Here is a 144,179-nt window from a genome sequence, read left to right as displayed (position 1 = left end):
ATTGATTTTCAAGCACTAGTTCGCTAACAACGATTTAGTTGGACAATCGAATTTGAGATGAAAAGAATTGAAATTAAAAACAAGCAATAACATTCAATTTCAGAATTAAAAGCAAGAAAGTAAAAAGATGAAAGTTTTGAAAATCAAGAAAGAGCGTAGTTAAGGTTTCGACTTTCTCCAATTTCCTCTTTATGTTATGAATTAAACTGTCAAGAATATGCTCTTAATATAATGCCAATCATTTCTTTCTAAGTTAATTAAGACTCAATTATTTGTTATCCTAAATCTATGTAATCTTGAACGAACTCTAGTTTCCCGATTATCCCCCAAGAAAACATGCATTAAGATCAAGAATTTAAAGAGTGCACAATTGTCCTATGTCTATCCCTAGATCGTAAGGATTGTGATAAATTTATCAAATCAGGGTTCATGCACCAACATCCCTATTGTCATATAATTCCCCTAAATCAATCTATAAGGAGAAAATTCATAGAAAGCAATAAAGACAGATAAATTTATTCAAATATAAAAAGAAAAGAATTTAGAGACAATTTAATTCATAAACATAAGGATTCAATTGGGTTCCATCTACCCCTAACTACAGAAAAACTTAGCCTAGCATACTGAATTCAAAAGCAATAAGAAAGAATAGAGAACCCCAAGCCTCCATTGGTGTGATGTTGACTTGGTTTCTCAGTGTTCCAACGTTCCGCAACATGATTCTTTCTTCAAGTCTCTGCGTAATTCTCTGGATTTTTTTGAATTGATGAATTTCATTGACCTCAAGCTCCCTATTTATAACCTTTGAAGCGATATCTTTTAATTCTTCATCAAATCTCCCTATGAATCTCTATCAATTCTCAATCAAATCTTGATTTGTTTATGTTTTTATTTAAGATCCTACAGATTGGGCTTCAAATCTTTGTTATGATTCCTTTATCACTTCTTAGCACCAAATCTTGTGGATTTACCATCAAAATAAGCAAGATATCAAAACTTTAGCTCAATTTTCAAATCTTTATGATTTTATCATATAACACCTTGAATTTCATGCAATCTACCATATAATATTTATGTAATTTGGCCTAAAAATATGGTAAATCAAGGGTTTATCATCAAGCATGTGTGTTTGTGTGGTTTCTACTTTGCAGGTGCAGGAGCACTTCCACCACTACTAGGCCTGAAAGAGCAAACAAAAAAATGATATTTAACATGAAAGAGATTCATATAACCAAATCTTGGGACATGTAAGGTGACATAGTGTTGGGAAAACTCGGTTCCCTCAAGCTCGGCTCAGGGGCCTTTGCGGAAGTCAGACAATGAGATCCTCGATCTCAGATCTCGGCTATACCTCGGCCTGAATTTCACCAGGTCGGGCAGCGCAGCGGAAAAATCAAAACGTAAACACGGGAGAGAGAGAGAGAGAAGGAGAGAGAGAGAAGGAGAGAGAGAGAGAGAGAAAACACAAGCAATTTTTAACGTGGGAAAACCTTCTTCAATGAAGAAGTAAAAACCCACGGGACCTAGTCCAGATCAAAAAATCCACTATGAAAATAATGGTTACAAATAATCAAATACACTAATGTGGTGGTTAACTCAACCTCTCCAACAATGGTGATAATCAAACTACCCTAGAGATGTTTCACTCAAACTCTCTCTAGAGATCTCTCAAATGCAAAGCATAAAGCTTTGCTCAAACAATTTTCTCTCAAATATCTGTCAAATATAATTCTCTCATATGACCTAGCCTCCACCCACAACTAATGAGTATATATAGAGGAGGTGGAAATTAGGGTTAGGGTTTTTAGGAAACTCCTCAAATGGGCTTGGGCTTAGCATTGAAGGAGGAAGCCCGACAAATCTCCCCCTCCGACTTCAATGCATCGGCTTCAGCATCAACCCGGCTCCTTCACAGCAGTCTTTAAATTTTCTTGCTGGAACCGGCTTTGTCATCATGTCGAACCAATTTTGGTCAGTGTGCACCTTGACGAGTTCGAGCTCTCCACCTTCCACCACATCCCGGATTCAGTGATACCTCACATCAATATGCTTAGTGCGTGAGTGATAGGTCGAATTCTTCGCAAGATGGATTGCACTTTGATTGTCACAACTCAGCTCGTACTTGTCTTGATCATGGCTCCGAGTTCCATGAGGAACTTCTTCATCCACAACATCTCTTTGCTTGCCTCAGTAGCGGCAATGTACTCAGCCTCAGTTGTCGATAGTGCAACACATTTCTGAAGTCTTGATTGCCAAGAGACAGCTCCTCCGGCAAATCTCATCAAATATCCTGTAGTCGACTTCCTCGAGTCGGCGTCTCCCCCTAAATCAGAATCCGAGTAGCCTTGCAACTCGGCTTTGCCTTCTCCAAATCGGAGACATAAGTCGGTCGTACCTCGGAGGTACTTGAAGATCCACTTCACTGCTTCCCAGTGCTCTTTGCCGGGGTTTGACAAATACCGGCTTACCATTCCAACAGCATACGCCAAGTCGGGTCTAGTGCAAACCATTGCATACATCAAGCTTCCGACGGCGGATTGGTATGGGACCTTCATCATCTCATCTTTGTCTTCATCAGATCTCGGACATTGCTTCTGGTTCAGCTTTATGTGTCCGGCTAGGGGGTGCTTGATAAATCATATTTTGTTACACTTATTTATTACTCTTGGTTGATATTTTTATGATTTATTTGAATTAAATAAATGTCTTTTGGGTCAAATCACAATTCTAGATTTTAATTGGGTTTAATTGATTTTCGTCATAATTTTCCAAATTTACACTACTTCCGTATTTTGATCATATCTCACTCTACAGATGTCCGATTTACTCCGTTCTTGTTGCGTTTTGCAGCTAACAGATAGTTCTACAATCGCTATTTCAGCTATTGAAGCCCAATTCAGACAGCAAGATGGTCGGAATCTTGCGCCAAGTCGGACACATTTTGCTGAAGTTTTAGACTTGTAATTTAAATTAAAACCCAATTACATAAGTGGCCCAAAGCCAAGTTTTATTTTATTTTATTTCGTATTTTAGATAGATGGGCCGATCAGAACTGAACCCTAACCCGATTTGGGTAGGGGTATATGACGGCAAAGTAGGAAACTTTTAGGCATTCTGTAATTTTCGAAATTGAGGATCAAAGTATTTTCTCTGAAGCGTTCTTCGCGTTCTTCATCTTTTTCTTTTTCTTCTTTTTATTTTAATCATGTTTACCTTAGCCATGCGAGGCTAAGAACCTTTTAATCAACCTAAGGGTAACGGATTCCATGGATTAGTCTTGAGGGTCTGTGTTTATTTTGAATCAGTTTCGTTTCCCTTCCAAACTCAGATTGATATCGTGCGATCGTGGATATTCAATCTGAGATTCGCGATTGCGATTATGGAAAAGGATTAATCATCAGATTTGATGATTAGGTTGATTGACCCTATGACCTTAAATCAAGCGGGCTAGTACTCTGCGATTGTATGAGTAGAAACATCATCTTTGATCAAATGCTAAGCGATCGCTTAGAGGGGGTTGTCAATTGGAAATAAGGATTCTGATTCGATTGACAAATCAATAACGATTCTGATATCTTCTTATCCGAGGAAAGACGTCCATGGAACCCAAACCTTAGGTTGGTTATTTTTAATTACGAATTTTAAATCCAATTTCGTATTCTGCTTTTTTAATTATTCAACCAAAATTCAAAAACCCCCCCTTTAATTTCTGTTTTGATAAACGATTTTTACCCAAACAATTTTCTTGAGAGACGACTTAGGGTTTCCACTCTACTGCAAATTTTCTGAACCCTAATTAAAAAAATAATTTTTAATCTGCGCGAGTTCGACAGCTCGTGTCAGTGCTCACTGTTTTGGCTTTGTCCATGCTGAATCTCTTTAGAATCTTCTCAATATACTTCTCTTGACTTAGCCACAATAGCTTCTTTTGTCTATCTCGGATGATCTTGATTCCGAGAATCTGCTTTACAGGGCCGAGGTCCTTCATTGCGAAGGACGAGCTCAACGCCTTTTTCAGGGCGGCCATCCTCGATTTGTCTTTCCCTACAATAAGCATGTCATCAACATATAACAACAAAATCAGGAAATCTCCGGCCTCATACCTCTTCACAAATACGCAATGGTCGGCTTCAGTCTTCTCAAACTTATAATCAGTCATGAATGATTCAAACTTCTTGTACCACTGCCGAGGTGCTTGCTTCAAGCCATAGAGGCTCTTCTTCAACCGACATACCAAGTCTTCTTGGTCTGGAGCTCGGAACCCTTCAGGTTGCTCCATATATATTTCTTCTTCTAAATCACCATGAAGAAATGTCGTCTTCACGTCCATTTGTTCTACCTCGAGGTCCATCGAAGCCGCCATGGCTAACACGGTTCGGACCGAGGTCATTTTCACCACAGGAGAAAAAATCTCCACAAAATCAACTCCTTTCTTCTGATTGCAGCCTTTCACTACAATCCGGGCTTTGTATCTCGGCTTCTGCCCGTTCTCTTCATTCTTAATCTTGTAGACCCATTTGTTTTTCAAAGCTCGTCTTCCTTCTGGCAACTCGGTCAGCTCATAAGTCTGATTCTCGTGCAGAGACTTCATCTCATCTTGCATTGCCTTTTCCCATTCTTCTTTCTCTGAGCTCGTTACAGCCTCATCATAACTCTGAGGCTCACCGTCTTCAACAACAATGATGTATTCATCAGATGGGTATCTTGTAGAGGGTCTTCTTTCTCGAGTTGGATATCTCGGCTGTTCTTCAGCTTGAGGACCCGGTTCATCATTCTCATCCCGGATCTCATCATCAACTCGGACCTCAATGTCTTGGTCATCTTCATCTTGTTGCTGATCATCATTTTCTTCATTTTCTTGATTTTCTCCCCCTGCTTCAACTCGGACAGGAGGGATGGGTTCTTCTCGTCTGACAGTAACTCGGACTTTGGGCTTCGAGATGTCATGAATGTTCTCATGCACATGAAAGATCACATCTCGGCTTCTCACAATCTTCTTATTGATTGGATCCCGAAGTCGGAACCCGAGCTCACATCTCGACGAACCAAGATAAATGCATTCTTTGGTCTTTGCATCAAGTTTAGCCCTTTCATCTTTAGGGATATGCACGAAAGCTCGGCATCCAAACACTTTCAATTGATTATAGGCCGCTTTCCGACCTGTCCAGACTTCTTCTAGAATTTCTCCTTCAAGTGGCCGTGATGGTGAGAGGTTGATCAAGTCAACAGCTGTTTTGATGGCTTCTCCCCAGAATGATTTCGACAATCCGGCATTGGATAACATGCTTCAGACCTTCTCTTCAATAGTTTTGTTCATCCGCTCAGCCAGTCCATTCAGCTGAGGTGTCTTGGGGGCGTCTTCTCTGGTCGAATCCCGGCCGCTCTGCAGTATGCATCAAATGGGCCGCAATACTCACCACCATTATCAGATCGGACCATCTTCAATTTCTTGCCAGTCTCCCTTTCAACCATAGCATAGAATTCTTTAAAGGATTGGAGTACCTGGTCTTTAGACTTCAACAAATATACCCACACTTTGCGGGAGTGGTCATCAATAAATGAAACAAAGTACTGAGCTCCTCCAAGGGTTCTTTCCGACATGGAGCAGACATCAGTATGGACGAGGTCAAGAATATACCTACGTCGTCTTGGTTAATCCGGTCTCACAAAAGAAACTCGGTGCTGCTTTCCAGCTAGGCAATGCATGCAACTTTCCAACGCTTGGCCTTTCAACCCGATCAATAATCCTTTCTTGTTCAGGATCTGGAGCCCTTTCTCGCTCATGTAGCCGAGGCGCTTGTGCCATAGCTCCAAGCTAGGTTCATCTCGGACAGAATTGGCTTCTCCGCCATTGATCTTTCCTTGCATCACGTACAAGGAGCCTTCCTTCTTACCTCGGGCCACGACCAAGTTTCCCTTGGCCAGCTTCCATCTAACACTACCGAAGTAGTTCACTAACCCGGCATCATCAAGTTTGCCTACCGAGATTAGGTTCAAACGCATGTCAGGAACATGCCTTACATCTTTCAACACAAGTCAGCATCCAACATCCGTGGTCAGAGTTACATCACCGACACCAACAATCTTGCTGGTCACTTGATTTCCCATCTTCACGACTCCAAAATCACCACCTCGGTAAGAGGAGAAAAAATCTTTGTGTGGAGTAATGTGGAAGGAGGCACCAGAGTCAACAATCCAGGTGCAGTCATCATATGCAATATTCAAATAATTATCCTCACCAAGGAGGAATATCTCGGCATCCGGGTTGGCAGCCACCGCAGTGGTGCTCTTGTCTTCCCTCTTCTTGGGAATAATCTGATCCGGCTTCACAGAGTCGTTCTTCTCATCATTCTGCAGGGTCCAGCAGTCTGGCTTCTTATGGCCTGTCTTTCCATAGTAAAAGCACTTCAACTTATATTTCGACTTTGACCGACCTCTGGACTTTCCTCTTCTGTCACGATCTCGACCCCAGCTTTTGCTTCTACCCCGGGAGTCAGATTTCCCTTTGTTTTCAGCAACGTTGGCCTCAGACGTGCTCGAAACACCTCGTTCTCTTCTCCTGACTTCTTCGCTCAGGAGGCTGTCTGGCACGACATCCATCTTCAACTTTCCTTCTGGAGCTGAATTACTTAAAGTCACCACCAGAGTATCCCAGCTTTCTGGCAGCGAGCTCAACAGCAGCAAAGCCTGCATCTCATTATCAATTTTCATCCCAGCTTTTGACAGCTGATTCACAATACCTTTATAGGTGTTGAGGTGTTCAATCATGCTCATGCCGTCCTTGTATTCAAGCTTCACAAGTCAGCGAACCAGGTATGCTTTATTCCTGGGAGTCTTCTTCTGAATCATGGACTCCAGCTTCGTCCACAACTCATACGCGTTCGTGAACTCGGACACGTGCTCAAAGAGGCTTTTATCAATATATTTCCTGATAGTGGCTACAACCTTCCGACTCAGGATCTCCCACTTCTTATCTGTCTTGCCTGCGGGTCTCTCATCAAGGGTAATAGGCTCATGTAGATCTTTGCAGTAGAGATGATCTTCCATCATCGGTCTCCAATAGGTGAAATTATCTGTGGTCAACTTGAACATGTCTCCATCATTGGTTATGCCACTGGTCTCCATCTTGTCTCCCTCAGAACCCGTCGAACTCGGGCTCTGATACCACTGTTGGGAAAACTCGGTTCCCTCAAGCTCGGCTCAGGGGCTTTTGTGGAAGTTAGACAATGAGATCCTCGATCTCAGATCTCGGCTATACCTCGGCTTGAATTTCACCAGGTCGGGCAGCGCAGCGGAAAAATCAAAATGTAAACACGGGAGAGAGAGAGAGAGAAAACACAAGCAATTTTTAACGTGGGAAAACCTTGTTCAATGAAGAAGTAAAAACCCACGGGACCTAGTCTAGATCAAAAAATCCACTATGAAAATAATGGTTACAAATAATCAAATACACCAATGTGGTGGTTAACTCAACCTCTCCAACAATGGTGATAATCAAACTACCCTAGAGATGTTTCACTCAAACTCTCTCTAGAGATCTCTCAAATGCAAAGCATAAAGCTTTGCTCAAACAATTTTCTCTCAAATATCTGTCAAATAAAATTCTCTCATATGACTTAGCCTCCACCCAAAACTAATGAGTATATATAGAGGAGGTGGAAATTAGGGTTAGGGTTTTTAGGAAACTCCTCAAATGGGCTTGGGCTTAGCATTAAAGGAGGAAGCTCAACAAATAGTAAAGCATGGAGCAACTATATGATGAAACCATGACATATATAGGAGGAGCTACTCACAGTCCTACAAAGCCCAGAACAAAATGTTCGCAACCGCGTCCTATTCTTCCCACTCTTTTCAAATCTAATAGGGAACGGATCCACTTACCACCAAAAAAGTTTACAACTCTTACAACCAATTTAATCACCGTTGATTTCCGTCAATCTAACGGTTGTAATTTATTGGGAATTAATAGCATTTATTGTGTCACATTTATTAATTCTCAATAAATTATAACAGTTAGATTGATGAAAATCAACGGTGATTAAATTGGTTGTAAAAGTTGTAAACTTTTTTGGTGGTAAGTGGATCATCCCCCAATCTAATAATAGAGCTCTTTCGAAAAACCATGGAACTCACCGTCCTACACATATGACTGTTTCAACGAACAAATACACATTTGAATACAAAAAGTAAAAGTGAGGTTATTTTTGTAAAATAATCCCATATTCTCTATAATATTTCATAATCAACCAAACACAGACCCACTAAACTTAACCAAATAATTCAAGGAAAATTTATACTTATCAAACAACTTTTTGTAACATTTCCAACAACTAACTTTTCTATCATTTTTTCGAAATCATATATCCGGATAAAAAAATTTATCCTCTACTACAGGACCTCGAGTGATTCTGATCAATCAAAATCAGTATTGAAAAGGGAGAAGACATGAAAAATAAATTTTGAATAAATACCTTTTTTGGTCCCTAATAAAAAACACGGTCCCCACTTTAGTCTCTTACAAAAATAAATTATTTTGTTAGTTCCTAACAAATTCAAAGTGGACCCATTTAGTTGAAATCGTGGTCCCTCACAAATTAAAAAAAGACCCATATTAGTCTCTCAAAAGGACTAAAATGGGTCCACTTTGAATTTGTTAGGGACCAACTGACTAATTTATTTTCGTAAGGGAGTAAAGTAAGAACCGTGTTTTTTTGTTAGAGACCAAAATTATATTTACTTATAAATTTTATTCAAGTGTCATCCATTGAATAAAGGACCACGCAGGTATAGACCACCAAAACTTTTTCCTTCACAATGATTTTTCCAACACATTTCCATGATTGAAACAAAAACTACCAACTACCTTTTAAGACTTCAGATTAGATGCTATGCTAACACCCCAATCTATGCTTACTTCTACCCTTTCTCTCCGTGGGTTCTTCTTCCTATGTTCCAAGTCCTATTCTTTCCCACAAAAGTACAAATTCAAACATCAAAAATTATACAGACCCATTTCTAAGGATCATAAGGTAATGCTAAATCTTAAGGTTTCTTGGTTACTTCATGAACCTTGTTCTGAAAAGTTTGTGTTTTTTTTCTTTTCTATTTGCAGTTACTTTGTGGAAATTTGAGTTTTTCTGCTTTCAGTAACACTAACACTGCAGTGAACTATGCCTACGGCTACGATGATCTTCTTGAGGGGAAAAATGAGGGGGATGAAAATGGAATTGATTTCTTGCATCTAATGGAGGAACGTGGTGTTCGTGCCAATTCTCAGACATATTTGTGGTTGTTAGAAGGGTGTCTGAATTCTGGGTCGTTTTCAGATGGGTGGAAGCTTCATGGGAAGATTTTGAAGATGGGTTTTTATGCAGAAGTGGTTTTGTGTGATCGTCTTATGGATTTGTACATTGCATTTGGTGATTTGGATGGTGCAGTCAAGGTTTTTGATGATATGCCTAATAGACCATTGTCTTGTTGGAATAAGATTATACATAGGTTTGTTGCAGACAAGTTGACGGGTCAAGTTCCAGGTTTGTTTCAGCAAATGATGAAGGAAAAGGTTAAACCTGATGAGAAAACTTTTGCAGGGGTCTTGAGGGGTTGTTGTAGTGGTAATGTTGTTCCGGTTCACTATGTGGAGCAAATACATGCCAGGACTATAACTTCTGGTTTTGAAAATAGTCTGTTTATATGTAATCCTTTGATTGATTTCTATTTTAAAAATGGTTTTTTGAATTCTGCTAAGAAGGTTTTTGACAATTTACAGCAGAGAGATAGTGTTTCTTGGGTAGCTATGATATCCGGTTTATCGCAAAGTGGTTATGAAGAAGAAGCCATTCTTTTATTTTACCAGATGCATACATCAGGAATCTACCCTACCCCTTATACTTTTTCTAGTGTTCTAAGTGCGTGTACAAAAGTAGAATTTTTTGAGTTTGGAGAGCAGCTTCATGGCCTTCTCCTGAAGCAGGGATTCTCTTCTGAAACATATGTTTGCAATGCCCTTGTGACGTTATATTCCCGTTTGGGGAATTTGATATCTGCAGATCAGATTTTTAATGCAATGTCACAGAGGGACAGAGTTTCATATAACTCACTCATCTCAGGTCTAGCTCAACAAGGATATAGTGACAGAGCTTTAGAGTTGTTTAAGAAAATGCATCTTGATTGCCTAAAACCTGATTGCATTACAGTTGCAAGTCTTTTGAGTGCATGTGCATCAGTTGGGGCTCTTCTGAAAGGAAAGCAATTACACTCATATGCAATAAAGTCTGGAATATCTTCAGACATAATCCTTGAAGGTGCACTGCTTGATCTTTATGTAAAATGCTCAGATTTAAAAACTGCCCACGATTTTTTCCTTGCTACTGAAAATGAAAATGTGGTGCTGTGGAATGTGATGCTCGTGGCTTATGGCCTGTTAGACAATCTGAACGAATCATTTCAAATATTTACACAGATGCAGATAGAAGGTATTGTACCCAATCAATTCACCTATCCGAGTATCTTGAAAACCTGTACTTCTTTGGGAGCTCTTGATCTAGGAGAACAGATTCATACTCAAGTACTAAAAACTGGTTTTCAGTTCAATGTGTATGTCTCTAGTGTGCTTATTGACATGTATGCCAAACTTGGAAAACTAGATACTGCCCTGAAAATCCTTAGAAGACTAAAAGAGAAAGATGTTGTTTCCTGGACAGCCATGATCGCTGGATATACACAACATGATATGTTTGCTGAAGCTCTTAACCTCTTTGAAGAAATGCAAGATCAAGGGATACAATCTGATAATATAGGATTTGCAAGTGCAATCAGTGCATGTGCAGGTATCCAAGCACTTGATCAAGGAAAGCAGATTCATGCTCAGTCATGTGTCTCTGGTTATTTGGATGATCTTTCAATTGGTAACGCACTTGTTAGTCTTTATGCTAGGTGTGGGAAAGTACAAGAAGCATATGTTGCTTTCGATAAAATATTTGCTAAAGATAATATATCATGGAACTCATTGATATCAGGTTTTGCACAAAGCGGACATTTTGAGGAAGCACTGAATCTATTTGCTCAAATGAATAAAGCTGGACTAGAAATCAATTCATTCACATTTGGCTCTGCAGTTAGTGCTGCAGCAAATGTTGCTAATGTTAGACTAGGGAAGCTGATTCATGCCATGATTAAAAAAGCTGGCTATGATTCAGAATCTGAGGTTTCTAATGCTTTGATCACACTATATGCAAAATGTGGTAGCATTGGTGATGCTGAGAGACAGTTCTTTGAAATGCCCGAGAAAAATGAGGTTTCATGGAATGCCATGATTACTGGTTATTCTCAACATGGTTATGGATTCGAAGCACTAAGACTTTTTGAAGATATGAAACAGCTTGGTGTATTACCAAACCACGTCACCTTTGTGGGAGTTTTATCAGCATGTAGCCATGTGGGTTTGGTGGATGAGGGAATTAGATACTTTCAATCAATAAGTGAAGTGCACAGCTTGGTGCCAAAACCTGAACATTATGCATGTATTGTGGATCTTCTTGGGCGGTCTGGTCTTTTAAGCCGTGCTAGGAGATTTATAGAGGAGATGCCAATTCAACCAGATGCAATGGTCTGGAGGACCCTTTTAAGTGCTTGTATTGTTCATAAGAATCTTGATATTGGGGAGTTTGCTGCAAGTCATCTTCTGGAACTGGAACCCAAAGATTCAGCAACCTATGTTTTGCTTTCAAACATGTATGCAGTGACTGGGAAATGGGGTTGTAGGGATCGGGCAAGGGAAATGATGAAAGATAGAGGTGTTAAGAAAGAGCCTGGTCGTAGCTGGATAGAGGTTAATAATTCAGTTCATGCATTTTTCGCTGGTGATCAGAAACACCCTAATGCAGACATGATATGTGAATATCTCAGAGATCTGAATGAACGAGCTGCTGAAAATGGTTATGTGCCGCAGCGCAATTTCCTTCTGAATGATGTCGAACGACGTCAGAAGGATCCAACACAAATTATACACAGTGAGAAACTGGCAATTGCTTTTGGATTGCTTAGTTTGTCTAGTTCCACTCCTATCCATGTTTTTAAAAATCTTCGGGTTTGTGGGGATTGCCACAACTGGATTAAGTATGTCTCTAAGATATCAGATCGAGTTATCATAGTGAGAGATTCATATCGCTTTCATCATTTTGAAGGTGGTGTTTGTTCATGTAAAGATTACTGGTGAGAGGGAAGAAGGTTGACTATAATGAATGAATCCGTCTAGGCTTGTGGTGTGAACAACAAATTATGACTAATGTTGCAGAATATTTGAATTGGTCATCCAAGTCTGTGGTAAGAACTCCAACCTGAAGTAATTGGATATATTTTAGGACAAGTCAGTGACTTGATGCTTCTAATGTGATGCTGTTATTCATCTTGTGTGTACATTGTCAGTATGTTCTGTCTTGCATCTTCTATAACTTTGCTTCATCTGAATCGGTTCCTGAGTGCTTTAGTAGGCTCTCTTATTTTAAAAATTCCACATTATGCTAGTTATTTTTTAGTAAGTATCATGATACCATGTTTTTCTATTCTCCTTTTCAGGTGAACAATAATAGCTGAGGCATTTCATGAGCTTTCTTTGCATGCATTCTTTTTGACCCATATATCACATGCTGAAGCTATTGGTGACATTTGGTTTAACCCAGAGTGCTGATTTTGATATCTCTTCCATGGATTTCGATACTCAAAATTGAGGACAGTAAATAGGCTTGGAGGTATGGCTCTTGATTCTTGTAGGAGATTTTGCATGAATCATGTGCCCAAGGAGAGGACTCCAAGGGTTGAAAGGTATCGGATTTGATTTCCAAGCTATGCAACTCAGGCAAAAACCGTTCTATGTCATAAAGGGAATTAATCTGACTACAAAGAAAAAAGAAAAAGTGTAAAGCTGGCATATGCTGCTCTAATACTTTAGTCCATGCTAATTTTAGACCAGAAAAATTGATTTTGTGAGATTTAAAGGCTAAATATATAGATTTATTCTAATATATATTGTCTAAAATATTATGTGATAAATAATGTGGGACCATTATTATTAGAAATGTAATATAAAAATCATTTATTTGTTTTTCATGTAATAATTTAAGATTTTGAGATAATTGATTGATAATTTTATGAATATAAATATAAATTTATTCTTATTATTAAACATTTTAATTTTCATATAAATTTTTTAAACTTTTTAATTCGTCAACACTACGTAAACCAAACAAATTATCGTACTATTTATTTTTTGAAAACAGAAAATAACAAACTAAACTAAAAATATTTTTTAGGACGTAAATTTTTTGAAAAAAAGTTAATTTACAAAATGAAAATAAGAAACATTTTCTTAAACCAAAAAAATTCCTTAATTTTATTTTTTAACCGATCATGTGTTTGATCATTATTATTAAAACTAGACCTGATGTGTTGACACACAAGAAAAAATCAGACCACCAACTAATTTGGGTCCTGTCAATTCAATTATTAAGAAACCATTCGGTTTCCCATTAAAACAAATAAAAATAATACCATTCGGTCTTAAAACTAGTGAACCAATACAATATCAATGATAAAAATTTATATATAAGTTACAGTTAATATTTATTATAATATTTTTATTATTATATTTATGGGGTTTATGAGTGTCTTGCATTTGTTTCCCCTGTAGTGCCTTTGATAATATTATGAAATGAAGTTATATGTTATCTTATCATTTACAAACTTAAATCAGTATGTAGTTAAATAAAAATTACTCTCTTTATCTTCAACTCTTTAATAGTACATTTCTTTTTAATTAACTAATATATTCCAAAAGTTTATTAAATAAGATGGGATTATTATATGCATAATATAAAGTCTAAACACCTTACAAATTTATCGTAATCCTAATCTTGCAATAATTATCTTCAGCATCAGTGAGTGCATATGGCTACTTCCACTTCCACTCAATCTCTTCCGCTACAAGACCGAGTCGCAATCGTTACTGGGTCGTCCCGCGGAATCGGCCGAGAGGTCGCTCTTCACCTGAGTCAACTCGGTGCCCGAGTTGTTATAAACTACTCCTCTCACAACTCGTTCCCAGCCGACTCACTCGCCGCCGAGATCAACGCTTCTGCCTCCGCCTCCGCCGCCGCTCTCGTCCTCCCGCGAGCGATTGCAGTCCGCGCCGACATCTCCGATCAGACTCAGGTGCAGAACCTGTTCGAATCGGCCGAGCGGGAATTCAACTCGCCGGTTCACATCCTGGTCAACTCGGCCGGAACCCTAGACAGCAATTACCCTTCCATCGCCGACACCTCGGTTGAGAGCTTCGACCGCGTTTTCGCCGTTAACGCGAGGGGCGCGTTCCTGTGCTGCCGGGAGGCAGCGAGGCGGGTGAAGCGCGGCGGCGGAGGGAGGATCATACTGTTCTCGTCGTCGCAGGTGGGGGCGCTGAGGGTGGGGTTCGGGGCGTACACGGCGGCGAAGGCGGCGGTGGAGACGATGACAAAGATATTGGCAAAGGAGCTGAAGGGGACAGGGATAACGGCTAATTGCGTGGCGCCGGGGCCGATCGCGACGGAGCTGTTCTTCGGAGGGAGAACGGAGGAACAGGTGAAGAAGATAATTGATGAGTCACCGTTGGGGAGGCTCGGGGAGACGAAAGATGTTGCACCTTTGGTTGGGTTTTTGGCTTCTGATGCTGCTGAATGGGTTAATGGTCAAGTTATTCGTGTTAATGGTGGTTATGTTTAGCTGCTTACTAAGTATGTTTTTCTCACTCTTCTCTCTCTCATAAATTTTGTTCTCTTGTTGTGGTTGATCATTTATTGCAAGTGTCAATGATTTCATGAATTTTGTGATGAGTTACTTCTTTGTTAATGATTAATTCTTACTCTAGTTTGATTTATGTTAGCTAATGGTTTGTTAGTTTTCGATGCTAATTTAGAGAGCAATCTTATATTAATTAACGTTAACATAAGATATGAATTTTATTTTATATGAACACTGATATGTGCTTTAAAAAATGGTACATTCTTTTTGATAAACGTGGTTAAAAGTAGTAGTGTTTTTTTTGTGTGCATTAGAACAAGAGCAACTATTATTTTCGGTGCTCAGCAAATTTTACGATGTCTGTTTTAGTCCCTAGCAAATAAAAGTGGTCTTTAAGAAATTTAAAGTGAACTCATTTTAGTCTTTTTGAGGGACTAATATGGATCTTTTTTGAATTTGTGAGGGATCACGATTATAACTAAATGGGTACATTTTGAATTTCTGAAGGACCACGAATAGCTTTTTTATTTGCTAAGGACTAAAGCGAGAATCATGAAATTTGCTAGGACCAAAAATGATATTTATTCTTGAAATAAAAAGTGGTACTTTTTGTTTGGTAGATATGCTGATTTAGTGCACGCTTCAGCAGGTGGTTTAAGTGGTACTAAATGCAGGGATAGCCTGAACCACAAAAGAAAACAATGTTAATCAATCTGTCCTTGAGATAAATTTTTGTGTGCAATCTTTTGGATTTGATCGAACATATTGGATTGCGTATTGAAACTCTTATGATTTATTATACTTGACAAGAATGAAGGTATTACAAAATATTTTGCATTAGTTGAATACCACAAAGGTAATACAAATAATTTTTTTTAAGACCTTATCAGAGATGAAAATACCATATTGGACTTGCATGAAAATTGTTTTGGTCAGCAGTTACAAACCCTTAAGAAACATGTGACTTCCGTGAATATTGGATGTAACATTATTTCATGGTTTCTTATTTGTTCAATTATTTAGTGATTATTACGAGTTATAAAGAAAACTCACAATGTCCTCCTAACTGTTTCACAGGTTGGTCTTGATGCACAAGAATAATCTGTCCTTGTCGGTTTCGTTTCTACAGCTAAAGAGTTATTTTTAGCCTTGTCTGAGATGAGGCAATAAAAGGATCATGGGATGCTAATTATGCTATTTTGTGTAAACTTAAAACACGTTAGACCAGAATTGGAGGAACCTTATGGTGTAGTGTGGTTGATCTCATGGTTCATGCAGTTGAAATAATGTTAAATGGGAACCCAGTGCAGTTTCACTTGCTATTGAGGGTTCTGAGGGAGGGATATGCAGCCTTACCCTTTGTTTTAGCTACCAGAATTTGTGACCTCGTCACAAGGGTTCCTCCTCACCGTGTGTCCAGAGTCCAGACTTATCCTCTGTACTTGAAATAGAGATTTTTTTTTTTTTTTTTTAAAAAAAAAAAATAGAAAAAAAAAAAATAGTTAACAAATTTCTGTACTATACAACTTGAGAATTTTAGCAACAAATTGTTTGAACAATTCTCATTGGACTGGGGGATGAATTTGGGGGCAAGTGAAGCACGTTATAAAGAATCAGCTGTTGAGAAAGATTTGCATTTAAAGTATCCTCTCACTTCTTTAAAATCTTGTATTAAAATAACTTATGTGTGCTAGAATCCTACACAGTTTTTTTTTTTTTTTTAGCAAAAACAAAAGAAAAGTTTCTTTGTGTAAAATAACTTGTACATGTGTATTGTTGTAACTTAATATTTTTTAAATTAATTTAATCTTATTGTCTCGTCCCCAACCCCCTAAACCCCTTCTGTTTCACTCTCTTTTACTCTACAATCTTAGCGTTATTAGTATTGCGTACTAGTACTTCGGTGCTTATGTCATTCCTTTCAAAATTCAAAATCGCACCTCAGAATTCAGAGCTCCTATGTTTTTAAGCATCGAAAAATATTTCTAGTAGTTAGAGTTGGCAATTTGGTGTGGGCTTGTCGTTTTGGGCCAAGTTAAATTTGAACTAAGTTGGGCCAATTTTATTGTGAAATAATAAATTGCTAACCTAATCCAAATCTCTAGGGTCTGAATTTTTTTAAAAAATTTTCTCGAATTTATAACGCTTTCAAATTTTATTTTTTATGTTTGAATTTCATCACTTATTTATTGATTTCATTTGCAAGTTTAAATGTCACCCAAAATCACATGAAACAATTTTTGTAATAACCTTTAGTTGTAATAGTTAGTTTAATAGTGATTTGATAAAAGTATTAAACATCGAACACTGGTTCATTGGATTGATCAAGTTAACATTTATTGAGATTTCAGTTTTTTTCTAGCTCATTTGTCAGGTTATTTAAGTTATCTCACAAGGATCCACACATTTACCAAATGATGGTAGCTAGCAGAGTTGAATAAGTGAAAAATAAAAGACTCTGGATCGATTTTCACATACCACTTTCAAGAGGAATTTAAATATTTTCATTCCTGACTTGTCCTGCTATAATCAGATTAAAGAGTCAATTTGTGCAAATACTGCAGAAAATCAATTCGCTTAAAAGAAATAATTAAAATCGGATTAACTCCAAAAATAAAAAAAAGGTTCCACACATTTTTGTTTTGTCTGAGCGTCTCAGATCAGCATTCCAACATCTAATTATAAAGGGCATATTTGTCAATCCAGCTAAAGACAAATCACCAGCAAGTAGATATTCCAAACTTGTGAGTTATAGGAAAATTCGGAAACATGTGGTTAACAGTTTTCTTCCACGGAGCAAATACTTAGACAATAATGCATTGCATGTCCTGATTTTTGTTGTTTTTTGCCTTCTAAAGCCAATATGTCTTTGCGTTACAAGTTTCTATTCTGTGACGACGGTGACATGTAGCAATACAAATATCTCAGAATGTTATCATAGGTGGGTTTGAGAAGAAAAGAACAAGCTTCAAGCTTGCAACTTGCAAGTAAAAAGTGATTGAAGGGCATATGGCACAGTTCACCACACAGGGTCGGTTAAAGCTTCTCTTCAATGGGAATGGAGTATCATCTCGTTTGTATCAAAAGGACCCATTTTTGCTCTCCAAGTGCAGATCAATTCAGACCCACACTCATCACAGGCAGAGGCTAAGGTACATAGGTTGTTATGCTGGAATTTACTATTCATCATCTCTGCGTAGCAAAACCAACCGTTGCAATGCGGAGGCACGCCCCACTGTTGGGAATGAGGGTGTTCGTGACCAAGATGATGATGATAATGATGATGATGAGTTAGATGATGATGACTTGTCTTGTTTCCGAGGTCTGGTGTTGGATATATCATACAGGTAACTTTTTTTTTTTTCTTGCCATGTATTGCTGTGCACTACAATAATTTAAAGTTTTGAACTTTTTCCCTGAATAAATATTATTATATTGAGCACACTAAGGTCTATAGGGGTTAATTTTTTGTTTTTGTTTTTGTTTTTTTTTTTTAATTTGGGTGTTTCTGGTACTTAGACTGTTTCCTGCTGATTTTTGTAATTCAATGCTGCAGTTTTTTGATTCTGAACCTTTCCAAGCTGTTTTTCAATTAAGTGCTTGTTTGGTGGGGCTTAGTACTTTTGAGAATTATATGTAAGTTGTGGATGGTAAAACTGCTCATTGTGACTGAAAATTCAAGGGTTCAAATTTGAGAAATAGCCTCTGTGCAAATATATAAGGGTAAGGTTGTGTACAAGAATTTTTCTCACCCCTATCCTCGCTAGTGAGATTTAATTGGGGAGTGGTTTTATATGTAAGTTGTGGATGGTAATGAATATTGGACTCATGGCACTAGTCCCTTTGGGGGATAGTCCCATTGAAAGACTGTAACATCTGATTTTGTCTTTTATAGTAACCAATACCAAGACACCTGCTCAGTTGTTTGCTTATGGTTCTGACTGCTGTCATCCTGCTCCAGGCCAGTCAATGTTGTAGGCTGGAAACGTGCTATATGCTTGGAGTTTATGGAGAAGGTCAGATTTTTCAGCTCTACCTTTTCATTTTTTGTTAGTTATCTGATGCAGCTTCACTTTGTTTGATTTGTAGTTGAATGTGTAATCTAAGCCTGTTTCATTTCTGGGGCTTACATGCTGAATGTGCATATGGAAAGGCACATACATCACTACCCACTCACGACCGCAATTTTTCTCATTCTCTTCTTTTTAAAGGAACACTGAAGATCTGTTTATCAAGTTATAATTTCAGAAGTTTCTTTATCCAGGCTGATGTATTAGAGTATTATGCTCAGACTGTGAACTCTCCCAGTGGATCCTTCTATATACCAGCTGTCTTAAGGGTATGCATTGAGTAATACATTTGATTTATCGGATTTTGTTAATCTTCTTCACAATTCCAGCAGTAACGGTGGTTCTCAATCAGCATTCAAAACAAAATAATTTTCAACTGTATTATTACTAAATATTTTCTTATTATTTGTATGCTCTCTCCAATACAGATAAGCTCAACATATCCTTAATTTTGGTACAGGTTCCTCAGTTACTTCAGGTTGTTAAAAGAAGAATGATCAAGAACAAACTTAGTCGGAAAAATATACTATTTAGGGACAATTACACCTGTCAGTAAGTCTCTACATAACCTGGATTTCTCATAGATCTAAATGTGTTCGATATATATATTTATATATATATTAGATGATGTAGTCAGTTTGCAAACTCAATAACCTCAATCAAGATTGTCATTGCTAAAGGAAATTCATGGGTATTCATATTTTTCTGAATCCTGAATTCGGTAAGATAATGTGGAGCTTAACATAAAAGATTCATCCATTTGTTGTGACTTGTGACTGCAATTCTTTTCCTACTTCAACTTTAGAGCATTAGAATTGCAAATAACAGTCATTTTATTACCTGAGTGGATGACCTCAATGGAATTGTCTGTTAACAAGTTATTCAGGGACAAGACTGCAAAATGAATAAGCTATGTAAAGCTAACTTTATGATAGGTTGAGGTGCTTAATCCTGAGAAAAGGCTAACTGGCCATGCTTTCACTTGGTGCACTGCAATTTGTGTCAAAGCTTACATAGTTACATTGGCCTAATTACTTGTTTAACTTGTAGAATAAATGAAACTGTGAATGCCACTGAGATGTATATCTTACTTTGAATTTTTAATTAATTTTTTTTCCCTTTTTTCTCTTTATTATTTATCTACTTCTTTTTCTTTGGAATGGAGGGGACACTTGGTCTAGGAAAGGGTTGCCGACTGCCGAGTGATAAGCATTCTCTTCTTCTGGAATGGGTGGTAGAACTATGCCACCCCATTTCCTTTTTTACCCTGTTAATTGAGAATCACGTAGTACTAAAACTAAAAATGTTGAGTATAAATATGACTTCTTATTAACATGTTCTCTCTTCTGTAGAGTCATAATTATTAACAGAGCCCATGGCAAGTGCTATAGCATTTACCTATCCACAACGAACCCTTACACTATGCCACACACTCTAGCAAGTTTCAAACGAAATTCTAATTTCATGTGCACTCTGTGCGATATCCGAGTTCTATAGTAGAGCCTTTAAGTATTTCATCAGAAATTATCCTGTAAAGAACCAATTCAACCCAAAAGCTTAAGCTGGTGGGTGAAGCTACATTAATGGTTTTATATATCTCTAACACGTCTCCTCACACGAGAGCCCATTGGGGTTCAAAGGTGGATACTGCATATGCCCACCTATCTGTGCTAAGAAATTCCACAAGATAAAGTGAGAGGCGGTGAGGATCGAACCCGTGACACCGAAGCTTTGATACACCAATTCAACCCAAAAACTTAAGCTGGTGGGTGAGGCTAAATTAATGGTTTTATATATCTCTAACATACCCTAAACTCAAACATTCAGCCTCTGATGCTTCTCAAACATGCATGTTGGCTCCCTCTATGAGTTCAAAGGTAGTGTCTGAGTTTGCCAGCAGTCACTGCAATTGCCTGCTGAGTTCTCCCTTTCACTCTTCCTATTCTCCATTTCTGTTTCAAGACCCATTCTTTGATTCAATCAGATTCCGATAGCATCTTTTTATAGATACCCTAACCTTAACATAGTTTGACAAATACATGTTTTAAATTCAGGTTACTTTGAAAGTGAGCTCTAAGTGGTCAATTTGATAATTTTGTAATATGTATGCTTTTAATTTAGTTTTCTGCTTTTCTTGCATATTAGTTGTTTACTTTCATATTTGTCATTTTGAATTTATTAAATTATATCCAGTTTTAATATTCTTGACATTTCAAAATAGCTGTACCATGTGCTATAACCCTAAGAGTTATTTGTTGCCACAAGTGCACAATTAACTATTAATGACTATTTGTTGACCTGCTAAATTTGAAACTTGAATAAAGAACACATCCAACACTATTTTGTGTTTAAATTTGATATAAGAAAGGGGATGACTGTCGGGTTCCATTTGCATGGTATGAGATTTGGAGTCCCACGTTGGTTGTATGAGCAACTAATGTGAGTTTTATAAGACTTTGGACACCCCCACCGTTTGAGCTAGTTTTTGGGGTGGTGCATCCCAAGGTCTCATCAATGACCAGATGAATTTTATCAAAGATGTTTGAATACTATTTCAAAAAAGAATTCAATCTAAACACTTGTTCTTCTTGATACAGGTCAGATAATATTTTAGAACGTCTTTAATACTGTTTAAGTAAAACATTGATTGACAGGACTATAACCTTAGTCCAGCTGAAATTTATTCATGATTCGGGATTTTTCAAGCATAAAATAAAATCCCCAACCTTGTTTTCCATCAAGGTTGCCATAGAAAAATTAAGTGCTTAATAATTTGTGAAAATATGTAAGTTAAGCCATAAATGATCAAACATTAAGATTATAATTTATTATTTAGTCAATGGATATGGGATATAGATGGTGGTATGCAGTTTGGTATTCACGATTATAGTATTGGTTGGGGTCTTCAGTAATTTGGATGAAAGTCAATGTAAGGTGTAATGAAGAACATGAGGGATCCTTTAAATTTGATTTTGTTGACGCGTATGGTTTGTTTTTAGTTCCTTATGCAAGCCCATAACTAGCATGAGTCATTTGCTTCTATAGTTGAGATTTGAGTACGTGGAATGTAACAACTAACAAGTACTATGCCTGTTCTCAACATTTCATCATTATGGGGTAATTATCAGTCAGAAGAGAAAAAACATTGTTTTTTATCTTTCATGAAAGTCTTATGCAATTAACAAATGCAGAATGATCCAATGGTAGTCTGGTCATTTTAAGTGACTATTTAGTTCATATATAAGGCCTTGCACTTACATTATGTTACCTTCTCAACAGGTATTGCTCTTCTCGTGAAAATTTGACCATTGATCATGTGGTGCCTATGGCACTAGGTGGAGAATGGACATGGGAAAATCTGGTGAGAATCATTTTGGTGTAAAGAAAATATCAACTAATTGAATACTTATTATTGTCCTACTTTTCTAAAATTTGACATGCAAGATCAACATGATGATTATTTACTATTGATAAGTAAGATTTATGAAAATCACTTTCTGGGAGTATTGAGGGTGTATGTCAAGTCTTACAGATATATATGTTGTGAGCTTTTTTTCAGAGGCATTGATTGTGCCCTTTATTTGTTTGTAACAGTACTCTGAAGAACAAAATTACAGCCTGGAATAAAGCTAAAGAATTATTATTATTATTGTTTTTGTATAAATAGCATGACTATTGACATGAGTGCCTCTTCTTGAGTAGATGAACCTAAAATATAATTTTTCTCCGTTCATTTGTTACTCTTCTATTTTGCTGCCAAAGAAACACTACTGGTTGTTATGGCAGAAAAGAAACACTGCCTATGGTGGTATACTGGTACTTCGATTTCCCTTCAAGTTGACTGAAAAGCTCAATTAAGATTTTAAGATTTAATCGTGAAAGTAGAAATACAAAATTTTGTTCATCAAAAAAGAAAAAGGAAAAGAAAAAGGAAAAGGTAAGTAGAATATCTTTTAATATGAAAAAATCACTCCCCAAACCCGATTAGCGAGAGTAGGGGTGAGGACAATCTTTGTACGCAGTCTTATTCTTGCATATTTGCAAAGAGGCTATTTCCCGAATTCGAATCTTTTGACCTTTCGATTACAAAGGAGCACATTTACTGTTGCTCTAGGCTCGCCCTCTTAGAGTTTTGTTTTTGTTAATATGATTAAATGAAAAAATTATGTGAATCTGTTCTTTAATAATGCTTAGAATGGGTAAATCATTTTGATTTCAATTCTAGAGTATGATTAGCATCTGCTGCATTTCCCTTTACAAACGTTGGTATCAAAAGGAGGCGGCAAGTGGAAATCTAGTTACAAATGAAGTTTGTTACATTCTTCTTTTCCGTCTGGCTATGTTCTTAATTGAGTGTCAGTTCAAAGCCCATCTCCACTTTATTGCCTGTTTACCATGAGTCCTCAATCAACCTTTCACAACATAGAAAACTCCTGATACAATATTTGCTGATGGTAGGTAACTGCTTGTGTCAAATGCAACTCAAGGAAAGGTCAAAAAACTTTAGAGGAAGCAAGAATGACATTGATTAAGGTCCCCAAGGTACTGCCTTCTTAACTATGTACAACAAATATGATTTCTTTATATGATCATATAAATAAGCAGAACATTATTGAAAATTGCCTGTGAACGAAAATCACCATGCATATTACTTCTATGCTCCTTATTTGATCCTGCTGTTCGTATCCTTGTCTAGGCATGAGTGGAAACATGATAGCTTCCAAGGAAGTGTTGCCAATGTTAAAATACGAACCTTTAATTGTATTTATCAATTGAAATATGGGAAGGGTTATACTTACTACTATTTTAGTCTTATTACTCTTACTACCTAATTGGTTACAGTTGGATTAATTTGAAATCACTGTTAAAAAATGGAAAAAATTACCTATCGTTGATCTCAAATTGATTCAAAGGTAATCAATTAGGTAATAAGAGAGTAAAGCTAAAATAGTAGTAGGTATATCATTTCCCTTGAAACATACTACCTATTTCAAGATATTTAGGGTCTTTAATCTTTTCATATTTTGACAATTAAGAATCTTATTGTTGTTATTCAGGCCCCAAAGGACTATGATATACTTGCCATACCTCTAACTAGTGCAGCGTTAAACATGCTAACAGTAAAAAAGGGAACACCTGAAGAATGGCGTCAGTATCTATCAAAGTCCTATTCAGAACCATGAATTAATCCTTGGTGGCAGTTGCACATTCCTATAGGTCATGTCAGACACACTAATTGTTCTTGGTCGCATAAAAAAGTCCTCATAATTTTTAGGTCATTTTAAGTAACTTCAGTTAAAAATTAAAAAATTCATTGAAAGCACTGCTCTTCAATCTTAGTGATTGTGTAAAATATATGTATAGTAAGTTCGTGCCTAATGTTGTATATTTTTTTTTTTGGTATGCGCCTAATGTTGTATATTAAATTTGACAGACATTATCATGCCTTGGACTTGGTTTTCCACCTGCTTGCTGGCACACGATTTGTATGTGGTGGCCTTACTGAAATGATGTACATAATTGATATAATTAATCTCTCCTTGGATTTTATCCTCATCTATTGGGTTTGCATATCCTAGGAGTTGGTTCGATATTCCGTTATTTTAGGGTGAAAAAATTAGGGGTAAATTATATATATGGGATAAGGTATTAAGTTTATATTTTTTCATACCTAATTTACCTATTTTTTTCAACCAATAGTGGAAGGAGAGAAAAATAAAATAAAGGTATATATATATGAGGAAGGATATTGTAACAACCAAATTGTGTTACTACCATGTTACTACCAATCAATCTCACCGTTAGATTGATTATGTTGATCCAACGGTTATATTTATTTTCGTCTTTGTATGGTTATTATTCCCCGTATTTAAAGTGAAAGCATTAAATATGGGAAATCAAAACTATACAAAGGTGGAAATAAATATAAAGTATTAAATTTGAGAAATCATGACTGTACAAAGATAGAAATAAATATAACTGTTGGATCAACATAATCAATCTAACGGTGAGATTGATTGGTAGTAACACAACTTGGTTGTCACAATATCCTTCCCCTATATATGCTTTCACTTTAAATATGAGAAATCATAACCATACAAAGATGAAAATAAATATAATTGTTCGATTAACATAATCAATCTAACGGTGAGATTGATTGGTAGTAACACAACTTGGTTGTTATCTTTCCCCTATATATATATTAGGGTTGGCAAAACGGGCCAACCCGCATTCAACTCGAAAAAAACGAGCCGGGTTAGGGTTGGTTTGAGAAAAAAAAAAACGAGCCAGAAAATTCAACCCGACTCGAGTCGGGTTAGGGTTGGCTCGCGGGTTACCTCAAAAATATGGCTCGTGGGTTGGCTTGAAAAAATAGCTCACGAATTGGCTCAAAAATTGGCTTGTGGGTTGGCTCAAAAATTGCTCGTGGGTTGGCTCATTTTTAGCCTATTTAAATGACCCTGTAGTATTAATGCATCAGCTATGTGGCTTCCATCAGCTTAAACAAAGGGTTACAAAATGAGAAATAAAAACAAAATATTTTAGTTTCGAATTTTCTTCACAACAAATTTGCATCAACATTAAGAAACAATCAAAACCAATTGCTACCAAGTGGGTAAGATATTTAAATCAAACAGAGCCAGCACAGTCTAACAATATAAAAATAGCATGGATGTGAGAAGATTAGGGACTTATGTTTAGAGAAGAAAGAAAAATAATGACAACATGTGTGGGTTTTGTCTTTTTTTGTATATTATATTTGTATTTTTCCATAAAAAAAAAATCAACCCGTGAGCTGGCTTGTTTGACCCGCAGATTGGTTCATTTTTTCACGAGCTGGCTCGGGTCGGGTTGGCAGCTCATTTTTGCCAACCCCACCCGGCTCATTTTTGGCAGGTTACGAGCCAACTCGACGGGTTGACTCGTTTTTGCCAACCTTAATATATATATATATATATATATATATATATATATATGTATATATATATATATGAGGTAGGATCCTTTGACACCGGTGTCAAATTTGAAGTTTGACACCTCATCTGAGAGCCGTTAGATCAAAAAAGATCAACGACTCAGATTTATCTCCAACTAGTTGTTTGACACCTATTGTTTGGGCTTATAGAAAAAGTAACTTTTATCTCTTTCTTATTTTAGATGTACTTTTTACAAAAGTTAAAGTTATTTACATTTTTATAAAAATATTTGGCTTTTGACTTCTTCCTTTTTTAGAAGTTAAAATTTTTAGCTTCTTAAAAAAGTAGGTTTTTGACTTTTTTTATGACTTATGCTTTTTTTAAAAGCAGACATCCAAATGAACTTAAAGTAAGAAGTATTTTTTTCTTAAAAAAAGCTGCTTTTGGAAGAAAAAAAAGCTCATCCAAACAGGCCCTAAATCATAATCGTACAAAGATGGATCAATGGTGATAAGGAAGAGAGAGAAAATAGGAATCATAACCATTTAAGGGTGAATCAATTAATATAAAAAAATAAAAAAATAAAAAAATGTAATTTTATGCTGACTGGAGATAAATATATCTCAAGTAACTTGAGAAATATTTCTCTCTCTCTCTCTCTCTCTCTCTCTATATATATATATATATATATATATATATATATATAGGATATATATATATATATATATAGGGAGGATATTGTAATAACCAAGTAGTGTTACTAACAATGTTACTACCAATCAATTCCGCCGTTAGATCGATTATGTTGATCCAACGGTTATATTTATTTTCATCTTTGTATGGTTATGATTCCCCATATTTAAAGTGAAAGCATTAAATATGAGAAATCGTAACAGGTGAAAATAAATATATAGTATTAAATATGAGAAATCATAACCATAAAAAGATAGAAATAAATATAACCGTTGGATCAACATAATCGATCTAACGGTGAAATTAATTGGTAGTAATATTAGTAGTAACACTACTTGGTTGTTATAATATCCTTCTCCATATATATATATATATATATATATATATATATATATATATATATATATATATATTCTTGATAAGGTGATTTTTTTTTTGATTTTTTTTTTCAATATGAATGTCTTCATTGAATTTTTTACCTCTACTTTTAAGGTGAGAAAATTGTCTCTATAAAAATATAAGGATAAAATTACTTATAATAAATTTCCATCCCTAATCTTGCAAAGTCATGGAATTTTATGGATCGGAGTTTATCATATTTTTAAGGCATTCAAAATACAGGATATTTTATTTATGAGTTTGATGTTTCTCACATTGTAGGAGATAAAATGATCCGCTGCACAGACATAAAAGTGTGAGGAGGCCATGTAGGACAATGTAGAGAGAAGAGAGAAGAAATTAGGTCCTACATATTTTTATATATGTAGGAGATAAAATTATCTTCTACAACATGATAGACAATAAACCTTTACTTATACATATTAATATTGAAATATAAACATACCAAATGCCCCCTAAATTTTAGTTGATCTTTACCACTTACCATTTACATAACATTGAAGTTACAATTATGTGCAACTGGCACATATCTCTTAAAAGCTTGTATGGAGTCAGACTCAGTTAATATGCATCGTATACATTGGAGGTGCAAGCACCTGGTTAGGGGAGGGGGGAATGAGTGACCAGTTGGAGGATGAAACCTCCAACATCATCATCATGATGACCATGTTTGAAGACTTGGTTCAGTGCAGATTGAGATATAAGCTCAATGGCAATTTTATTGATTCTGTATTGACTGGTATGTATCACCTGTTGTTATGTCATTTACATTTATGGAGAGTAGCGGGTCACTACCGATTTATGGGAAACCCAATTAATTCAATTCGAGCTCTGTCATATTCATGGTAGGGGTGGTTTTCCCAATATTATTTTTTCATGCTAGCAGGTTTTGAAAGGTCTATATACACTTTTACAGGGCCATAATACGTGAATACAAATGCTTAACTGGATAGCTAGTAATTGTATCTAGCAAACTAAGGTAGGGATGGTTGGCATTAAGAAGTCCAATACCTTTAGCCAACGGTTCGATGGAAACACTATAAGGGTGTGTGCATATTCCTGAAGATAGTGAGTGTTCTTTAGAGCTTTAAGTGCTTTGTAATGCAATGTGGCTAAGATGATCTCTGCGGAGCACTGTTCAAATATATATAAGGCTTATTGGGACAGTTATTATGAAGGAAATTAAAGTGGCCACAAAATAGTTATCTCGTAGGTGGTGATCATAGGTGAGGAAGAAGAGTTAAAGGATTGTGGGTCGCAAACCCAAGTCCGGAGTTAGTGGGCTCATGCCTTAGTTGGCTAAACCTTCTTAGATGGAAGGCCCAGCTCGGAAACGGGCTTATTAGGCGACCTCTGGAATAATCCCAGAGCAGATATAAATGGCTTGACTCTAGTGTTATGCAAATAACATTACTCTGAAGTTGTATGTCTGACTACATAAGATAAATAGAAAAGGGGAAATACCGAAATAGTTCCTCAGAGCATTTTGTGCATACTGAAGTGGTGCATAAAATTTGAGGTGGGTTCAATGAAAATCACGTTGTTATGTTGGCTGACATGGAATTGATGTGGGTTAAGTGTGCAAATAGTAAGATGGTAGTGGTAAAGGAACTTACAGCACATTGAGGGATCATGAAAATAGCTCCATCCTAATTCATACAAACACTCAGGGTAGGTGGCTGTTTCCTTTACTGCATCATTATTTATTCATAAGCTTTCGTTGAATTGCTGGTCACACTCACACCTCATCATCCGATGTAATTATTACTACACTAGTCACTTTGTATGGGTCTCCAACACCCTTCTTCAACCATACAGTTACAAGCCCTTATCTAGTCCCAATCCCACCCAACTATTAAAGAGTTTTCCCTTCATAATTCTCAGGGTAGTGATGGACATTAAGTTATAAGATTGAGAGAGAAGAAAACTCAAGTCAAATCATAATTTTTCTAACATTGCATAATAATGAAAGGAGCTTGAGGAAAATAATGTACAGTGTATTTGTGGACCACCTACAGTCATAGAAACCAAGGGAAGCATGTGCAATGATTTTAGCAACAGATGGGGATAATGTTTGAACCTGTGAGGATTTTTTATTAGGCCTATTAGGCTTGTGACCATGACATAGTTGTATGTATCACATGGGGATGAAACAAGTTTGGCTATTATTGTAATGGTTAATAGTGCAAGGGGCATGGGAGCCCCATCCTTTTACAAAGGATACCTTTATTAATGAGACAAATGAAAAATCGTAATAAATGGGTAGATATGACATTTTAACCTAAACTTTTAAGGATATAGATTAATGGGTCTTTTTGCATATATATTATCCTCACTTGATTCTTTTCTAACCGATTGGGATTTCACCTATTACTAACACTTTAATATTTCCATAAAATAGTAGATTGAATCCTTAAATTAGGCAGCATAATATGGTTAGATTATGATGTTGGAATTATTCAAGTATGAGTAGAGGTGAAATCTCGCATTGGTTAGAAATGAAGCAAGTGAGGATCATATAAATGCAAAAAAACTTATTGATCATCTTCAAATGGAGTTTATCCCAAGAAATCTTAATGAGTGTGCAAATAGATTAGCCAAGATAGGTTTTAGTCTCAAGGGTGAAGAGTTGATGACATATTCCTCTCCCCCTGTTAATATTTTGCCTTGTTGGAATGTTTTTAGCTCTAAGTTGTTGATGGAGCATGTGATTTTAGACATGCAGCATCTCTCTGTTTAGGTTTTCTCGGCATGACCCTCCATTTTTATCAACAACAAAAAAATGCAAAAAAACTTATTGATCTATACAGCCTTAAGATTTTGGGTTGAGATGTGGTGAAATCTCACATCTCAATAATATAGTTGGATTATGATGTTGGAATTATTTAAGTATAAGTAGCGGTGAAATCTCGCATCGGTTAGAAATAAAAAGACTCATTGATTTACAGTCTTAATGTTTTGGGTTGAGATGTGGTATCAGTCCACTTATTATGATTTGTTATTTAGCTCATTGGTGGAGGTAACATTTGCAAAGGATTTTAGGTTCTCTTGTATCATTCTTAAAAGTGATATCAAAGTTATTGGTTGAGATGTGGTGTCAACTCATTTATTGTGATTTATCATTTGACCTATTAATAAAGATATTATTTGCAAAGGGTTTGAACACCTTGTATCATTCTTTAACATATGGTTGATACGAGGCCAAAGGCCCTTTGGTATTTGCAATGCAAGGCCATTGGAGTGAGGACTATGTACTGCAAAAGGGTCATATAATTCATAAACTGTTTCTTCTGTTTGTGTCTCCCTATATTAAACTGCTTCTTTAAATGTCATTCGTTTTCAGTCAATTACTCATCCAACTTCATTTTGATTCATCATGCTGATGCACATATTAGCGGTGGATAAGATACCAAAGGCCCTTAGGCTATTTGCAATGCAAGGCCATGTCTATTTTGTGAAAATACATTTCTTTCAGCAACCTCAGTTTCTTTGTGACATGCATGTGACACTCCATTTATGATGTTTAAAGAAGATTGGGACAATTTATACTTTCCTCAGTGACCACTTTTTTTAACTTGAGTTTATTTTACCAATGTGAGGTTTAATTTACCACAAATTTCATAAAATTGGATGAAGACAACAATACAAATAATTTACAATTTTTTTTATAACAAATAGATGAAAACCAATACACTATGATAATGATTGTGATTTGGATCCACCCCACGAACTCATTTATGACCTAAACAAATACTTAAAGAGTAAGAAAATATGTCTATCTCGCGTATACGTCATCCAGCCATACAACTATGAAAACAGCAGCTCAGAGCTTCATAGCCTCCTTAACAATCAATGACCAAGAGACAAACATATGATTCCAACTATGTCTAAAGGACATAGCTCCCAAATAGGCATCTCACACACGGGATAAGCTGTAGAAGCAATCTTAGTCCGCGAATGAAATTAAGTGTCGTTATATTGAGGCACGGTAAGCAGGTCACTCAACCACTATATAATAAAGGTTTGAAGCTTAGGTATGAACATCTTATCTATCTTAACTTAAGTTCATTGATCAAATACTTACTTAAGCATTGGAGTGCCTTGCAAGTACCTCCTCCTAATTTGTATCGGCCAAGTAAAACTCTCTAGAACTAGCACAACCATCCCATTTGAGTATCCCGCACCAAAAATCATCCGAAGCAAATTTATCTGAGATTACCATGAACCAGGCTTTATCGTGTGTAATCTAGCCCAACAAATGAATGACATCTTAATCAAAACGAATGATTATATTGAAAATTTAACTTCAAAACAAATGACATCTTAATCAAAACAAAAAAATTACAAGAAATTCGAGACATAGTAATGGCCATGTGAATAAAATAACTTCCGAGTTTTAGATGGAGTGGGGGACAATTGTGTTAATACAAAGCACATAATTTTCATGGCAACATTCTTAATGGCTGTTTGCAAAGTCTTATTTTTATCTTCTCTTTTCCTTATAAATAAAAGTTTAGCAAAATATATTTTGACAAAAATTCTTGTTATAAAAAAAAGTTTTTGCTATAAGGAATAAAAAAAGAAAAAGTTAAAAGCTCCCGTGAGGAGTTTTTGTTTTTGTTTTTTTTAAAGATATGTACTACTCTTTTATAGAGGTGTTCATCAACCGATCCAAACCGATTCAAACCGCGAAAACCGAACCGAAAAATCGATAACCGAATAAACCAAAAACCGAAAAATCGGAAACCGAAAGAAAACCGCAAATTTTAATTGGATTGGATCGGTTTTCGGATGGGTTGATGAAAACCGATCCAATCTATTAATTATTCTCTACCTACTTGTCTTTTCTCCACTCATAACCCACAAATTTCTAAACTCAAGACTCATTAACTCATCAACTAAACCCAAAAAAAACTTAGTCACGTCTCATCAACTATAGTATTGTTTACTGATATTTTTGTATTTCAAATTTTTTTTTTTACAAAGCCAATATATACAAAAGATGTTATTTGCACAATAATCTTGAAACTAATTTTAGGATATTCAAAAAACCGAAAACCGATCCAATCCAAACCGCTAAAAATTGGATTGGATCGGATCGGATTTGAAAAAAAATCTAAACCGAATGGATGATTACATGATCAAACCGAAGGGATTGGATCGGATGAGTTTTGCTTCCAAAACCGATCCAATCCAGACCGCGAACACCCCTACTCTTTTAGAATCTCATTAATTTTGCAGTTTCACATTTATTCTAAATTTTTATTCACCAATTTACTCTTTACCTTAATAATTTATCCTAATAACAAATTATTTCATTTTTTCCCCTTCAAAACCTTATAATAACTTTATATAATCATCAAACAATTTTTAGCTTTATCTTTTAAGCTATTTTTTTAATTTTATTTTAATAGTAGCTTTTAACTTATCAAAAAGATATGTCAAGCATGTTTGACACATCTTTCTTTTAAGCTAAAAGATACTTTTAAGGTAGGTAGATAGATCGAGAGATAAAACCTGTTTGGTAATTATATAAAGCTATTCCAAGTAAGGGTGTCAATATGGGTTTTGACACGCGGGTCAACCCGCGACACGACACGAAAATTCGTGTTCGGGTTGACCTGTAAAAAAATTCGTGTCGTGTTCGTGTTGAAAAAAATGACACGTAAAAAATTCGTGTCGTGTTCGTGTTTATGAATTCGTGTTCGTGTCGACCCGTATTATTTTTAATTATTATTATTTTATTTTTTTTTTATTATTTTTTAATTTTTTATTTATTTTCGATCTATTTTTTTAAATTTTTTTGTCAATTACCGTTTTGTCCCCTATTTTGCGTGTTATTCGTGTCGTGTCGTGTCAACCCACAAAAAATTCGTGTCGTGTCAGTGTTGAAGATTTTGACACGAATGAAAATTCGTGTCGTGTTCGTGTTGATGTATTCGTGTCGTGTCAAATTCGTGTCGTGTCGAATTCGTGTCGTGTCAACCCATATTGACACCCCTAATTCCAAGGGATTTGAAAGGAGATAGATGAAATGATTTGATATAAGAGTAACAGGACAAATGATAAAAATTATAATAAAAATTTAGAATGAGAGTATAATTGGAAAATAAATATTAGAGCTCCAACAAGCTAACATACAAATTAAAAAAAAATTCCTCCTTAGAGCTTTTAGTTTTTAGCTTTTTTTCATTATAAAAAAATACTTTTTTTATAATAAGAGAATTTATATATTTATGTTTGGCTAAGTTTATGCTTATAAAAAGAAAATACGTTAAAAATAGAGCTCTCACACATGATGCATTCGATATCCTGCTGGTTATTCACGAATTAATTTTATTAATTTACTCAAAATATTTACTTTTATCTAATAACTTTAACGAAAGCATACTATAATATTTTTTATTTTATTTTTTGTAAATAAAGCATACTATAATATTTGAGTATTGAAGGTTAATTTACAAACTTCGAATATTTGAATATTTGCTCGACATGTATTGTCTAAAGTACTAGTAAGTATCTAGTGTATTATATAAGATATCTTTAAATTAGATAAAATTTTAAGAAATAAAATATTTTATTTTATAAAATATTATATATTTATATATATATATATATATATATATATATATATATATATATATATATATAGGATAGGATTTGTTTACAAATTTTTTTTTTATAAATTACACTAAGTACGACCGGTCGTACATTGCATGATTAAAGTATGATCGGTCGTACTTAGTGTAGTTTGTAAGAGTTTGTAAATAAAAAAGTTTGTAAATATAACCTGTCTCATATATATATATGGTAAAAATATTTTTATATATTTTAATATTATGATATATCCGTAATTATCTCAGATAAATAGAATAAAAATTGATTAAAAGAAAGATAACATTTAAAATTATAAATAAAATTTGTATAAATTATTCAAAAGAATTTGATTTTAAAAGAAGATTATACTGAAGAAATTAAGACAGTGTATAATAGTAATACATAGAGATATATTACTTGGAAAATTCGACATTGGATACAACCAATATTTACATAATCTTATCTATAAAATTTTGCTATTTAATTAAGCATAAATAGAGAATAAGCAGGTAAGTACTAGAGAGATAATTCGAGAAAGAGGAATTATCTCTTTAGATGTACAGGGGCTGGTAAGGTACATGTCGGCAGATGTTGAAAATTGAGTAAATATTATTTTTGGTCCTCGGCAAATTTCATGAAGCTCGCTTTAATCCCTAGCAAATAAAATGACCCATCGTGGTCCCTAAAAAATTCAAAATGGACCCATTTTAATCTTTTTGAGGACTAATATGGTTCTTTTTAGAATTTGTGAGGGATCTCAATTTCAACTAAATGGGTCCATTTTAAATTTCATAGGGATCACGATGGACGTTTTTATTTGCTAGGGACTAAAACAGGCTTCATAAGATTTACTAACGACCAAAAAAGATTTTTACTTTTGAAAATTTAATGAAGAAATGTTAAATGGTGACAAAGGATGACTAAGCATAGAATAAAGTCAAAAAAGCTTGAATGTTTTGTCAGGTATTTATTTGCTTTTCAACTTTATTTATTTAACCATACTTAATTATTAGATATTTGTAATAACTTTATTACTAAATAAATTAATAAAATCAAATAGCATTAGTGAAATTTATAATGAAAATCACTGTGTAAGCGAAAATGTATGATTTTTCGTCCATACTATATTTTCACTCACATCTAAATCTTTTATCTTTTCTTTCTCTCTCTTCTTTAAAAAAAAAAATCTTAAACAAGCACGCAGCCACAAAATAATAGAAATTTGCTTGTACCCACAAAATATAAAACACGATAGAAAGAAATATACGCATGCATGCAATCTCTACATCATATTTAGGTTCAAATGTTTCTTTCTTGTATATATATCTCAAAGGATATTCAAAATTGAGAGAGCCATGCCCCACAATAAAGGGATTGATTTTACTATAAAAATAAATTTTACTATAATCTATAATCTTCAATACACTTTTGTCTTTGCATTACTTTTTTTTTTGGGGGGGTAGGCTCTTTGCATTACTTTATATAAAAAAAAAATATTGAGATTGGTTTATAGTAGTTCCTATAAAGGGATTGATTTTCTCTTAGAAAGGAATTGAAATGATGCAATTTTAACACCACAAAAATTGCATAAGAATAAGAAAAATACTCATCCTTTATCATAAATTATTGCAATTCTAATTTAGAAAATGTCAGAGATACAGTTCTCGGTGGGAAAAAAGATCATGCTATCTCGAGTAGTTTTCATTTCAATTGGTATAAAGCCCATGAGTATGATGGAATGCCCATATCCTAATTAATGATTGCATCTCCAAACGAAATCAAAATTGTTTCTAAACTAGTGAACTCGTGATGTATCTCGATCGGGTCAATAATCAAGTCGGGTTTAATAACATTGATTTACTCCATGGATTTTATTAATATAATTTATTTACTATTTGTTTGGGGACATCACATTAGGTCCATCCCCCTCAGTCAGTCATTGGTTCAACCACATGACTCGATAAGTTTATACAAATTTATAATATATTAAAAAAATATAAACACTCAAATACCTGAAAAAAAATAATATCAATTCCAAATATTTTAATATCAAAAATAATAAATCACATATTATTATCCAACAAAGGATCAAACAAACATATAATGCTTGTGATATCAATGTTTTAGGTTCAGTAAATGACATCTCTAGCTATAAATTAAATCAAAATTCCTTGATAATGCATAACCAAAATAATATTAGTATTGTAAGTACATAACCTATGTAAGTCAGTAAGCAACAAATCACTCAAATATTTCAAAAGAAAACAAACCATTTGTGAATTTAAAAAAATGATATCATTTATGAATTTCTTTTTTGAAACAATTTTTTTTATTAATAGATTGGGTCACTGATTTTCACCAAAATCAGCCGGATTGCATCGGTTTGCACCGGTTTTGTAACACCCTGTTACCGGACTGGTATGTTATCATCAATTATGATATTAAGTGCAGTTATGATCACAACAGATCATTAGAAAAATACGGGAAAACTTTTTCTTTTTAACAACGCTTACATTTTTAAAACAACCGTATTAACAATTTACAAACTGTGATCATAAATAAAAAAAATGCGGAATAACAATTTTCTATTGCTTAAATATCATACAATGTCTATTCAAAGTTGCTAAGTGGTTCCCATAAACCAACAAAGCTTAATTACACAATTTTATGTCTGCCCAAACAGAGTTTGCTTCAATTTTCTCAAAACTGCAGATGGACTACATGTCCTAAAAATTTTCATCTTTTAGTATGTTAAACTAGACTTTTCTAGATTTTCAACTAGGTATCACAAGACTCGATTGGAGTTGTATGACTCCATATATGGCCGTCGTAAGCCAGACGTCCAAAACTGCCAACATTGCATTTCCGGGTTCACCAAGTTCCCTCACGATTTTTAAAACTGTAGACGTTATACTAATTTTTTTCCTCTCAAATTCTAATATGTTCTAGTAGACATCTTGCTATTTAATTTCATATATTATAAGCATAATTTGGGTAAGAAATGAGAGAGATATGAATTTTCTAATATTGCAAACTGAGGTTGCAGTATTTTTCGCGAAACAAGATAGTCCTCACTCATTTGTAAACTGGGCATGATCTACAACACATAATCCTCCCATATTTTAGGAAAGTGTAGGGGACATCCTAAGCTTAAAAATTGTAGCTCACACACCTCATTTGACAAAGAAATAAGGGAGATATCGATCTCCAAAGTTAAAATAAAAACCATACCAAATTATGAAAATTTGGGCAGCATGCGTTTGTTTTTACAACTGATCCCAATTATTCAATTGTACCTAATTAATAATGGAATGGCATCCAAAGACCCAATAAACCTTGATGCACTTACATTCTCAACATAATCCATAGTATGATTTTTACTTAATCCTCAATTCATTGATCACAATTTATTTGTATTACCATTTACATCATTTCAATACTTATAACTTTGCACCTACCATTTTATACATAATTTCCATTTCATGCATCAAATCGATCATAATGCACCAAGCTTTTCAAATAGGCCTAAGCCCTTCCATCATATCCATACATCAATAATTACATGCCAAGATCCTCAATATACATGATCATGATTACATCAGCTTATCAAATTTAACTATTACATATTCATGGTCACCTTTACCAAATATTACAATACATAATCAAATGACTTAGATACAAAAGTATGAACAACCCTAGGCATGGTAAGTACAACATCATGCAAGAACAATGTTCATATCCTAAATCAATAATACAAAATGAATACCACTATATGCATCAATCTAAGTATCTCCAAAATGCCAGTGAATATTATGCACCCCATATGTCTCATCCAATGCCCTAGGTAGGCCTCTTGCCCAATGCTCCTCCCACACAACTAGTCATATCTGAAATGTGGATCCCCAAAATATGGGGTGAGATTTGATAATCACAGTAAACCATGGGTCCTGGATGGTCACTCCACCCAATGGCTCGCTTAAATGTGCATACAATGATAATATTCATACAGTACAACATACAATCAAACAACCAACTGGGCACAAATTCGAGAACATCCACTTAGGGATATTGTTCAGGCACCTCATCATATAACTCTCGAACGGATCACAACTCTAAGGCACAATGCCAACTGGAACTCCCTTAAGAGACTTATCCAGTGGAAGTCCCCCCAATACAATTCTACTGGCCAGAGAATACATACACACACACACACACACACACATATATATATATATATATATATCACACAAACATTCAAATGCATGAGCATACTTTATCAGACATTATCACAGATCACAACTTCCAATTATTATCCCAACGAGCATGGTGGAACACATAAGGGGGTTAACCTCAGGACAAGAAGTTTTCCTTAATGCAAACTCCTCCTTGCCAAGCTCTCCAATGCCAAAGCAAGTCCACAATACAATTATACAAAATCACCTATACAAAGTTAATTATTCCAATTGAAATTAGAATCAACCAAACCATCAATCAATACCACAATGATGAACATAAGTTCATACTTACCAATTTCTTGATACACAAGAATCTGATGGTTTCAAACCCTTAGGCCATGCCTAGGCCTCCATAAGCTATTCAAGTGCTCCAATCTACAAGGTCATACAACCAAGGGTCAATACACCACTTGACCACACAAGAAATCAACCACATAAAGTGTAAGAACCCGCACCGTTAATTTAGGAAACTAATTAAATAAATATGAGAATTAAGAAATAATTCCATAATTGACCCTAATAATTATGAGAAGGCTTAAATAATTATAGTAAGTGATTAAGAATGCTGAAAGTCGCTTTTCTGACGAAAAGCGCAGATACCGGTTTTGCTACTCGATATAAATGCGTATCGATGAAGCATCCCGGAAAATTATAATAAGTGTGAGAATATTCGTAGAATAATATATAGGATTGGTAAAATAAGTTTCAAGTCAAAATAATAAAAACTGGTGCCAGAACTGAAATTGGCTAAGTAAAAGCGCGTACCGGAAAGGTGCTGCGAAAAATAAAATAAAAATATGAAAAATATTAGAAAAATGAGTAGATTCAAAATCCTGAGTTTGAGATTAAAATGCTAAGCATAGCTATTAGCGCTAATACAGTGCGTTTAAAACTTAAGTGGCCTATATAAGGCCTTGACATATAATCCTAGGTCATTTTGTGCCCTTCTACGTGAAGTTTTCTGAATTGTGGATTCATCCACCTTGCCACTCTCTTCTACTTCCATAGGAACCTCCAAGAGAGCATTTTTCTTCTTGTTCTTCCACCACAATACCTTGTCCTTGGGTGAGCTTGTCTTGTGAGTAGGAAAGTGTCATATTTCTGAGTTGTTGCTCTATGTTGGTGGGGTTTTGAGGGCTGTGTTAGTGAGTGGGGTTGAGGGAGCCTTTGTCTTGTTATTTTTAATCTTCAAGGAGCCACCTTTGGGTAGAAAGGACCTTGCTTGAGTGCCATTTTCGTGCACCCTTGAAGTCAGGACTGTGGAGCTGACTTGTGAGCTCCAAGAGCATCCATCTTTGTTGTTTTGAGCCTTGGGTAAGTTGTTCAACCTTTGATCATGAGTTTAATGGTTAAAAATGGAGCCTTGATGCATGTAACAAGATAAGTTAATAACTTAAGGTTGGGTAAGGTTAAACATACCTAGAAATGCATGTTTAAGCTTCTGGAATCGCTAAAAGAGCAACCTTTGGGAAGGATATCTCGCAAAATGCAAAACTGCATTCTGTCACGAAATATCCGGATATGATATCCGGATATGGGGTCTTGTGATATCCGAATATGGATATCCGGATATGGATATCCGGATATGGCCCCGACATATATCCAGATATTCTGGATTTTTGAGAACAGTAACGGTACTGTTCATACAGAATGTTATTTTGGGTTTGTGGACCCATGATTAGTTGATGTGGACTTCTGTAATAATTAATCTAAGTCAGAATCTAAGTGATTAAGGGCTTAAGGCTTTGTGGGAAGCCTAAAGACATGAAACGTAAAAGGAAAGGCATTGTCTTTTGTCACATGCTTGTAGAGTATGAATATTGATATGATTGTTGGTCTAAAACAGATTGTGGTCTTGCTGTTTGTGGACTTGAGCTTGTGTGAACTCTTGGCTTGGATAGTTAGCTTGCAAGGTAAGCTTTCGTGACCTCGGTTTAGCCATTGTTGGTTCCACCATATCACATGGGGGGATGGTTTATATGCATGATGTGTTTTCATGTATTGTTTTATTGAATTGCTATTGAGCTGTTAAGTGCAAATGCCTTATGATATGTATGTGGTGTTCGCCTAAACAGGATGTGATCCCGTGGGCAAGTATGGCATGGGCGCGTACTATGTGGGTAATAGACGTATTCCTGCATCTCTCTGGCCAATAGATTAGTTATAACACACATGACATGATTATCTACTGCATTGCACTGGTTTTGGAACTTATACTGTTAAACTGCTTTTGGAACTTATATTGCACATGTAAGTGAGCTTGGGGTGGAAGATCCTTGAGGATCCCTCGTCTTACTGAGATTTCTGTTTAGAGATCTCACCCCATGTTTGGGGCACCATTTTCAGGTTCAGGTAACTCGGGGGTTGAGACCTCGGGCGGCAGGAGGCCAGAGCTTAGTTGATTGATGTTTATCTGCTTATATTGATTATGCTTGGATGCTGGATTATGTCTGTTGCTATTATGTGTTTAGCTTCATCTTATAGATTATTGTGTGGAGACTCTGTTGGCTATGTTGCCTTATTTGGTGAGCATGGGGATTGTCCATACCACATTGACTTGACTTTACGCTTTTAGATTTGAGTTGTATAATTGTATCAGGATTATGCCTGGTCTACGTGTTGTAGTTCCGTGACTTAGATACTCACAGATATTTATGTATTAAGGTAATTCAGTTAGCTGTCTATTTGCAATTTACATACAGGCAATGTTTTGTGAAAGTGATTAAGTAATCAACTTGGTAATTGATAATGATGTCATAATTGGAAAGAAAAAGATATTTCGCATTTTAATTAAGTGTGGCTTAATACGATGACATGTTAACAAACCGGGTATACACGAGGTGTTACATAAAGCCTATCCTATCTATGCATGGCTTCGCCCATGACTAAAAAATGCCCCAATGATGATTTTAATTCCATTATACCAACCTTATAGCTCCATTAACTTTCAACATTGTTAATCTACTCACCCACGAAATGCTTTAATTTTAAACACAACATTTTCCCTCCAATTCTTCACAAGGCCGAGGCAAGCTCCAACAAATGCCTAGGGGATTTTCAAGCATTTTCTTGGTTCTAAATGCCTCTTTTAGCATATATTTACTTTTAAAACAATTATCTCATTTCTGGATTTTTCCGTTAAAATTGCTTAGCAGTATTTTTACCTAGTAAATTTCACTATTTATCATTTTTTCAAAAAAGTGTCCATCAATTTTAAATTTCGTTCTGAATCCAATTTCATAATTCTTTTCACCAAATAATATCTAAATATCCCATTTCACAGGTTAGGGTTAAAAAATGGTCGGTTTTGTCAAATTACCATTTTACCCCTGGTGGGTATTTTAACCTGAAATTCAGGATTTTCACCACATACACCCTTTGAGCCTTGATTAGACTCTCAATCAACTTAAAATCTCGCAATTTACAGGTTTCACTCTTCATTTATCCCAGTCTCTTACTTGTCAGTACACGTTTTCCATTACTATTATAGCAGGTTATAACTACGTTGCAATGGGTTTTATTGTTCATCAAAATTATACAGATGTGGGTTATTATATGTTCCAATGCTTGGCCGATTCGCTATTTCACCCGGACTGATTATATGACCGGTTTAGTAGTTTCTGGGTTGACTCGGCCAGTCTAGGTTTATCAACACTAGAGGTAATTTGTGAGGTGTGACATAATTGATAAACAGTTTGTGTTGAAGAAAAATGGAAAAAAATATTTTTCCTTTCTAAATAGATTCATTTTACTTAAAATAATTTTTTTATTTAATATTTAAATAAAAAAATCTTTCACTTTTTTCTATCATGATTCTTATTGTGTAACTTTTTTCTCACCATAAAACACTATTGTAACGCTCGGCCGCTTTCAAGATCAATGACTATCCACACACACTAACACGAGATTTTTCAGCGTGTTTTATCCTCACTTCCCCAACTGTGCAGTCTCATACCTGCACAGTCTTTGGAATCTCAATCTTTCAGGTGTCGATTCGATTCATTCATGTAACCCCCGTTGAAAGTCTGCCAGGAGTCGCTCCTTTCGCACTGTAATGGAAGAGAGGCCCTGCTCTGATACCACTTGTTACGCCCGGCCGTTCCAAGTATCAATGATTATCCTCACACACTAACATGAGACTTTTCAGCGTGCTTTATCTTCACTCGCACACTTCTTGAAAAAACTTTACAGGAGGTCACCCATCTCAGAATTGCTCCAACTCAAGCACGCTTAACTATGGAGTTCTTCTGTTATGGGCTACCAAAAAGTAGATGCATCTTGTTAGTATAGGTAGTACAAATTAATTCTTATAAGTTATCCCCAACTGTGCAGTCTCATACCTACACAGTCTTTGGAATCTCTCTTTTTCGAGTGTCGATTCGATTCATTCATGTAACCGCCGATGGAAGCCTGCAAGGAGTCACTCCTTTCGCACCATGGCTTTTCGCACCAGCAATCACTTCTTGCCCTCGTCAGCGCCCGACATGTTCATTTTAAAAAGTAAATTAACAATGATTTTGTGAAAAAATTTATCTGTAGTTTTAATTGAACCAATGTGACATTCTCTAAACTGAGCCCATTACACTTAACCATTAACTCTAACCTTTTTAATATGATAAACTAGACGTCTAGGGCTTTCCGGAAAGATATTAAAATAAACATTTGGTAAAGTATATCCGGAGTTATTAAACTCGTAAGGTAGCTCACCAAATTGAACTTTCGGAATTATAGCATCAACTTCAATCCTAAACTAACATTGATATACTCATCCAATGGCTGTAATATTTTACAACGATATAACTCTATGTGTTAGCTTCACGTAGGTTTAAGCTTCACTTAATTTGGACATTTGTAGCTTGAGTTATGCCAATTTTACTAAACTACATTTTTGCTGAAATCTGGCAGAGCACTTGAGCGCGCTCTTCGAACACATTTTTCACCCGGTTGCACGCTTCAGCGCCCAGAGGAAGATAATTTCACTTTGTTTCACGCACTTAGCACGCTTGAGCACCTAAATCAGTTTTTGAGCGCCCTCAACCCGGGGCAAACTTGGTTTTCCCTATTTTTGGTGATTCTTTTGGGGAAGTTTCATTTCCCCTTCATTCTCCAAGGGTCATAACACCTAATTGACAAAGAAAGGTCAACTATGGTCACACACTATGTGGCACCTACATCCCACAATCACTTCGCCAATTCATGATGCTAATCAAAATGATAAACATAACTTCGTATTCATCAATATATTAAAGTCTCAATTACATTAATGTTCTTCCAAATTTCATATACATGCCAAGGGACCCAGCTACCAAAATAAACCTGATTAAAGCAATCAGCCATGTACAACATACCAATTACTACTGCAATGATCATTCACTAAGTCCTGCAAAATACATTATGTGGCCACAAACTAAATACATATACACATGATGGTGCAATTGGCCTACACATATGACAATTCTAAATGGTATGCAACCCAAAATGTCCAGCTATTAGATACAATCTACTCAGACCTCTTGCCTCGTGCCCGACCTGCATCATCCATGCTAATACCTAAAATAGAAGTCCCCAAACGGGGTGAGGTAAAACCCAATAAAACCGGGTTTCTTGGTGAATTCCTCCAACCCCAGAGTTCACTTTCTGCATGAAAGGTTAGTATACACATGGAATGAATTACATCATATATCTGGAGAAAATAACAGTAATGATTTAACTACAGCATACTCGTGCATTCAAATGGCCAAAGAATTAAACGGTCAAATCATCACACACGCTTCAGTTGCATCTTAGTCCTTTCCACTAAGCATACAACCTTGCCCCTAGTGCTTGTCCATTGGCTCTTTCTCCAATTACATAACAATACTATATGAATGCAAACATATCATAATACTAACATTATCACCCAATCATCCAATCATTAACCATTACTTCCATAAAAACAATGGTGGAACAACAAGAGGGAAGAACCTCCAAGATCCAAAGGTTTACCTCTTGATGCTTCCCCTCCTTTGTAAGCTTTCTTCTAGCTCACTTATCCATACCAACCTTTCTTGGTATGTCCACTTGGTAATTCCTTCCAATCACCAATACACCCAAACAACTAGCCTAATCAAGCTCCTTGGATTCCACCAATGCTTGGTCACTCAATGTGGGTCCACTTGCCTTAATCCACAAAAGAACACCCAACCAAGGAATGAGTGTCCCCTAAGCTCCTAGAGAAGGAAGTGCCCTCAAATTCTTCCAATCTTCAAGATTTTTGAATTCTTTGGAGAAAGAAATTTATCTCCACAAAGCTTCCCACTCACAACTAAACTTGGATTTGGAATGAGGAGAAGATTCTTTACGTTTTTGGCTTTGGAACAGATAGATTTGGTTGAGAAATTGGGAAGCTAGGGTTTAAGCTTCAATTGGTTTTCTCTTCCTCACACCTCTGCCATCCATCGAAGAAGAAGAAGAAATAGGGGAAGGGTCTTGTTTTTTTTTACACTTAACACAATTAAGTTACTTCCACCGGATAAAAGCTTATCTATCTATTTAACTCCGTTCTCTTTCAAACTTTACCCAATGATCTAAAATATTTTTACCGTCATATTCTCACTAACTGCACTTTTTGACCCAAAAAAGCCTTAATCCTTTTTATTTAAGTCTTTTACTTAATTCAACCTAATAATGCATGACTAATTATTTAATCACATGCAATTTCCTAAATACTTAGGTTAGGGATATTATAACTGTAGTTTTTAATAAAATCACTGTTCTATGTCTTTTAAAAAGACAAACATTAATCCCAAGAAAAAATTATATTTTTTAATAAATAATAAGAACTTTTGACAAAAATATTCACATATTTCAAGTAGAGATTTAAAAGTTCTCATGCACCCCTTATATATTTTCGATACAACGGGAATAGGTACTCCTTTATCAAAAAGGTAGAAGATAAAAACATAGGAGGAAATAATAATAAAGATAAAGATAATATAAATGTATTTACTGAACATATCGAATGATCGCCACATTAGCTTTTTGACCATTGTGCCCCTCATTAATTAAAGAATAACAAATTTTCCCCTCACCTAGAATATTTTATCAATCTGCCCTTATTTGACCGTTGACTGAATGTTTAATCGATTACACCACGGGCGTAATCCATTACACATTAAAAAAAGCTTTAATCATTGACCCTGTTATGTAATCGATTACACTACTATAGTGTAATTGATTACATAACGTCAGGCTATATTTTTAAAACCCCATTTTGGCCGAAGGGGGTTATAAACGGAGGTGTAATCGACTACCCCAAATTCTAAGGCATCAATTCATGATTTTTTCCCCAAAATCTTCAAGAATCGGGTGGTAGGTTCACAAGACAACATCGTTCGCTCATTCCTCTCACTTATTAGTATGTTTTGTTCAATTTTTTTTTTCAAATTTTTTGGGTTTATACCCTAGCTTGATTCTTCAATGGTTTGGTTCGATTGACATGAAATTTTGCTTTTATTCATCGGTATATGGTTATTTAGTTTAGGTTTTGATGAATGTATATATATGGTTTAGGGTTTAGGTTTCATAGGTTTTGTAAAGTTTTTTTTGGTCGAATTTCAAGACTGATTTTTGATTTTTTTTATTATGTTTGTGTTCTGTGTTGTTGATAAATTATATTATTTTTTATTTTTCTTTTGTATTTCCCGTACAGATGAGTGCTATTAATTTGAAGTATAGGCTTATAGTATTTGAAGGCCTCAATACAAGGGTGAATTGTCCAAAAAATCCTATGAAAGACGGCCTTGTCGGTATAAACTCGACGTTCGTCAGAACATTCATATTTATCAAGCTTGAAGAGAGAACCCACATTATATTGCATCATGTATGTCAGCCAATTGGGCAAGAATGTATACGATTTGTCCCAGTCACCAAATAACTTCACAATGCCCTTCATTTTTGCCTTCCAAACCTTCGTGTAGGTTATATTGTATCCATATAGATAATGTATCCTCTCTAACTGGGGACTTTTCCTTTTTCTTCAAAGTGAGCGCGTTTTAACGGCCATTCGAGCGTTGAAACGCGCTACCAGAACGAAAAATGGGTTTGATGAGCGCATCATAACGCTCTGGAGAGCGTTAACACGCGCTACCCGAAATCAGCACAAACATGGTTTAGTAAAAATTGCATAACTTGAGCTACAGTGCTCTAAATTGAGTGAGATTTCGATCTATGTGAAGCTAACACATAGGGATATAACCCTGTAAAAATTCAGAACCATTGGTTGAGTATATCAACACCAGTTTAGAATTGAAGTTGATACTACAACTCCAAAAGTTCAGTTTAAAAGTTATTTTGCGAGTTGAATAACTCCGGTTATCCTTAATCAAATGATTAACATTATCCCTTCCTGGAAATCCCTAGAGGTCTAGTTTCACATACTTAAGTATTAGAGTTAATAGTTATGTTGATGTTAATGTATAAAAATCCCTTAAACATGTCTGTTAAAGAACGTTGTGGTATTAAGTAAGAATTTAACTATTCCGCAACATCACTCGGTTATACTATCACATTGGTTATTTTAAATACGGTATTGCTTAAAAAAGGAATAAAGGAATAAAGTTTTAAAAAGAAAAAGTTTATCTGTATCTTAATTGAACTAATGTAATTGAAATTGCGCTTAATATCATAAAGCAATGATAACAAATCGGTTCTAGAACGGGGTGTGACATTTTCACCATTGAGACCTTCAAAATGCCTTCCATTGTGGTAGATAAGTGTAACATAGGTGTTTGAACTAGAGCTCATCTTTCACACGAATTAGGACTAGAGTTTGGTTTGGGTTCGAATTTTACCCGAAAAAATGGAATATGTAAGGGCATGTTTGGTGCATAGTATAAGATAAGGCTTGATAGTACAAGACGTGATAGTATAAGACCTGATTTTAGAAGACCTGATTAAATTTTAATACTATCCAGCGTTTGGTATGATATTGTATAAGATAATATCTTCCAATATTTTAAAAATTAATATATTAAAAAAAATTATTTTAATATATAAATATTGAAATGATATATTACTTCTTGGAAAATGTACTTGTAATCAATATTAATACATCAACCACTTATCAGGCCTAATCCACCACTCCTAGGCCGGATTAAGTTATACATCATTTTGATGTATAAAGGGATCCTACTGTATAAGCTTATACTATACGATGGTCACACCAAACAACTGAAAATGTCATAACGTATAGTAGAAGCTTATACTATCAGGCCTTATACATCACACCAAACATGCCTTAAGTGTAATGACAATGATTTCACAAGATTAAGGCTTTAGAGATGGTGGGATGAAATAGCTTCTTGATGAGTTGGATTAGATATGAGAAACGAAAGAGTTTTTGGTGTAAAAATAGGTATAAGTGAAATAAGACCAAGACATATAGAGATAGGATTTATGCGCATTATGTAATCGATTACACTACCAACGGTCAAAGTTTTCTTTTGAATATGTGATCAATTACACCCGTGATGAAATTTTATTAAATCTCCAGTTAACAGTCAAACATATACAGATTAATAAAATATATTGAGCGAGGGCTAAATAAATTATTTTTTAATTAATGAGAAGCACAAACTTCTTGCTACATCTATAATACCGAAAATATCTTTTGTACCATAATTCAGGCTGGTCAAACCGTCGCAAATTAAAAATTATTCTTAAGGAATCTAAGACTGCATGCACACTGCCATAACCAGTCTACATCTGGGCGAGGCATCTTTTGATAGGATAGTAAAAGAAAAAAAGTGCAAAGGGAGAAAAAAAATAGTACTGCAGTTCTCTGCTGTGAAAAATAGACATTTTTATTATTATTTATTAAGAAAAAATATCTATCATTTTAAATGACTAAAATGTTATGTCATTTTTAATGAAACTACGTTGTTTTAGTGTGTTTTTACATTCTCTCTCTTTCATTTTCTTTTTATTTCTAATTTTATAAATTAGAGAAAATGATAAAACAAACCAAAACGACGTAGTTTCATTAAAAATGACACAACTTTATGTTATTTAAAATGACAAATACTAAACCATTATTATTATTATTTTTTCATTACAATGAGAACAAATAATTGCAAACTGCTCCCATGATTGTTTAGTGTTTTATTTTTCGCTGTTCCTGTATCAGTTAGGATTATTCTTGTTTGCTATTAAAATTGTCTTAATTCCTAACAGCTTATGTTGTACAAACCCTTTAAATTACTTGAGCTGCGACATAAAGTAAACAAAAATTTAGAAAGAGACATAGGAAAGAGAAAAAATAATGAAAAAGTGAAAAAATGTATTGTAAAATTATTACATTTTCCACATTTATATCGTTTGACAATAATTTATTCAAATATTTTTATTATTAAAACTTGTAGGATTGTTATAAAAAAAAAAACTTGTAGGACTGAAATTAAAAAAAAATTATAACTATTAAACACAATAGCATTTTAATAATATATATCTTTCAACATATGGATTTTTATAATTTATTATAAATAATAAAATTTAATGATATTTTAAAAAATAAACATCAAAAATATAAAATATAGAATAAAAAAAGTGAAACATGAAAAAATCATATTATAAAATAATTCAAATTTTAAAAATCATGATGTGAAATTAGTAATAGAAGAACTTTAAAAAATATATAACTTAAAGGTTGAATATCCAATCAAGGACACATACAATATTGTACTTATTATACTAGACAAATTATAGCTTACTCTATATTTATATAAAAAAGGAAGAAGCAAAGGTGCATAACATCATGTCAAGATACAAAAATAAGTGACCTTGTGGGTAAACATGTTAATGTAAAATGAGAGATGTTGATGAGTGAGTGTCTGCATGGAACAGTTATATATCAAGGGTTTAATGTTTCTCAGGAAATAATTTATTTTATGTATGCATTTTTATTTCTTTTTTATTTATATATATAATATAATATGTGTAGGGTTTATATTTTTTTCTTTGTTATCATCTTATGGATTCATCTTTTTTTTTTTTTTGGAGTTACCCAACCCTAATTATCTCTTTGAGACGAGTTGGCTACCTCCGGTATCCCCACGAGCTTCGACTCTTTGAGCCGGTTATGGGACTAATACGGAGTGCGGGGGAACAGTGATGGCTAAAGGTTCAGCCCCCTCCCCAAGAATGCATTCAGCGGGAATCGAACACATATCCAACCCCACTAAGGATTCATCTCTTTTATGTATGCGTAGGAGATAAATTTATCTCTTATAATATAAGAAACATTAAAGAAAAAAATATTTGTGTTTTTGCTGTAAATTTTTTTATCCTACTATACTCATATAAAATTGAGTGACTTTTATTAATCTTTTCTCTAATGTGAAATTCACTCACTTTTTATGTGAACAATTTTTTTCTCCAGTAAACATTAAACCCATATATTAATTTTCAAACCGATTCTTCAAAAAAATTTGATTTGTTTTCCTTAGCATTTATCTGCCGACAAAAACTCTAAGGACCATAAAGAGAGCACTGAGACACAGTTGTGACATGTAACACCAAACTTGGCATTGTTTTCTCTTCATTCTTCTCAGTTCCACTCTCTTGCTTTTGGTCATGGATGTTTGCCGGAATATATCACTTTCCGGTGAGTGTAAGCAAGAGCTTTCTACCCTTGATGACCTTTTCTCTGCTCAGAACACAGTAAGTCTATGCTTTATGTTGTTTTGTTCATTCTAAAACTTAATGTTTTTGGCACTGTTCTTGATGAAAAACCACTTGCCCTGCTAATTCTTTCCAAGTTCTACCATATGAATTTTCTTGAATGCCCCACTAGCTCCTTCTTGATTTTACACTGATGAGAAAGAAAGGGGGTCCTTTTTTGTTTTTTATAATATGCTAATACTTTATAAAGCTTGTAACTTTAATGTTTCTTGGTGTATTTAAAGTGTTTCTATATGCTTATTATGCAGCTTTTATGTCTATTGTTCCTACTAAATTTTGCATTTTTTAAATACCAAAAGTGTATGCAGGAAGTGGATTTTGGCATGGAATGGTTGTCAGTGTATGTGGAAGACTGTTTTTCAAGTAGGCCAAGTTGCCTCTTGGCACCAGCTAGTGTTCAAACTACAAGCACAAGCTCTAAACCTTCAAGCACAATGAAAAGACCCCAGCAAAATCAATCTCCTTTGCAAAATTTTGCAGTGCCTGGGAAGGCCAGAAGCAAGAGGAAAAGGCTTTCAGCCCCTAGAACCAAAAGCACTTGGTCACACCATTTAAGCCCAAAAAGTGATAATGGATTGAGTTCAGACCCTCTTTTACTTAAACAGGCTTATTGGTTGGCTGATAGTGAACTCATTGTCCCTAAAAAGAAGGATAAGCATGAAGGGGTAACTAAAGTTGGAGAAGTGGAAAAGGAGGGGATTGAGAAGGAGAGCTTGGGGGATTCTTCTGAGCTTGATGTTAACAATAATGGGCAGCATCAAATTCCAAGGAAATGCACCCATTGTTTGGCTCAGAAGACCCCACAATGGAGGGCAGGACCATTGGGTCCAAAGACACTATGCAATGCATGTGGGGTGAGGTACAAATCTGGTAGGTTGTTGCCAGAGTATAGGCCAGCAAAGAGTCCTACTTTTGTTAGCTACTTGCATTCCAATTCACACAAGAAAGTCATGGAGATGAGAATGGCTGTTCTATGATCCATTGTTCCTAAGAAGTAGTGAAGTGATTACTATATATTTTTAATGTAAATCAAACTGGAATATTAAGGAACAAACTATTTGGAAACAGAGATATCATTAAGGGGGAGGGGAATAGTGCTAATGTAACATCTACATATTTATGGCTTAATATCTAATTTCATTCCATCCTTCCAAGTTCTAATTATTATTTATATTTTTTTATTATATAAACGGCGGTCGTCTTCGAAGAGCCGGCCTGGCTCAGCGATAAGCTTGCTTATCGTGGTGTTCCAGGTTAGGGGTTCGACTCGGCCCCCTGCAAAGTAGGGGTGAGGCTTGACTCAAATTTCCCTTCCCCAGACACTCACGGAGTGGATCTTGAACTGGGTCGGCCTTTTTTTTTTTTTCTATAAACAGCGGTCGTCTTCTTTTAAATTCTTAAAAAAAATTAGTTGTGAATATCATTTTTGTTCTTGTGATTATATAGACAGTTATACTTACAAAAAAAATAATTAAACTTAAGATTTCATCTCCTTTCACAAATTTTTTAGCTCTGTAATTCTGCTATTGCTCAAAGCGCATTTTCAAAAAGTACCAATACATTGTTGAGATTATAGTTAGTAAACAACAAAACAATGAAGCTAAAGAATGTTCAAATATAGCCCGACCATAGTTTTGCTAAATATGTTATTTGTAGATAAAAATCAATTTCCATAGCCAATTATAGTCCAAACACACTATATATAACCAATTATAATCCAAAAATATATAATACTATATATAAGTAGTACAAATATTCTTCATACCAAAATAATGTTAGTCGGAAAAAGCCGTTAATGTCAACTCATGCCTTAATAAATATGTTATAAGGGCATATCCGTCATTGCAAAAGATGAAGACCATATGGGGTTGCCTTCTAGACTTTTCCAATATTTATCCATTTGCATTTGGTGTTTTTGTCCTTTGTAATTTCCTTGCTATAACGTCATGAATTTTGTACCACTTGGTATCATATGCTTCAATAATAAGCATGTGGGGGTGTTATTTATTTATTTGTGGCAGTTGGCATGCACTAGCACTACCTCCACATGCTCGTGACATTGAAATTCACAAGACTTTCAATTCAAAAGAGACATAAGAAGGGAAGGTGGGAAAAAAGAATTCCTCAACTATCATGGCTTACTTTTGCACTCGGTTTATTTCATTATCTTTTTAAGAATGGGTATATGAAACGTATTTTTGAAGAAACTATTGTCCTTATCAGGTTAACAAATGGGGTATAGGTTGGAGAATGAGTATGAAAGCCAAACTAGTTGGAATAAAATGTAAATATCTCAATAATTTTCTATGTGAAATATGTTATTTTTTAAGAATATTTTCTTCTTTTCATTTTACAATTTTAGATTTCATGATTGCCTTAACTGGTGAAGATAAACTTGTAAATTTTATATTTGATTCTTGCACCTAATAATTTTCCATCCGTGAACATTCTGTACATGTAGCATCTCAAAGCATGCCTTTTTTTTTTTTTTTTTTTTTTCAATAAATCACATGTATCCTTTGAAAGAAAATGGCCTTGAAGGCCGATGGCATGTGAGGATGAAAACAAAAATTTTTCAAAGCGGAATCACACATGCTAGTCAAGATATATGCTTTCAGACAGTATGATGTACCTTGTTCGTGATTCAAAACTCCAAGATGATCAGTGTTAGGTTTGAAGGTTCAAACCCTCTAACGTTGATCCACACCACCCTACGTCAAGATGCAAGAACCCTTCTTGAAAAGCCACCAAACGAACACCACAAGGAAGACACTTTAGGCGTCCCAATAGGAGAAGAAGGAGGCAAGGTTAATGTATTTAGATGAGTGAATTTTTCAGCATGAAAAACTCACAAAGTGGCGCATGGGGTAATTTTCGAAAAACCCTAAAGAGAACCTCACAAAAGGAAGCACACTTGGAGATGAGAGAATGATTGAATTGAATCAGATTTTCCTCCCAAAAATTTGACCTATGTAGCGCACAATGGTGGAGGAATAAGTGGAGTTGTTGCAATTCAAATCTAACCAACAACCTCCTATTATATCCTCATGAGACTAAGTCTATACCTAGTCAAAAGTCTGACTTAATAACCATCATATGGCCAGCCATATGGTGCGCCCTTATTCAGCCCAAAAAGAGTCCAAATACATTGAGTAGTTGTATTCAAATTTGAACCAACTCACTCACTTATTCTCTCAACCAACCAAATCTGATTGGAGCTTATTTGGTTGATCATATGACCATCATAAGACCCCAAAATCAGTGCTCCAAATCAGCCTTGGATGATGCCCAAAGATCTCCTCTTGATTCCTGGGATTTGTTCCAACAAGATCTTATCTTATCCTTTTGTTATGAAACAACTCTTCATAGCCAATTCAAATTCGAATTCAAACATTTAAATTCAAACGTTCAAACATTTAAATTCAAAATTCAAATTCAAAATTTAAATTCAAAATTCAAATATTTGATAATTAATTTAACTAATTAAATTAATTAATAATGTTTTGGACCATCCAAGCCCATTACATGTACCATGCGCCCTTTCCCTCTTAGGTGGGCTTCCAAACTTCTTCTTGGGCTAACAACCTTTATTAGGCTCAATACCTTTAATGCTATATTCATCAAGACAATAAGGTGTTAGTGTGTGACCCATTAGATCCAACATAGCCACTGACATAAATGGGTTTGGGCCCAACAAGCCCACAACCCATTTAATGACAACACAGAGCACTAGCAATGCTTTGTTGCCCCAGAGCTAGTTAGGTTAATGACATGATCATCCTATTACATATATTTGGTTATCGTATGTATTTTATTTCGTCTCGGTTACCTTCCCTTTAAACCTAGGGTGAGGATACGTATCAACCCTTGCAATTTAGGGTAAGCTTTAATTCGAAATAGGAAATCTTCAATTTACTGACTCTAAAGGAAGATCATTTTATGATCTCTTTTACTATGCATAGATTCTCGAGTCCTGTAAATGTCATCCCGATTTCTTCGGTTTACAGATAACTTAATCTCTCACAGAGATTTGACGAATTCCTTCAGCTTATCACCCTAGGCCTGTGCTCTTTCCGGACATGCCCAAAAGTATACCTATGAGTCTCCATGTTTCAGGCAGACGAGGTATACAATTAAAGCATGCCTTCCAGAACACAATCTAGGTGAAAACTTCTGGTCTAAGGAAAGACATACCCAAATATTAAGAGACTGCTCTAATGATACTATTTGTGAGATTTCCTCATAGAGTCTCTTTGTGGGTCTGTTCAGTGCGAGCTATACCCTTATAGGTCCACCCACGACTTTAGCTAAAACATCTCCATATCTGTAGCTCATGAGGTCTTTACCTTGTATCCGAATACAAGTAGATAAGTCGTGCTAGTCTTACTCGAGATTACTGATCCCCATTCTCAGTGTCTCTAGACTAGGAACATAAAATTAGGAATAAACATCCGGTATACTTGAATCCTCATGATCGTGATCTCATCACAGATACTCAAGAGATACCTATTCTATTCCAAATGGTTTATCCAGTTACTCATATAATATTAGTAATGTCGAGGCAAAATATGAAACAGGATAAAGAGTGCTTATATTTATTTGTGACAAAATAAAAGGTTCACATATCTCCTAATCTAATCAAAATATTGTCTCTAGGACATCATATACTAACATCCTTCGTAGAAAGTAATCTTGTTCAAGCCGAGAACATCTACATCATTCTTTAACCTCAAAATGGATAACTTCTTTTATGTTTGTGTGTTGCTTAATAACTAGCTAGACCATAAATTGCTTGTTTAAGAAGTTCAAATTATATTTTATATATTTTTTTCGAAGCTCATTTATGTTTTAAATTCAAAACTAAACAAGCCCAGAATCGAAATGAATCTTATTTTAAGGTTGTTTTTAATTTACATTATAAGTGGTGGTAAACTAGGAATAAATGGTAGGTTTACCACAAGTTATCAAAGTGGATAACTTCCTCGCTATAGCGAGGAAATATGATGGATAGCCCTTATTACTGTCTTGCAGTGGTGTTGTTTGCTGACCACAGCTCGCTTAAGCGAGCAACTTAGTTAGCAGAGTAAAATAAGTTAATGAAAAATCTACACCCTTGCGGTTCATGGTATTACCTAGAAAGGGATTGTAGACTAATGTATAATGCTTCCAATGCATGTAACAGTAATGATTTAAGTATTGAAATTATTTAATTACAAAATTAATTTATTATCAAAAAGCAGAAGTAAAGGAAAAAAGTTTATCCGTAATTTTACTTCAATTACTCTGATTGTAACTGCGTTGGCAGCTTACGGGGTGTTACACGCACCATCTGCAAACCTTTTCACCCCTACAAATTTTCTTACCCCTTCTCCCTCTCTCATGTTGTTGCCATTCTTGGCCATCCAAAGTGCAAGAAAAACTCAATCCCTACAGATTTCTTGTCTTGATCCATAATCTCAAGGTAATCAACCTTGATTTCACTCCTCTCTATTTCATTATTATAAGACCCTACTCGTAGAATCCCAATTCGTTTGAGTAAATTAAAATATTGGTGTTGGGGTAATTTCTTAAATTTTGAAAAATTAGGGACAAACTTTAAATTTCTTTAATCTTGAAGTGTTGTAATGAAAATTAGAAATTGGTGACTATTGGTTCAATGAAGTAAGATGGATCACAACTAGATTGTGCCGCAAATTTCATCCCTTTGATGGTTATTGAATGGCTGCATGTAGATGATCTAGGCTTCTTTCTATGGAAAATATTTGCCTTTCACCTATCCTCTTAATAAAATCATACCACCATCAATGGCAGGACAATAAACTACTCTTATTCACAAAAAATTCTTGCATGAGAAAGGAGACTTTAGGACCTTATATTTTATTTTCACCTGTGGTCTCTAACCCTTTAGAATTCCATCACTGTTTTCATCCTTTCTTTATTTTATGATTTGGAAGATTTAAACTCCTTCTATCTCTATTCCTTTCGGCCAATGGCAGACTTGCACTATTTCCCAAGTGGGCAAGTGCAGACACTAACTTGTTAAAGTAACTCTTTTTTTTCTATTATTCTAGAGTTGTATAGTTAACTTAGTTTATATTTACTAAGTTGTTACTTTCTCTTGTCTTAATGGTTGGTATTGTGGTCATGTACCTAAAAGTCACATTTTCAATTCTTATATTTAATCTTTTGCAAATGCAAGATAAGACTATCTACCGTATACCTTTCGATCCATGGATCCTGTGCATGGCGAGAGTTTTTAAACAAAAATTGTTGAGGGCACTACTGTCGAACCCCTGCCAATAAATATGCAGACATAAATATAATTTTCTGGGTCCGCCACTGCTTTCGGCCAAAAGGCCTAAGGAGAATAAGAACAAGCTTAATATTATATAGTACAAGAATAAGGAAAAGAGGTAAAGTGTGTGGACCATGCATGTGTTTCTCATTTATTTGACCTTAATGAAAGAAGTTGTTATATTAAATTTTCTTTATCTTTATTGATTAGAAAGTACAAGGGGAGAAACTTTAGCTGTGAGGGAAGGATAAGAACAACCAGTTCCAAATTGGACAGTTACACCCAATTATATATCTTATACCTAGTGTATAGATAACTCAAAGTTGCATAGCTAGAAAATTGTAGTTCTACCATAACATGGATAGGTAAAGTTTCTGTTTGTTAACTCTTTGTTGTGCCATGCATAAATTTTGAAAAGGTTATGCATTTAATTTTTGTTTTATCGCATCATATAATCATATTCAATTATAAAGGGTGCAATCAAGATTTTGATTTTTGTTAATGTTGACCATGTGGTGAGTTGTATTTCAAAGGGTGTTTAATTCAATTGATTTCATTTTGTGAATTCAGATTGTATTGTTGATTTTGTTCTAATTTTTTGAATTACTAGTAAATATCATATCCATTAATTAAATGCTTAAAAAAAATTAAAATCTATGAAGCAAAGGAAGACATATACTAGATTTCTTCTCACATATTACCTATGCTAATGATGTTTTGTAAATGAAATCATAGGTAATAGAATGAAGTTTGGTGAATGCAAACTATTTGTATGGTTCTTTTTTTCACAGTTTGATATGGTTTTACTACCTAAGCCTCTCAGCTTTGGTGTAGTATTGATTAAAGGCAGGGAATAAAATTGCTTTAGTTGACAACTTGCAGTTAATACTGGCTAACTTAGGTATTTGGGTATCTCTCAAATACAATGGATTTCACAATCCTCTCAACTCAAGAATACAAAGAAAGAAGTGTTTGAAAATAAATATATACTCTCAAAGTATGGATATACAACTTGAGGCACTGTGGGTATATGGATTTTGAAGATATGAGCTCAAGAATGTGTGATATTTGAATTATTTTGAAATATATGTAAATGATGATCAAAATACTGTCAAAATATGCTTAAGATATGTAGAAATAATGCCCAAAACATTTTAGAGCTGTTAGGAATGGATATATAGTGTTTTTATTGAAAATTATAGTCGTTATATGCATTCTGGATAGTAAGGATTCGAATCCTTTTCGTAAGGGATTTGAATCCTCCCTTGACAATAAGAATACTATTTTGTATTTTGGGCATAAATTGAGCTATTCATGTCAGATTGATGTGATCTTGGTCTCTTTGAAAATATAAAAGAGATATCTATAACTTCTATGAAGAACACAAGATCCAAATCCATCATCTTAGATACAAATTTTTTTCCGAAAGACAACAATCAAATTATCCAGCAAATTTTAAGTTCAAATATGTTTTGGCTTTCTTCCAACCACTTTTTATGAAAGATCTTAACTTGATAAATATGTTTTGGAGTTATGAAACATGTCAAGGATCTTTTTTATGGGGTTTTCAAATTTCTTTCAAGTATATAAAAGGTTATGAATTATGCAATTTGAAAAACATGTTTACTTTGAGACAGTGGCAGACCCAGAAGATGTAATTTATGTCTGCACATTTAGTGACGTTCATGAAAAAAAAAATTAAAGAAAATTTTAAATGCATTAAGAGATAGGATATTGTAACAACTAAGTAATGTTACTACCAATCAATTTCATATTTATTTCCATCTTTGTATGGTCATGATCCCCAATATTTAAAGTTTTTAGTTTAAATATGAGGGATCATAACCATACAAAAATAAAAATAAATATAACCGTTTGATCCACATAATCGATTAACGGTAAAAGTAATTGGTAGTAACATTGATAGTAATATTGATAGTAACATTGATAGTAACACTACTTGATTAATTGTTACAATATCCTTACCTATACAGGGATTAAAAAACAAAAAATATAAATAAGAAAAAAAAAACTTCACCTTAACATAAAAAATTATTCCCAACACATTTTTTTTAATCAAGGTGATTTATTGTATAGCATCATAAAATATACAATAAAATATATGACATCTCATTCCATTCCATTCATTTTCATTTCATCCCTTGTTGTATAGCAAAACCTAATCATGCTTTACTACTATACTTAAAAAAAAAAAAATTTGAAAGTTCGTGTACGCAATTGCGGACAGTAGTGACCATCTAGGTCCGCCACTGCTTTGAGAGAAACTTTAAGCTCATACAATGCAATCTACTATATACTCTTACAATCATATCTAAATCCTAAAAGTGTATTCTAATAAGGAATTAGACTTAGCTTGTTGCATTCAATCTTAGATATTGATTCTTCACTTGATCTTGATGATTTGACTTGTTGGATATGACAATGCTTGGCATTTTGCTGGTTTTTATCATTGTTTCACCATGGTTGTGATATTGAGCTTTTGTTAGATGTTGTATGATACTCCTCAAAATTAGAGGTCCATTGATGTTTGAATGCTCCTTTAATCCAAAAATTTTAACATATAATCTTTATTTTTCTTCTATTATTTCTTCTAGGAGTAAATATTTGTTAGATTGGGCTGGAGCAATACGTACTTTGGGAATTATAGTAGTACTGGAGCAATTTGTCTGAATCTTTTCCTTTATGCATTTAATGGGTCAGATTGCTCTTGCAGAAAACCTAAAGCCTAACCAAATGAAACCCGACTTAATTAACGAGAAACTTGGAAGAGAAGAGAGGCTGAAGCGCTGAAAGGGGACAAAGAAGTGTACTACAGTACAGGCGCCAAAAAAGCAATCAGTCGAGTGCCTCCACGTCAGCGTCAGCAGAGAATGTGGAGGCAGCGCCCTCATTGTGCAGATCATGTACGAAAAGAATGAAAAGAATGAGGGGACCACAATTGCAATAGGGCTGAGTTGGAAAGAAGCAACACTGTGATTGGAGAGGATTTGAAGAAAGCTTAACCATGGATTTAAGGAGCGGTTCAGATTGAAGATGAGGGCCTCATATAAAAATAAGGAGGACCAATTCACAAGGATCATTTTTTCGTCATCTTCAACCAAGAGTCTTAGGATTTTTTTTGCAGGGTTTTTTTATTTTTCATAGTAGTTTTTAGTCATGCTCTGCATGAGCTAACTTTCTTTAGTAGGTTGAGGATGAGGTAGAAGTAGCCCTTTTTGTCTTTGGATGAATTTGTAATGGAACCCCGTTTCTTTTAATGAATTATGAGATGTTCCTTGGTTTAGTGTTCTAATTTTGCAATACCCTTTGGTTTGCAACCTTATCCTAGGGCCACTTGGTCGATGAAACATTCACAAAGCAGAGTGGAGCAAGATTAAAAATATTAGGGTATTTTGCTCTGAGTCAGAGAAATGTCCAGAAAGGGGAGTACTATCATGTGTAAATCACTTTTGTTAGTGATCCCTTCAGCCATGCTCTTCTGAGAAGGCAGACATGATCTCCCTGAGTTTCAATTCTTTAAACTTCAAGAGTAATGTGGAGCAACATGCCTTTGCTTCAGGTCATTTTTGACAAATCATAATAGTGATGGGAGCATAATTTGGCTAAGGAAACGTGTAACGTTGCAAGTTTAACCAAGAGGGTGAAAATACTGATCCTGAAAACCTACTTTCTTAATCTTTGTTTCAATTCTCTTAATATATTGTTACTAAGAAAATCATAAACTAAAAGATACAATTGCTCTTAATACTTTCTAGTTACGAATCTTGATAAACCTTGTTTTATTACTCCCATAATTCAATGATTGTTTCCATTCATTGCTCTACTATTATTGTTCAGTGAAGGTTAAGAATGATACCCAACATTTAGCTACTTAGATTGGTTAACTTTGTTTAACTAGCTAGTAGAAGATGCTCTTTGGTGATTTCTAACCGAGAACCATTGCTCTTTTATTTTCTTTTATTTATTTTTGTTGTTTCTTCTTTTGAACGCAACTTTTACAATTGTTCATTGAGGACGATAGTCTGGGGCTCTTTGAAAACCCTGCATTGCTTGACGCATGCGCTTGCATATTTTGGGAAGAGTTGCTCCTCAATTGATTAATTGTTTCTCGTAGTAATTTTTGCTCTTTGCACGCTTTTGCTCCTATAATATCCCAGAGAACATCTCGGCCCGACAAGCATTGTCCATGATTTATTTCCTTTAATCTTCAATGTTTATCCTTGTTCTGGCCACTTTGATGACTCATCATTCTTTTTGTATGACCTTATCATATATCTTTAATCTTCACATAGGCATGATATTTTTTGCTCTTGATCAAGGTTGTACTCTTTTTGATGTTGCCCCTTTGTCATCAACAAAACATACCTTGTATCTACAGGAATGTGGTTATATTTTTTCATAGAAACAAAAACTTCTAGGTGATAAGGTAAAATGAAAAGTGATAAGTTTAGTTTTTTACCATTAGATAGAGAGATGAAAGAATGGGTACCCCGAAATCATAAAGTACAATTATAAAAGATTCTTGTATTAGACCCACGCCTTGAACTAAATTTGAAGTTTGAATTGCTTCCCGGCCACTGAGGGTAAAAACTCTTCTTTTTGCTAAAGGTTTATTGGAAGAATCATGTCCTTGATTTTGATGACACTACCTCATCATGTGTCTTGACTTTCCACACTTATAACAAATGCCTCGTCTTACTAGGCATTCTCCGGTATGGTTCTTATTGCATTTTGGACAAACTGAAATATGAGAATTCATCTTACTTCCACTTCTTCGTTCTCCATTTTAAACGAAGTTATTTCCCGAGCTTTGAACTCGTGGAAATTTCCTTTTGTTCTTATCATCGTTCTTCTTCTGATTGTCCATTTGAATTTCTCCCTTGCCTCCTCAACTTCCACCATGATTGACTCAATGTCTCAGCACATGTTTATTAATGAGGAGAATTTTCTTATTTGATGTCCTATTATCATACTTTTGAGTTCAGATTTTAATCCATATTCGAATTTAATTGCAAACCACTCTTCATTAGATTGATTTTGTGCATAAGTTGTATATCTTGATATTTCCTCAAATTTTACCACATTTTCACCAATTGTCATCTTTCTTTGTTTTAATTCAAGGAATTCAATTTCTTTTCTATCTCTTATACTTCAGGGAAAATATTTTTCCAAAAAAAAATCTTTAAATGTCTTCCAAGTAATTTCTTTTCCTTGACTTTGAAAATGTCCTTTTGTACTTGTCCACCAATGATCTAATTCTCCTATCAATATATATGTGGCAATATTAACACAGTAAATATCAGGACAGTCCATAACATGAAATATTTTCTCAAAATAACTGCTTCAAGGTTATAATGTTCATGAAAAGTGGGAGGTTTATGTTTACGGATTTCAATTAGTCCTTTACAATCAAGATTTGATCCTCCATGAGCATTTGTAGATCTGTGTTCATTCTCACTTTCAGAATTATGAGTGTGGTTTCTGGTTGTTCGGTCATCCCTTACTTTCTAAATAATTTGTTACAATTTGTTCTCTAAGAGCTTCAGTCACCACTCTGATATCATAAAATGTAACATTCTCTTGTACTAATAGTATATATATAAAAAGTTAACCACATCATTCATCATTAGTATATAACAAAACAAAAGAAAAATTAATATAGTAACTCTTAAGGGTAATTATTCATTAGAGATAAGGTAGAGTACATTCTTCAGTAGATTTAGATTACATTACATTAGGGTAGTGGTACACTAACTATTTAAATAACTGAGCTTAATTTATCCTCTTGTTTATTTATTATAATAAGTAGAACATGAGTTTAGCCCTATTAGTCGTCCATATTGAACGAAAAATTTATTCTTCAGTTATCTTCATCGAACTCCCACCAATACACAAAACTCAATTTTTTCTTCATTTGTTGAAACCATCATTCCCAACTGTCACCGGTTATGTAGATGTTCGACATTATTCTCTTCTGGACAAGTTAGCATACAAAAATGTCAGATAAATTTCAATAATATTTAGGTTTTCAAACTATAACTAATCAAGTTGCTACAACGAAAAATATCTCTATTTTTTTAATTTCGATAATAAATGTATAACAAGTATAATTAAGAACATGTAATATTTAATTGAAATTACTAAATCCTTAGCCTTTGAGGGTTTATTTTATTTTATGGGAAATGTGTTTCTTTTGTTACATGAGATAATTTGTCTTATGCAACACACACAAAAGTAGCTGAGACCCACTTTTTTCCTTTCTCTCTCTTTTTCAAAGTGGGTCCTATCCACTTTTTTATATGTTGCATGAGATAAATTATCTAATGCAACATGAGAAAAATCAAACCCTTATTTTATTATCGATCTTCCTATTATTTTGTTGGGTTTTATAAGAGTTATGTTGTAGAAAAAGTGATTGTGTAATGTTATAGAGATTCGTTTTGCGTGCCTTAACTTTTTTAATTTTTTTTGTTTTAAAAAATACGGATCCCACAAAATGTTGTGTGTGTAGAAAATTTGATGATGTCATGTTAAATGACAAACTACAATCCCTATTTTGTTTTGCCTAACCTTGTTTTGTTATTTTATCATAAGGGATATATTTTTCTTATGTTGTAGGAAAAGAATTACCTCATGTTGTAGAAATAAAAGTATAAGTGGGACCCACATGTAAGAGGAGAGAGAGAAAAAAAAAGTGGTAGGACCCAACCCTTTTTGTGTGTGTAGGAGAGATGTTTATCTCATGTAAAATGAGATAAACATAACCCTTATCATAAATGTGTAAATGACATGCCTATCGTTATTTTATTGTAATAATATAATATTGTATTTCACTTCTACCTGTCACTTACGTGACATTACTTTGTTATATAGTTGAGTTTTATTTGTGTTATTGTTTTCATTCGGTGTCTTTCTTTCTCTCTTTTTTAACTATTATTATGGATAATGTTTCTTTGGAGAAAAATTATTTTTGTCACACTTATATAAAAAGAAGTGATTTGATTAATATTTTTTCTCTTTTCTCTTTTCTTTTTATAATGAGATGAACTCATTCTTATATGAGTGTGAAAAAAATAATTTTTCTGTATCAAAAAGCAAAAATATTTTTACCTATTATTATTATATTACTATTACTTTATAACATTGTACTAGTTAGTTGTGTTTCAATGATTCTACTGTTTTTATTTCGTTACTTTTTCTTCTTCTTTCTATTATTATTATTATATTATTACTTTATGACATTGTACTATACTCTTTTTTTTTTTTGATACAATATTGTACTATACTAACCTGCTTTTCTTTTCTCTTTGGATAACTCTTTTTTTTCTTTTTCTTTTTTATAATATACTTTCTTTATGATTGTTTCTATAAAAACTAAAATATCTAATTAATATATTTTCATGGCTTTAAAAAATAATTATCTTTTTGTTTTATTAATTAATAATTATATTCTTACATCTTCTTTATTATATACCTTATATATTATCTTCAAAATTTTAATATCTATTAATTATAGTTATTAGTATTATTATTATTATTATTATTATTATTATTATTATAGGATGTTATAATGCAGGTACAACAATTTACAAGGGTTCAGTGGGACTTTATGGTAGATCTTCAACTTCGTGCATATCCTTGCCAATATGCTTCAAGTAATGGATGATGTCATGATGAGTCTCCAAAATTTGTATATGACAGAAGAAGGAAGAAGGAAGAAGGATCAGGCTGTGATAGGTGGGCTCATCATGTCTAGCAATGCATACAGTAATTAGTAATGGAAGGAATAAGTTAGTTAGAGGATAGAGATAGGACTTAGGAGTATTGATTAGGAGGTAGTTTATTATATGTAGGTAGTGTTTTGGGTGTGATTTCTTAAGCATATTGAGAGTAGTGAATTGAGACTCTGAAAGGCCAAGTCTCAGGTAGTGTTTGGTTCGAAGCTTTTCATTATTTTTCTAGCAAAGTGAGAACGGGTTTCTTCCTTCTTCACGTTTGGTAAATAGATTTGGTGTCTCTTGCCCATCAATGATGTTTGTCTAGCAATCCATGATAACAAATGAAATCTGGATTTGAAGAGTGTTTTGAAAGCCTTTTGTGAAGGTGATTTTGTCCATAGAAAGCAGATAACTGAAAAATGGTGGGAAATGCATGACAAGTTTACCCCTCCAATCTTAACCACACGTCAGTAAAAGGGTTATTTATAAAGGGTTATTTTGTAATTTTACTAAATTTACCCATCAATATTTTATCCTCAACCAAACACACATTCAGAAATTTTACTCAATTTTTCCAGTAAAATTTTGTCCAACCAAACAACATTTTTTAAACTTTCCTATATATCTCACTTTCCCTACAGATCCCTATAAATTACATTTCCCTAGTATTCAAAAAATTTCTCCCCAACCAAACACTACCTTAGGATTCTTTCATGAGTTTTTTTTTTTATCTTTTATTTTGATTTCCTATCTGTCTGGTCTGTTTTCTGAATTTGTGGCAGTGTAAGAAGCTCAATTTCCATTATTTATTTCAATCAATTTCATCATTTTATTTTGGTTTCATCATATTGCTCGATAGAAAATTGTTAATACGAGTAACTACAAATCTATAAACAAATCCGATGTAAAAATGAGGCATTTAAGAAAAATAATTGTGGGTATTCATGGTAGTTAAAATCTGGATTTAAATCTTAAAATCCCGATTTTAACGATTTATTTTTGCTAAAATGATTTAGATTTCACTTAAAATCGTTTCCAATATAAAATTCTCATTTAGACATTTACTTAAGTCCCGATTTTAAGATTTAAATCCCGATTTTAACTATTGGAATGATGTTAAGCAAGTTAGAAAAATTGTTGAATATAACATTGTTGATGTTTCATCCGAAGATGAATGGATTGTGAAAAATGAAGGAACTTCATCTCATGATGAAAGTTTAGATGAAGACAATTTTGAATGATGTAGTTGAAGATCACGTGGAACATAATGTCTTTGATGATAATAACTTCAATGATTTATTAGCTTAGACCCTCAGAGTGTGACAATTGTATGCAAATGTATAAGGATGGTGGCAAGTAGTCTAATTTTCTTAAATTTTTTTATACATAAGCATATGTATATAAAAATTTAATTTTAGAGTGCAGGTAAAATCTACGATTTGTAGTACGATTTTACGATTTACGATTTTTTATTCTCTTTTCGATTTTAGGTAAAATTCCGATTTTGACTACTTAGATATTGGTTACTCTACTCTAGAGTCTGGACACTGAATTTCAAACCTTCATTCATTTCCTATGTCTTCAAAACCTTCTCAATTGTTGATCAATTGCATTAAATTTCCAAATAGCACAACCATGATTGCATGAAATTCGCAATGGACCAACCATATAAAAAGCTGGTATTTTTTCTTGTTTCTTTCCAACAAATTGACATTTGGAAAAGTTGCTTCCAACTTCCAAGTTCCAACCAACACAAACTGACTCTCTCACAAGGATTACTTTAGTACTATATATTAATTTATTTTGAGTGGTTTAGTATCAAAATTAGTGTATTAAGTATTTTCGAGTCAAATAGACTATCTTCCACATGAGTCATCCTTATATAATAGGATGGGAATCCCAATAAATATGAGGACTGAAAATTAGATCTAAGCATCAGAAGTCAAATGCATAAAAGAGCAACTTTGGCCCTTAGGAAAAATACATTTTGCCATCTGAGTTGTAATATTCTTTATTAATTGATCTGTAAACCAAATATCTTCCGGACTGTCTCCAAGTACAAGTGATGAAATTATACAAATAAATAATAGCACCGACAATGTATATACAATGACCTACAAAAATAGAATAATGGGTAGTGTAATAAATAAGAAAGCTACTAGTGAGACCCTCAAAGAAGAGGACGATGAAGGATTTATCTGAATAATAAAATTGCAAGTAGGTGTTGAAATATTGTTTGTTGTAAGTTGGGCTAAACCTTCAAAATTGCATGCCATGTCATTCTGATTTTGCGCCTGGTAATACATATTAAATGCATATGAGGCATTCCCATTAGCATCGAGATTGTTACAAGAAGATCCATATCCAAGTGCAGTGCAATCTCCAAATGTGCAAGCATAGTTTATATTATCTGCAAGATTGCTTAGATTATTTGCATTTGGATTAAACATGCACCACTTTGAATCAAGATAATGCACATTTCTTGCACCAACTAGTAACTTATTTTGACCTTGACTAGAAAGATGCATTGGAAACTTGGGTTGCCCATCATACCTAAATATTCCCCAATGACGTTCAAAATTCCCTGGAGCAATGCTCTTAGCATCCTCATCAATAAGTCCAAATAGGTAAACTTCAATAAATCCTGGTCTTCTTGGGGTGCCTTTATTTGCTGCAAGCCTTGGTAGAAGCCCATTATAGAACCTTAATGCATTGCCTGAATTGGCATTCTTGTCACCATCTGTAGGCCATCCAACTTCACCTACCAAAATGGGCATGTCCCCATATCCCACAACTTTAAGAGCAGAAACCAATGTATCAAAATTTGCATCAAAAACATTGGTGTATGAAACCCCATTATCATTTATGGGATTGGCTACCCCATCAAAGAAAGCATAGTCCATAGGAAAATTATCATTCCCATAAAGACTTAAGAAGGGGTAAATGTTCACAGTGAATGGTGCACCATTCTTGCTCAAAAATTGTACTATTTGGGTCATGAGATCACTTATATCAGGCCTAAATGTTCCTGCAGATGGAACAGGATTATTCTCAGGAGACTCATATACATCAGCATTTAAGGGCACTGTGGCCTTAACCGTGTCTCCTACACCAACCTCATTAAGGGCATTTTGAATGTTCTGCAGTGCAGGCAAGGTGACATTCAAGAATGAATTATTATAGGTTTTCAAAAATGGTTCGTTCCCTACTGCTACATACCTGTAAAAGAGTAAAGATGGAATGCATTAATAGGTATTTGAGAAAGAAATACTTCAAATCTTTTTCTCATGGAACCTAAAATATAAACCAAAAATCTTGATGCTTAATAATTCATTGTTAAATCAATGCCTCATTAAAAAAGTTTCCTTTAAAACTGAACCAAAAACTGAGTTTAGCTATAGAAGAAAGCAGCATACATTAAAAATAGAAATTTTTAGTTCTCAATCATATAAAGCTTAATTATAAGCAGCTTTACCAAATGTTCAAAAAAGTCCCAAGAAACTATGAAAAATCCTGGTCATTATATAATATCTAATAAATTTTCTAAGTACCAGGCTTCTTTCAATTATTCAAAATCCTAATTGGGGTGGCTAATAATCCTCGGACCAACCCGATTCAATTAGTTCTTTTTGGTTAAATTGGTGATTGAATAGAATAATGTCATAAATATATTTACAATGAAATATGTATACTTTGATATCAAATGTATATTTTCAATTTTCAAGCAATATTTTAATTTTAAACAGATACATGATTTAGTTATAATTAATTTTTTTTAATTTTCTTATGTTTTAGAATAAAAATTTATTGAAAGCCAGCATTTTCATCTTCGGGCTGTCTACCCACAACATAAAGCTTACGATAATTCTTTAATTTTTCAAAACATGCGCTGCACAAAATTAAATTATCTTGCCCAAACCCTCAAGGGTAGCTCAGTTGGCAGCTGAGCTCCCAAGGGATTGCTTGGTGCAGGGATCAAACCCTGCCTCAAGCAGTTTCTTGGAAAATCTTTGGGGGCCAGAGGATAAGCCAAAAAATCTTTGGTTGGGGAATTAGTCTCGTCCTTTCTCCGGTTGCGAAGCTTAGTGCACTCACTGTTACAATGAGGGGCTAGCCCAAACGGGCCGTACCCCGAGGGCATGGTGCACAGAGAAGGTTGAATGGGGATACCTCCTTGCAATGTACCAAAAAAAAAAAAAAAAAAATTATCTAACCCAAATCCTTACATAATTAGATAACTCAAAAACCCACTCAAAAGTTGTTGGTCTACTATTGTCCAAGTTAGGTTCTAGGATTTGTCCTGCCTAAAGGTAATAGATTCTATTTTTGAGAGTCGTAACTATGGGAAATGATGGGAAATGATGGAAATAGAGAAAATTCAAAACCAAAATAAGAATAGCCGAGCCCTTGGGGATTCAGAAATAGAGAAAATAATATTGAAAAAACCGTCCCAATATGAGTTCAACAATACCTCAAACTAATAAATCAGATTGAATACTAAACAAAACAAATAGAATGCCCCTGCATAAATTGTCCATCAAAAGGGCATAGTTCGTCTAAGTTTGCAAGATATAAAAAAGCTATAATTCTCCTTCTCTTGCTCCGTGAATCTTTGTAAATGCCTTTCAACATTCTTTCAAGACTCAAAGATTTAGATTTAAATTTGTAAGGAAGAAGGAAAAGTGAATAATCAAATTAGTCATAAAAGATATAGCGTCCATAGTATTAATTCTTGAAATTTGAAATTATCTGAAAATGTATTTCATGGTCAAATTAGTCCAAAAATTACTCAACAAAAAAAAAGTCCATAAATTAATTACGTCAGGAACTAATTTGACCGAATGAATGTATATTTGAGAGATCCAAACGGTAAATTTCATCTTTCAGAGAATAAAATGATCGACACATTATCTCTTAAGGCCTAAATTGAATATTTACTTCAGGTAAAAAAATAAAACAGCGATTCTGAAAGCCATTTCCATTATTGAGCACCGGTTCAAGTTTCAACGATTCCGACTCAATCCGGTTTTAAACGGTTTTATAGGCTTAGAATAATTGGGGCAGATCTAATTAGTTGAACTGGCCCATTAAGGTAAAATTGCAAGAACTAATGCAAGGACTAAAAGGAGAAAAGAACCCAAAAAAGCATAAAAGAAAAAAAGAAAGAGAATCTAAAGATTATAAAGTTGAGAAAAAGGTGCAACTTGAGTTCACTTTTGTAAGTCTACCCACACTATTGCCTATCCCTTAATCAAAAAAGCAGAGCATATCAACTAAAAAAACAGAGCATATGTCCTTTTGTTTTCATTATTTATTATATTGATTCTGCATATGGGATTGCCTATTTGCCATCCCGTCATAACAAAGACCTTTCCTCTCCAAGTAAAAAAATAAAAAATAAATAAAAAAAATCCCCTATCTGCTCTAGTCAATGATATTTGTTTGCGAGACCTCAAAGATATTTCATAAGGAAAAACATTTAGTAAAATAATATAGGCCATATAACTAAGATAAAATCACATGAAATTACATACCTAGATCAACTTATACTCTACCATCACAATCACAAGTAACGATGTTAAGTGTTAGTCCATGTTAATTAATAAAAAAAAAAAAATTGTAAAAGTAAACTCACTTGATGTTAACTCCACCCTGAAAGTTGTAACTAGTAACATTCTTGCGAACCCATTGCATGGCACGATCATAGTCATTCATTTGAGCAAGCTGGTTATTAGGAATAGCAACCATGACTTCAATCCCAGACCCAGCAAGAGCACTCATTGTGGAGACATCTGCATCAAACAGCTTCACCTTTTGAATCCCATTGTCCTTCAACATCTGCACCACCGTATCTGCCTTCAACTCGTGTGTAGCTTGTGTTCCCCAATTCACTCCAAGCCCTTCCACACTGTTCCAACCCATCACCCCAATCACCAAAACCCATCTCAAAAAACACTTTTTTCCCATTCTCCCCACAAAATAATAACAAAAAGTTACTAAGCCAAGTGATAGGAACCAAGAATGTGTTTACTTGTTCTTGAAATTGAAACCCTTCGCTTCTTTTTGTATATAGAAAGAGGTGGAGCAACGTCGGCAAGAGAAAGGTACAGTTTTCAGAAAGTGGGACTCGAGGAAGGAGCGAAAATTTAGAACACTTTTACACCCCACGATGAATGAGATTAATAAGTCGGCCAAAAGAAAGTAGGATACGTAATCAAATAAAAATCTAAGATCAATAATATAAGGGTTTCAATTAAGATTTTAATCTGATTTTAACACTATTTGTAAAAAAAAACTACAAATTTGTTAACAGTGAGAACCGCCAAAAGCTTTATCCACTAACAAAAATCTACAAATTTGGACCGAACCTTATTAGCTATGTTATTTGGGTGTGATGAAATTGGAAGAAAAAGAAACAAGTTAAGAGGGTGTTTGGATCCTCTTATTTTTAAGCTAGAAGCTACTTATAAGCTAAAGCTAAAAAAAAGAGCTTAAAAAAATAAGTTAAAAGCTGTTTGAAAATTACGTAAAAGTTTTAGTTTAAAAATTACTTAAAAGCACATATTTCAAGAAAATTATCTTTCTCTCTATCTTTATCACTCTTCATTTTAAAAAAAAGCACACAATTCAAGAAAAACAGATAAGAGCTTAAAAAAAAGCTCCTCCTAGGAGCTTTTAGTTTTCAACTTTTTTCTTCATTATAAAAAAAAGAGCTTTTTGTTATAAGAGCTTTTCTCAGAATCTGTTTGGCCTAGCTTATGCTTATAAGTAGTTTCTAGCATAAAAATAAGAGGATCCAAACAGACACTAAGTTTCCTTTCTTTTTTCTAGTAAACAGAGTTAAAAAGAAAGTGAAATGGGAATTTGAGAAAATTTGTAACTTGTCGACGAGAAAGAGGAGGTGAATATATCCCCCCAAATGGAGAAAAACAAATAATATGAGAAGCTATAATTCTTTTGTGGTGGGGTAAGGACGTAATGTGACCCCTAACCACTGAATACGGATCTAAAGAAACCAATAATAACTTGTACAATTTGGAAATTTTTTGAATTATGCTCATAAAAGGAAGAAAATATATATGACTATATATGTAAGAGTGTGAAAATAATGGAAGTTGGAATTGCAAGGGGATGAGAGATATTTTTTTTTACCTCTAAAAAATCTAAAAAAAGATTGTTGAGAATTTGGTAGGAAATTTTTTATTTCGGGTAAGTTATGAAAAAGTGTTTGCTTGGCTAAAATTTTACTGGAAAAGTTGGGTTATTTTACTGATGCTATGTTTGGTTGATAGTAAAATATTGATAGGAATGTGAATTGAAATTACCAAAATATCAAAGAGCATGGACAATCTCTATACACATGATGTCATATATTACAAGGGTATTTTTGACTCAATATATTACATTCAAAATCCAAGACCATGGCAAAAAAAAATACCAAAGATTAAGTGGAATAATATTTTGCCTTTTGTGTAGTTAAAAAAGAAAATACCAGGGAAAAAAATTTACTGACATTTTGTTCACAATACTCATACCAAACATGGTAAATAAATATTCGCCACTCCACTTGTTCCATACCAAATCCCCACCCAAATCATTGCCTTTGTGTTTTTGAAAGAAAATAATTTGGATTTGCTTACTTTGGGAAGAGAAAGGTAGGTTTTGATTGAAGAAAGAAATAGAACGTGGAACGATATGGTGGAGCATTGAATTGAATTGATGTTCTCAAATTTGGTTTTGTTTTCTGAACAGCAAAGTAGCTTTAGAGTTTAGACAGAGAAGATAGGGACATGTGCGGGGTGTTTCGTTTTTTTTTTAGTACAAAGTGTTTCGGTTTTTCAAGGTAGAAACGATGCCATTTTGTCACGGCTTTCAAAATAAATGAATTCATTATCAATGTCTTCAAATTTCAAGGTTCTTTCTCTTTCAATGACGGAAAATTTGAATGGAAATATAAAAAAAAAAAATTAATAAAATATTGAGTACACATTTAGAGGTTATTCATAGATTTTTTTTTTAACATTCATAGCTAGATTTAACGGCGAAAAGCTATTATTAATACAAATTTTAAAATAAATTATTCAATTAAAACAGATTTAAAATTATTTTTTAAAATAATACAATTAATTATACATAAATATCAACTAGATGAATTGTGCACACTCTCCATGGACAATTTAAAGTTGGCAAAATGAATTGAATTAGATGAGTCGGCCGATCAAAACAGAGGCGAAGAGTGTTATATATTTTAACATTCAACACAATTCGCCCCGCATGCAAGTGTCAAAAAAGTGGATGGGTGGGTGAACTTGCGGGTCAATATTGTTTTTTTATTTTTTTTTTATCAATTTCACTTGTTATCTTTATACATATCATATCATTTCTTCGCCAACATATTCATAATTTAGTGTCCCTTATATTAGAGAAAATAATTTCTGCCTTTGAGGTAAAAAAACATTTCTTTGCAGAGAAAACGAAAGAGAGAAACCCATAAAATAATGGACTTCATTCCTTTTTTTTCTCTTAATGGCAGAGAAATATATTTTGCCTAAAAAGCAGAAATCATTTCTCCTTTATATTATATATAATTTATGGGAATAGTGTTTATCTTTTTAAATGACACAATTTATATCATTTCACTCTCACAAAGAGGTGAGACTCACACCTTTATTTTTTTGTCAACTCTCTCTCCTCTTTTATCTATCTCTTTCTCTCTCTTAAAATAACATAATTTTACATTCTTTAAAATAACACACACTTTTCCCATAATTTATTTGACTTATATTTAAAAATGTTATAATTTTATTACGAAATTGCAACACATATGACTGTTTTTGTCGGTTCACTATCATTATAACTTAATGTTGAACTAAACAAAACAAAAAAATAAGTATGCTTATGCAAAATATTATCATTAAAGTAATTATGTAATAATAACAATTGTAAAATTTCACATACAAATACAAACTTCTAATTTAATCCCACAAAAAATTAATAACGTATTGATCATAATATAACTTCTTTATATTTTTTAAAATTAAAAGACACGTTACAAAATAAAAAAAAATTATTTTATTTTTTTTAGGAGTGCTAACTAGAGGTGGCAAAATGGGTCGGTCCGCCCCACCCCGCCAAAAACAAGTTAGCCCGCCCGTCCCGCATTTTGATATGGGTTGAAAATCTCAATCATCCGGTTTTGTGGTGGTTGGCGAGTCAACTCGCCAAAAAAAATAATAATTAAAAATTAAAAATAAATTAAAAATTATTAATTTTATAATATTTCTTATTTTCATTTCACACTTCCTTTAGTATTTTTGCAATCTCAAACCAAGATGTATACTAATATTCAGTCAAATATTTTTTAGGAACTTATCTTTGCCTCAATATATGGATAACTTTTGTAATAAATAAAGTTTTTCTTCTTTATTTTTTCTAGAGGAGTACTAAGATAAAAAAAATTTCATATCACAAAAGCTTAGTAACAATTAAAATACTAACTATTAGTAAAAAAAGAAAAAAAAATTGACCCGCGGGCCAACCCCCCGACCCACCGCCAACCCGTTTTGACCCACAACTAAGTGGGGCGGATTGAGGTGGGTTGGTGGGTTGAAAAGTATAACCTAACCCGCCCCGTTTTGGAGGGTTGGTGGAATGACCCGTCGGGTTCAACCTTAATTGCCACCTCTAAGGCTAACCCTCAAACTCGACTCAAAACAAGATGAGTTGATATTTTTAATCATTCACCAAAAGAGGGTTAGCCCGCCCCACTCTTCTTGGCAGGGCGAAGCAGGTTGAGTCATTTTGCCAACTCTAAGTCGCAACTCATAAGGTCATGACAGGTGCATATTTTTGCCGTATATAATTATTTGTATTATTTTGAAAAATAATATCAAAATTTATATTAATTGAGCAATTTATTTTTAAATTTAAATTACTTTTTTAGATTTTACTTGGCACAAATATAGCCATATATTTAATTGGATCAAAGTTTTTAGTTTTAGATCTTACTTAATCATTGCGTAGTTAAGATTGTGTTAAAGAATAGATGGACTTGATATTTAAAATTAATAAATTTAAATATTATATATAACTAAATTTTAAAAATAAGAAATTAAAAATTAGAGGATGTTATATTTCAAAATTAATAGTATAAACAAAAAAATATTTTATGCATAATAGATTAAGATAAAGGTTATATTTACAACTTCTTTTCGTTTACAACTTATACAACTAAATATTAATTGTTGATTTTTATGAATCTGATGGTTATAATTTATTGAGAACTAATAAATATGACCCAATTTCTACCCAAAAAAATGGATTTTATAAGAGTTATATTGTAGGAAAAGTGATTGTGTAATGTTATAGAGATTAGTTTTGCGTACTTTAGTTTTTTTTTTTTTTTTTGCTTTTAAAAGTGTGGACCCCACAAAATATTGTGTGGGTAGCAAAGTTTTTCGTGTCATGTTAAAGGACAAACTAAAACCCAAAAAAAATATAACCCAATAAATTATAACTGTTGATGGAAATCAACGATTAAAGATTTGGTTGTAAGAAGTTGTAAGCGAAAATAGATTACAAATATAACTTTCCTCATATATTAATTTAAATAAAATTTTTCTAATTTATCTTTACTTTTTAAAAGACATAAAAGTTTTAAAATATTATCTCCTATTAAGTCAGGTTAATCCATCCCCAAAACGTGATCTGATCCAAATATTATTGAGTTTAATTTTCATATCTAAACTCAGTCTAATTAACTTCAAATCAAACTACATCAATAAGATGGGTCGGCCTAGTAATGAAACAATCCTACATATTACTTATTCCTTAAATCTTTCACATCTATTTAGGTTGCATTGGAAAATAAAATATAGATATATAAAAGTTTCATTGAAACTAATTAGAATTAGAGAAAGTAAAATATGTTTAAATATTAAATTCGTAAGATTATTCAATTTAAAATGTGTGGTGAAGCAAAGATGAAATAGCACGACAGGTATGATAGGATTTTATTTAATAATTGGGGTGTCGGTGCCACGTCGAATGTTGATGCTACCATGAATTATGCGGCTCTTCCGCGGGTGGTCGGTGCCTGCATCTGAACTCTACTCTGGTTGCACTTGGACTCACGTTTAACCAAAACACGTCTTTTTACTAATGATTTATATGAAAAGAAAAATATAAATCTCACAGTCTTTTATTATATATAGGACAATTTTATCTTTTATATTTGTATATAAGAGATAAAATTAAATCCTATATTTGTATGTGTAAATAACATCTATATAAAGAATGTTACTAAGAAAAATAAAAGTGACGCACGTGAGTACGAAGTTGAGTTCAAAGAAAATATTTTACATAAAATTAAAGAAATAATTCAATAAAACATATATTAATAAATATTAATTTCAATTGATTAAAAGTTAATAATATAAGATATTGACCAGCATTTAAGTTTTGTAAACACTGACGCTTAATTATTACTTGGAACTGATTATTTGAAAAATCAAAATTATAAGATTAGTTTAAGATATATAAAAAAAAATCAATATTTTATTCAACATTCAAGAAGGTTTGGGGAACAAATAGAGTGAGTTTATCCCAAGTGTTTGACAACCACCTTTGAATAAAGGAATTTCATACTCGATTTGCCAAAAACCTATGAAGTCTTTTATAAACCCTTGCTAGCCCCCTATTTCATCGTGTAAAAGAGACCCTATAACCATTGAGAGCGTTTTAGAAATATAAGGTATTACCACCAACGTAGGTAGGCCCAATGCTGATATAACCTCAAGGCTAAGGAGGAATAGAAACTTTGCCAAGAAAGTTTGCAGACTATGGGCTTATTTACCATAATAATTGAAAGAGTTCATTTTTTATATGATCAATGTAGATAATTTATTTATATTGAGTATAAAATAATGTTGTTTTGAGGCGAAAATCAATATATTTTTGTAATTATAATTTATTCAGGGTTATAATAGTCTTTTTCATTTTAATTTTTTAATTTTTAACTCAAAACAACATCGTTTTGAAAGCGAATGTAAATAACTTATCTACATTCACTGTAGAAACATAGAGCCTAATTGAAATAAAACAAAAAGTAAATACCTTTTTGGCTCCACAATAAAAAACATGAAAGCCATTTTAATTCTTTAGAAAGAAAATTGATTTGTGATCCGTTTGAAATTATAGTTTTTTGAAATTGTGATCCCTCATAAATTCAAAAAATATCCATATTAGTCATTCAAAAAAGATTAATATAAATACTTATTTTCTAAGGAATTAAGATGAATTACGTGTTTTTTTGTTGAGGAATCAAAATAAAATTTACTCTAAAATAAAAGACTTGAAATAAAGAAAAAAAAAACCCTCCTAGTAATCTTGCTAACCCAACCCAAGTGTGCAAATTAAGCCATTACATAACCAGAGAAATGTTTGGGCTGCGTAGTCTTCCTTTTCTCATCGGGCCCGTCGAATGTGGGATACTGAGTTGGGTGTGGATTGGTTTGGCCGCAAAATGTGTCTTTATTGTTGTCAAAAATTAGTGTAAAAACGTAAAAACTTGCTAGAGTGGTGCGTATTAAAACGCAAGTAAAAACTGTCCTTGGTGAAAATTGGTAAAAACACCGTGTAAAAACGATAAAAACTTACATTTTTACCGTTTTGACCGTTTTTACTTAAAATGAATTTTTTTTTAAAAAAAAAAGATTTACAAAAAAAGAAATTAAAAAAAAACCCAATTTTCGTTTCCCCCAAATCATATGCACCAGCACAATATTTGGATATCTTTTTGTTTGGATATATGTCTTTTATAATTATGTCTTATAAAGCTGCAATTCTATTATAAGTTATGCTATGAGAATCGTTTAGTATTTTTGGATCATTGTGTGCATTGAAAGAAGTGAAATTATATCCTGATAAGTGATGATCCAAAATCTGCAGAGTGTATGAAGCAGTTAGAGCAGATTTGTTATCCATTACTTGTTACTTGTCAGTGTTTACAATTTTGATACTTGGTTATAAAAAAAATTTCTTTTTAGATAGATAAGTGGCTCAACACACATGTTCATTACGTGATATTTTTTTTACATGTATATATATAATTTTGTATCTTGACCTTAAGTAGTAGAAAGTAGAAACTTTACGTTTCGTGTCATTTCTACGTTTTACGTTTCTACCACCCCTTTTCGTTTCTACGTAGAAACTCGAGTTTGACAACATTGATCCTGTTAACACAACATTATAAAGCTCCTTATGGAATGTTTCACGGGTTATTTAAATTGGAGATTCCTATTCCTTGGCAAATGATGAGTGCCTCTTCATCGAACAATGTATGTGGTAGTGGTAGTGTTCATTTATGTTAGAGAATAATATAAATCATTAAAAAGACCTTCACCCAATATCTTAAGATTTTGGGTTGAAGTAATTTTTTACATGGTATCAGAGCTTGAGTGACTACAAGGTCACAAGTTCGATCCTCACCGCCCCCTTTAAAGTGGAATTAAAATAAAAGCACAAAAGGTAAACAAAAAATTGGGCATGTGCAATATCCACACTTCAAGCCCAAAGGGCTTTTGTGTGAGGGGGTGTGTTAGAGAATAATATAAATCATTAAAAAGACCCTCACCCAATCCAATACGTTAAGGTTTTGGGTTGAAGTGGTTCTTTACAATTTATACTATTGTGATGTGTACTGTTATGCTTATTAATTAATTATGAGAAAATGCTAGTTCCAAAATTCAAATAATTTGATGGATTACTTGTAAAAACACTAACGTTTTTGTAGATTTTTGTTTTAGTAAACAACTGAGATAAGAAAGAAATAACACGCTGGGGTAATTTTTTTTATTTTTTTATAACATTAATATTTTGTCTTATAGTAATAACTTAAGTTTACTTATGTTTTTCTTTTTATACAATGATGGCATTAAAGTGATAAAATGGCTTGGACCTGGACCTGGACCTGATTAGTTTGATATAAATTGAGAGTAGAGTTTTAAAATTTTAGTTTGAATTATTTTTCAATCGTTAATGGGTCATGCCCTTTTTTACTTTTACTCTCTTTTTTGTTATAATTGTTTGGATTCAAAGTCCATCTATATAAAAATGACGAATGATGAGTACATTGGGTTGGACATGTTCTCAAAACAAAATCTATATCCATCTATATTGAATTTTTTTTTTTTTTTTTATAAACTTACAAACTACACTAAGTCTTGACTAGTCAGACTTAGTGTAGTTTGTAAGTTTGTAAAAAACAATTTGTCAATATAACTCCTCCCATGCTAAATTATTATTTTCGATGTGTGGGAGTAAACCGATTCCATGTTGTTGTTCCATTTCAGGTTATCTTCCTCCGAGTGTAGCATTTACGATATAAAAACAACATGAAGGCAAAAAAATGTAAGTAAATGCTAATGGGAATGCAACAACATTGTCATCAATTTGGATATGAATTGCAAAAAATTAATAGCTTGCTAAATTTAAATGTTGTATAAATGGCTATCGAAAAGTGACAATTGCAACAATTAACAATAACTGTAGGTAATATGACAGAAATTCAGTATGTTGTTTGTTGTTAAGTTTGAGTTGGGTTGAATGTTTGGCTTTTTGACCCTTTTGCCCCTCATTAATTAATTAATAACCAATTTGCCCCTCCCCCAGAACTATCCACCATCCTGCCCCCATTTAGTCGATCAACTTGCACTTTTAATCGACTAAATGGTCAAAATCCAGAAAACATGAATAACGAGATTTAGTCGACTACATCCTCACCTTGATCGACTACATTTTGAGCACTTTTAATCGACTAAAGACATTATTTAGTCGATTAAAAGTCGCAGATCCAGTTTTTTTTAAAAAAAACCCATTTCGCAGAGGGGGTTATTTTCAAACCCTAGTCGATTAAGAAGGCTCCAAGAACCCCTCTCTTCAACCAAGTCTGAATCTCATCCCCTTGAAGGTTCGATTGCACCATCATTGGTTCACAACTTGCGAAATTGACATTGTAGGTAACGTTTTCTGACTTGCATTTGGTTTTAAGTTTTGGTTTTTTTTGTTTTCTCCTTGCTTTGGTTTACTGCTTTTTTTTTTTATTTCTTGTTTATGGTAGAAGGTTATTTGAGTTTTTGTGGCTTTATGTTAAGAGTAGGGTGTTGAGTTTGATGTGAGGGTTAGGGCTAGGGTTTATGTGTTAGGTTAGGGTTAGGGTTAGGGCTAGGGTTAGGGTTTCTATTATTTGTTAGGGTTTAGGCTTAGGGGTTTTGTTTGTATGTTAGGGTTTAGAGGTGTGTTGGTTGTTTTATTGTAGGGTTGGGGTTAGGGTTAGGGTTAGGGTTTGATATTTATATTGAATTTTGAATTTTTTTGATATTGTTATTGTCCATTGATATTGGTTCCACTTGCATTGTAGGTACCGTTGTTCTCATGGCTGGCCGTAGAAGATCGGATAACGTGGAAAATGAGAGACGCACAAAGGTACGACAAGACCGGCTGTCTTCGTCAAGGCCACAAGACGAAGAGCCTGCTCCTGTCGACCTCCCATTCGGATACTTGTTCGAGTATGACCCCTTGGTTCATGATGCATTTGTCTGTGACCATGCTAACCGACCCATATGTCTGGCCAAATCACTTGATACAACATTTTTTGAAGCGGAAGGTTTTAACATTGTGAGCTGGTTGGAGGGAGCACATCTTAGGGTTTTGGCTGAACTGTTGTGTCCATATTCAGAGCTACACGTACGGGCCTTCTACCATAATCTCAGCTACGTACAGGGTGAGCTGAGGTCAAGGGTCTACGGGGTGGAGATCATCATGACGGCTCTGGTATGGTTGGAGTTACTGGGGTATGACTTTGATTCTGCGCAGACTGTGGAATATGACGCAGATAGCAGCATCACACTTCCAGGATATACACGAGGTGATGCCGTGCAGGAGCAGAGAAGAGTCCGTGGGCAACACATGCACTATACGGTTGGGTTGCTTACTGTGGAGTCCCATATACTACACTATGTCATCACCCACATTCTGTTTCCGCGAGCGTTCAATCATTCCAGGGTGTTGGATACATGACATTCCCATCATGTGGGTTATCCGACATGGTACTTCGGTGAACTGGAGGCACTACTTCTGTTGGATGATGTTTAAGGCCAAACACAAGGGTGCACTTCCATTTGCTTGTCTTGTTCAGAGGATATTGGGTCACTTTGGTGTTCCCATGGGCAATGTGACCTTGAAGATGACCACATGGTATAATTGCAAGTTTGGAAAGCATCTACTAGAGCAGTGCAAGATGACAAAGAACATACAAACGGGTGTGTGGCAGTTCACAGGTGCGGCTGATGTTGAGGTTCCTGATGTTGCTCCATTTGCAGACATGGTTGAGCCCGAGGTGGAGGATGATGATGACGATGATGATGAGACTGACTTGCAGGATATAGCTGAGCCTGAGGGTGGGTTTTCATTGCGTGATGTCATGAAGGGCATAAACGCCATGCTGAAGAAAATAGGAAAAATGGCGCTGAAACACAAAAAATGGAGGAAGAGTCACATCCAGAAAGGGAATGAAAGGTTTAGACACGTACAGGGAAGGTTCAAGGGTGTTGAAGATAGGCTTGCTCGTCTAGAGCTTGGACGAGGACAGCAGGTTGAGGATGTTGCAGGGCAGGGGGCTGATGTGTCAGATGAGGATGACGAGGAGACAGCGTCCGAGGAGGAGGAGGATTAGATTTAGGGTTGATCGACTACATATCAGGTTTTGGCACCCCATTCTGTTTTCCTCCAATTTTTTGGCATGGAACCGATTGTACACTAATGTAGACGCATATTATGACTTGGGGAACATAATTTGGGGTACAAAATAGGAAAAATGGTCCATTCGTATGCATTGTTGGGTACGTATTGATGGAAACCGTTTGTTTACGCTCCCCGAAACTTGGTGAATTCATTTTGGGGTCATATTAGTAATTGTTATGAGTTTCAATCTATCAATATGGGCCAATATTACTAATTTGAATACAAATCAACATACAAACAACATAAAGTAACATACAGTACACATTGTAACATAAAGTTTCATAACATAATTCCATGAACTAAACCATAAACACATTAGCTCCCTCCCATGGTGCTCACTAACATCAACTTCATAAATACATGCATAACATTGGTTCAACTCTATCTAATCCTCATAGGGCATGTACGTTTATTGTGACCAATTTGCTTGCAGGTGCTGCATCTACTTTGAATGCTTGTGGGTTGGGACTCAACCCAATCCATCTCATTTTGTATCCTTGTAGACTTCGGTCTTCCTTGTGCACGAACCAAAGATGCATTTGAGATAATTGTTGGACCATCTATTTCTGGAATCAACAACTCATTACCCATTGGATACCAATGTGCAGCATAGACCTTCTCAATTTGTGTAATTGAGAACACAGGATCGACATAGTCATAGTGGTTCAATTTTTCAACCTTGCACACCGCTAACACATGACTGCAAGGAAATCGTTTAGCTGTGAACCGTCCACATTGACATTTACGATTTAGCAAGTCAACCCTCATAATGTCGCCGACATCATGCGTAGATTGATTGTAGGCATCCTCAACTTCAAACAACTGCAAGTCTCTATCAAAAACACGAACTCAGAGACTGACAGTAAACTGATCATTCTTTTGTAAGAAGTCCTCAACCTTTTTTGCAATTCTCCAGCCTTTTTTCTTTGCTTTTTGGATCTTTTCAAGCCTCTTGATAAAATACTCAACAAGTCTACTTTGCGTCATCTTGACCAATGCCGTTACTGGCAAATTACGTGTACCCCTTAGGACCTTATTGATACACTCAGATAGGTTAGTCGTCATACGACCAAACCTTCGGCCCTCCTCATCATAAGACCTGCACCATTTCTCTTTGGGAATCTGATCTATCCATGAAGCTACTTGTGGGTTACTGTCGACAAATTCTTGAAATCTTATATCAAAATGAATCTTCGAACACATGTAACCTGCAAAAAATGAAGACAAATTGAATAAGTTATACATAAACAACATTACATAAACATGTACACATTCAGGAAAATTGTATACCTAGTTTCATCAGCGTTTTCTTCAGTTCCACGTCCCTAAACTTAGTGTTAAAGTTGCTTCCAATGCGACGAAGACAAAACACGTGATACGCAAATGGAGGCTGCCAACCGACATTTCACAGCCCTGATGATGCTGGGGTGACGATCGGATATTAGACATAGACCATGCCTATGTGTGACATGGAAACACATGAGGCTAAGAAACCACAACCAATCATCCAATCTCTCACCCGGTGGAACAATGGCAAACGTAATAGGCATAACGTATCCATCACCATACTGTGACGTAGCAATCAAGAGGGTACCTTTGTATTTCCCGCACAGGTGCGTGCCATCAATTTGGATTATGGGTTTACAATATTTGAAAGCCTCAATGCACTGGTGAAAAATCAAAAATACCCTGCGAAAGACAGCCTTATCGGTGTACACACGTCGTTCGTCACAACACTGGTCCGTATCAATCTTGAACACAGAACCAGGATTAATCTGTGTCATGTAGGTCAGCCAACCAGGTAAGAAGGCATATGATTTATCCCAGTCGCCAAACAACTTCACAATGGCCTTCATTTTAGCCTTCCAAGCCTTCCTATAAGATATGTTATATCCATACAAACGCTGTACCCTCTCCTGAATAAGAACTGGTTTCAGAGATGGATCTTCTTTTAACATACCTATAAAAAAATCGAAGTCAACACAGTCAATAAATATACCGTAAAAAAACATAAACATAACTAATGTAACCAAACATCGCGTAATACATACTTATAATGGCTGCACAGATTACATGCTAATCCAGGTGTCTATGGTCCCGGGTAAGGCCTTGGTTTAGGCAGGTGTGTTCTTTACCCCACTTACTAACAACCCAAGTATTTCCATTCTTGGGCAACATAGCCCGCACATACCAGGGACAACCATCATTATGGTGTCGACACTTTATCACAAATCTATGGTCATCACTTTTTGCCGCCACAGCAGTACGATGAGCCTTCATACAATATAATTTGACTGCATGTTGCATTTCAGATTTACTTTAAAACTCCTGGTACAAATATAATGGATCCCCTAATTGCCAGCGATCGTGGAAGTCATCGTCGCCATACAATATCTCTGTCTCATCATTAGGGTGAGCCCAATTAATGAAGGAATAATGTGGGCTTTCGTTCCAAAACGGCTCAATCTCGGAACCTAAGTCCAAATTACAGGAGTTATCCGTCAGTACGAATGATAACACAAATATGAAATATTCATTTAAGAAATTTAATTTACTATCTTACCACTGCTAACAGGGTCAACACGGAGTGGTGGCATAACCTGGGAACTCAGGTTTCCTGAACTTGTGTCAGCATCAAAATTCCCATCTACGTCCGTATCTGAGGTGTCACCCAGCGGAATAACACTCTCGGGTTCATCGTCGTCTTCACTGTCCATATCCTCCTCATGCTCATCCTCATCCTCGTATATTTCCATCAGTGTTATATGACTTAAGACAGGTGCAGGTGCAGATAAACCGACCACTCTGTCTTCTTGACTTTGACTTCTTTCATGCATAGGTGCAGATTAAGATTGACCACAGTCTATTTCAACATATATCTCAATAAAGTTTTGAAATTTTCGGTCCACAATTGCATCTATGACACATTCCACATCTTCGTCGTCACATATATCATTACCAATGTAGAATATAGCATCCTTACCAACTGTAGACTCTACCCTGGAGATCATCCGTTGAACGCACTGGCTGCCTTGTAGCCCCAATTTTTGGTGAATCATCCCTTTCAGCTCATTGTACGTAGTGCCCCGTTTGATTTTCAACATTTTCGTTTTTCCTTCAAATTGAACACCGTTGGGGCCTTCATAATGCTTTCCATCATAGTAGATCATTGTAACATACATGTTTGGGTTTGAGCTCATCTTTCACACGAATTCGGGGGTAAGAATCGGGTTTTAGGGTCGAATTTGGGGGAAACAAATGAGAAAATAAAGGGAATGACAATGATTTCACAATTACTATGATTTAGAGATGGTGGGATGAAATGGAATCGTTATTGGAAGGATCACAGCTGACAAACAAGAGATAGAGGGGGTACAAAATGAAAATATTGCAAATGAGACCGAGAGAGGGCTGGATATAGGGTTTTCTGCGACTTTTAATCGACTAAATAATGTCCTTAGTCGATTAAAAGTGCTCGAAATGTAGTCGATCAAGGTGAGGATGTAGTCGACTAAATCTCGTGATTCATGTTTTCTGGATTTTGACCATTTAGTCGATTAAAAGTGCAAGTTGATTGACTAAATGGGGGCAGGATGGTGGATAGTTCTGGAGGAGGGGCAAATTGGTTATTAATTAATTAATGAGGGGCAAAAGGGTCAAAAATCCTTGAATGTTTCCTATATTTAAATTATTTTAAGTTTGTATTTATTTATTTATTTTATTTGAAGAAATTGTTTTAGATTGTATATGGTCAACTAGGTACCTTTTTAAGAAAATGGAACACACTTGTAAAAGTGGGATTAGTTAAGAAAATAAAGGATGTGCTATCAAAATTTCTAAGGAAATGGCCTGAATTTTACCTACATTTGGGAGACCATATCTCCCTCCACAGTTGTTAAATTGAGGCGTTTCATATCTCATTTTAAATCTTAGGATGTCAACTATATTGTCCTAAAATTTGGTATCATTTTAAGTTGTCCCTTATTCCTTACTCAAATTAGGCTTATGATATATGAAATTATAGATCTAAGTTTGATTTCCATCATGACATAGATTGTGCAAGATTAAGTATCCAAAATGTGGATTTGATGATGATTACTTACCTTATTAAATTCAGTGGAGCACTGTGGGAACCGAACAATTGGATGTATTTTTAGTTGGACACTTATGTAGGAAGTGTACAATTTGCATGTTGATATTGCCATGCTTTTGGGTGTTCATAACTATATGCTAAGTCTTTGTAATTCATGTATACTTTATGCCTTTTGATTATATTGGTATTTTGGTGAGCATGTGACTTGTCCATGACCACATATTTTGTGTTTTGAGGCATTTGGAGTCTTGTGATGTAAAGTGACCGTTTGACATTTAAATGGCTTTGGAATTGGGAAATATTATAATTGATGCATTACATAATGAATATGCATGATGGAAGAGCCTAGAGCCTACATTAGTAATGGTACATGGGTTATAATAAGTATTAAAGTGATAGGAATTGAATCATGGATCCCTTGTGAAGTAAAAAAGCTGTCAAAACTGGTTTTTCACAGTAGGGAATCGATTCCCTGCTGTGAGAATCATTTCCCTGAGATAGAGCACGTGAATTTCAGCCACTGTGAAGGCTGGGAATCGATTCCTAAAAACGGGGTAGCCATTTTGTAGCTTCTGTCTGTTTCTGTAACTACTGGGAATCGATTCTTGGCTGTTGAGAATCGATTCCCACTGTGAAAATTTTGAAGAATTGTCATTTTTTAACCTAGAGTTAATGGTATTTCTTAGTTGGGTTATAATAAATGAGTTTTATGCTTTCGCAAGTTTTGCAATTACAATTACGGTGTTATTTTTAATTGATTACGGAAATGGTTAATGTTTAAAGAAAATAATGTAATAAAAGAAAAAGTTTACCCATAATATAATTAACTCAATTACTGTGATTGTAATTGCGCTTAATACCATATGCAATGATAACATTACCAGTACGTAATGGGCTGTTACAAACAGTGACTGTACCTGAGGTTTTGTGCAGTTACACTATGTATTACGAGTATTACATAGTATATTTCAGAAATTAATTATATACTACTGGTAGTACATGATTTTTGAAGAGAGAGAAAAAAATCATGTACTACCCGTAGTACATAATTAATTTTTTGACAGCACCAAGCCTTATATACAGTGACATTATACATCATTTTTCATATATATATATATATGTATGTATGTATATATATGTAATAATTAGGGAATGAAATTAAGAATCTGAGGTTTATTGAGTGATATCCCACCTGATTGAGGCTGCTTATGTAGGAGACTAAGGAGATAAAGACAAGGCTATTGAAGACAATATAGAATGATTGATGTTTAAGCCACTAGAATTGGTCTTATGGTGAAAGATTTAGATATTTTGTATTAGATTATGTGTTCAATTCCCATCAATGTATCCAAACAGAATGGTTGATGGTTTTAAAAAACAATCATGGCTACTATTTTGAGGCTGACTTGGACATTTCGAGTGATGACTTGTAAATAAGTTAGACAAGTATCTTGAAATAGCCTATGTGTGTTTTGTATAACCAATGTATATATAAAATTGGAACAATCCGCATGTAACTAAGTTTGATTTCCATCATGACATAGATTATGCAAGATTAAGTATCTAAAATGTGGATTTGATGATGATTACTTACCTTATTAAATTATGTGGAGCACTGTAGGGATCGAACAATTGGATGTATTTTTAGTTGGACACTTATGTAGTAAGTCTACAATTTGGTCTTTCATTCTTTTGATTAGTTTATGGGGTTATGGTGATCTTTGGGGCCTATATATGGTGTGATGTATAAGGCATGATAGTATAAGTTTATACTATACGTTATGATATTTTTAGTTGTTTGATGTGACTATCATATAGTATAAACACAGCAGAATCCCTTAATACATGAAAATAATGTATAACTTAATCCGGCCTAAGGGGGTGAGATTAGGCCGACGTTGTTAAAACGTAGAGTCTACACTGAAACGGTAGGGGTGAGCAAAAACGTGAAACGTAAGAGTTTACTACATACCCAAATATATATATATATATATCCATCATATAACCAAAACACACCAATACATAAGTCATCACAAATTTAAGTCCAAACACTAAGGAAATAAAAATTAAGTTCAAATTAAAATAATAAATCCAAGGCAATAAAATACATAAGTCATCATAATACATACTAAAATCAAAACACCAAGGCAATAAAATTATAAAAGAGATCAAGTCTCTAATTTAAGTCATTGGGGTCCAAGTCAATATCATCTTCTTCGTCTCATCTTCTACTAATAAATTCACCAATAAATCCAGGAATTTCCAAGTCATTCAAGTTCCCTTCTTCTTCATTTGGATCATCCAAGCCAAGGGGATCTTGATCTTCTTCAACATCTTCCAAAAATGCTTCATATGTTGGTTCCATAATCCAATCATCATCCAACTCAATGTCATCAAAGTAATAATCAATTTGAGGAGATGCTCTATGTTTTCTCTTGCCTAATGTTGAGTTAGCCATCACAAAAACAATATTATTCATTGTCTCCTGCTTCAAACGATTTCTTTTCTTTGTGTGACCCAAACAAATACAATAAAATAATTTAATACTAGACTAATATCATTTTTTTGAAATGAAATCCAATTCATATTAAAATTATACCATCTCAATAGCACTCCAATTCCGTTCACACCCAAAGGAACTACATGTCAAGCTAAGCGTACGAATAGCCAATTTTTGGAGCTCAAGAACGCCATCACCATAAGATTCCCACCATGCTGCTGGACTCTTGGTTTCAACTCCATCCATAGTAAAGGTAGTCCAGAAAAGACCTTTACGATGCTTGAATTCCTCAAGTTGTTCTTCAATCTTTCTTTCTATAGTTGTATCCGCCACCATCCTTTTTATACAATCATATAGTCTAACCTTTACTTCATAATCAACTTTAAATGTAGGACAATAATGTTGTTTTGGGTTAAGGTAATAGCCTGCAGCTTGAAAAGGCCTATGAAGTTGTCTCTCCCATCTTGCATCAATGACATCCCAAATAGGTTGATAACTAAAAAAATAAAATGATAACAATTGAATTAATTTTGAGTTAAAAATGTCTACAACTTTTAATTAAATAAATTAATTGATAACTTACAATGAAGGTTTTTTTTTTTGAAATCCTCTTCAATTTTCTCCTTGGCACAATCTATTGCCTCATAAATAGAGCCCATGGTTGTATCATCTGAATTGTAACAGCCCGTTGTACACCGGTATTGTTAACATTAATTATGATATTAAGCACAGTTACAATCACAGCAATTCATTTATAAAAATGCGAATAAACTTTTTCCGTTATTACGCGAGTATTTAAAACAATAAAAAGCATAATAATTAAAAGCTGTGACCATAACTGTAAACTCATGCGAAATACTTGTTTAAACTATTTTAATATCTTATTTTACTCAATACAAGACACTAAGAGGTTCTCATAAACCCACTTAGCTAATTTCTCGATTTTACGTTTTCCACCCATCCGAACATGGTTCGGTTATTATTTTTCTGCGGACACACCGCACAAAACCAGTCCTTCATCTTTTGCTATCTTTTTTTGCTTACTTAAATACCTTTCCAATGAGCCATCACACGAGTCATTTTGATCTCGTTTGCTCTGCATATCGCTGTTTGAAGTTGGACAAGCAAAACTGCCAACCAACCCCAAAACAGCTCCAAACATCCTTCATTCCACGAATTACTGTAGAAAATCCAATCTACCAATTGCTCTAAAATGTTTATACAACAAACTAGACACATCAAGCTTCAATTTGATATATCATACACTTAATTTGATTAAGAAACGAAGCGGGAATTAATTTCCCAAAACTGGTCCAGATCTGCCACAAGTGCAGTGAGCAATTGGGCAGTCTGCACTCTCTGCCTTCTCTAGACCGGCGTCCAACCCAGAATTCTCTCAAATTTTACCACAAGATAGAGGACATCTCAATCTTCAAAATGGAGTATGGTACGTCCCTATCATACCTCTGTGGAGGGAGATATGCTCTCCCGAAATTCTCCTAAATTCTGCCAATTCTACAGAAAATTCGCCAGAGTTTCCTTTGTTTTTACAAAAATCCCAAAGTTTGCAAATGCTTTCTAATACCTCAAATGTACCTAATAACCAATGGGTGGCACACACAAGGATCAACAATGTCTTGGGACAGTTACAACCCAACTCAGTTTATAGTTATTACACAATTCATATCATATTGCTCACTTTATTAATCCTTGACTTATTTCAATCACCAATGTCCATTTACATGCATCTTCTAAGCATACACATAATTATAATCCTAAAATAGGCCTAAAGCCCTTCCATCATATTACATCAAGTGTTCATTGTACAATTACAACATCTCAATTACATATTACAACTTACAAATTCATAACTTTAAATTACAACTTGAAACATAAAGCTTAAAATGACATATACAACATGTACCTAGACTTAGGCAAAAATAGCATGAACAAATATGACGTGAAACTCATCCTACATACATATGGGGTGTTCATGCCCTAAGTCTATCATAGGCCCAATGGCCATCAAAATGCAAAACATAAAATCCTCGAACGACTCATCCTACGGGCTTCTTGCCCGCCACTCCTGCACCACTGCTACCTCCTGAAATAAAGCCCCCCAAGACGGGGTGAGATATACGAATATATCTCAGTAACCCAGAGGTTCTAGAAAAACTCTGCCAAATGGCTCACTTCGATGCATATAAATAATATAAAACAACATCTTAAAAAACAAGATAAAGCAAGGGATTTAGAGAAACTGGAGATCATAGGAATATAAAATACGACGAAGCTGGAATGGTAGCTACCAATACCACGCAACGCCCTGCCTAATGGCTTAGCATGTAAGCCAAGGCGTGTTCCAAGAACATCCAACCAAGGTACCCCTCCCATCCGCATACACCCGAGACTTCCTAGTGTGCTCCTATCCGGATCACACACCACGACCCTAGGTCAACTGGAACTCCCTCTCGGAGACCTATCCAGTGGAAGTCCGAAATGCCCGAAAGCAAACTGTCTACTTTCCAGAGACTCGGTACCTATGTACCCACATACACACTATATCCATGATCATGTTGTTCTACATTACTTACATACATTTCCTACCATCACCCTCAACGGGCATGGTGGAACACACAAGGGGATCAAGCCCCAGTACCAAGAGGTTACCTTAATAAGCCTCTCCACTTAGCTCCAAAGCAGTATATTCTCTGAGCTCGTTACTCAACAGAAATGCCTACGCAGAGGACATTCTCAATCACTTAAAACTCATACGAACATATGCAAGTTAACAATTATTCAAGCATTGTTCCAATCACTTACCTCAATCCCACTTGGTCCAAGACCAATGGTAATCCACCGACTCACGGTTCGGGATTCAACTCAACGTACGACAACCTACAACAACCATGTACGAACAATCAATACACGATAATTCTATCAAATTACAAAAACGTCAAAAATCCTCCCCTACACCATGTAGGTTCGGCCATTAAGGTGCAATTTTGCGTTTTATTTTTCTAACTTTTCTTTCTTATTTTCTTAGGCATCCTTAGGTTGCCGAAAGGCCATATCAAGTGCCGTTTTTCACTTTACGTCTTTTAAACGTCGTTTTGCTTAATATTTTGCTCTATGTACAATTTAACACGAAACACTACCAATTATTTTTCCGTTGATTTTTCAACCTTCCAACCACCACACATCCCATCTAATTTCTATTTAATTACACAACACATCATTCAAATAATTTTTCAACACAATTTCCCCACTTTTTCCCCTACATGGCCGAATTGCACCAAGGAAATTCCAAGAGATTTTCAATCCAATTTTAACCACTCCACACATCATACAATCCCATTATATCAACCTACAATCACACCACAACTCATCAATCCAATCCTAACACATTTCCAAAACTCAAAGTCTTGACATCCTAAAATTTTTCTAAGTTAAAATTTCACATTTTTCGTCAATAATTTTTATTGCATTTATGGATACTACACATCATTCTAAGACACATTCATGTATAAACATTTTCCATTTGAACTCTCTAAACACATCAATCAACCAAGCCCTCTTTAGGGTTCATGAAAATAAATCATCAAATTAATCCATGAGAGGTGTTGAAATATACTCACAAGCTTGGCCTAGGACCCCTCCAAGTGATCTCCAAGGAATGGCTTGAACACACAACTCCAAAATCACAAAAATCGCTCCAATTTTCGTGGCTGGTTTTGGCCCTTTTCTAAAAAATGAGAGGGTTTCGAGGGAAACTAATCGGTGGGTTGTGTTCGGATGATGATTTCCAACAACTTTTCTCACAAACTTTTCTTGATTCGGAGGTGTATTGAAGGAGTTATGAGGAAAAGAAATTTTGGAAGCAAATCTCCCCTTCCATGGAAGGCAAGCACGGTTTGGAGGAGGAAGGAGGAGAGAGAAAAATCAGATTTGTGGTGTTGTCCAAGTGGCAAGGTCCACTTAAGTAAGGTGGGTCCCACATGCGATTTAACTTTAATCAATCACCTAATTTAAATCACCAATTCATAACCTACGTATTTTTCTCTTTTACGTCATATTTTTTTTTTTGGTACATTGCCAGTAGGTATCCCCATTCAACCTTCTCTGGGCACCATGCCCTCGGGGTACGGCCCGTTTGGGCTAGCCCCTCATTGTAACAGTGGGTGCACTAAGCTTCGCAACCGGAGAAAGGACGAGACTAATCCCCCAACCGAAGATTTTTTGGCATATCCTCTGGCCCCCAAAGATTTTCCAAGAAACTGCTTGAGGCAGTGTTTGATCCCTGCACCAAGCAATCCCTTGGGAGCTCAGCTGCCAACTGAGCTACCCTTGGGGGTTCACGTCATATTTTTACTTCCTAAAAATACTGATTATATTTTCACGCTTATCGGTACAATTATACCGCAGTATTTTACACCGGAAAAATCACTATTCATCAAATTTTCGAAACTTGCCTATCCACTCGATTTTTCGTTCTGAATCCATTTCCAGGGTTATTTTATCATCTGAGACCTTCTACTCAATTTTTATCTGCCTAGGGGTTGCGTGTTGGCTAATTACTGTTTTGCCCTTTCTTTGTCTATTTTTTAGGATTTTCACTAATCCTCCATTTAATTCTCATTTAATATTTTACTATTTAAACTTAGGAATGTGAGGTGTTATATGAATCAACTAACCGAAACACTTCAATCAAAGGAAGTGCCCCTATCAAACAAATCTCAACCCTATTCCAAAAGTATTTATCCATCACTACATTTTCACTAAGTTTTCCATCTGTTGATTTTGCATATTTGTTATTCTTCCATTCATCTGACATGAACATTCTTTTTACATGAAGTTTATGGTCATGGAGGCATTTCAAAGTCAAACAGGATATGGTAAAATGAGTCATGGAGGTCTAATCAACAACTTGGACAACAAAGCCCCAACAGCTTTATAATTTGCAACGTTATTCGTCACAACTTGGACAATATTTTCTTCACCAATCTCTTCTAACACTTCATCAATCATCTTAAAAATCTTATTAGCTGTTTTGGTGATGTGAGAAGTATCAATGAACTTAAGGAACACAATTCCCATAGAGCTATGCACACAAAAGTTGATTATTGTTCTTATTCTATTATCAGTCCATCCATCAGTCATTATTGTGCATCAAGTGTTCTTCCATAGAGCCTTATGTGTTTCAACAACAACCATTGTCATATTATATTTTTGCTTTAAGTATTTCACTCTACGCTCCTGATAAGATGGTGGCTTGAAACCCGATCCATGCTTAGCAATTGATTCACACATCTTTTTGAAATCACCGCTATTCACAAAATTGAAAGGAATTCCATTGTTATACATAGCAGTACAAATGTAAGACATGCCTCCTCCCTCAAGTTCTTCTTCAATATGGTATTGAGGGTTATAGGAGTAGATGTTCTACTTTTCTTGAAAATATCAGAGCCCCCACTAACAACTTTCTCTTGTACTTCTTGAACATTGCACTCCAAATTTTTATTCAATGATTTTCCTTGTTATGCTCCAATAAGAAGATTCAACATCTCAGTTTTTACTTCATCTGGCATCGTTATACATGGTTCAACATCTTTAGATGTTCTTGCCAAATTGTGCTTTGCACGAAAAACTCCAGCAGACATTATTTTGGGACAATACTTGCATTTAAGCTTTTTTGTTCCTGAAACTTCAATTGAATGCTTCCATGCAGGATCTAACCTATTTCCAGGAGCATTTCTAGGAAATTTCTTCCCCCCAACAGTAGTGTTACTTACACTAATAGAAGCCGGATTGCTACTACTACCAGTAGCACTTGATGAAGCCATATTATTTCAAACTATATTTAATCAAAGTTCAGAGAAATGATCTCAGTTTTAAGCTTTGAAATTTCAGCCAAAAAACAATAGATAATAAAATAAACAAACAGAATCCAGAAACAATATTATGTGCATAATTTTTAAACACACTTATTAAATAATGCAGTACATAATTTTGCATAAGTAAATTCTTCATGTGTATCCAAAAGGACTGAAATAGAGGCCAAAAAAAGTTAAATATTCAGAGGAATACATAATTTTAATTTTTATATTTTTTCTATAAAATAAAAATTTGGGTTGGTTAAAGCAACAAGAAAAAAAGAAGAAACTAAGAAGAAAGGGCGACCATACAAAGAAGCGACCAGAAAGGAGAAGCAACCAGAAAAAATAAATAATGGAAGAAACGGTAAAAACAAATAAGGGAAGAATTTAGAAAAAGAAATTCAAGGAAAAAAAAGAAGAATAGGAAAAAAAGAGAGGTCAGAATCGTTACTTGATGATGATTCAAGAGAGGAGAAAGCTAGAGAGGAGAAGCTACCAACAAACCAAGACAGAGGAGTGAAACGCCGCTGTCCCAAGCTACTTGTTGGTTTGTCCGATACCAGCGAAAGAAAAAAGAACCCTTGCGACTTGCAAAAGAGAGAGCAGAGACTACCGACAAAATATGCAAGAGACCCAATACAATACGATAATGTGAAAAAAAAGATCCTTTATTAATAATAGATATTGAAACCAAAAGGACAAATATGTCATATTTTTTGTTTTATATGATAACACAGTAAAAGGACAACTAAGACTGCTCTTTCTCTCGCCCAAAATCTGATTTTTTTTAATACTGAGACAACTCGGTAAACTCTCTGAGTCAACCGAGTTTACCAAGTTGACTCTCCGTTTCAACCGAGTCAGCTTATTTTACGTTTCTACAACCATTTTAACACATTTTTTTGGTCAAAAAACGTAAAATCGTACGTTTCAACCCAGTTGACACTACATTTTAACAATACTGGATTAGGCCTGATAAGGGATTGCTGTATTAACATCGCAGACGAGTGCAATTCTCAAGAATTAATATATTATTTTAATATTAATATATTAAAATAAAAATTAATTTTTCCAATATATTAATTCTAAAACATTGGAGACTTTTATTTTTATTAAAATTAATATATCTTTTAATCAATAGATTTTTATAAAAATGAATATTATATGACATATTTTGGAGAATTATATAAATTCTTTATTAGAGAGTATTTTTATCAAAAACATTTATTTTTATCCTATTTGGTATTATACAATGCATTATCAAACACTTGATGATATTATCTTATACAATATGTTATACATTATCTTATACAATATCATGTTAAACACTAGATAGTATTAAAATTTAGGGAGATGTTATACTTACTACCTACTTTTCTTACTACATGTTACTACCAAATCTTAATCGTTGATTTCTGTCAATCTAACGGTTGAAATTTATGTGGTCATACTTATTAATTTGCAATAAATTATAACCGTTAGATTGGAAGAAATCAACGGTTAAGATTTGGTAATAAAAGGTAGTAAGAAAAATAGGTAATAAGCATAACATTTCCCTAAAATTTATTCAGATCTTATACAATCAGGCCTTATACTATCAGGTTTTATATTATTAGGTCTTATCCTATATTATGTACCAAACATGCCCTTAGTTTTAAATATTATATAACTACCCTGAGACTCACCTTATTAAGGAATCACCTTATTAAATGAAGTGAATCTTGAATTCAAACAATAACATGAAGAAAATAATAATATTGGTATGCTACATAGTCTTACTTAGGGTTCTAATAGAAAGTATCTAGATATCTAAATCGATATATTCTTTAATGATTTCTGTTTCTAATCTTTTTTGCCAAATAAATCACACATCCTCAAAACTCTTCAGTTCAATTAATAATAATAATAATAATAATAATAATTACTATCATTACAATTCCAAACAAAACAAACACCATAAATAATTTCCATTAAATCGGACTAGAGAACAGGGGCAAGGACAATTCTAATAAGCAATCTTATCCTTACAAGAATTCCTTAAATGGTATCAAATTAGTTCTTGCAAAAACTGCAGGCATTAATTATCTCTGAAAAACCAATTTGATGTTGCTCATAAATGATCAACTTGATGTTGCATATATTTGTAGAGGATCAAAATGTATGCTTACTCAAAAAAACAAAAAATAAAAACCTGTATACTTTGGAGGTACAATATAACAACCCTCACTAATAAGTTGTGTTAAATTAAAAGTTAATTATCGGTTCAATGAGAATCTGACAAGTTAATCATGTAATCTATATGATAATTATGATATGAATATAATTCATGCCTAACAAGTCTAGTAGGACCTAAATGTCAATATTAGTAAAGTTTATGGGTACAAATATGTATAAGTTTAGGGACCATTTTGCAAATAAGTAAAATTAGGTCTAAACTTGATTTTTATGGTATAATCAATTTGTTTAGCAAATTCTATAGTCTTAAAGTAATCTTAGATTAGTCTAATTATGATTAGATTAATTATTAAAATTATGTCAAAGTTCTATTAAACAACCAATAAGAATACTTATAAGTCAAATTAGTACTTAAAGTTAAACTAGCTTGTTTAATTAAATTACCATGATATTTTCATGAAGCAGATTCGGTCATCCCTCCTTATTTATGCTCCTTGGCTGACCTAGAAGAAGTGAGGAGGAGTAATTAACAAGTTAGTTAATGTAATTGGTTGATAACATAAGAAAAAGTCAACAAAAACAACTACTTTTATTAAACAAGTAACTTAGTCATTATAAGACCAAATTGTCATCTTTTTCTCTCGTAAAAACTCGATGCTTTCTCTTCTTTTTCTCTGCATATGAGGCAGCCACCATTGAAGAACTTGGAAAGCCTATTTCTCTTAGAAAACCTCACAAAAAAACCATGACTATTTCACAAAAAATCAACCTTAAAACCTTAGGAATCTTTCTATGGTTTTAGTTTCTTTTCAAAAGCCTTCAATCTCTTAATTTCTCTTCTTGAAGGAAGCGACCAAGTATTGTTTATGGTTCTAAAGATGAGTGTTTTCTTGGTTTAAAGGTTGAAGAATTATCCTTAGTTCATTTGTAGTCCATTGGAGGCGAGAAAACTTACTTTTATTAATGGCTATTTTTCTTATTCAATTCTAGGTTTTTGGAGGTTATTGGGCTGAATAATGGATGATATATTTTGTGTTTATGTTGTGTTAATGATGGAGTTTGATTTTGGTAAAAGGTTATGGAGATCATTAGAAGTTTAAATGAAACAACCAAAGTGCATGAAAACCTAGTGAACTACCATGTGGATGTTTCGGCCTCTAGGGTGTAAATGATGAACATTTTATGTTTAAATATTTTTGGATATGAAAACATGATTGGAGGATAGTTTAAAGGTAATTTGTTCAAGGATTAAAGAGTTAAAATTTTAAAGAAACTATGTGAAACCCTAACTATCCCAATTCGGTCATCATTCGGTAATAGAGGTAATTAGTGTCTTTAATTATGTTTGAATCTATAACCCATAGTAGTTAAAAGATGCGCTACCCGCACCGTTTGAGGGCTGCAGTGGCCGACCGTGAGAAACAGCTCTGCACCACGCCGGAAAAGGATCGCGTCTTTAGCGACCGTAATAGCGTGGGAAATCGCGTCTGTTTTGACAAAAATCACGGCTGAAATATGGCGCTCTCTCTTTCTCTCTTCTGCGTTATAAAGATGAAGACGAGAAAGAAACCCACTTGACTTGTATAATTTGTTTTGAATTGATATTTATTATAATATTTTTTCCCACGTGACTTTTATTTTATAAAATGGAGCTCTCTCTCTCTCTCTTTCTTCTGAGTCACGGGTAGTACACTGAAAAGTGAATTTATTTTTTATGAGTAAATATATATAGTCAAAATCTGATTTACATGTTATGGGTAAAAAATATATCAAAAGATATTGTTCAAAATTTTAAACAGTCAAGTTATATAAAAATAGTTAATAAATTATTCAACAAATTATTATTATTTGTGACCAACATATTTTTGTATCCTATATATATATATATATATATATATATATATATATATATATATATATATGATTAAGAGTCATTTACAATTACAATCACTTTGGAAAAAACAATATTATCTAGGATTCTAGGTCAACAACGTCTCCTCTCTACTTTTATCTCTTGACTTATCTCTTATTCATCTGAACGGCTTTCTCTTTTGATGGGGAATCATCTCATCTCTCTTCGTAGGTAACATTCTTTATTTATTTATTTATTTTCTTTTTTTTTCTAGCGTCCTATTTTCTTTTTCTTTTTCTTTTCTAGGTTATTTTTTTGGAATTTTTTTTAACTTCTTCCCTTTTTTGGGTTTTCTTTTTTACCTCTTCCTTCTTCTTTTTCTTGACCTTCTATTTTTTTTTCTAGCATCACAATTTTTTGTGTCATTAAAAATAAAAAGATCATTACTGGTATGTCGTCTAGTGATATAAATTATATTGTAGATGACAAGGATGATTTGTGGTCCGTAGACGGAAAAATAATGAAATTGAGATTAGCTTTTTTGCCTTCCTTTGCTGATTTGTTGTCCCGACGACAGAAAAATATTGAAATTTATTTTAGCTTTTTTCTAATTTCTATTTTATTTTTTGTTTGCCTCTATAATAATAAATATAGCTAGTGATGGCATCCAACAACAACACACAAGAATCTCCTTCTTGTGCTTTGGTTAAACCCCCGGGTCCTTATCGTGATATAGCATGGCAATGGAATTCCTTGAAGGATACCAATAATATAACACCTCGAATTTCGTAAATGCATAATTATATATGAAAATGTGGATTAAAGGGAAGGATTAGTGAAAATCCTGAATTAAGGGTCAAAATGCATAAGAAGGGTAAAATGGTAATTTACCAAACACGCAACCCTAGGCAGGAAAAATTGAGTAGAAGGTCTCAAATGGTGAAAATAATGCCGAAAATGGATTCAGGACGAAAAATTGAGTGGACACGCAAGTTTCGAAAAGTTTGATGAATAGTGATTTTTTCGGTGTAAAATACTGCGGTATAATTGTACCGATAAGTGCAAAAATATGATCAGTATTTTTAGGAAGTAAAAATATGACGTGAACGAGAAAAATACGTAGATTATGAATTTGTGGGTTAAATTGGAAGATTTAAGAAAGTTAAACGACATGTGAGACCCACTTAAGTGACTTAAGTGGATAAAGAGACAAGAAAATCAGATTTCTCCCACTTTCTCTCTCCTCCCTCTTCTTCCTCACGCGACCCCCCCTTTTCTCCATTGTTGGGGTTTTAGCTCTTTGAATTACAACTCCACTTTCTAGCCATTTTTTAGAGAAATTTCCAACTACAAAGTTGTTCCCCTTGAGATTGTGAGTGACTTTCATGTAGAGTGTACCTTGTGGGGAGCATTGTGGAGGGAAAAATCCTCCATATACAGCCACGAAATTTTGAGTATTTTGGGGAAATTTTGGTGACTTTTGAGTTGATCCATTGGTTGGAGATCACTCACTCCCTAGGATCCTAGGGAGCTATTGGTGGTAAGTTTTCACACTCTCATTTTTATTGAGATCATAAAATGGGTGAGTGTTTGATTATGTGTTCGTTGGTTGATGTGGTTAGGGGCTTTTAATGATGTTGCTCCTTTGGAATTAAATGCTTAGAATGATAAATGATGATGATTGATGCAATAAAAATTATTGTGATTTGGAAAATTATAACTTAATGAAATTTGGAGTTTAATTCCAACGAAATGGCATGATGATGGGATTGGATAATTGAGTTGTGGAGCATTGATATAGGTTAATAAGAAGATTGTAAGGCATGTGTAAGTGTTGAATTGGATTGAAAACCTTGAAGCATGATTCCATGTAGAATTCGACCTATAGGTTGGTTTAAGGAAAAATGAGGTGATGAATATTGTGTAATCAATGGTTAATATCTTGCTGCATAAAGGGTGAGTTAGTTTGATGATTGAAATGATTGAGATAGTTGAAGAAATGAAAAATAGCCTTTAGGCTTAAGTGGTTATGTTGGTTAGTACTATTGTGAAGTTAATTGATTATATGCAATTGGTTGTTGATCATTGTTGTTTGATCAATATAGGTTACCTCACACGGAATCAATAAAAGTGGATTAAGCTTGGAGCTTACGTGTGGAGCATTGCTCTTGGACTTGAGGTAAACGTTTGGAACTTGAGTTTTAATCCCTTGTGTGCTCCACCACACCTAGTAGGAGGTTGTGGTTGGATTTTGTGCTCTTTGACATGGTGTGAATATGTATGTTCATGCATTATTGCTTGATTCTGTGACATGCTTGGAGCATGTTGTGTGTGAAATTGTGTGATCTCTGGCCAGTAGATGTGTGTTGGTTTGGACTTCTGCCGGAGATATCCTTTGGGGATTCCAGTCGGGTTTTGCCGTGGGGCCGACTCTAGGAGCGGTACCAGGATGATCCAAACGTGGGACTTTCGCTGGATAGGGCTCATGAGGAGTTCCAGTTGGGTTTTGCCATGGGGTCGTCTCATCCATGAGAGAGGCACCAGGAAGCTTCGCGGGAGATATATGATGGGGTCCTTGAATGGAATCCTTATGTGGATGTTCTCTGATTTGTGCCCAGTTATGTGTGATTTTGTATGATATGCATTTTTACATGATGTTATTTGTTGCACATTGAGTGAGCCATGGGGTGGAGTGATCCTCTAGTACCCTTGGTTTATTGAGATATATTTGTATATCTCACTCTGCGTTTGGGGACATCATTTCAGGCTATAGCGAGCATGGAGGAGTTGGATGATGATGTGCATATGGAGAGCATGGCATCTTGGAGGAGATAGATTTGATGCATGAGATTCATATGTCATTTTGAGAGTTTCTATATTTTGTGGACATTCATTGTGTAGAGGACTTAGTATATGGTCATGGTGTTGCATGTAGTTGTATTTACCAAGCTTTTGTTGTTCATATGTAATCCTAAGTCCCTTGATTATTAGTTGTATTTTGGAATCCAATTGTATATGCCTCATTTTATCATTTTGGATATGGGTGAGCATGAGGGATGTCCATGCCACTTGGATTATGTTTAAGAATTAGTTGTGTAAAGAATGTTTGTTGGAGGTGTATAATTGATAGAAGGGTCAATGACCTATTGAATGTGTTGAGCTGTGAAATAGTTAAGTAAATATTGATATGATAATTGATTAGGTACATGATTGGAAAAATTGATAATTGTTGAAAATATAAACAGGGTTCTGCCCAATTTTAATATCCCATATGATAGAATTGGACCCCTTGGCCTTCTTGGAAGTTATAAATCTTTCTTTTAGCTTTCCAATAAGACCAAGATTGTGTAAATTGGATTAGTATAACTCAAGTTATGGGTAAAATACAAAAGTAGGTCGAATTATCTTATCTTGGTATCTATCTCCAGACCCCTGGCGCTATTAGTGCCGTGGTGGCGCTAATCGCGCCAACATACAGAGAAGAGACGTAATCCTAGCGCTATTCTCGCCAAGTTGGTGCTGGTCGCGCCAAAATTCTGGAAACTGTCTGTTTCGTGGCGCTATTCGCGCCAATTTGGCGCTGTTCGCGCAGGAATCTGCGGGTTCAGCATCACGTTCTTAGAAAATTCATAACTTGAGCTACGGTGCTCCAAAATGAGCGCGGTTTGAACCTACGTGAAGCTAACAAAGAAATATATAACATATTAAGGAATGAGAATCATTTGAGAGGTATAAAATTGTTAGTAAATAAAAAGGTGAATGCATTTAGTGTTAAACATGGATAGAATGAGATTTAAGCTTTGTTGGTTTATGGGAACCACTTAGCAACCTTCAAATGTAAATTGTATGGTATTAAGCTATTGTATTCATAGCTCCGCTATAAGTTTTGAGTTGTGATCACAGTTAGTATATTGTCTAATACGATTATTTTAAAAGTGCGAATGTTATTAAAAAGAAAAAGTTTTTTCGTAAATTCAAATAACTGTTGTGATTGTGATTGCGCTTAATATCATAATTGATGATAACACACCGGTCTGGTAACGGGGTGTTACAAATAATAAAAGAAACGTGACATGTGACTTCTTTCATAAGACAACAGCAATTGGAATTACCAGGGCTAAATTACACCAAATGGGGATAAAGGGAGATGTAAAGCCATGTAAGAAAACCCCCCTAGAAGTAAGAAATGCTTTGAAGGAAGCGTATGAGAAGAATCTAGCTGATAAAAATGCTTCCCTAAATGAGCTACAAGAAGATGATGATGAGCTTGAAGAGGTGGAAGAAATCCATAACCTTAGAACTGGAAAAAGGGGAGTAATACCCAGTAGTGATTCCTCTGTTGCTGCCAAGAAAGGCAATACTGTGAAAAGTCCCATGGACTTACTTCTTTTGAAAAATCCAGAAAACAGCTTCAAGTTGGGGGAAAGGCAAACAAGCATCAATGATGCCTGTGATAAAGAAGCTAGAGCAAGAACAATTCAATATATTGAGAAGTTTTTAGTAACGAATGGGATACCTTTCAATGTTGTACGCTCTAGAAGTTTTAGGTTGATGGTTGAAGCAATAGGGAACTATGGTCCTCGTTTGAAGGTTTCATCTTATTATGAATGTAGAGTTACACTCCTTCAAAAAGAGTTAAAGTATACAAAGCAATTACTGAAGGAGCATGCGATAGAAAGAGTAAACTATGGATATTCTATTATACTTGATGGATGGACAGATAAGAAGGGTAGAACTTTGATCAATTTCTTGGTGAATTATCCATCAGGAACTATGTTTGTCAAGAGTGTTGATGCTTCTTCGTATATGAAGACTGGTGAGAAATTACATGAACTTCTGGACACTTTTGTGATGGAGATTGATGAACAAAATGTTGTTCAAGTGGTGACCGACAATAGAAGCAATTATGTTTTGGCTGGTAAGAGACAATAAACTCATTCAATTGTTAATATTTCAATTTATTTGTGACTCATTTTCTTAATTAAGTTTATGCTTGTGATGTTAGGAAAACTTTTACAAGCCAAGAGATGTAATATTTTTTAGACTCAATGTGCTGCACATTACTTAGACCTGATGCTAGAAGATATTGGAAAGCTTGATCGAGTAAAGAGGACAATAAAAAGAGGCATTAGTCTAGTAGGTTTCATTTATAATCATTCATTGGCATTGAACACCATGCAAAAGTTCACAAGCAAAACAGAATTGGTGAGGCACGGAGTGACAAGGTTTGCCACCACATTCCTTACATTGCAAAGGTTGTATAAGCAGAAAAGCAACCTCCGAAGGATGTTCACTTCTGATGAGTGGTCAAAATCTAAGACTGCCAAAGACCCCAAAGGGAAAAGGGCAACTGATATAGTACTCAATACATCTTTTTGGAATGATATCGTTTATTGTCTTAAGGCTATGGGGCCTCTTGTGGGTGTGCTGAGGATGCTTGTTAATTAAAAAAAGCCGGCAATGGGTTACATTTATGAAGCAATGGATAAGGCCAAAGAAGCAATTCAAATTACATTTCGTGGAATTGGAAAAGAAGATAAGTATAGAGAGATTATAGCTATCATTGATAAAAAATGGGATTGTCAACTTCATCATCCTTTGCATGCAATTGGGCATTATCTTAACCCTCAATATTTTTATTCTAATCCAAAGCTTGATGAAGATTTAGAAGTGGTTAATGGTTATTTAAAATGCTTCGAGAGACTAACTGCCAATGAGGATGAGATGAACCAGGTTATGGATGAATTGGAACTATATAAGAAAGCTCAGGGTCTCTTTGGCATGGACTCGGCCAAAAGACAAAGGGATAAAGTGTCTCCTCATAAGTTTTTGATCACTTTAAGCTTTTATTATTACAATTTATCTAAGTAGTCATATTATTTAGTTATTATATTTGTATTACAGTTCAATGGTGGGGGACGTATGAAAAAAATTGCCATTAAAGTATTGAGTCTGACTTGTAGCTCTTCAAGATGTGAACATAATTGGAGTATTTTTGAGCATGTAAGTACATGCTCAATGGTTTTATTTTATAGAGCTTCGTAACGGATTGTGAAAATAATATTTATTTGTTAATTATCAAATAGATTCATTCCAAGAAGCGAAGTAGACTTGATAATCAGAAGTTTTGCAGGACTTGGTTTATATTAAATATAACCAAACTCTTAAACACTGATTTAACAGCCGTGATTTGATTGATCCCATTCTCCTAAATGGTTTTGATGAAAGCAATGAATGGTTGGTGGGAGATATGGGTGGAGATGGGGAACATAATGAGAATAAAGTTGTATTTGAGGGTGATACCTTGACTTGGGTGACATTGCAAATGTAACTAATGATGATGAGCCTATAGTTTACGCTAGACAGCAGACAAGGTTCACGGCTTTGCCTTCAAGCTCTAAAGGAAAGGACATTATAGAAACAGAAGGACTGGAAGATGTGCCAAAATAATTGTATAATATAGATACTAGTGACAGTGAGGCTGAAACAAACTTTGGTGATGATGGAATTGAATATTCTGATTAGTTCTTTTAGACATTTGAATATGAAAACGGAATGGAATATGTTTTGGATATTGTTATGTTTTGGATATTGACAATATTTAGATCTTTTAATTTGGCTACTTGGAATTCCTATTTGTTATGGAGCAATTCTTTATTATTATTGATTGATTTTTATTTTTTTAGCATTACATGTATGTGTATCTAGGTTATGTTAATACATTTCGCTATTTCCGCAACCGCAACCCGCTATAGCACTATAGCGTTTTTCAGGGTTGGCCGCAACGGGCTGCAATCTGCTTTTAACTACTATGGTGTAAACATGCTTAAAACATTATTTGAAGATGGTTTGTTCAATAAATCAAGAGGTGAAAATGAAAGGAAGTCCTAGAACCTATATAATATACCATAATCAACTAAGTAATGAGAAATTGGTGAATATGATGTATTTAATTAATTTTACAATTGAAACCATGATTAGTGTGTGGTTTAAAAATGGTAGGAATGGAGAATAAATAGTTAAAATTGGAAAAAAAAAATTATATGAAACCCTAATCATACAATCCGGCCAAGTGTATGGTTTGTTCAATAAATCAAGAGGTGAAAATGAAAGGAAGTCCTAGAACCTATATAATATACCCTAATCGACTAAGTAATGAGAAATTGGTGAATATGATGTATTTAATTAATTTTGCAATTGAAACCATGATTAGTGCGTGGTTTAAAAATGGTTGGAATGGAGAATAAATAGTTAAAATTGGAAAAAAAAAATTATATGAAACCCTAATCATACAATCCGGCCAAGTGTGTTTAAATTGCTTGGAATTGAAGTTAAATAAGAATAAAACATAAAAACCTATTTTGGTTGAGTTCCAAGTGGGTTGAAAGGGTTAAACCTTTGTTATATAGTATGTTCCTATAGGTCGGACTTGTGGTCAAGGCATGAAATTGTCAAGTTTGATAAGTAAACTGGTATGGTGATGTGATGGTTACTCATTGTTAATGGTTGATGAACCAAGAGTGAATCAAGTGCTACAGTGATTACAGATCAGGATTCTGAAGATCTTACATAGTTTACTTGTATCTCAAGTAAGCTCTTTGTTTAGGAGTACTCTTCTAACATGATGTTCCACCACGGTCTAATAGGATCTTGGTTGTATGTCTGTATGGCTGATATATGATAGATCATAGTATAGTTGCATTCATGTAGGACATGTATATGTTATGCTATGATATGATATGTTATGTGGAGTGATGGTTCCTGATAAGTAAATCCATACACTATCATGATCTCAACATACATAAAGTATGGTTCAGGGGACACTAGTCTCTGATCACTGTGTATGACATACGTAGGATATGATCCCGTATACATAAAGTATGACCGAGGGGACATTAGTCTCTGATCACTATGTATGTTACTTCTGTGGAAATCTATGATTCTTGAAAATATATATTGGCTCTCTTTATGGGATGCAGTCCCTGGACTATAGCCCTGGATGTATGATGTATGTGTTGTGATATATGATTTCATCTATGCTATGTAATCTAACCCTTCATGCAGGAAGTGAGCGCTGTCTAGGTGGAGATTGCTCCATAAACTCGAGATTATTAATCTCACCCTTTTGAGAATATAGTTCAGGTACTCCAGTAGAAGATAATCCGCTAGGGGCAAGGAACCCGTGCAGGGTGGTTAGATCATCCAGCTGAAGCAGTTATATGTTTATACGATCGTGCCTTGTATTATTATATAGCTGAAGTCCTTTTTGAGAGGCTTGTATAGCCTTCTATATAGTATTTAGAGGACATGATTATGTATATGTGGATGTGTATGTACCGAGATATGATATCAGTAATGGCACGAAGCCATATGCTGGTTTATGTACTATAATGTATTAGACTTTCCTGTATTTCAGAATTAGATATAAGGGTTCACATTTTTTGCAATCAATGTAGTTATTTACATTGAGCCCAAAACGACGTCGTTTTGGAGGGAGGAGGAAAAATCATGATATTTTTGTAATTATAATTTATTTCAAAATTATAATAGTCTTTCTCATTATAATTTTTTAATCTTTCAACCTAAAACGACATCGTTTTGAAAGTGAATGTAGATAACTTATCTACATTCACTGCAAAAACATTAAAGCCTAGATATAATGTGAAATTTTATCCCTGGATTAATCTAATTTACAATTTTTATGATGTCCATTAGATTTTATCCAAAATAGTACTAATTATTATATTTGGATAGTCATTTGATCATTAATTATGGTCAAAGGTTATTAGTATAGATTTTGTACAAATATGAAACTATACCGTTAATGGTAAATAGAAGAATAAGTTACTTGTAGCAAGTTATACAAAGTAAACATAAAGGAAAAAGTCAAGTCACATAATTATTGAGAACTATCGTAATACTTTATATTGAGTCTTGCTACTTTTAATTAAGTATGCAGTGCTGTTATTACCATATTACATGTTAACAAACCGACAGCCCGGCGAGGCATTACATACAACTTCACCGAATATTATACACAGACCTCATATTTATATTGTCACAACAGACAAATAAAAAGCTGTAAGCTTCCACTCAAAACGTCTACCTGAACGATTCAAGCCTTCCACTGCAAAGAAGTAACCAGTGTTATAAAACAAAACCAGAAAAATATAGAGACCAAACTGTTACAATCAGTGTTATAAAACAAAACCAGAAAAAAGGTATAGGGTGTTAATCCAAATAAAAAAGGAAGCAGTATTAATAAAATAAAATAAAGGGTAGGAGGCCAAGGATTCGAAGTTCCAAGGTTATAATTAATTAAATTTATGGCTACATCAAATTATATGGATTCTAAATGACAACAATGTTAGTATAACTACACAATCAAAATTTATATGATAAATTTATTCTTAGTTATACAATGTTAGTATAACTACACAATCAAAATTATCACTCATTAATTAATTTTTAATTACTAATAAATCTCAACCATTGGATGCATGGAAATCAACGGTTAAGATTTGGTGTAAGATTTATTATTCTTACACCGGTGTAAGTTGATCCTATCTCTTTTGAAAATCCTAGAAATTTCTTTATTACTTCTTTTATAAATCAATTATAAATCCCTTCGTTACGTAAATACATTATTTGAAAAACTTATAATGCATGGATAGCCGTAGTGGATGTACATTTGTACTTTGATGTTTTGCCTTATGGCTAATGCATCTTCTCCCTTGCATGCTGGGAACCCATGTCACACCACTCATTCCAAATTTTTCAAAGGCCATTTAGAAAGTGACGTGTTCACACCACTTTACAACGGTTAGGGATAGATTAAAAGGTCAAATGAAACATAATACAAGTTATAAAATCAAACACTGGAATTTGCTGGAATCATCAGTAAAGAAAAACTTTGGGAAAAGGAAAGATTGTGCATGGAAGCTTATTCAGCATATCTGTTCTCTTCACAAAACTGAGGACATTTTTCTTCTTTGGAAGGTATTACTAGTTTATCAATTTAACAAGACAGACCTGTGAAAAATTAACAAGCACAAAAAAGAACCAAAAAGTGACATGGGGTTACCAGATGGCATTTATACGAATCTTCTAGACAATAGGCTCGTCTTCAAGATAATTATACTCAAAAGTGAATTCAGTCTTGATTCTTTGACACCTGAGAATAACCACATCAAGGCACAAACAAATCAGGACAACCAGAAGCACGGCATCAAACATCAGCAGCATAATCATCTCATGGGCCAACCCAGAAAAGGGAAAACTTGAAAATGCAATATTTTGGATTGTTTTAAATTAAATTGAGAGATGTCCATTATAGCCCTCAGGTATATACAGAACATCACATCAACCCTTCATTTATTGGAGACACCAAATAGGTCCTTCAATGATAATTAAATACCCTTCAATTTTGTCCTTTCAGGAACAATTTTGATGTCACTTTAATGACCAATTTGATGGCGTAAATTGACATTAAAGGACCAATTAGACGTATTTCTTAATGGATGACCAACCTGATAACACGTATATTTGTAGAGGGCGAAAATGGAGATTTACTCTAGATAAAGTATAGCCATCTCCAATACTTGAGATTAAAGAATAATTGTATATTGAATAATCACATGGTGTATTACAATGTATAAGAGCTCTCTATTTAAAGAGACTAAAAGACCTAATAGGTTGAGCTCATACGATGTGGGACTATATATATACTGAACTATTTTACAACTATTCTAACACTCCCCCTCAAGCTGGAGCATATATATTGTAAGCACCCAGCTTGCCACAAATATATTCAACCCGAAGACCCCTAAGAGCTTTAGTGAAGACATCCGCGAGTTGATCATTGGAGTTGACAAATTCCGTTTTGATTTCTCCTGACTGAATCTTTTCGCGAATGAAATGACAATCGATCTCTATATGTTTGGTTCTCTCATGAAATACATAATTAGAGGATATATGTAGTGCAGCTTGATTGTCACAAATGAGAGTCATGGGTTTCTTCTGTTCACAAAGATGGAGCTCCCGAATCAACTGCTTTAACCAGATTAGCTCGCAGGTAGCAACTCCCATTGCACGATACTCGGCCTCTGCACTAGATCGGGCAACAACAGTTTGTTTCTTACTTTTCCAAGAAATCAGGTTTCCTCCAAAGAAAACACAATAGCCTGAAGTAGAGCGCCTATCCGAGGGTGATCCTGCCCAATCGGCATCTGAATAACCACAAATTTCTGTATTTCCCTGATCTGAATATAATAAACCTTTCCCTGGTGCTCCTTTGATGTAACGAAGGATCCTAACAGCAGCATCCCAATGAGAATCACACGGAGAATCAAGAAACTGACTAGCGACACTAACAACAAAAGAAATGTCCGGCCTAGTCACAGTGAGATAATTGAGCTTCCCAATCAACCTCCGATAACGTCCAGGATCAGATAATGGTTCTCCTTGTCCGGGTAGTAATTTGATAGTAGGATCCATGGGTGTGTCAACTGGCTTACACGCCAACATACCAGTCTCTTCTAGGATATCCAAGGCATACTTCCTTTGACAGATAGAAATGCCCTGTCTAGATTGTGCTACCTCAATTCCCAAGAAGTAACGCAGCTTCCCGAGGTCCTTTGTCTGAAATTGACTGAATAAATACTGTTTTAACTGACAAATTCCAGCTTGATCACTCCCGGTGAGGATGATGTCATCAACATAGACTAACAAATAGATGCACTTATCAGGAGATGTGATCCTATAAAACAGAGAGTGGTCAACTTTACTGCGAATTAAGCCAAACTCCTGAACAGCAGAATTGAAGCGACTGAACCATGCCCGAGGAGACTGCTTGAGACCATATAAGGATTTGCGAAGACGACACACCTTCCCAGACTCCCCCTGAGCAACAAAACCCGGTGGTTGCTCCATATAAACTTCTTGTAAATCACCATAAAGAAAGGCATTTTTTATGTCAAGTTGAAGGAGTGGCCAGTGACGAATAGCAGCAAGAGCAAGAAATAGGCGAACTGACGCCATCTTAGCGACCGGAGAGAATGTATCGCTATAATCAAGGCCGAATATTTGAGTAAAACCCTTTGCAACTAGGCGGGCCTTGAGTCGATCAATATGGCCATCAGGTCCAACTTTCACAGTAAACACCCAGCGACAACCAACTGTAGACTTCTCTGGAGGAGCAGAAACAAGGTCCCAAGTGCCATTGGAATGAAGTGCAGTCATCTCATCAAGCATCGTTTGGCGCCACCCTGGATGGGAAAGTGCTTCACCTGTGGTCTTAGGAATAGAAATAGAAGAAAGACTAGAAACAAAGGTGAAATGAGGTGAAGAAAGACGGTCATAGCTCAAAAAAGTATAAAGAGGATAAGGGTTACGAGTAGTACGTGTACCTTTTCTTTGAGCAATGGGAAGAGTCTCTGGTGAAGGATCCGGAGAGGAAGAAGCAACAGCAGTGGGCGATGAGTCAGCAAGAGTCAAGTCGACAGGAGGCACAGTTTTGCGACGCTGATAAGTGAGAAGTGGACGGTCCTCAGGTATAGAAGCAATAGGTTGCTCATTTGGAATAGAAGCACCTGCAGCTGGCAAAGACAAGTCAAGAAAAGGGACAGGAAGAACATGATCAACCTGTGACAACTGAGATGGAATAGAATTAAAGGGTTGTTGATCAAGAAAAGTGACATCAGCGGAAACTAAGTAACGCTTAAGATCGGGAGAATAACAACGATAACCCTTTTGAAGACGAGAATAACCAAGAAAGATACACTGAAAGGCTTTGGATGTTAACTTATCCTTACCAGGAGTGAGATCATGAACAAAACAAGTACAACCAAAGACATGTGGAGTTAGAGGATAAAGAGGAACATCTGGAAGCAATAGGTTATGAGGAATGTCATTGTTGAGCACAGATGAGGGCATGTGATTGATGAGAAAACAAGAGATGAGTACAACATCTACCCAGAAGTGAAGGGGAACCTGCATATGAAGAAGAAGGGTGCGTGCAGTTTCAATGAGATGTCTGTTTTTACGTTCAGCCACCCCATTTTGTTGTGGAGTGTGAGGACAAGTAGTTTGATGTAAAGTACCTTGTGTGGCCAAGAAATTAGAAAAATCAATAGAAACATATTCCTTAGCATTATCACTACGTAGAATACGAATAGAAACACCAAATTGAGTATGAATCTCAGTATAAAACCTTTTATAAATGGAAAATAACTCAGAACGATTTTTCATTAAATAGACCCAAGTGCAACGGGAAAAATCATCAATGAAGGTAACGAAATACCGAAAACCTAAAACAGACAAGGTACGACTTGGACCCCAGATATCTGAATGAACAAGAGAGAAAGGGGCATCAGCTCGTTTATTGACTCGACTGGCAAAAGAGGAACGTGTATGCTTCCCTTGTTGACATGACACACAATCTAAAGACTGAAGGCCGGATAAAAGAGGAACCATTTTCTGCAACTTTGAAAGACTTGGATGACCAAGGCAACTGTGGATAAGTTGTGGAGATTCTGTGAGAGAGAGTGCCACTGAAGGACGAGGCACATCCAGATAGTAAAGCCCCTGTGACTCACGACCCACTCCAATCATTTCCCCCGTACCCGGATCCTGCACAGAAACAGAATGGTTAGAGAAAGTAATGGTGCAAGTGAGGGAGTGGATCAACTTACTAATAGAAATTAAGTTATAAGGGATGCCAGGAATGTAATAAACAGATGTCAAGGCCAAGGTAGAGGTCGGACGAGCTTGTCCAATCCCACGAACTGGAACTTTGGTTCCATCCGCAAGGGTAAAAGAAGGTAAATGATCAGAATAGGTAAGAGATGTAAAGAGTTCCTTGTTACCACAGAGATGATCGGTAGCACCTGAGTCAAATATCCAAGTGCCAAGTGATGTAGAATGAGAAACACAAGCAACGGGATTACCAGTATATGGTTGAGACTGAGGAGAAGCCTTCTTAAGAAGAGTTTGGAGTGCAGCATAGTCCGCAAGTGAGAGAGAAACTGAACCAAATGATGCATTGTCTGACTGAGCTATATTCGCAGCAAGAGAGGTAGAATCCTTCAGTTTGGAAGATGTAATGGGCCCAATATTAGTAGAGATGATTCCTGAGGAAGTTTTGACAGGAGGACAAGAAGAGTTAACCTCCGAGAGATCAGTGGACGCTGCTGCCATTTAAAAACAGAATATAAAAGTTGTAAACGAAGGCAATCGATATCCAATCAAGGAGAACCACGCGTCTAAAGTGAGACCCACAAAGAACCAAGCACAGATCCGGAAAGAGGAGAAGAAGGCGAGAAGTTCTGTCCAAGAACGGCCGGAAAAAGCCGCCGGAATAGTGCCCACGCGCCGGCAGAAGGTGGCGCGTGAAGCCCACGCGCAGAGAAAGACAGGAGGCGCGTGAGAGCGCGTGACAACTCCGATGGTGGCCGGACTTCCACAGAGCAGGTCGCCGGGAGGGTGATGTTCGCGTTCGTTCCAGACTGAAATCTCGCCGGAAAAGTACTCCGGCAGCCTGAACAGTGGCTGATGGTGGTTCCGGTGACTGTTTGGGGATGTGGACACGTGCAGGAGAGGACTTACAGTCCTTGATGGCTTGCCGGAAGGACGCACGACAAAGAAAAGATGACTCCTAAGCAGTGGGCTTAGGTTTTAAAGCGAAGAACAAGATTTCTAAGCGGAAGCGAGGGTTCCTAGAACGAAATAGCTCTGGTACCAACTTGAGATTAAAGAATAATTGTATATTGAATAATCACATGGTGTATTACAATGTACAAGAGCTCTCTATTTAAAGAGACTAAAAGACCTAATAGGTTGAGCTCATACGATGTGGGACTATATATATACTGAACTATTTTACAACTATTCTAACACCAATAAAATGAAACTAGAGTTCATATATACACTATATAACTATGACTGCAAATAACAGGAATTATAAGTTCACTAAGCATACCACCCATGTTGCAGATCATCAGTTGCAATATGGAAATCGAAGTAAACATATGTTCCCTGTTCATATTCATCTGTTGCAACTTTTGGCTCTTCATGCCGTTGAAACCACGTGTTATACTTACGGTGATATCTCCAAGACTGCTTCTTTAGCTCTTTTGCAGCCAAATATTGTTGGTAAGTGTTCTGCAGAAAATAATGGATGTAAGCTCACTGACTGAATGAAAGTAATACTAATAACACAAAAAGTCCGTGTACCTGTTGAAAATAAAATGCAAAGAACAGGGTATCAGTGCCAAATGGTTCCAGACCTACTCTCTCCCAAAAGGCAGGATTATTAACAACAGATGACTGAACTTGAGGATAACTAGAAGGTGTTATCGTTGGTTGCCTCTGCTTACCAAAAAAACATAAGGAAAAGAAATTAACTTCTAATAGGTTATTGAATAAACATGCGGATTAATATTGTAAGAAACCAATTCGACCTAACAACTTATGCTAATAGGAGAAGGTCATATGAATGGCTTTATATTTCTCTAATATGTATCCTCATAAAAGAGCTTATTGAACTTGAAAGAGTGGATAATACACAGACTCATCTAATTGTGTTAAGAAACTCCACAATATCGACTATAATAAAGTGGGTGGCGGTGAAGAACGAATTCAAGACCACTTCTCTGATACCGTGAAAAAAATTAATAAAATCCAGTAACTTAAGGTGATAGGTGAAGACTACATTAATAGTTTTGTATTTTTCTAACAAATATAATTGGAAATGCATACAGGAGTATAGGTCCTAGGACGTTCTGAGTCCTTGGGTTGTGGAAGTTTGAAGTGAGCCGCCTCAAGCATTTGCAAATTATATAATTGATCACGCACTCCACCAGAATTCACAATTGATCCATTAAAGTTATCACCAAGAGCTCCAAGTCCAAGGTCGGCAAAACTTCTACCTATAACACCAAGGTTACTGCTGCGTTGATTGGATTGTAAAGGTTGGCCAGGAGACAAATCAATATCTCTAGAAGTCTGAGCAGGCTCTGCAAGAGAGGGAGACACTGCTGCCTGCAGCATAAAAGACAAACAGCCAACTTAAATCATTAATGAATTATATATATATATATATATATATATACACATACGGGCGCGCGAGCACACACACACTACACTCCTCTACATCATGCTCACACATGGATCAAAATAGGAAGTTCGCTATCCACAAAGCAGGATAAGTCTAATAAGTCAGTTCGACCCAATCCATATACCCCTCATCAGTTTAAATGCTTAAAGAACTACTAATATTGAGTTGATCATCTCGCTTTCAAAGCAGGTGCCATCTATAATTAATTTGTTCACCTGTAACAACTAAGGGCGATAAAACAGATAGTAGAAATAGGCCAAATATGCACGTGTGGTCTCTCTGTGTCCTTCAAGGCTTCAAATATATTTACCTATTTTAGATATACGACCTTCTTAGGTAGACAGTGGTCAGGATTGAAAACGTAGTTTTTTTTTTGTCCATTTCTTGGTCACCTAATCTAAGGAGTCAGACTAGGATGTCTGACCCACTGGCTTTCCCAGCTTATGAACCCAGGGTTTACTAATGCAAAAATCAGATGCATTACAAGCCAAGTTTAAGCAGAAAACATAAGTGTATGTGTGCGTGTGTAAATATACACTTCAGCATGTTGTAACAGAATATGATAAGATAATATATATCATAAAGAATATAAACGCCTAGGAGTTAATCAGCATACAGGAGAATCTACAACATATGTGGATTTCAATTCATCTTCATCGATGAAATTCTTGCCAATCCCAGTACTAGCAGTAGATTCACTCCCCGAATCATCAGGAAAAATCTGCTGTTGCTGCACTTCTTCAACCTTGGAATTGCCAATATCTGCAGAATACAAATATTAGCATAGCTTTTATAATGACAGTATAGAGATATGGGGGTCTGTATTCTGACACATTACAGTAGTTCCTGTTGTACCAAATTTTTATCACTATTCTGCTATTTTGTTAGCTCAATTAGTTAGCTGAGTGACTCATTGCTGAGTCATCAGTAGGTCTATATATAGTGACTGTATCAGAAGCTTTTGAATCTGTTTTTTGAATTCCACAAAAGCCTGAATATGATGTGTTTCTTTCAGGTTCTCTTCCTCTCTCTCCCCCCCAAACTTTCTCTCGTTTTCTTGATGTTTTCCACACAATTCTAATAACAAAAACTACAATATACCCCCTCTTTCACAAAAATAACAATTTTGGTATATTTTTCTAATCTGACGTAGTTATTATATCCTAATTAAAGCTGCATTCATATATTGAACTTGATATTACTACAATGAACATAACAGTAATTTGCAAATTAGATTCAGAACCTACTAGGGCATGTCTAGATGTTATTTCTGCTTGACTAACCAGAGTACAATGAACTGCTAAAAAAATAGAACATTTCATGATATTGACATTTCAGATTTTTTAATTTTACGTTCTGCTTTCTTACATAAAATAAACTCCAAAAATAGTATTTTGTATTTACCATGAAGGAACATATAGCCTATGTAGCACTGATACCGACACGGGACACGGGATGCGATACGACACGACATTCCGACACATTAACTCTAAAAAAATTAGATTTTGACACGTTCGGGCACGTTTTGATATTGAATAATATTTTTAATTTATGTTGCGTATATTATATTTAATATTCAATAATTTAACAAAAAAATAAAACTAAACTTATAATACCTATTAATTTTGTAAAGAAACATAAGATATCACAAATATTTATATTAAATTCAATAAAATAGTAATAGTAATCCAACGAATCTAATAGTTAGAACTAAAAATGCAACGCAATGCAACTTTTGAACCTTTTTTTGAGTTTCTACAACGCGCGTTGAAGTGTCGGAGTGTCAGAGAGTGTTGGGAAGTGTCGAACACGACACATTGGGGTTTTTGAAGTGTCGGTGTTTCATAGCATATAGCCACACATTTTTAAACAGAATAATCACTTTTTATTTTTGTAAATATTCTTATCAGGAGTTCCTTATTCCTAATTTCCACCCTTCTGGATAAAAATTGACATTTTAGAAAAATTATCAAAATACCTATATTAGAATTGAGAAAGAACTGGCATAACTCTACCCCAAAAGCTAGATCAAGGGGATTGGATTGTTCAAGTCATTACAAGAGGTACTTTGGCCCTATAACGAACCGATGTGGAATCATAACATAATCCCTCACGCTCAGGACCAGAAATCAGGAGTGTGAAATTTGTAGGATTGATCATCCACAAGTGGTCCAACATTATGAGTAGGATGGGCTTTGATACCATGTCATAAACTAGCTCACATAAAGGTTTAAGCTATTATGTTAAATTACATGAATTATTTTATACTTATACAACATCTCTATCATGTCCCTTTACATAAGAGTCATTTGGGCTTACAGCATGAATCAATGTACAGGTCCACCTTACTTGTCCTTAATTTCAACTTTTTGTTTCCTAATTTAGAAGAATGAGGTGGCAAGGATTGAGCTCTTAATCACTTCATTGTAGAGACTTTGATAATGGCAGCAATGAGGAAGGTGAAAGGTGCACTAAATAACAGGAGACAAGATGCAAGGATAAGTGCAGTGAACAGATAAATGGTTCCAAGAGGAGACCACGACAAGAGAGACAATTAATTGGAAGAAAGAAAATAATCACAGAAATAACGTGGAGATCCACGTTTTAGCTACTAAATAGCGAAATAGTGATAAGGCCAAACTGCATTTGGGCAAATGCGGAGTTGGTGCCAGTCATAGCCAACACAAGTCACCAGCAAAATGATTGCTCAGGAAAAGTCACCACATTCGTTAGTGCAAAAGAGAGACATACCAACACCTTCCAATTTTCTTCCCTAGCAAAGGGAAAAAAGTCACACAGAAGCCAAAACAATGACAATTCAGAGCTAACACAAAGAACAACCCAAACATGTCAAACCTGACACAGACGGAGAGGAAAAAAGAACATGTAAGATCTGACCCCAAACAATAAAAAGAACACAGCCAAATAGCCACTAGAAGGTGGTGAATAAAGGTGATGGGGGCTGGACCTGACCGGAGATGTGCGTCGAGGCAAACAACGGTGCAGGTGGAAGGAACAGGGGTATCACTTGCTCAAGAAAGGCCAGCTGCACAGATTCCAGTTATCGATTGGATGAGGTGAAACCAGATTATGAAAGAGACAATGTTTCGGACAAAGGTGATAGCAGCTGAAAACAGTCAGATGCACTCTCACGCACTATTAGAAGCTGAAGTACGCTGCGAGCTTGAGGTCGCACATGGAGACTCTAATGGACAAAAATCTAGGGTTACAGTGGCCAGTTTTTGTGCAATGCCAATAAGAAGAAAATCATCTTGGATAGAAATTAGAGCTCCAAATTTAAGCGAATCGGCAACAAAAAAGTGACAGGACAAGTCATGAAGGATGGTAGTGGTACCACTTTAATACCATATTAGAAACAGACCAGGCCTAACTCAACCCCAAAAACTAGCTCAAGGAGTGAAAATTTCCTCAAGACATTATAAGAGGTACTTTGCCTATGTATCCAATCCAACTGATGTGAGATCTTAACAAACCCCTCTACACTCACGACTGGACATCTGGAGTGTTAAGTTTACAAGAATGGACATCTACAGGTGGCCTGACATCAGGATTGGGATAGGATTTTGTATAATGTCATCATTGTCATGAATGAACTCTCCCAAAAGCTCAAGCTATTACACAAAAGCACATGAATGGTTTTGTACTTTCATAATATCTCTAAAAATCTTCAACAAATCATACGAATGAATAAGAGTAACACAAAACATACCTGCATCTTTAGAAACAACCGACATCAATGGCTGTTGGCTAGATGGGGAATGGACTGAATTAGGTGGCAGCGGTAATGAGGTAGAAGAAATAACAGTGAGACCTGGTGACTGAATTCCAAGTCCCGCGCCAGATTGAGATGAAACAGATGAGCCTTGAGAATTAAACTGCACATATAGTAGCATGTCATGCAAAAAGCAAAATATATTTTTATGTTGTGGAAAGAAAGTTCAAACCAAATTGAGAAGAAAAAGATGAGCTTCAAAAATTAAACTGCACATATAGAAAAGAAAAAAAAAATACATATATATATATATATATATATATATATATATATATGCTCATTGTAGAAAGAAATCAGGCTATATGATGAAGCTGTATATATCATTTAACAAAAAATATAACTGTGATCAAGTTAATCACAGAAAAGAATATATATATGCAAGCAAAACCAAAGAGAAAAATAAAACATTTAGAAAAGGCCAATTACAAATATTTTAAACATTAAGTGTTATCTCAAAGGAAAATTCTACAAGAAAGCTATAAGACTGGTGACGCTTACTGGTAGACAATGTAGGGAAGTCAAGTATCAAGAAGAAAAGGATAACAGAGACTTGCTATAAATAACCAATTCAACTCAAAAGTTTAAACTGATGAATGAGGCCACATTACTAGTTATATATATCTCTAACACGTCCCCTCACACAAGAGCCCATTGAGCTTGAAGGGTGGACAATGCACATGCCCACTTACCTATGCTAAGAAACTCCACAAAACTTAATTAATTATTAATTAAATAGGGAGTAGTAAGGATCGAACCCATAACAGCAAGGCTCTGATACCATGTAAATAACTAATTTAACACAAAAACTTAAGCTGATGGGTTAGGCTACAATAATGGTTGTATATATCTCTAACACTTGCCTAAGGTGCTTTGGCCATGTGAGAAGCAATAGATTCAATGAATAACAGAAGATACATAAACATTACATCACCTTTAACCTAAGCTAGTTGGGGTCAATGGTCAATAAACACAAATAAAAAACAAAAAAGAGATTGAGGGAAAAGAAAAATAAACAAGCGAAAAAAATAAATAAATATAAAGTAAAAGGACTAAAAAGGACAGTTCGGAACATAGGAAACCATAGCTCTACCAGTCCACAATACTAGTATATTTACTCCATTCCTTCCAAAGACAAAGTACTCCAATCTTTTTCCTACTCCATTATATTACCAAAAATGCACAACTAGACCAGTATGAACCTAAACACACAATTTCCAACACTTACCCTCGAGTTAAAGCTTACTAAGCTTTAGGCTTGTTGCAAATGACTGTTTTGAATATGAAAAGTAATCAAACAATATAAATCTTGACTCCACAAAACAAGGAAGGATAGGTAACTCAGGAATGCCGAAGAAGTTAGAGAGATGACCATTGCTCGAAAGCATCTCAGCAGGATGGCTAGAATAAGCATCATTCTGAAGCGCTAGTTGAAATAACGCAAGGAAGAAGAGACTTTGTTGGAATGATACCAACATCATTAACATAGACAATACCTTTATCCCAAACTAGTTAGGATCGGTGGCAGATGAACCCAAATGAAAAGTACAAAAAGATTGAGAGAAAAAGATAAAAATAAAATTAAAAATAAAATAAAATATATATAACATTATCCATAAAAAAAATTGCAGTAAACAGTTAAAAGAACAAATAAATTAAAATAAAGTGAAAATAAAGATATATAAAAGGACAAAAAAGAGTAAGAAAGTAAAAATAAAAAATAAAAATAAAGAAAGAGGGGCAGAAAAATTAAAATAAAAAAATACATAAATAAATAAATAAGAGAAAAAGATTAAAATGAAAAAAAAATAAAAGAAAAAAAGGGAGGTAACGGAAGAAAGTGAGGGGAGATAAAGAGGAAAAGAACAAAAAAGGGGATCATCTCATAAGAAGAAAAACAGGTCTAACCCTCCGCTAAGCTAATAGCTTTTCTTCAATTCGTCTTAAGACGCACCATCCGTTATTCTATATCTCACTCCATTAAATCTTGTTTTACTACCTTTCTCCAAGTAAGTTTTGGTTTACCTCTTCTTCTCTTTGTATCAAGCTCTTGATAACAAACTTTTGTTCTTACGGGAGCATCCAAGGGTCTTCTCATTACATGTCCAAACCACCTCAATCTATGTTCTCTCATCTTTTCAACTACGGTACTACCCCTAACTTTTGTCGAATATCTTCATTTCTTATCTCATCCATCCTGGTTACTCCTATTTCATGCTCATGTTGACTACGTGTTGGCCAACATTCAGCTCCATTTAACATTACAGGTCTTATAGTTGTTCTATAGAATTTTCTTTTTAGCCTAAGGGCTATTTTGTGGTCACACCAAAACCCTGATGCACTATGCCATTTTCATCCACCCTACTCTGATTCTATGATTTACATCCCATCAATCTCTTCACCTTTTTACAAAATTGATCCCAGATATATAAAAGCATATTTCTTGAGTACCTCTTGTCCAAGCAGATGCACGAAATCTTGATCTTCATCTCTTACTAGGGAAAACTCACACTTCATATACTCAATCTTGCTCTGTCTTAACTTAGACTCCAACGTACTTCTCCATAATTCTAGTTTTATATTAACACTAGTCTTGGTCTCATTAATGAGTATAATATCATCTACAAAAAGCATACATCATGACACTTCCTCTTGGATATCTTTTATTAGTTAATTCATAACTAGGGCAAAAACATAAGGAATTAGAGCAGAACCTTGGTATATACCTACCGTGAAAGGAAAATAACTTGATGTTCCATTATAAGCTATCACACATGTAGTAATACCATTATACATATTCTTGATTGCATCTACATACTTTGATGGTACTATTTTCTTCTAAAGAAATCACCGCAGAACCTTTCTTAGAACCCTATCATATGCTTTCTCAATATTTATAAACACCATATGTAAATCCTTCTTTTCTCGATACCTTTCCATTAATTGTCACATTAAGAAAATGGCTTCCATGGTATATCTTCCTGGCATGAACCCAAATTGATTTACAAAAACCTTGGTCTCTCTCCTTAAGCAATATTCAATAACTCTCCCATAATTTCATAGTATGGCTTATATGTTTAACGCCTCTAAAATTAGAACAATTCTGAATATCTGCCTTGTTTTTGTAAATAGGTACAAGTATATTTTTTCACTATACATCAGGCATCTTATTTGTTTGGAGAATCGTATTGAAAAGATTGGTCAGCAGGGACATTATTGAGTCCCAAAGCTTTACTACCCTTCATCATCTTTAAAGCCTCCTTAACTTCTTGTTCTTTGATTCTGCGCACAAATCTTCTATTCAAATCATCATAAAAGTACTTCAAATCCACCTCGCTCTTATCGTATCCCTATTAAAAAGCTTGTTAAAGTAGTTCATTTTCCTTGCTTTTACTTCTGTATCTCTTACCAAATGTTATTTATTTTCATCCTTGATGCATCTAAATTTGGTTAAGATTTTTACTTTTCTTATCCCTCATTATTACAAATTTATGTATACCTTTATCACCACCCTTACTCTTTAAGATTTTTATACAAATCGGCGAAAACCTTGCCTGTAGCTTCTCGCACTACTTTCTTTACATTTTTTCTCACCAATCTAAACTTTTGCAAGTACTCATCATTAGGTCTTTTATGCAAACATCTAAAACATTCCTTCTTGTGTTTAATTGTCTCATGCACCTCTTCATTCCAACACTACGTTTCCTTTGTTTGAAATTCATTCCCCATGCTTTCTCCTGACACCTTTCTTCCCACATTTTGGATACACATAGCCATCTCATTTCACATTTCATTTGATCCTCCATCAAACTGCCATGGTCCTTCATGAAGAATTTTTTCTTTGAACTCTATCTGTTTCTTCTCATTTAGCTTCCATCATCTTATCCTTGGTGCCTAAGAACTCTTCCACATTTTATGTACTTTGTTTGACCGAACACCTAGAACTACGAGCTAATGTTATGTAGTGACACATTCTCCAGGGTAGACCTTATAGTCATATGAGGTTCTATCTTCTCTTCTATCCAGAAAAAAATCAATCTGGTTATGATTTTGACCACTATGATATGTGATTAAATGTGACTACCTTTTTTCGAAAAAAAGATGTTCGCTAGCATCAAATAATAAGCTAGTTCAACGTTTAAGATATCTTCTCCAGCTTCATTTCTCGTCCTATAGCCATAAACTACATAAATTCTATCAAAACCTCCATTATTTTTACCAACATGACCATTTAGATCTCCTCTTATAAAAATCTTATCTTGCCATGGTATCCCCTCAAAACCTCCTCCAAATCTTTCCAAAATTGGTTCTTATTGTTTAATTGCAATCCAACTTGGGAGGCATACACATCGATGAATTCTATCAAAACCTCCGTTATTTTTACCAACATGACCATTTAAATCTCCTCCTATAAAAATCTTATCTTGTCATGGTGTCCCCTCAAAACCTCCTCCAAATCTTCCCAAAATTGGTTCTTATCGTTTAATTGCAATCCAACTTGGGAGGCATACACATCGAGGATATTCAAAATTAAATCTCTTACTACAAGCTTAACCAAAATTATCATGTCGCCTTTTCTTCTGACGTCAACAACTCTATCTCTGGAACTTCTATCAATCATAATCCCAACACCCTTTTTAGTCTTGTTTATACCTGTGTACCACAGCCTGAAACAAGTACCTTCCACTTCCTTAACTTTTTCCCCAACCCACTTAGGTTCTTGCAAGCAAGAAATATTCACTTTCCTTCTAGCAAAAACATATGCTAACTCCCTCAATTTACCCATTAGGGTTCCTATGTTCCAGCTTACCAATCGCATCCTTAACCCTTGGGCATTTCTTGCCCGCAACACTCACCATCTACGTGTTGGAATGATCATCAGCGGAAATGTCCCCGTACTAAAGATTATCTTCCAAGTTCAGCAAGAAAAACATTTGGAAGTCACAAAGCACAAGAAACTTAGGAGTTCCAAAAAGTAGAAATTGAAATTGAGGTCGATGTGTATTATAGCCATAGAGAAATCATTGTTGGCATAACTCATTGGTGAGATAGGAGAAATCACCATTGGTATGATTCGCAATAGGAAGCTGGTGTAAATCATAGTCAAATTATTATTAATTCATCATCGTATGACTCATCGGTAAGAAAAAAATCACAAGCAGGAAGAAAAGGAACTAAAATCAGCGGTGAGATGACGCAAGCAGTTGTGCTGAACCAAGAAAGCTTCAGAATTGCACTAGAAACATAAAAATCGGCATTGACCAGCCATAAATAGAAACCACAGAAGCAGACAACAATAGTAGAAGACAAAAGACAAAAGGCAAGCCAAAATTAGAAAAACAGCCCACCCAGCACAAAGATTGAAAAGTCATGCAGAAAGTCAAGAAACCAGACCTTAAAAACATCACAAATAGGAAGCCAAAACCATCAAATCAACTTGAAAACAATTTCAATAGCTTCAACCTCGCGTTCAAACACATAGCCAACTGGAAATCTCCCTAAAAATCAATTAGAGGCCAACCTTCGTGTTCAGGCTAGTTTGTGGCCACCCACATTCAACAGATCCATCCTATGATGAAACTCATGTCAACATGCACTTAGGAATTGCAAACCAGGGAGTTGGGTGTTGTGACGCGGCCAATCTTCACACCAAAAGCATTGTCGGACGACAAGGAAGGAGAGACACCACCAGAAAAAAGGAGGGGCAACGCACGAAGGATCCATCCGAGGGACTGCAAGGGTGGTCAGATCGTGGCAATGGTTACATGTGGATCTAAATAGTGTTGGTTGGATGAAGTGAGGTCAAATCTAGGGTAGAGGATAGAAGGTTGAGTATTGTGAAACAAACGGTGGCTGGAGATTGTGCTGGACCTCCTGGACATGCCACCACACGCAACGGCTGAGGTGGTGTGTGGATCCAAATGCTGACAAAAGGAAGACGCGTGGAAGATTGGTTTGGCCAGGAACCGCTAGGTATGCGCCACTCTAGATGAGACGAGTTTGATGGTATGGTCGACGCACGACAATGGACAGAAGCTAACAGTGGCGGGCTTTGACTCAGCTTGGAGCAATGGATGATGTCAGCCTCCTAAAGCAGGACGGCCTAGATGAGACTTTAGATTCGGGAGTTTCTTGATCTGATTTCTGGTCATTGGAAAAGTTGACGAGCATAGAAATGTTGCCAGAAAGAAGCTTGGTGGGACTGCCTCATCGATATTGACACCTGGTGAGGAGAGAGGGATTATTGACAATAGGTGGCCGAAAGGATAGCACAACCAGAGAGCCCACAAAAACAGAGTGGAAACATAAATTCTGAAAGAATTTTGTCATCGATGGGCAATGCGTCCATCAGATAGACATAGAACGGGGTTGCATCTTGCTAGTATCTGATTCCATATTGATTAAGGAGGAAACAACATATTTGGTGAAATTTGTGTATCAACTACACAAAGGAGAGAAGATTATAAAGCCAAAAATGTACAATAAACCTAGGTAAGTATGAACCTAGACATTATTTACATGGTTTCCAACAAAACCCAATTGCATCGATTGATTCATATAGCCAACCCAATTAGGGGGATAAAAATTGTTTATTGTTGCTAAAATGAGTTTTGGAGGTCTTGACCAATGTTATTAAACCGGCTCGGACCGGGCGGTTCAACCCAGAAACTGGTGAACTAGTCCCCGATGCAATTCGAGTTTGTTATCAGATCAATCCTGCTACTAAACCGGTGTCGCCCGGGTTTGACCGACCGAGTTTGTAAAAACCCGTGAACCAACGAGTCAGCAACAACCCGGTCAACAACAACCAAGACATCACCAGCAGCCAAATTTTACGTCAATCACTACTTTTGTATGGTTTATAAGGCTTTTTGCAGTGTACATTAAGGCCGATGTGGGACTTCTTAGTTTTTCTTTCGATATTTTGTTTTAAACTTGCGCAAACTTATTCCTTTCGTGGTTGAGTCATCTAGGTATAAAGTTGTTCATCACATATCAGAATCAGGAAACAAAAATAATCATGAGAAATCAAACTACGAAACAATCTACCTTTACTCTTTCTTGTTGTTCATCTTTAAATGCAGCTTCTCCATCCAAATACAGCTGCAACCATAGTAAATTTCAAATTCTGCCAGGAGCTCATTTATTTCTTCTGCACATCTATCTTGTTCACTTATCTTATATTCTAGAAAACAATTATGAACCATATTGCTTTTTGGAATTGGGTGAGCATATGGTGTTTGTGAGTGAACTGAAAGATAATTACTAGAGCTAGAAGCTTCTTGAATGTCAGTGATGGAACATGCAAGAGCATCACTTTGTTTCAGTGGCTTAAGAGGCGCATTTTTACTTTGTAGTTCCCTTTCACATTTTGAAGAAGCATTTCCATTTCTTTCCGCAACTCAGCCATCTTGCCAAGCTCATTTTTACTTGCTGCGATCAGATATAGAAAACCACAACCAACTCCCAGCTTCAAAGAAGTATCATTCCCATGTAACTGTCCTGCTGGGGCTTGTTTAAAACAAAATTATGGCTAATTGTGATAGATATTAAATGTTTAAGGATAGGAAAAGTATTATATATTTGTTTGATTCTTTGTTGGATAATGGTGTGTAAGTTATTATTTTTCATATTAAAATATTTGAAACTAGTATATGCTTTATGGGTATTTGAGTATGTTTATAGTTTTTTTAATATGAATTATAAATTTGCATACTTACCGGGTCATGCGGTTCAACTAGTGGGTCACCCAATGACCCAGTGCCTCAACCGGGTCAATCCCCGGGTCGAGTTTAATAACATTGGTCTTAACAATTTAAACTTTTCCTATTTTATTAATGCTTCATAATTCAACCATAATGAGAGGTTGTAAATTTAAACTCTGTAAAACGAAATGGGGCTCTTATTTTTCTCCAAATTTTCTTTATCATTCCTAGAGAAGCAAAGATTAAAAATCCACTTCCAAATTTACTTGCAATCATATCAAGAAGCACAAAGTGTTTACAGTGAAGATCCCAAGGAGAAATTGTATGACTAAAAAATACTAGAAGAAATGTATGGATTGCATATTTAGGCTACATTTTTCAAGGATCCCTGACAATGCAAAAAATCGAAATGAGGCGGTCAATTCAAAACAAACTAGAAGCATGGATGTAATTTTAATTTTCTAATCACAACGATTACATTAAGAGTTATTAACAAGAATGCAATACATTTTTTGAAGAGACAGAGGAAAGGAAGAAACTGTCGCAAATAGGGCTTTTGGCCCACAATGAATCTTCAAATTATAGGTAAAAGAACCCCAAAAAAAAAAAAAAACAGAGAAATAGCACCTGCTGCAATAGAGGATTTTGTTGCTGAGCAGAATACTGCTTATGATTTCCTCCAGCTAGAGAAGACATATTTAGAAGGGGCCCTTGTTGCTGCATTTGCTGCAACTTCTGCAAATACTTTTCCCTTTGATCAGGAGTTATTTCAGTTCTTCCACGAATCTGGCCCTGAAGTTAAAATGAGTAAGTCCCCTCAAAGGTATTACGTAAACATATAAAACAACAAAATACACAGGATATGTTCCACCTCCTGAAATTCCTTCTTTGTTATTACAAAAGTACTAATTAGTGTATTATGCTTCTAGTCCCATTCTGCATTGTTGTATTATGCTTCTAGTCCCATTCTGCATGTCAGAACAATGCATTTCTAACTAACTAAAAATCTATAGCTTCACAAACCCATCATTAATGAAAAAGAAAAAATAAGGTACCTATATAAAGCAACCTAGTTGTAATGGTACAACTGGGCTTAGAACTGAAACAAAAAACAGTATTTGATATACCACCTACGTATGTATGTATCTGACATATACTATATGTGCACCCATGTAATTATGTCGCATGTAAATGCATTCATGCATCATACAATCTTATGTGCTTACATACATACTTGTCCACAGAATGCATTGCTGCATATATAAATAGCAGAAGCACAGATCTTAAATGAATGGAAGACCACCAAAGCCACTAAATCAAGCATGAAAGATCTCAATTAAAGAAATTCATCACATGGCTAATGAAATGGTCTTTTAGTTCAGACTATGATCATACAGCTGTGGTGGTGAGCACCAGTCTCCTACAATGATAAACCAATCAATTGTTGTATACAAAATTCATTTTAGATCTCAATTAAAGAAATTCATCACATGGCTAATGAAATGGTCTTTTAGTTCAGACTATGATCATACAGCTGTGGTGGTGAGCTCCAGTCTCCTACAATGATAAACCAATCAATTGTTGTATACAAAATTCATTTTGAAATATGCATATTTGTTCTACTGTTCTAGAAATATCCACCAATATCATTGGATTCCATACAGATACGTTAAAGCACGGGATATTTTTATATATCAACACATGTATACTTTAGCGTGTCTCCTATGTGAAAATTTATCTTTAAGGTACTCAATATTATATGACAGGTAGTACAATAAAATGAAAAGAATAATGTACAATAAACTAATGATGGCTTTCAATTTAACTACCTATAGGTATGACTCGGTTTATTAAAAAAATGGATTCTAGACTTCAGTCACACACACAGGTTCAGTATTTAGCGAGATTTTGATCGGAGAAATGGAGAATTTGATATCCTTTTATGCCTCTCAATAACTAAATGAACAACAACCAATAGTATAACACAATCTAATTGCACATAATTATTTTCTTTGCTATTGTCCATTAACAAACATTACAAATCTTTCTTTGGTTTGAAACCATATAAACAACTTGCAATCAATACAGCTGAATACAAGAAAATTCCAAGTTAGACCAGCAATAAATAACGCAGTCATATAATTGAAGAAGAAAATTAACCAACAGTTCCCACTTTAAATTCAACAAATCAACAAAATGAATGTGGTGGGTGAACCATTAAAGCAAAAGAAGATTCAAGACAAATATTTACCCCCTCATTCTGATTCTGGAAGGGGCTTGCAGGTCTCCATGGCATCCCTGGAACTGCCGAAGGGGAGAAAACTCTCCCAGACACAGCTGCAGCTTCATTAACATTAGAGTCAACAGAGGCAATTCCATCATTAGCCTTTGCAACCTGAGGCGTGATCATTCTATTATTTAGGGGGGATACAAGTGGCTGCACCATCCCATTGCTTCCAAGTCTATCTTCAGCTACCAATATGTTTCTCTTAGTTATTTCAGAGGCTGAAGGGACTGAACCAGGGGCCGCATTGCTGGAAACCATGTTACCAGAAAAAAGAGGGACATTAGTTGTTGCTTGATTTGAAAGGGAGTTTCTGCTGACATTCCTTACAAGTGCAGCATCAGAAAGCGATGGAAATGGTCTCCGCCCAGGGAAGCTATTAATTTCTTCTTCCTTCATATTGGTAGACTGATTTACAGAAGATGAAGGACTGACAGCACTATTAATCTCCAAGGGACTCCAAACTGAATTTGAACCAGGCATAACTGATGCAACAGCCGGCCCACTGGACAAGTTTTGTACTGGAACATTTGTAGAAACAGGAGTACCAAGATTCCCTGCTGGTGTTGAGGTAGGAGAACTAACTACACCACTTTTAGGAGGTGGAGTTCTCGCACCAATGTCAGAATTGCTATCTTGGGAAGCTGTATCATCAGCTTGCTCCAGGACAGAAGCATCTTGATCATTAGAAGTCAGAGTTTCCTGGAAAGGGAACCATCAATAATGTTTATCAACTTAAATGGCACCTAACAAGGATGAAGTCTTTTTATCCCCTTAACTGGTGGTCTGGTAATTCAGCCACATGCACTTGGTGATACTATAAACATGATCTAACCTTTACTAATATTTTCAATAAGGTAACATTAGATCAATATGCCATCAGAGAAATTGCTAAACTTAGAGTATCCAGTACCATATGTAACATTGATATTGTTAAAAGTGGGTTGAAACTACTATTTTGAGTATTTTCTTCATTTCATAGGCATACAATTTTTTACATTATTTTTCTTAAGCTATTCATCACTTTGCAATGATATCCTATGATACAATACCAATAACAACAAGTATCTCGTTTGACAAATATAAATCAAAATTCCAGTAAACTTGGAGTCGAATACACATATCCTTAACCAAAACTGATCAGAACTTGTATAATGCATTACTTATCATCATTGCAAGCCATCAAATAACAATTAGAGGGATAAAATAAGCCTCCTTTTAGCAACAAAATATCTTTTGCAGGCATATCATTGAGGAAAATAAACTGCATATATGCATAAATATCCCAGTAAAGATTTCTGAAATCCTTACTTTTCAATTTTCAATAACTTTGGCACATAAGAAATATTTTCTGGTCACAGAAACAAGAAATACATACAGATGTCTGTGATGCTGAAGCTGATGCTGATGGTACTGAAGGAGGCTTAAAGCTAAGCACAGGTGCCACCTGTCAGAAAAGATAATAAATTAGGAATTCCTATAGAGAAAATTTCTAATGTCAGCATAAAATATGGATTGCAACAAGTCATCACATCTAGGTCAGAGGGTTGCAACCAAAAGGTAATAGATGGGCAGAAAAGGCATATATATATATATATATATATATGTATGTATATATATATATGTATGTATGTATATATATATATGTATGTATGTAAAACATACCCTAAGCTAACTCTAAAAACAAATATATTAGCATTAGAAAACAGATAAACCAATATGGCATGGAGGGGAAAATTTATGAGCACACAAATTAATTCATATATCCCAACCCCATACCACAAATTTATTGTTGAGATATATAAAATCATTAATGTAACCTCACCCAATAGCTTAAGTTTTTGGGTTGAATTAGTTCTTTACATGGTATTAATGCCTCGGTGTACCGCCCATACCACAAATTTATTATTGAGATATATAAAATCATTAATGTAACCTCACCCAATAGCTTAAGTTTTTGGGTTGAATTAGTTCTTTACATGGTATCAATGCCTCGGTGTACCGGGTTCGATCCTCACCGCCTCCCACTTTCTTTCTAATGGAATTTCTTTCTCCGCACAGGTAGGTGGGCCTGTGTATCGTCCACCCTTCAAGCCCAGTGGGCTCTCATGTGAGGGGGCATGTTGAGGTATATAAAATCATTAATGTAGCCTCACCCAATAGCTTAAGCTTTTGGGTTAAATTGGTTCTTTACATTTATAAATGCATCAGTATGTGTTAGTGTGTGGCTGTGCAGCGCTCTGTATTTGCAACAAAGCAATAACAATTAAACAAATACCTTAGCAAGACCAGGGGGAATTATAACTAGATCTTCAAGCGACTCCACCTTGTCTAAGGGTAATTGACTGTATAGCTCATCGACATCACTGAATTCTTCAAAGTCTTCCTGTAAAATAAAATGAAAAATGGAAATGAAAGAAAGCTAATACAATTTCATATATTTTTCTTAGTATCAACCACGAAAGACTCTCTGGAAGGACTAAACAAAAGGGTAGATATATCAACATTTACTCAGTGATAGTGATTGACTTTTCAAAGCAGAACAGCAACAGTAAAAGTTCCAAAAAACAAACCTGATTACGCTCTGCATAGTCATCCAGGAAATCTTTGACATCATTAACCTGCTCAGGACTTAATTCATCATTATCTAGTAGCCTCAAGATTAATTCACATTTCTTTATATGAGCCTTGTGCCGAGTAATTGATGTCTCTAGATGTGTCTGAGAAACAAAAGAAACATTTGAATAGCCATGAGAAAGATATACCATCAGTCCCTTAAAACGTATTTGCTTTATTTCATACCAATCTGGGTGGCTTGCTCTTTCCTTTCTTAACGGAAAGCCCTTCAAGCTCAGCTTCAAAGCTATCGATTTGAGACTCTAACTCCCCGACCTACTCAACATTTAAGAAAATAACATTCTCCAAACAAGATATAAGTATGCAATTCAAACTAATATAATATCCTCTATATAATACACCATTTTATAGACACCCCAATGAGAATCATGAGGAAAATAGGCACTTGACAGCATTGTTAGGAAAGCAAATTTTAAGAACAAATTCGAAGTAATAAATTTCCATCAGTGGAAAGGTCTCTTAACAGTCAACCTGCATTATAAACTTTATCATATTGCAAGAATCATCAAATACAAAGCAACCACGCTGATCATTTGCCTAACACGATTAAGTTATATTAAGGCATGCAAGCTATTCATGCAACAAGTAATTGCTGTACTATGGGCACAACAAAAGCAAAGCTGATAGTTATTCATAGCAACTGATTTCATACCACATTGTTCAACCAATCCCTTGTCTCTGATTTAGCCTTCTCTCTAGGATCCTGTCACAAAACATTGAGAATGAGATACTCTCAGCCCATAACAGACATAAGCATAATCATAATACACCACAAAAAGCCCAAAGTAAAAAACTTAAAACAAGTATATTTCCCAAGGTCAAAGACTCACAGTTTTAGGTTGTTGAACCAAGCCTTCTTTGGAGAATGCCTTGGTCTTAGTCTCCTTTTCACAGATCTTGAATCTTTCCATTTCACGCTCAATAAGCTTGCGTGCATCCACCAGAGCCTGCTCATATGAGGCACTAACCTACGTCATGATCAGTCAAAAGAGAAAACATTGTCAAATTCAAAACAAAGAAGTTAAAATCCACACTTAATCATGATGTGATTACTGATTGCTCACCATCAAAGAACAATAAACAATTTGCTCCATATGAACCATAATATGCATCATTAAAATGTAATTATAGGAAGGTATATAAATATTGTAATTAGGACAGTCAGTTGTGAAGGATGAAGTCTCACACTAGTAATTTAGTATTATGTGTATAATAGAGCCTCCGTTGTGTAATTCAAACACATGGATTCATCATATCCCTCTCATTTTCTCATTATTCAACATGATATTGAGAGTCTGACGAGAGGCAACTCTAGTCCCTAATTTGTGCTTAATTGATGGACCCACTGTTCATCGGCTTCAATATATTTCTGGAAATTGTGTAGTCCATCCATCTTTCGATGTCTCTTGCTAGGTAGCCCTTTTGGCAACCATCTTAGCCATCGTCCATCACATCTCCAATCACCACCATCAATGTTTTCCATCCCAAAAAAATTTCAGGCGAGATTTCTGGATAGTGTCCTAGCAATCTGAATCACCTCATCAAACTCAGCCTATGCATGGAAGTTTATGGCCAAGCAAGTCAACCACGCACAAGTTTTCTAGTCAGCAGCGCATCTGTCCAATCAGGAACACACATGATAGAGTGACATCCCTTTTCCTGCTGCACAAGATCTAATCTGCCCTATCATCCCCGTTTGTCCCCTGATCTGCATAGCTCTGCACTTTCCATTACTGTTTGGAGTTCTCTCGTCATTATTCATTGTGCTCCATTCCTTTTCCTCTATTGTCTCGCTTGACATATGGCCAAATCTAGTTCTTCTACCACTCCTAGGGATGTTTTGAAGCATAAAGCTATCATTTTCAATAACTACCATGGCTGAATATAGTTCTTCTACCACTCATAGGGATGTTTTAAAGCCCGAGGCTCTCGTCAATAATTATGTCCATGTCCCTCTCTCTATGGACAAATTGGATGGTATGACATTTGGGCTTCTGACATTAAACTTTGCCTTTCTAGGCAAGATTATAAATACCACCTCATCCAATGGCTGACTCTATTCTCGCTATTAAGCGAAAGCCAAAGATTATAAAGACCACCTCATCCAATGGCTGACTCTATGCTCGCTATTAAGCATCCTAAATGGATTAAAGTTGATGCCCAATGGTGTAGCATTATTAAATCAACTATTCATCCATCTTTGATGCAAATTTTCCAAGCACGCATGACTTGCAAGTCCATTTGAAAGCAAGCCAGGGACTTGTACACTAATAATACTTAGTGTCTATCACGCCTTGACGATTTGATGGCCTTATGTCTGCATATTCAAGGAAGATAAAACGGATTCCCCATGACTTTAATGAGCTCCTTACCCCAGCCAAGACACCAGTAAAGGAACTTGAGCAATGTGTTAGAAATAATATAATATTATATAGGATTGCATTATTTATTATTCTGTTATTCTAGCAGGTTATTTGGGCTTGGCCCATTAGGTCATTTAACCTCTTTAAATAGAGGTCTTTTGTATCGTTCTATACACAATTGAATACAATACATTCATACATTATAATTTAAATACACAATCAAGCAGCATTGCATATATCCTCTAACCCAGTCTTTCATGAGAGGACCAAACATATAGAAATTGACTGTCACTTTGTCAGAGAGAAGATTCAATCAGGAGAGATAGAAACAGCATTTGTCAATTCCAGTGATCAACTTGCAGATGTTTTCACCAAGGCTCTGAGAGGTCCCCGAATAGATCATATATGTAACAAGCTGGGAGCTTATGATATATACGCACCAGCTTGAGGGGGAGTGTTAGAAATAATATAATATTATATAGGAATGTATTATTTATTATTCTGTTATTCTAGCAGGTTATTTGGCTTGGCCCATTAGGTCATTTAACCTCTTTAAATAGAGGTCTTTTGTACAGTTCTATACACAATTGAATACAATACATTCATACATTATAATTCAATGGAGTATGTTTCTCATGTTGATAACCCTCCTTTATGGTTTTCCTTTGGAGTATCCTGCCAACAATGATCATATTTTGCCTGATTTTGCTTGGTCCTCTTTGCTCCAGATCCTATCCAACCATCCCAATGAGCCTGACATGCCTCCTTCTCTAGTTGATTCCTATGTCCTTGTCTCTTAGGGTATTGGTCATAGTCATAAGTCCAACAACAATCATTTTTAGCACACCCATTGCCACCTAATCAATCATTCTATTGACAAGTGTTGGGTTCGGATCTTTATGGCTGCCCTCCTTGCTAGAGATGGCAAAACGGGCTCGGCTCGGCAGGCCAACCCGCCCCACCCGCTAAACGGGACGGGGCGGGCTTAGTTTTTCAACCCATCTGAAAAGCGGGGCGGGCTCATTTTTTGGCGGGTTGATGGCGGGCATAGGCGGGCCGAGGCTGGTCAGTGTAAAATAGGCTCGGGCTGGCGGGCCAACCCGCCCAACCCGCCAAACGGGGCGGGGCGGGCTAACTCATTTTTTGGCGGGATGATGGCGAGGCGGGGCGGGGCAGGCTGCCCACTTTGCCATCCCTACTCCTTGCACAGCCAACCTTGCCAACTCCAGTTGCAGAAGATGACTTTCTTAAATGCAACGAGGCACGCTAGGCCTTCGGTTCCACTACCTCTATTGCGCACACAGATAATTCTTTTGCTAGTCACTATTAATCATAATCCCTCGGTCCTTGGGTTATTCATTCCAGTCCTTGGTCCTTATTCTCCTCCCTATCAACTTTTGGCTACTTTCCCACTATCACCATTGCAAATTGTTCTCAAGTAAAGTCTTACGGGGTTAGCAGCGCCCATCCTATTCCTTCACTTACAATAGATAATGTGTTTTATGTCATTACTATTAGTACTCCCTTTAATCTCCCTTACATTAATCATTTAATCCGTTCTCTTGATTGTCACATTTCCTTTACTAGAAATTTTTTTGAAGGACGTGTTATGGGAGGACAATTGCCATCAGCTATGAGTCCAAATGGCCTTTACTAGTTGATAGGTAACAATAACAGAAAAGGAAATAGGGAAGAAACAGGGAAGTAAAACATCTCCAAAATTTTGTGTATTAATGCAAATCAATAGCCCAATACAATATAGTGAGTATATGAGCTTAGCATTGAGAATGAAAATGGGAAGAACAAGAGAAGAAAAAACATAAGAAACATTGAGAAATGAACACCCAGAGCAATTAGAGAGGCTTTGGTTCTCTCCCAAACATAGCCAAGTCCAAAATCTTCCAAAAGTACCACTAACTTCTTCTCACCACTATTAGGGGGAGCAAGGGCACCCTTGTTGACTTGGGAACTTGCCAACTAACATATTACTAGTTTGTTGCTGAATGTTCTCACCATTTTGAGTGTGGGCCCTATTAACAATCCAAACTTTTCTATTTTTATTTCTAGTATACATTTCAGGGGGTTGGGTCATATTTATACTCCCCCCGGGCCCCGGCCCGCCCCACCACAAATTGAACCGTATTGTCTTCAAGGTGGAAGTCACTGTAAAGAACCACTTTAACCCAAAACCTTAAGGTGTTGGGTAAGGGCCTTTTTAATGATTTATATTATTCACTAACACACCCCTTCACGCAAGAGCCCTTTTGGCTAGAAGTATGGATATTGCGCAGGCTCAATTTTTGGTTTACCTTTTATGCTTTTTATTTTAATTCCACTTTAAAGTGGGGGCCGGTGAGGATCGAACTTGTGACCTTGTAGTCACTCAAGCTCTGATACCATGTAAAGAACCACTTCAACCCAAAACCTTAAGGTGTTGGGTGTGGGCCTTTTTAATGATTTATATTAGTCACGGAACAGCTTTGAGATAGTAAACTCAAAAAGTGGCAGATGCTTCCATTTAATGAGAGCCTCCAATACGTCACAACTAGTCTTCCTCCACTGAAGTAACTCCTCAGGTTCCATCACTAATTCCCATTCTGCAGTCAGCATAGGAGGCAAGGAATAGGAAGTAGCATTAGGTGCGATTGCCTTTTTGAGAAGTGAAACATGGAAAACTGGATCAACTTTACTCCCATCTGGCAACAACATCTTATATGTAGCCTCCCTTATCTTTTAACTAATTAGATATGGGTCATAATATCGAGGCCTAAGTTTTTCATTGGAACGAGCGGCAAGTGATTTGAGACTGTATTCCTACAATCAAAGATAAACCAAGTCACAAACTTGAAATTGAACATCCCTTCTATAAGTATCAGCTTGACACTTCATCTTGTTCTGTACCTGAATCAGATGGTCATGCAATTCATCCAGAATTGAATTCCTCTCAACCACCAACTTATTAAAAACTGCATCTACTTCAAATGGGGGACTGGGATGTCCTACTACTTCATTCTAATTTTGATGATACCTAGACTTCAGGTTCAATTTTGAAAACACCCTAGACCCTCCTAGCTCATCCAATAACTCATCCACAACTAGAATTGAAAACTTGTTTGGGATGGTAAGCTTATTTTAAACTCTATAATCCACACATACTATCCAATTCCCATCTTTCTTACTTACCAATATCGTTGAACTTGAATAAAGGGCTAATGTTATACTTTATTAACTGATGGGCCTCTTCAGCCATATGATAGGGTGTACAAACGAAAGGCCCATAAAGGAAAGGCTGAAGGCAACACAAAGTTAGTTACAAGATTGGACACGTGGCAAGCTGTGAATGGGGAAGGGAATATTGGTGGTGAAGAGAGTGAAGGAGAGGATTCAGAATATAAGTTAGTTAGTGGGGAATGAGGAGGGCATGGATGAATCTGAAAAGGGTTTGGGTGCACTGGGAATAGAGTACCAGCTGCTGTATCAGGGGAGTAGTGATTCTTCTCTCAATCGGATAGTTGATTGAGGGAGAAGGTGTCTCTTAATTTCTGTCTTTTAATTACTGTCTTTGAACGTTTGTACTGTCACAAGTTATTGTCACGGTGGTGAGATAGCTTGAATTGCCATTAATAAAAGTGTGAATTCTGAGTCATTATTGATTGTTATTGGTTCCATAGTCAGTGGAGTCTGTGATTTTCTGTAACTCTTTCTGTAATTCATTTTGGGTACCAACATTAACCTATTAAAAAACAAATCATTCACCAATTTCTCTATCTCGGATTTTTGGTAAAGGGGATACTATAAAGCCTAATGTTCGGCACTTGGTTCCCGCCGGGTATCAATGTAATTGCATGGTCACAACTTCTTTCTTGGAGAAACTCCTTAGGTTCTTAGAACATACCTAAGTACTATTCAAGTAACGAGTTTAATTCCTCCCACACAGCTTGGTTAGCTTCTTTGACTCCTTGAGTAGTACCCATATAGTATCCTTGACCCTCTTCTGAAAAAGCCTTGGCCATGGATTTGAGAAACGCCACTACACAAGATAAGGATGGTTCTCCTTGGATCATCACGTCTGTGTCAGCATATTTATATTTCAAGGTTCTCTCCTTGAATAGTCCTTATCTCTCCCAGCCCAAATACCCAGCCTAATCCAAGCACAATATTTGCCCCTCCTAACTCAAACAAATATAAGTCTTGCTTGATTAGAATCCCTTGCAATTCTTCATATAGGGCATTTAAATCTAAATCCTTTTTAATGTTTTCGAACAAAGTTTTTCTTTGTCTTCCTTTGTATGATCAACTCTTCTAACTAGGGCTTCTATTGGTCTTATTCTTACTTATTCAAATTGCTAGACATAAAACTTTTCATCTGTCTTTGAGTTGGTTCAAGATATGGTTTAAGAGCCTCTATAACCATATAAATTGTAAGACGAGCCTCATTACTCTCATTCTTCTAGATAAAAGTTAAATTTCAGATTGCACATGTGCATTTTTCATGCTTATGAGAGAATTAGTTAATGATCCAAATCATTTCAGATACCATTCTATGCCTAATAATATAACATACGATAACATAATATGCAGCATAAGATAGAAAGAAGAAAGAAGGGAAAGAAAAAGAAAAAGTAAGAACCTTCTTATCCTTGATCTCACTGGACTGAATCCAAGTCTTAATCTGGTCTCTATACCTCTGCAGCTTCTTAATCTCCTTCTTCAAGTCAGCCTCGAATTTCTCCTTCTGGTTCGCATTGTCCGTGTCGTAAACCTAAACCCGAGAGAAACCACCATTGATTCACGTGATTTTGTCGGAAACAGTGGAAATCAAAAACGAAGAAGAAGAAGAGAAGGACCTTATTCCAAATGCTATCGAAGACCTCGACGCCTTCTTGGACCTTCTTCAGAACACGATCTATCTCCCCCTGAAGCTTTCGACTCGCACCCATTTCCGCAGATTCGAGATGTCAAGCTCCAATGAAATTATAGGGTTTCTGCAAATTCATTCAACTTCTTCAGCTTTCTGTATCTTCCAGTTCTCAATGATATAACACGGCAAAAAAAATTAATTTAGTGCTTTTTTTAATAAAAAATTAAGTAGTTGTTTTGAAAATAATTACGAAAATGTAGTCACACGTGTTCCAATAGAGAGACACGTCCATGTGGGGCGTGAACCACATGGGAAACACGTTCAGGCGTGATTAGAAGAGAGACACGCTCAAGAGGGGGCGTGACCTCCCTGGTCTATAAATACTCCATTTTTCACTTTTTCTTCATTTCATCCTTCACTTCCTCTCTCTAAACCACTCCTCTAACTTTTCTCTACATTTCTTCCGAAGTTTTTTGCATAGCGAAATCTCTCGTGTAAATCCCTATTTATTGTTTATATTTTTTTTAACAGCAATAAATTATTGATAGTTATTAGTGACTTAGATAATTGTTAAGAGGTTAGAAAAATATTAGTGAATTAGGAATTAGATAGGGACTTAGAAATTAGTTAGTTACTTATAGATTGGTATATGCTGGTGATAGGAATTAGTTACACACTTAGAAATTAGTTAGAGACAATTAATAAATGTATATGAATGACACTTGCAAACATATTGACCTTTCAATTATATACATTGTAATTAACGTTTGTAAAAAAATAATAGAGTACGTAATATTAATTTAAATTGATTTTAAATTATTTAAACTATTTAAATATAATTTCGAATAATGTAATGTTCTTTAATTTAGTTTTATTGATGTTAATTTAATTGAAATTAATATAACTTAAATCAATTCATTAAATGCTATTTAGTAAAGTGCATTGATATTTGTTTAAAAAAATTTCATCTGTACTAGTATTTTATTATGGCCCATTCGTCTTCGTCAGAGTCGCCGCGCTCTGGATCCGATGGTGATGCTGAGCCATCCGATCCTTGTACGCATGTACTCCCTGGACCATATAGGTGGGAGGTACTTCGCAAGAGGACACATCGCACTCACGTTTCACAGCTTATGTGAAACGAGGATAAGGTAAGGGGGTTAAAGACTAGGCGCGGAAAACTTCAGGGTGGACCTCGTTATGATGATATACCAGACATCATCGCTGACTATCTGACACAGGCCGGTTTCATACACGTGGCACGTATGAGTCATATTCAGGTATGTAAATTTTAAATTACAATGAAATTACCGATACTGGACTTTCTATAATTGTTGTTTTTTTTTCAGATCGATACCGCCCTGATCAATGCTTTGGTTGAACGGTGGAGACCAGAGACACATATGTTTCACATGACGCAGGAAGAGATGACAATCACATTACAAGACGTGGTTGGTATACTTGGTTTGCTTACTGACGGGCAGCCAGTTACCGAACCTACTGCATTGGATTGGATCGCTGAGTGTCAGCATGTTTTTGGGACTGCCCCTGTTACGGGCACAACACGACGACCACAACGACCTTCCTCTTTCCTACCATTAAAATATAGAACAACACGAACAAATTTAGAATTCGAACTCATTCTTAAAATTAAAAAATAATAAGATAAAACGAAATATGAGTAAACAAGTGCAAAATAACAATAAACAAGTGCAAACTATAAATAAACAAGTGCGAAATAATATGAGAGTTTAAGAATAATGAGGATGAAGAGTTGTGAAGAGTGCATAGAGGGTGGGTGTTTAAATAGGCTGCAGATGGGTCACTCACGCCCAGAATGGGCGTGTCTTACACATAGATCACGCCCAAAGAGGGCGTGTTTTCCGCATGGGTCACGCCCCATATGGGCATGTTTCTCTCCTCTTGGTCACGTCCCATGTGGGCGTGTTCCCCTGTGGCTCACGCCCCACATAGGAGTGTCTCTCCATTGGAACACGCTCCATGTGGGCGTGACTGAGTGCTATATTTTCGTAATTATTTTCAAAACGATTACATATTCGTAATTTTTTATTAAAAAAGCAATAAATTAATTTTTTTTGCCGATATAACACACCAGTTTAAGGGAACCATTAGTTTTAGTTTTTTTTTTATAAGCTGAGGGTGTGCATGACAACCATTCTATTCCCGAGCACTGTTTCTGAAAAGAAACAATTTTTTTCTATTTTTGTGCCTTGGAACAGTTTCTGAGAAAAAAATGTGTTTGATAACATGCCCATTTTTATTCCGAGAATGAGAATTGTGTTTGATAACACAACAAATAATATAATAAAAAATAATTCCTATTGAATATAAAAAAATTTCGGATCAACTCTTTCCTTTCCACATGGTGTGGTTGTGGTGGTGGTGGCGGCGGCGGCGGCGGTACGGTAGTGGTGGTAGCAGTGTCATGGTGAAGATAGTGGTGGTGGTGGTGGTGGTTGTGGCGGCAGTGGCTGCGACGATGGCAGTGATAATGGTGGCAGCAGCAATGGTAGTGGTGGGGATGGTGGTGGTGGAGGTGACAGCAGTGGCAGCGACAATGGTGGTGGGTATGGTGGTTGGAGGCTGCAACAATGGTAGTAGTGACATGGTGGTGGTGGTGGTTGTGAAGGCATCATGGTGGTGGTTGTGAAGGCATCATGGTGGTGGTGGTGGTAGGTGACAGTGGTGGTGGTGGTGATGGTGGCGGTGGCTTGGTGATGGTAGTGGTGGCGTTGGTGTAATGGTGGCAATGGTGGTGGTGATGACAGTAATGGCTGTGACGATGGTGGTGGTGGTGGCGGCAGCGGTGGTGGTGGTGAAGACGGTAGTGGTTGCGACAATGGTAGTGGTGGTAGGTGACAGTGGTGGTGATGGTAGTGGTGGCGATGTGGTGGTGGTAGTGATGGCGATGATAGTGGTGGCACTGGCGTGTGATGGCGATGGTGGCGGTGATGGCAATGGTTGCGATGATGGTGGTGGTGGTTGATGGCGGTGATGGCGGTGACGGCGATGGTAGTTGTGGTGGTGGTGGCATGGTGGTAGTGATGGGTGGAGGTGGTGGTAATGGTGGCGGTGACATCGTGGTGGTGACGGCGGCACTAGTGGTACGATGGCGCCAGCGACGATGGTGGCGACAGTCGTGTCGGGATGATGGTGGTGGTGGTGATGATGGTAGAGGTGGAGAGTGATTGAGAGAGATAAATGTTTCTCTTTTTGAGCCCAGGAACAAAAAAACAAAAAAAATTTTATTCTTTTTCCTGTTCCCCAGCACAAAAATTAAACCGGTTCAACCCGGGAACAAAAAAATAAATCGGTTTTACCAAACGAGTTTCCTATCTATTTCTGTTCCCGAGAACAGAAATTAAAAAAGAATTGATTCCGGGAAGGTTGTCATGCGCACCCTGAAAGTATCCTTACTTAACCTTTTCCTGTCACTTTGTTTTTTGAAATACAGCTTTGAAAACTATCCCTCGTTAAAATAATGCGTTCGGTAGAAGTTATTTTTGAGGATTGTTGAAAAACTGAATTTTTTTAAATTTTTAATTTTCGGATATTATCGTAAACTGAATGTTTTTATTCTATCTCTGAAAATCGAGATTTCTGAATAAATTTTTTTTTTCCTGTACCAAACGCCCTCTAAATTTCACAAAAAAAAAAATGAGACTAATCCTTTATTCATAACAAAAAACATATCCTCTAACCTCAGTTCTCAATGATATAACACATCAGTTTAAGGGACCTTTAGTTTTAGTTTTGTTTTTTTTTTTATAAGCTGAAAGTATTTTTATTTAATCTCTTTCTGTTACTTTCTTCTCGAAATACGACTTTGAAAACTATCCCTCGTTAACACAACATATACATTAAATTTCATCACAAAAAAAAGACGAGACTAATCCTTCGTTGATAAAAAAAGACATATCATGTGACCCCAATTTTTTTTTGAAAAGATTGATTAAGGATTTGAAACCTCACATTGCAGGTTTAGCCTTTAGATTTTTTTAATTTCCCCTGTACTTCCTTTGACTCTATCATTCCGTACAAACTTCATCATTATTTTTTATGTAATGTTAATTATGGAAAAAATATTTTATATTTTCATTGAGAAAATTTTTTTCTACTCATATGAAAACGGGTTTTCTTGTAGAAAAAAATGAAACCACTCACTTTTATAGAAATATAATGTGGCAGAGAAGCTTTTTCAGCTTCACACATAACATTAAACTCATTAATTATTAAATATTGTGAAAATGTTATTATTGAATATTGAGGTACAAACTTTAATTCCGTTGGACTACCGAATCATTAAATTTCGAATTCAACCACTTATTTATGGGAATATTGATATATATGAAGAGAAAAACTTATAGACAAAAAAAAAAAAACAACAACGACAACATTATCGTTTTAAATATGGGTGTGTGTTCTAAATCGGATTGGTCAGAGAAAAAAAATTATTTCAATTTCAATTTTAAAATGTTTTATATTTTTTTGAGTTATTAATCGACTTACATCTAATCATTTTAATTTATTAATTATATTATATATATTATATATATATATATATATATATATATATATATATATATAGGAAGGATCCGTTTACAAATTTTTTTTACAAATTTTTTCAAGTTACACTATGTACTTCAGGGAGAACATAGTGTAACCTACTAACCTAGTGTTCTTCTGGGAGTACATAGTGTAGTTTGTAAGAGTGTGTAAATATAACTCTACCATATATATATATATGAATAACATATTAAATATTCACTATGAAACTAATTGTAAATATTTTTCATATAAAATGGTTGAACTAGTTTAGATAATTCTTAGGGCTGTTCGTGTTTTGCTTATTTAATTAATTTGACACGAATTGGTCGAACCAATTCGAGTTTAATAGTGCGTATCAAATTTTGACATTTTTTATTTATTTTATGTTATGGACCTAACAAAGGCCTATATTCTAGAAGGCCCAAATAGGGCTAACAGCTAAGAGGGAATTAAGGAAATATTCCTTAATTATGCTAATCCTACTACGGCAGCAATGGATCAACAATTGGACCCCCAATGCTCTTGAGAGACCCAAAAGTCCACTTCTACCAGCTAACTCATCTATAAATAAGGGGTTAAACCAATAAGGTACACACGCTCAAAACCCTCTCTCTTAGCTTGTCACTGTGCACACACCTCACGCCTTGACTATGTCGTTATTGTGCACAGTGATCCGCTTATCTTTAGGGTACCTCTCCTATAGGTACCTGAGGGAGGGCAAACAGATCCTATATTAACATATCAATCTATGATTGGACATATCGATCTATCATATCGTAACATTGGCGCCGTCTGTGGGGAACGATAAACTTCGATTCCCACCCAAATGTGGTAAAGGCGTAAAAGCCGCCGACCAACCAAATCCTAATACGATGGACGCAAAAGACTAAAATGAAGCTCATCAGCAGCTCAAGGCGGACCAGAGTTCATAATCCGAGATATGAAAGCCAATCTCAACGAGCGTGATGAAACCGAGATCAAGGTCGTGACCACCGCTGTCATCAGAATCGTGGCTGAGATCCAGACGAGATTGTGGTCGAGATCGAGGTTAAAAAGAAAGGGGCAAATCAAGCAAAGAGAAAAAGCTAAGTCTTCTTCCTTTTAAATTCTAAATTTACATGAAAAGGGGAAAAAAGGATCCACCTTTTTAATATTTCATATCGATATCTGATAAAAGGATTCACCTTTTTAATATTTTATATCGATATCTGATAAAATTGATCAAAGATTTGTCTTGATTGACATACTGTATTTAATATAGCCTGTTTGATTAAAAACTGATTAAATTGAATGCTTTGGGAGTAATCTGTGGACAAATCAAAGATTTGTCTTGATCGGCATAATGTATTTAATACAGCCTTTGATACCCAATGGGTGCAGCTCAGTTGGTTCCTTGGCGCTGAGTTAGTGGGGTTAGACATGTGTTCGATTCTCGCTGAATGCATTCTTGGGGAGGGGGCTGAACCTTTAGCCATCACTGACCCCCGCACTCCGGATTAGTCCCATAGCCGGCTCAAAGAGTCGAAGCTTATGGGAATACCAGAGGGAGTCAACTCACCTCAAAGAGGTAATTAGGGTTGGGTAACTCCAAAAAAAAAAAAAAAATACAGCCTTTGATTAAAACCTGATTAAATTGAATGCTTTGGGAGTAATTTGTGGACAAATCAAATATTTGTCTTGATTGGCATGATGTATTTAATACAGCCTTTAATATATATATATATACACGTGACTTTATTATAGATGCTCAATCAAATCTGATAACATGAAATACAATCAACTAATATTAATTATTGATTGATGTTGATCAACTATTAATTGTTGATTACAATTATTATCTGATTACACACAGATAATTACTGATTGAAGCAAAATTATTGCTAATAGCCTACTTCATGCTTTACTATGTTGCATTTATTTTTGCAAAGAATAATCAAATAGGTGGTGTAGAGATCCCCTCTAAAAAAAGGAAGGAGATCCATATCCACTCAAATAAAGAAGGAAATCCACCTAGATGAATGCAAGACTTGGGCTAAAGAAGCCAAGTTGAAAGAAGAGCTGAGGCATAAGAAGTCGGGCTCGAGAAAATGAAAAGACCACGGCAAATGAAGTCGGGTTCAGATAAAATGGCACCGCGAAGAAGTGGGGCCCAAATTAAAAAGCCATGCAAGAAGGAGCAATGCAATTCAAAGAGGCAAAATGCGTCTCCTAAAATATAAGGCTTCAACAAAAGAAGCCAAGCCAGAATGAAAACCGGCCCTTCGGGATACAAATGGTTTATTAAATGGAGCCATAAAAGCTGAAGACGAATGTGGAGTGATCCAGTCCGAGATAAAAGTTGAAGAAGGAAAGAAAGAAACAGCAATAAGGCCATAGCCCCCAATAAATTAGCAAATTGGCCATGCAACCGAGTTCCAAAAGCTTTTGACACTAAATTCAAAGATCAAAAGCATTCTGATCACAGCATCGGGATCCGAGATAAAGAATAAAGATTGGATTGGAGAGATGGGATATTGGCAAAAAGATCACACCCCAATCTGAAATATAAATATGAAGACGGATTGCAATCCTTACGACAGGATGGCACTTAAATCTGAGATAAAGACCGGCCCTCCGGGATATAAATGGTTTATAAAGACCGGCCCTTCGGGATATAAATGGTTAATTAAACGAAAGATCTGAGATGCAAATCGGAGGTAAAATGGAGATGGATATGGCGAGATCCAATCCGAGACAGAGATAAAGATCCGAGATGCAAATCGGAGGTAAAATGGAGATGGATATGGCGAGATCCAATCCAATCCAAGTCGAAGGCGGATATGGCGAGATCCAATCCGAGACAGAGATAAAGATCCGAGATGCAAATCAGAGGTAAAATGGAGATGGATATGGCGATATCCAATCCAAGTCGAAGGCGGATATGGCGAAATCCAATCCAAGTCGAAGGCGGATATGGCGAAATCCAATTCGGGATAGAGATAAAGATCCGAGATGCAAATCAGAGGTAAAATGGAGATGGATATGGCGAGATCCAATCCAATCCAAGCTGAAGGCGAATATGGCGAGATCCAGTCCAAGATAGAAATAAAGATCCGAGATATAAATCGAAAATAAAATGACGACG

The 144,179-nt window shown here is 35.2% G+C and overlaps 8 protein-coding genes across 13 annotated transcripts; 6 read left to right on the top strand and 2 right to left on the bottom strand.

Annotated features, from left to right (window-relative positions):
- The first annotated feature begins 8,888 nt into the window (after positions 1–8,888).
- LOC133299793 (pentatricopeptide repeat-containing protein At4g13650) lies at positions 8,889–12,707 on the top strand. Its single transcript, XM_061499276.1, has 3 exons — positions 8,889–9,029; positions 9,113–12,324; positions 12,577–12,707. The coding sequence occupies exons 1-2, from the start codon at positions 8,889–8,891 to the stop codon at positions 12,215–12,217; spliced, it is 3,246 nt and encodes a 1,081-aa protein (XP_061355260.1). The 3' UTR covers positions 12,218–12,324; positions 12,577–12,707.
- On the top strand, positions 12,611–16,435 carry LOC133299788 (NADPH-dependent aldehyde reductase-like protein, chloroplastic). Its single transcript, XM_061499272.1, has 3 exons — positions 12,611–12,749; positions 13,930–14,765; positions 15,850–16,435. The coding sequence occupies exon 2, from the start codon at positions 13,945–13,947 to the stop codon at positions 14,752–14,754; it is 810 nt and encodes a 269-aa protein (XP_061355256.1). The 5' UTR covers positions 12,611–12,749; positions 13,930–13,944; the 3' UTR covers positions 14,755–14,765; positions 15,850–16,435.
- A 1,142-nt stretch (positions 16,436–17,577) lies between these two features.
- LOC133299797 (uncharacterized) lies at positions 17,578–24,407 on the top strand. 2 transcript variants are annotated; one of them, XM_061499281.1, is made up of 7 exons: positions 17,578–18,119; positions 18,734–18,788; positions 19,037–19,111; positions 19,303–19,394; positions 22,122–22,203; positions 23,301–23,384; positions 24,277–24,407. In XM_061499281.1, exons 1-7 carry the CDS (start codon positions 17,782–17,784, stop codon positions 24,346–24,348), a joined length of 798 nt encoding a protein of 265 aa, XP_061355265.1. In that variant the 5' UTR covers positions 17,578–17,781; the 3' UTR covers positions 24,349–24,407. The 2 variants fall into 2 exon arrangements, with proteins under 2 accessions (XP_061355265.1, XP_061355264.1); XM_061499280.1 differs by having other exon boundaries at positions 23,900–24,376.
- A 24,841-nt stretch (positions 24,408–49,248) lies between these two features.
- Positions 49,249–50,542, top strand: LOC133299798 (GATA transcription factor 9-like). 2 transcript variants are annotated; one of them, XM_061499282.1, is made up of 2 exons: positions 49,249–49,380; positions 49,701–50,542. In XM_061499282.1, the coding sequence occupies exons 1-2, from the start codon at positions 49,294–49,296 to the stop codon at positions 50,376–50,378; spliced, it is 765 nt and encodes a 254-aa protein (XP_061355266.1). In that variant the 5' UTR covers positions 49,249–49,293; the 3' UTR covers positions 50,379–50,542. The 2 variants fall into 2 exon arrangements, with proteins under 2 accessions (XP_061355266.1, XP_061355267.1); XM_061499283.1 differs by having other exon boundaries at positions 49,251–49,324.
- A 15,007-nt stretch (positions 50,543–65,549) lies between these two features.
- LOC133299792 (glucan endo-1,3-beta-glucosidase 8-like) lies at positions 65,550–91,662 on the bottom strand. Its single transcript, XM_061499275.1, has 5 exons — positions 91,523–91,662; positions 86,928–87,324; positions 86,573–86,834; positions 69,071–69,431; positions 65,550–66,654 (listed from the first exon to the last, which is right to left on the bottom strand). The coding sequence occupies exons 1-5, from the start codon at positions 91,660–91,662 to the stop codon at positions 65,550–65,552; spliced, it is 2,265 nt and encodes a 754-aa protein (XP_061355259.1).
- Positions 91,663–100,862: 9,200 nt separating this feature from the next.
- Positions 100,863–102,179, top strand: LOC133299790 (uncharacterized). The gene is made up of 2 exons (XM_061499274.1): positions 100,863–101,649; positions 101,800–102,179. Exons 1-2 carry the CDS (start codon positions 100,863–100,865, stop codon positions 102,177–102,179), a joined length of 1,167 nt encoding a protein of 388 aa, XP_061355258.1.
- Positions 102,180–102,191: 12 nt separating this feature from the next.
- LOC133299789 (uncharacterized) lies at positions 102,192–103,062 on the top strand. The gene is made up of 4 exons (XM_061499273.1): positions 102,192–102,542; positions 102,636–102,734; positions 102,818–102,870; positions 102,915–103,062. Exons 1-4 carry the CDS (start codon positions 102,192–102,194, stop codon positions 103,060–103,062), a joined length of 651 nt encoding a protein of 216 aa, XP_061355257.1.
- A 2,560-nt stretch (positions 103,063–105,622) lies between these two features.
- Positions 105,623–136,654, bottom strand: LOC133299787 (general negative regulator of transcription subunit 3-like). 4 transcript variants are annotated; one of them, XM_061499268.1, is made up of 18 exons: positions 136,473–136,654; positions 136,256–136,387; positions 130,093–130,230; positions 129,915–129,965; positions 129,428–129,517; positions 129,199–129,345; positions 128,904–129,011; positions 128,004–128,072; positions 126,593–127,327; positions 124,969–125,133; positions 123,686–123,739; positions 116,576–116,741; positions 113,462–113,607; positions 112,488–112,769; positions 111,963–112,097; positions 111,709–111,890; positions 106,816–106,905; positions 105,623–105,858 (listed from the first exon to the last, which is right to left on the bottom strand). In XM_061499268.1, exons 1-17 carry the CDS (start codon positions 136,563–136,565, stop codon positions 106,839–106,841), a joined length of 2,760 nt encoding a protein of 919 aa, XP_061355252.1. In that variant the 5' UTR covers positions 136,566–136,654; the 3' UTR covers positions 105,623–105,858; positions 106,816–106,838. The 4 variants fall into 4 exon arrangements, with proteins under 4 accessions (XP_061355252.1, XP_061355253.1, XP_061355254.1 ...); XM_061499269.1 differs by having other exon boundaries at positions 130,093–130,209; XM_061499270.1 differs by lacking the exon at positions 123,686–123,739.
- Between the last annotated feature and the right edge of the window lie 7,525 nt (positions 136,655–144,179).

Source organism: Gastrolobium bilobum, unplaced genomic scaffold (assembly GCF_033153095.1).
Source record: "Gastrolobium bilobum isolate Gb01-03AN ecotype WA unplaced genomic scaffold, APGP_CSIRO_Gbil_v1 utg20899, whole genome shotgun sequence".
Lineage (NCBI taxonomy): Eukaryota > Viridiplantae > Streptophyta > Magnoliopsida > Fabales > Fabaceae > Gastrolobium > Gastrolobium bilobum.
This window is presented reverse-complemented; position numbering and strand designations above follow the sequence as displayed.

What these genes read in the sequence shown, in the direction of transcription:
- LOC133299790 (XM_061499274.1), top strand. Translation starts at nt 100,863, where the DNA reads ATGGGGATAAAGGGAGATGTAAAGCCATGTAAGAAAACCCCCCTAGAA. An exon ending in AAGCAATTATGTTTTGGCTG is followed by an intron (nt 101,650 to 101,799) that starts GTAAGAGACAAT and finishes CACATTACTTAG; the next exon opens with ACCTGATGCTAGAAGATATT.
- LOC133299793 (XM_061499276.1), top strand. Translation starts at nt 8,889, where the DNA reads ATGCTAACACCCCAATCTATGCTTACTTCTACCCTTTCTCTCCGTGGG. An exon ending in CCATTTCTAAGGATCATAAG is followed by an intron (nt 9,030 to 9,112) that starts GTAATGCTAAAT and finishes TTCTATTTGCAG; the next exon opens with TTACTTTGTGGAAATTTGAG.
- LOC133299789 (XM_061499273.1), top strand. Translation starts at nt 102,192, where the DNA reads ATGGGTTACATTTATGAAGCAATGGATAAGGCCAAAGAAGCAATTCAA. An exon ending in CCAAAAGACAAAGGGATAAA is followed by an intron (nt 102,543 to 102,635) that starts GTGTCTCCTCAT and finishes TTTGTATTACAG; the next exon opens with TTCAATGGTGGGGGACGTAT. An exon ending in ATTGGAGTATTTTTGAGCAT is followed by an intron (nt 102,735 to 102,817) that starts GTAAGTACATGC and finishes ATTATCAAATAG; the next exon opens with ATTCATTCCAAGAAGCGAAG.
- LOC133299792 (XM_061499275.1), bottom strand. Translation starts at nt 91,662, where the DNA reads ATGTCAGATGAATGGAAGAATAACAAATATGCAAAATCAACAGATGGA. An exon ending in ATTGGAGTGCTATTGAGATG is followed by an intron (nt 86,835 to 86,927) that starts GTATAATTTTAA and finishes GGTCACACAAAG; the next exon opens with AAAAGAAATCGTTTGAAGCA. An exon ending in GGAAATTCCTGGATTTATTG is followed by an intron (nt 69,432 to 86,572) that starts GTGAATTTATTA and finishes CACTTGGCTTAG; the next exon opens with TAACTTTTTGTTATTATTTT.
- LOC133299798 (XM_061499282.1), top strand. Translation starts at nt 49,294, where the DNA reads ATGGATGTTTGCCGGAATATATCACTTTCCGGTGAGTGTAAGCAAGAG. An exon ending in TTTTCTCTGCTCAGAACACA is followed by an intron (nt 49,381 to 49,700) that starts GTAAGTCTATGC and finishes AAATACCAAAAG; the next exon opens with TGTATGCAGGAAGTGGATTT.
- LOC133299788 (XM_061499272.1), top strand. Translation starts at nt 13,945, where the DNA reads ATGGCTACTTCCACTTCCACTCAATCTCTTCCGCTACAAGACCGAGTC.
- LOC133299787 (XM_061499268.1), bottom strand. Translation starts at nt 136,565, where the DNA reads ATGGGTGCGAGTCGAAAGCTTCAGGGGGAGATAGATCGTGTTCTGAAG. An exon ending in GGGATTGGTTGAACAATGTG is followed by an intron (nt 129,518 to 129,914) that starts GTATGAAATCAG and finishes AATGTTGAGTAG; the next exon opens with GTCGGGGAGTTAGAGTCTCA. An exon ending in GGTTGTTTCTAAAGATGCAG is followed by an intron (nt 113,608 to 116,575) that starts GTATGTTTTGTG and finishes TGTATTCTGCAG; the next exon opens with ATATTGGCAATTCCAAGGTT.
- LOC133299797 (XM_061499280.1), top strand. Translation starts at nt 17,782, where the DNA reads ATGGCACAGTTCACCACACAGGGTCGGTTAAAGCTTCTCTTCAATGGG. An exon ending in ATATACCAGCTGTCTTAAGG is followed by an intron (nt 19,112 to 19,302) that starts GTATGCATTGAG and finishes ATTTTGGTACAG; the next exon opens with GTTCCTCAGTTACTTCAGGT. An exon ending in AATGGACATGGGAAAATCTG is followed by an intron (nt 22,204 to 23,300) that starts GTGAGAATCATT and finishes TGCTGATGGTAG; the next exon opens with GTAACTGCTTGTGTCAAATG.